Source organism: Acanthochromis polyacanthus, chromosome 15 (genome assembly GCF_021347895.1).
Source record: "Acanthochromis polyacanthus isolate Apoly-LR-REF ecotype Palm Island chromosome 15, KAUST_Apoly_ChrSc, whole genome shotgun sequence".
Taxonomy (NCBI): Eukaryota; Metazoa; Chordata; class Actinopteri; family Pomacentridae; genus Acanthochromis; species Acanthochromis polyacanthus.
The window spans coordinates 6,782,678-6,892,848 of NC_067127.1; the positions used below are offsets into that span (position 1 = coordinate 6,782,678).

The 110,171-nt window shown below is 41.3% G+C and overlaps 6 protein-coding genes and 2 pseudogenes across 9 annotated transcripts; 3 read left to right on the forward strand and 5 right to left on the reverse strand.

Moving 5' to 3' along the window:
* Positions 1-2,328: 2,328 nt before the first annotated feature.
* On the reverse strand, positions 2,329-2,952 carry LOC110968307 (6-phosphofructo-2-kinase/fructose-2,6-bisphosphatase 1-like; annotated as a pseudogene).
* A 362-nt stretch (positions 2,953-3,314) lies between these two features.
* Positions 3,315-7,899, reverse strand: LOC110968309 (6-phosphofructo-2-kinase/fructose-2,6-bisphosphatase 1-like; annotated as a pseudogene).
* A 1,367-nt stretch (positions 7,900-9,266) lies between these two features.
* On the reverse strand, positions 9,267-33,632 carry dachc (dachshund c). Of its 3 annotated transcripts, none has more exons than XM_022218157.2 (11): positions 32,842-33,632; positions 25,721-25,830; positions 22,320-22,430; positions 18,864-19,042; positions 17,546-17,666; positions 17,285-17,419; positions 13,747-13,934; positions 12,177-12,324; positions 11,179-11,307; positions 10,889-10,993; positions 9,267-9,845 (listed from the first exon to the last, which is right to left on the reverse strand). In XM_022218157.2, exons 1-11 carry the CDS (start codon positions 33,423-33,425, stop codon positions 9,808-9,810), a joined length of 1,848 nt encoding a protein of 615 aa, XP_022073849.1. In that variant the 5' UTR covers positions 33,426-33,632; the 3' UTR covers positions 9,267-9,807. The 3 variants fall into 3 exon arrangements, with proteins under 3 accessions (XP_022073849.1, XP_022073850.1, XP_022073848.1); XM_022218158.2 differs by having other exon boundaries at positions 10,889-10,960; positions 12,177-12,327; XM_022218156.2 differs by having other exon boundaries at positions 12,177-12,327.
* Positions 33,633-40,936: 7,304 nt separating this feature from the next.
* On the reverse strand, positions 40,937-45,158 carry mzt1 (mitotic spindle organizing protein 1). Its single transcript, XM_022223369.2, has 3 exons — positions 44,859-45,158; positions 44,578-44,723; positions 40,937-41,517 (listed from the first exon to the last, which is right to left on the reverse strand). The coding sequence occupies exons 1-3, from the start codon at positions 44,908-44,910 to the stop codon at positions 41,494-41,496; spliced, it is 222 nt and encodes a 73-aa protein (XP_022079061.1). The 5' UTR covers positions 44,911-45,158; the 3' UTR covers positions 40,937-41,493.
* A 41-nt stretch (positions 45,159-45,199) lies between these two features.
* bora (bora aurora kinase A activator) lies at positions 45,200-49,727 on the forward strand. 2 transcript variants are annotated; one of them, XM_051960197.1, is made up of 12 exons: positions 45,200-45,306; positions 45,544-45,716; positions 46,056-46,162; positions 46,314-46,359; positions 46,459-46,537; positions 46,701-46,745; positions 46,856-46,912; positions 47,005-47,279; positions 47,659-47,821; positions 47,939-48,519; positions 48,675-48,815; positions 48,936-49,727. In XM_051960197.1, exons 2-12 carry the CDS (start codon positions 45,567-45,569, stop codon positions 48,954-48,956), a joined length of 1,665 nt encoding a protein of 554 aa, XP_051816157.1. In that variant the 5' UTR covers positions 45,200-45,306; positions 45,544-45,566; the 3' UTR covers positions 48,957-49,727. The 2 variants fall into 2 exon arrangements, with proteins under 2 accessions (XP_051816157.1, XP_022079056.1); XM_022223364.2 differs by having other exon boundaries at positions 45,204-45,306; positions 45,562-45,716.
* Positions 49,728-49,963: 236 nt separating this feature from the next.
* Positions 49,964-57,066, reverse strand: dis3 (DIS3 exosome endoribonuclease and 3'-5' exoribonuclease). Its single transcript, XM_022206273.2, has 21 exons — positions 56,638-57,066; positions 56,069-56,226; positions 55,751-55,947; positions 55,573-55,646; positions 55,245-55,412; positions 54,903-55,067; positions 54,595-54,708; positions 54,283-54,420; positions 54,016-54,162; positions 53,793-53,909; positions 53,600-53,701; positions 53,109-53,173; positions 52,820-52,904; positions 52,505-52,632; positions 52,268-52,354; positions 52,007-52,163; positions 51,163-51,377; positions 50,896-51,064; positions 50,641-50,799; positions 50,411-50,533; positions 49,964-50,329 (listed from the first exon to the last, which is right to left on the reverse strand). Exons 1-21 carry the CDS (start codon positions 56,854-56,856, stop codon positions 50,261-50,263), a joined length of 2,856 nt encoding a protein of 951 aa, XP_022061965.1. The 5' UTR covers positions 56,857-57,066; the 3' UTR covers positions 49,964-50,260.
* Positions 57,067-57,314: 248 nt separating this feature from the next.
* Positions 57,315-76,538, forward strand: pibf1 (progesterone immunomodulatory binding factor 1). Its single transcript, XM_022206272.2, has 18 exons — positions 57,315-57,914; positions 58,061-58,161; positions 59,881-60,079; positions 60,181-60,300; positions 61,322-61,455; positions 62,035-62,143; positions 62,240-62,359; positions 62,456-62,517; positions 63,039-63,164; positions 63,770-63,868; positions 67,254-67,419; positions 68,292-68,442; positions 68,769-68,859; positions 69,315-69,417; positions 71,470-71,600; positions 73,014-73,098; positions 75,386-75,559; positions 75,863-76,538. The coding sequence occupies exons 1-18, from the start codon at positions 57,648-57,650 to the stop codon at positions 75,914-75,916; spliced, it is 2,292 nt and encodes a 763-aa protein (XP_022061964.1). The 5' UTR covers positions 57,315-57,647; the 3' UTR covers positions 75,917-76,538.
* A 1,786-nt stretch (positions 76,539-78,324) lies between these two features.
* Positions 78,325-88,253, forward strand: klf5a (Kruppel-like factor 5a). Its single transcript, XM_022206270.2, has 4 exons — positions 78,325-79,027; positions 80,033-81,164; positions 82,464-82,523; positions 86,084-88,253. Exons 1-4 carry the CDS (start codon positions 78,863-78,865, stop codon positions 86,260-86,262), a joined length of 1,536 nt encoding a protein of 511 aa, XP_022061962.1. The 5' UTR covers positions 78,325-78,862; the 3' UTR covers positions 86,263-88,253.
* The last annotated feature ends 21,918 nt before the right edge of the window (positions 88,254-110,171 follow it).

Here is a 110,171-nt window from a genome sequence, read left to right on the forward strand (position 1 = left end):
ATATATATATATATGTGTGTGTGTGTGTGTGTGTGTGTGTGTGTGTGTGTGTGTGTGTGTGTGTGTGTGTGTGTGTGTGTGTGTGTGTGTGTGTCAATTAAACATGCCCCTGAAGTTTCTTTTTTGGTATTTTGTCTGATTGTTTTGTTTTTTACTACGGTTGTTTTGTTTTAACCATTTAATATATTTAATGTACTTTGACATTTTGCCTAAATGAAAAGTGCATTACAAATAAAATTCATTATTACGATTAGCAATAAGACTCCATTATATATCTGTGTCAGGGAGTTCACAGAAAGACTTAATCACTCTGCCTGCTGACTAACCACTGTGCAAACTGGACACTTTACATCCTAAATGATATCCATTACATCTGTAAACTATCTACACCTGTTTATATCATTGCCCATCAAAGCATATCCTCATTTGCACATTTCTATATCACTCTGTATATTCTTGTATATATTGTTATTTTTTCTTTCTATGTTATACTATAGTCTATTCTATTTTATTTTACTTTAATCTGTTTTATTTTTATGTTAACTTCAATTTATACCTGACCTAATATTATTCTGTGCTGTCTTGTTGTTGTTTACCCCCCTGTTGTTAAATACCCAGCTGCTGTAACAACAGAATTTCCCTCTGGGGATTAATGAAGTTGGTCAAAGTCTATACAACTTTTAAGTACAATTCTACACACCTTGTGTCTGTGGATTCGTCCATTGTGTCATATCATCCACTTTGACACCAGATGTGTCTGATCAGGAGCTGATGGTCTCCATCTGATTGAGCCACACCTGCAATCAATGGCTCAGCTGCATTAAATTGCTCTCCCTTCCAGTCCAACTATGCTCACTGACAGGAGCTGTTGTGCCTCTGGAGCTCCAGCCACACATGGTTGGTTTTGTTTGGTCTTTTAAGGTAGTGTGGAATTATTTGCTTTGTAATATACCTTTGCTTCTGTCACCTCACAGTGGTTTTCTCTGTGTTTTTGTTACAGCATTGGAACCAAAATGTAACAAATGGTGGGCTTGACTAAACAGGAGAACCGGTAGCTTTTCTGAGTGAGTAGCTACCTGTTGTGGGCGGAGTCTGTTTTTGTGAATGAAGACAGGTGTGTATTTGCTCAGGAAGTTTATTGTCAGGTCGTGATGCTTTAATGGGTGTCAAGGATTCAAGGATGTTGTCAAAGCATTTTTGCAATGAAACTCTGTTGGCGCTTCCAAAAACAAAGTCAACACAGTATAACAAAACAAACACTTGTATAAAATATATTTCCAAGTAAATAGAATAGAAGTATTTTTTTTAAAAAGTAAGTGCAATGAGGTGCACTTGCTTTAAAGTGTCTGGTGCAAGCAAAATGTCTGAGTTCTGTGGTTTCTGTAGCAGCACAGCAGTGGTAGATCGCTATGGTTTTGTCCCTGTTAGGCTTCAGAGCGGTCTCCTTTGGAGTCTGTTGGGGGGGTCGGTAGTGTGGTGAGAAAGTGGTTTGGAGCGGCTGTCTCGGGAGCACGTCCGAGGCCGCAGGTGGAGTCGCCGATCCTCGGTTGCTTCGCCGGGCCTGCGGGAGTTTAGTGCGTAAATACCCGCCACAAGTACCACCTGAAGACTAGGGGGGAGTTTAGCTAGATTGTATTTGAGGCAGTTAGAGGGACGGAGCCACAGTGACAAGTCAGCTGTCTGAGATGTAGAGGTTTCGCGGTTAAAGAGCAGTTTTTATCTGTTTATGTAGTCAGTCTGTTGCTTTTTATAGTGGAATAATTTGGTTACTAACTCAGTTACTTTTTGGGAAAGTAATTAGTAACTATAATTTTTTAAAATGATGTGCCAGAATCTGGTTAACTATGTAAATGTTGTCTGGCATTGGTTGTATGTGGCAGGGGAGAGTGCTAGGAGGGGCCTGGCCTCTTCCCAGGTTAAAATTAAGTGCTGCTATGATCCTCAGGCTGAGTCTCATCAGTTCCGTTCTGGAGATCAGGTTCTGGTGTTTAGATTACGTTTCATGGTCCCTTTAAAGTTGTGTGCCAGGTTTCAGAGCAGAAGTATCTCTTGGCAATGCTGGAGCATAGAAGGAAGATTCAGCCCTGTCATGTCAACCTGCTAAAGACTTATTCCTGTGAAAGAGGGGAAAGGTGTGCAGGGAGCACTCAGGTAGAGCATCTCACCTTTTGCTCGTCGAGGAAAAAGGCCAGCAGACACCTCATGACGGCATGGTGACAGATAACCAGGACATTCTCCTAGATGGAATGGGGTGTGACATGCATTTTCATGAGGTGGTACACTATCCGGCTCTGGATGTGGTCCTGGACCCAGTTCACCAGGATGAGCTCACTCTCGCTGTGGCGAGTAGATGGAGCAGGGTGTGATGTGGATTTTCATAAGGTAGTACACTATCCAGCTTGGGATGTGGTGCAGAGGACCCTTCAGGTAGGGCAGCTCATCTGTACCCTTGTCGAGGACATAGGCCAGCAGACACCTCATGTCAGCCTGGTAACAGATGATGAGGATTTTCTCCTGCCTCTCCAAGTCCATGATAACCGGCTCCAAGCACTGCATCAGGTGCTCATAAGACTCGTTTAGAGTATCGGTACTTGTCTTGGTCTCTAAATGGAAACTCCTCTGGATAATTCTCCTGAATTTCTTCATACATTTCCTCACGGACACCAGCATCGATCTCATTTAGGGCCTTCCGCTATTTGTACTGTACTTCCAGAGCTTGGGGCCGTGTGGATGGTCCAAACTTTCAGTGCGCTGATACATTGACCTCACAGGTGTGAACCCAGAGTGCTGGCAAACTTTGCGGTGCGACTCGGTGGCCTTGACGTTTCACCAGTACAACCCACCAGGTTGAGGTCGCTGTGGTGACACAGATGGAGCATGGCATGATGTGAATGTTCATGAGGTAGTACAGTAGACGATCCTGCTCTGGATGTGGTTCTGGACCTGGTTCATCAGGTAACGGCTGACTCACAAGGTTGAGGTCACTGTTGCGACACGGGTAGATGGAGCAGGGTGTGATGTGGATTTTCATAAGGTAGTACGCTATCCTTTGAAAATATTTTGGCCAAACAAGATAAGTAATATCAATCTATGGAAAAGAACTGCCCAAATTCCAGTAGAAGTGGGGATGGATAAGACATACTCTAAGCAAGCTACTGTTGAGTACCACCAGACAGGCACTAACGTGGAACCCACAGGGGAAGAGGGGCAGGCCAAGAAACAGCTGGTGCCAAGACCTTCAGGCAGACCTCAAAAGAATGGGCACCACCTGGAATCAAGTTGAGAGAGTGGCACAAGATAGGAGAAACTGGAGGTCTTTCGTTGACGGCCTATACCTTGGAAGGGGTTGATGGGTGCAAGTACACTATCCTGCTCTGGGTATGATGTAGAGGACACTTCAGGTAGGGCAGCTCATCTGTGCTCTTGTTGAGGAAATGGGCCAGCAGATGCCTCGTGACTGATGATGATGTTCACCTGCCTCTCCAAATCCATGACAACCGGCTCCAAGCGCTGCATCAGGTGCTCATAGGACTCCTTTGGGGCATCAGTACTTGTCTTGGTCTCTAAATGCAAACTCATCTGGATAATTCTCCTGAATTTCTTCATACATTTCCTCACAGACACCAGCATCGATCTCATTCAGGGCCTTCCACTCTTTGTACTGGACTTCCAGACCTTGGGGCTGTGTGGATGGTTCTCTTCATGTGACTGGTCCAAACTTTCAGTTCGCTGATATATTGATATATTGACTTCACAGGTGGCAAACTTTGCGGTGCGACTCGGCGGCCTCGACTCTTCACAGTACGACCCACCAGGTTGAGGTCGCTGTGGCGACACAGATGGAGCAGGGCACGATGTGAATGTTCATGAGGTAGTAGATGATCCTGCTCTGTGGTCCTGGACCAGTTCCCCAGGTAGCAGCTGCCCATGTTGAAATTCTTGTGGCTTCCTGGTGAAGTAGTCAATGAATGAACTTGCTCTTATATAGTGCTTTACTACTCATCAGAGTACTCAAAGCGCTTATACAACAATTGCTTCCATTCAACCATATGCTCACACATTCTCACTCTGGGACAGACGGAAGCGTGGCTGCCAATCTGCGCCTACGCCCCCTCCGACCACAACCAACATTCACATGCTTTCATACACCAGTGAAGAGCACTGGAGACAAGGTGGGTTAAGTATCTTGCCCAAGGACACAACAGCACATGACTAGGCGAGAGCAGAAATCGAACCGCCGACCCTTCGATCATTGGACGACCCGCTCTACCACCTGATCCACAGCCGCCCTTGGTCACACACATCCTTGAAGGCAGCAACAGCACATTCCCAGAGGGAGAAGTGCAGATGGCAAAACCTGTGTTGGTGTAAGGTGCAGGGAGTTCTCTAGCTGCTATTGCTCAGTTCTCATCCAGCTGGGCATCTGTTTACTCGTAGATATAGGTGAAAAGAGTCTTAGATTTTGTATAGACTATTGAAAAGCAAATGGAGTAATGAAACCAGAAGACAACTTTATTTGTAGTGGCTTTAGCATGTGAATTTTCCCGGTCAGACATCTAAATGAAATAACCTAATAGGTTTGAATGTTACAGGCCTATGCTCGTGACTGGAGAGGAATGACCCTCTTGTAACGAGAAGAAACTTCTCACATCTGCAGCCTCTGGCTCAAGATGGTGGCAATGCTCTCTCCTCCTTCCTCTGTTCCAGTCAGGTGTGTGCAGGTGGTGCTGGAAGCGGCAGATGTGCCTTGTTATCCAGTCAACCTGATTGGGGATGATCCAATCACCACTCTTCAACCATAAAAGGCAGGCTGCAGTCACGACTCAACGCCGGACTGTGAACCACCAGTTAATTTTAGTCTTTGTTCGGTCTAGCTCTCCTGGTTCCCATTGATCCTGGCTAATTCTAGTTTGCTCTTTCCAGTCTGGTCTCCACTGCTTGTCACACCCTGGACCTCCAACACCACAGCCATTGGCCTGCATCACCCTTCAGATTCCTGGACTTCTCCACCTCTTGCACCAGACAGCCTGCTAGCCTCGGAAAACTCCCTGCCTTCCACACGATGCCGCCGCCTTCCCTTTCTACTTCCTCTCAGTTACTCCACTACAGAGCCAGACTGTAGATTTATTGTAGTTGTCTGGTCTATAGTGTGTGGTTTTTTTTTTTTCTGGTTTGATTCCAGTTGACTCTAGTAGCATAGTTTGTTTCCTGGTTAATTTACCAGTTGCTTTTCAGGTACTGTGGTTCACGAAATTTCCTGACTTGTTTTGCTAGTCTATTTTTATAGAATAGTTCTTGTACGTCACAGTTTCTCACCAGTTGATACTTTACACCTTATAGCTCATGTTCTCTTTAACTTGTTAGTCTCTCCTGCCTGGGTCTTACCTTCCATGGGTTAGAACTGAAGAAGCCTCTTGGATGAGAGATGAAACGTCTTCAAGGAACTTAAAGTCCAGTGGATTGAGTTAAACCACTTTGGATAACCATGACCTGGATGAATGAGAACCTACACAGACTTCTATGGGTTAGCTTATTTCTGCCAGTCCACCAGTGGGTCTTGGCATCCTTCTGATTTCCCCCAGTTAGTAGTGACTGTAAGTCACTTCTAGTTAATTGTTTAAATTTGTTGCCTTTGCACTGTCATTCATTTACTGTAAATAAAACTTTGCATTTTTACATTGTTGTGGTGTTTCTCATTTCACTTGCACCGGAGCTTTAATGGAGAATCATAACACTTCTGACAGAACCAGTCTCAGGTTTTGTATCAAGGTTTTTTTTTTAAAAAAAAAAAAAAAAAAAAAAAAATATTATCCTAGTGGAGCACTTTATTCTCCTCCTTTATTGCTCCATATATTTCTATGCTGTGTGTTTTGTCATCTTTGCAGGAATCTCCTGCTCTGGAGTTGCATGTCTTGAGTTTACAGCTCTTACAAACATCTTCAGTGTTTCTGATCCCTTCTGCATTATCTGATTTCTTTAAATTTGCTATAGGCTTAATTGTATAGGACAGACAGGAAATGTGAGGGAAGGACCTGCAACATTGCCATGGGTCAGACTTCAACCCATGTCAGCTGCTGTGGAGACTATTGCCCAATAAGTTGAGCTACTGGGGCACACCAGTAATTGTCTGATTTTTCTATCTGCTATCCTTTTCTCTCATTTAACTGCCCCCCCAACAGTCATAGCAGATCTCAACTATGCCTGGTTCCACTGATTTTTTTATTTTTTATTTTTTGTCTAGAAAAGAACTTCTTATGCTACCAAAGAGCAGCTTAAAGAAAATCAGTGGAAGTATTTTTCTCAAATATTGTGTTTTTTTTTTTTTTTACCTTACTATGTAAAGGGCCTTCAGATGACTTGTGTTGTGAATTTCCTAAATAAAACTCAATTAAATGGACCTATTCTAACAGCGCACTCCTATGAAAGGTCTCTGATATTGAAGAAACAGAATGTAGAATATTGAGGAATTTCTTTGATCAGTGGCTGAAGCCATGTTCAGTTCTGCTAGATTCTCTTTCCAAATAAATAGAAATTCACGGTAAAATAGAGAAAAATAAAACTGAAAAGCAGTGCTGATTAAAGCAGAAGATTAAAAAAAGTAGCCTATTTGGATGGCATAAACTAAAACCATAGAAGAGCTGAGAAGGGCAAATTATTCTGATCAAAGCTTTAAAAATATTTTCTGACAAGTCACGGTCCTTGCGGACCACATCACGGTGCTTCCACACAGCGGTGAGAGCGTCTATCTGAATGCTTTGTCTATGTAGGAACCTGTAAGAGGCCCTCAGGTTGAAAATCACTGATCTAAGGACTGCAGCCCTCCTGCAGCTGGGATTTCATGTCCCACACATTTCAGGAGTGTGAATGCTGTCTTGGATGATCCTCCTGATGAAGGACAGTCTTCTCACCCATGATACTTCCCTGCTGTTATCTCATGAACCTCAGACAGGGCATTCCCAGGCCCTGAAGCACAGGTATAATTATGTTTGATCTTTGTCTTGCCTTCTATGGCTATTTGCCCAGTATGCAATGTGTATTTATGGGCCGGGTATGAATACGAGCGGCACAGGGAATGTTTCATGTCTTGAAGTCATGTGGTCAGCTTTCTGACAGAGTGTTAACACTCCTAATTATCCTTGGGGCCTTGAGCAGGATGTGGCTACACAAAGTCTAGATTAATGACTTTTGCTTATGGTCCTCTGGCCTCCTGCACACAGTGTCATATCTTGTCAAGGTTCAGGCTTCCTTTGCAAAGGTCCTGCTTTGTCTTACAGTTCAATAGCTGCCAGATTTATTCACATCAAACAGCGTGCACACCCCTCTTGCCTGGCTGTGATTGCTCATGAGCCGGCTGATCCGATGCTTATGTTACTTCCAAGTACATTTGAAAAGATATGGCGAACAGCTGTCTAATAGTGTTGCATTTCCCCATCATCCACAGATGCAGTAGTGTTGGTTCCCATTGGTTAGTTCCCACCCATTAGGTCTATTTGGCTGCCTGTGGTCAGATGTGACTGCAAAGCAGAGCTCAGTAACAGCTTGCTAATTGTGTTTCAGACCTTCTCTGTCACTGATGTAGGAGTGAGGTCTAAAAAGGTTGCTTTGCCCCTGTTCTCAATCAAAGATAATCAGATTAAACAGCGCAGAGATGTGTGTATGTGTGTGTTTGTGTGTGCTTACCAATAAAGAGACTCCAGATTTGGAGACAGCCTTGACTCCTGCTGTTTGCTTTGTTCATTAAGAGGAGATGAGCAGATGGTTTGCTGGTCTGTTGTGCAGTGCACACATGCAGGCGCACACACACACACATACACACACACACAGACACTGAAGCACACACATGCAAATACACACACGCACATGCATGCTCGGCCCTGTCACCTTAGCTTTATCCTCCATTTATCTTTTCCATTACACATCTCGCGGCAGGACAATGCTACTCGGTGAATTGTGAGGGGTGTGTGTGTGTGTGTGTGTGTGTGTGTGTGTGTGTGTGTGTGTGCGTGTGCGTGTGTGTGAGACGGAAAGAGATACAAGGGAGCGTGAAAGGGAAGAGCACTGCTGAATGAAGTCACAAACGTTTTTAGTCAAGACAGCCTCTGAGGTGGTCATCTGAAAAGCCGATGACTCATTCACACATTCATTTATGTGAATCATTGCTATTCACTTGTCAGCCGCTCTGTATTCAGGAAGAATTGCTTGTAACAGAGGTATTGTTTTAGTCCTGCATCACAGCTTATCTGCCTGTGTCCAGGAAATGGCACACCGCACATTTAGACAAGGTTGCATGAGCAAAACCTGGCCTACTGCGCAGATTGTTTTGGCACAACACACAAGTTCACAACAATCTGAGATATATCTTATTTAGGACTTCAGAAAATGAAACATTTCTTCTCAGATAAGCTCTTAAGCATCTCCTACATCCCCCAGAGGAAATTGCTTCTAATATTTCTAAACAACCTGCATTTTTGATCTTTGACCTTTTGTGATTTATTCACCCTTTTACCCTGTGCATCAGTTAAGGAACACTTACTGTAGCCATACATAATGAGCCACACACTCCTCTATTAATGCCCTTTTCAAGTATCTCTTATACATGCATGCACGGAGACATGCTTTTCTCAAATTCTAAACTGCAAAGCAAGCTACAATTGATTCATATTAACAGGCATTTTACAGGGCTTTGATCCACAATGAGTCAGAAAATTCATTATTTTAATCACGTAGGGTTCCATCTCCTGCAATACTAATATTTGGCAGGCAAAGATCATGAAATAGCCACAAATAAACACACTGTTTTTTTTGAAACATCATCTATTTCTTGTGCTCTTGACTGCTCACCAGCACAAGGACAGCTTGTGTCAGTTTTTTTTCCTATGCTTGTAAGGCATAGAAAAAAAAAAGACACAAATGAGAGCAGCCACAAGGCGATAGCGCCTCGTCGACATGTTTCACTAACAGACGGCTTGCGTGCGACCCAGCCCACCGCCTTCCTGACTGTCTGTCAATACTTACGTGTAAGTTTTTGGAGATGGAGCACAAATCAATGCCACGACACTCCCCCACACCCTCACATATGTTTAGACGATGCAGACACATGGACCTTCCCCTCCTCCACACACACAACACAGATCTAAGATGCACAACTATTTTGTCAAGTCCACATTCAAGAAATCTCTCTAAAAAAAAAACTCATGGAAATTATAAAAAGAACGATTAAAGACAAAAGCTCTTGTGAAATAACTTAGAAGGAAGCAAAGACACAATTTAATAAAAAGGATTTGTATTGTTTGTATTGTCAAACTGCACTACTGCATAACATACACAATACAAGTCATTTACTGACTGTACAACATGCCATTATGTGTTTTTTTAATTTTAATAATAATAATAACAAAAATGATGACTATATATATGTACACAACTCTGTTACAAGTTCATCTTCATCACTTGTGTCCAGATAAACAGCACTGACAAAAAAACAACTATGGTCGTCTTCACCTAGGATCTAAAAGCCTTGATTGAAAGAAACACAGTTCAAACACAACATCGGAATAAAATAGTCTTCCCACTACGGCTGAGATTTGGTGATAAATGCAATAAATTAAACAAGAGAACGATAGAAAAGTTCAAATGTCACCCTTCAAATGCAGGGGAGTCCTCTTGAGGAGGCGGACATGTGTGTCTCAGATGCCACTGAGCATGCCTGTCGATTGTATATCTCATAAATGAAGAATCTTTGTCACTCTTCCATCCATCCATCCATCCATTCATCCATCCATCCATCTGTTCCTTCTCCTTCTGTCTTCAGAACATCCCAGTGGTTTGCAGGAAAACTCTTCCTTCTGAAAATCAACAAAGAAAGTCCGATAAATAAAAACCGTCAGCTTTATGTAATTAGTTCATCCATAGAACTACTGAAGAATACATCCACGACCGGAGATCATTAACAAAAGAATGTTATGGAGGAAGGCTCGGTTTAAAGCCTTTTTTCGGCCCCTGATCCCCGTTTTTGGCGATAAAACTTCCTGGCACAAAGGAACCACATCCTGCCCTGCTGTCTGACAGACAATTCCCCTTTAAATGATTTATTACTGGGTGTTAATTATGCAAATGATGTCCAAACAAACTCGTCATGAGGACAATTAAGACAGCCATTAATTAGTGGCCAGTTCTCTTCTTGCTTCACTGACATTCAATTAAAAATTGCTTTTGAACAAGCGCGCTGTCTGGTATGGTGGTCTTGGCACAGCGCGGAGCAGAGGTGGGCTGGAACCGTGCACTCCTTTGATGAGGCCGGGCTACAGATCACGGCCATTTCTTTCTCTGTCTGTTTAAGATGTTACATGTGGGATTTTTCTCATTAATCCATCCCTGCGAAGACAATAATGTTGGCAAAACAAATATATTAAACGCCCGTCTCCATTAAAACGGTAGCCCCGGTGAACTGTCTCATGCCTCATTTCGTTTTGTTCAATTTCTCAGGAGCGGTCTCGCTGTGAAATCTTTGAAAACCCTTCCACTCGACTGGTCAGTTAAGCATCAAAAGCGGAGAGTAGGTGAAATAATGAAATCTGTTGTCCTAGCTCAGTCGATAAGAGCTAAATAAATCCCCACCAGCAGGTATGCCGCGATTCTTACACTGAAATGGAATTTCTGGGTAAGCGTGACAATCAATTTATCACTGTTAATAATAAGTAAATTATCTCCACTAACTTGGTGAGGCGCTTCTACAAATGCTGAAACTTTTACTGCTTTATATCTATTTCTCTGTTCTTAACATGACTGTTAGAAGTGAGAGAACATTTTAGCAGTGACAGCTTTTCTGTCTAATAATTTCACAACATTCATACCGAGGAGGCAGTGCTTGTTATCTGGACGCCTGTACCTTGTACTGTCCCCTTAGTGTCCATCCTGCTGTCATCGTGGTTGCTGCCTTCCACGTCCTGGGTCACAGATTCTGTGTGAGGAGGAGCTGTTGATGATTGATGGCCTGTAGTTTGGCCATTAATTAATAAAGACACTTGATTAGCGGCTAATGAACAGTCGAGGCTAAGTCGCACCGAAAGCTTGGTGACATTTAATATGAAAATGAGAATTAGGCTGGTTACCGCTACATTAGGCTCAATTTTGAGCCAAAGCAGAAGTAAAACGCAGGTATGACAAAGGTTTCTGCACCTGTGTGTGTGTTGGCAGTGTGCAGCAGGCTGTGCTCTGCCTGATCACGCAGTTTGACCTCCTCCTCCAAGGCCTCCTGTAGTCTCCTCTTACTCCTCTTTTCCTTCTTCAGGCGCTTCTGGATCAGAACTGAATGGAGAAGAAGAGGAAAAGAAAGGACAGGTGGCAGAGAATGTTAGAAAAGTACACATTTAAGGGTAAATTATCTTGGCTCTTCCATTGTATGAGTTTTATTTTTTTAATACATGACTTAATTTGTGTTTACTGTTGAAGGAATTAGTTTATAATATTTCTTGTGTTGTCTCAGTGCTTCTTGACCTTCCTGGATCTTTAAATTGTGTGATTTGAGAGATTTTGAATCTGTTCTTAACTTGGACTGTATTGCTGTTTTTTTTTTCAGAACTAAATGTGCAATACACTCTGCATGAAATCACATTTGATTTTTGCAGATTTGTGCCAAAAATCCAGCACAACTGCTGGTTTGAAGGATCAGAATACTGTTCTACTGCAGGACTGTCATCTGCAACAGGTATGTACAATCACGCAACTGGCTGTTTTGGATCTACATTTTACAGTCACTTTCCATCTAAAGTTGCTAATTTCTCCACCTGGCGTGACCTCATTACGCAAACCGCGCTTGACCGGAATTTGCTCTGACTGCGCCGCATATGACAGATTTTGTGAACTTGCCAAACTTGATTTAGTTCGCAGCATACGTGCCAACCTCGGTGTAATTCACCTCTGCAGATGCTTTGAGGGGTAATATGCAGTAGGTGTCCTCACTTCCTTATCTGATTTTCAACTTAATGGACGTCCTGTCAGCTTAGAAGTGGATTAGATCAGCGTTGTTTAGCTGTGCAGCGGCATTGTCGGTGTTTAGATGTTGAAATCCAAACCGTGCCAGTGTCGTGATGGTAATGTAACACTTCAATCAACACTTGGCAAAAGTTGCTAAACCCTGTCTTTTACGAAGCAATCTAAGATACTGCATGCGATACCTCTGTTTTTCTGTTCCATGCTGAGCTGTCTCTCCAAGGTCTCTCTGAGCTCCCTCTCTCGGACCAGCTCCATCTTCAGCTCGGTCCTCTCCAGCTGGTCCTGCTTCTCCTGGGCTCGGGCGTTCTCTATGGCAACCCTCAGCAGACCCTGCTTGGAGACACACAGGCGAACATCAACAGGTTACACACCGAACAACAGCCAACAAAGATGTCAGTCATCCATAAATGCTTAAAAATGAAAAAAATTAGAACTCTTAAACCACCAAATCACCCAGTCCAAAAGAAAATATTTTGCCTTTTGCTGTCCCTCCTCTTGTCCTCATTTACGGGCACCAAAAAATATTGTTTCCTTGTCTGAAAAAAATCCAAAAATTCAGCAAAAAAAAAATAAAAAAATCACAAAATGTCTGAAAATTTGCAAAACCTTCAGGAAGGAAATTCCAGTAATTCCTTAAAATTTTCCCTTAAAAGTATTATTTTAAAAAATCCCCCAAATTTGGCAAGAAGAGTCTTGTAAATATTTTCAAAAAATGAGTAAAAATTTCCCCAAAAAATCCTAAAAATATCCAAAGTGATTACATATACATATCAGTAAAACTTCTAATATTTTCTTTAAGAACATTAAAAAAAAAAAATCAACCAAAATCCAGAGAAATAGGATTTTGGTAGATTTTTTGTGAATGTTCTTAAGAAACTTTTTTAACATTTCTTTTTTTCCACCAAAAAATGTTCAAAGATTTCCCAAAAATGCTGAAAATGTGGACATTAGACGTTTCACTGTTTAAATGTTTTAAATGTCGTCTGAAAACACACTTGTTCCGTGTAGCATTTGACGCTTAGCTTCTTTTAGAACGGTATGTTTCTTAAAATGCTTTTACTTATTTATTTTATTTTACTCTGTTAAGCGCCTTGTGCACCTTTTGGCTGTTGGAAGGCGCTTTATAAATAAAATTTGATTGATTGATTGATTGATTGATCACTGAAATTTTTTTTTTTCCCCACATTTTCAAACTTCAAAATGGGCCAGTTTTGGCTCGCGGGATGACACAAGGGTTAAGCAAAGCCACTGTGCTTTGAAACTTTAAAGATTCAAAAACAGACCTTAAAGAAGAAATAATTCACGAGCTACAGTCAGGTAAACCATCTCACTATAAATGTAATAGGTTTTTCTTCAGGCAATGTCTTAGTTCTGGGTTGTATACTTCCTACAAAAAGAATAGAAAAAAAAGAATTGAATAAATAGATGTGAGTTTAATGTCATGAAAGTCAACACCAGTTCTTTTAAATGCTAAAAGTGGAACTGCCAAAACATCAGGGTCAGGTGAGGTTAAGAACATATTTTTTTCCTGTGAAAACCCAGCCGCAGAGGGCTTTTCATTGTGACTGTTCTTTTAACAAAGACGTGTAAAATCTGAGAAGCAGGTCAGCACACGCCCATCCCAATTACCGCATATCCTAAATGTCTGCCTCGTCTGCTATTTAACATTTCAGGAAATCCCAGAGAGTGGCTCATCTCCTTTCCTATTCATCTTCGAGCATAATAATAATAAAAGCGCCGGCAGAGGCTCACCTGGATGTTCGTGAGCAGGGTCTCTATGGAGGACAAGCCTTCCGGGAAGATGAAGGGAGTGTGGTGGAGACCTGCTGGGAGCTTCTGTCCTGCAGGGTAAGATACCCTCTCGCAGCCTGATGGGGGTTTCTGGTAGACTTGTCTATCACAGCTCTCCCTGGTTGTCTGTGTAGCCAAGGAGTTGTTATCTGGAGGGCAGACAGACAGCGTGATGTCTCGTCACAGCGGCGATACACTCCTGAGTGAAGCTGAACACAATGAGCTCATGCCTTCCTTGGTCTTGAGAAGTGATATACAATGGCTGACTGCACTTCATTATGTCAAGTAACGACATCAGTAGTGAAATTAAAGCTGAATTTAAGCGTGAAACTTCACCACTGACCTTCGTAAATACCAATTTGACTGAAAGAAAGGTGGTCTGGTACTAACAGAGACAGTTTGGGTTATTGTGGATCAAAGATTTGTCAAGATGAGTTGTATTTTATCAGAGCGTGTGACCTTTAATCTCAAATATTTAACATTTAGTAGCTTTCTTTGCATGTTTCGACCACGTCTTCAGCAGTTTAAGCTGGTTAGGTTGTAATAACAGGACCTACGTTAAGTAACATGATAGCGGGTAATTATTTACCATTAAACATTCTTGATCTGCTGAGATACGGATTAAAGCTCTGGAAAACGCTAGTAGACAGACTTTGACAGTTAAACGGAAGCTGTAAGTGTATTTTATGTTGATTGTGCCACAGCCTCCTGCAACGATTCAGAGAATTTTTTAAAAATCATTTGCGCACATTTATAAAAGGTGACGCACTTGATTTGTCTCGATTTTTTTCTTGATCTTCCAAATTATCACTGTGTGACTTGAGCACAATTTTTGTTTCTTATTGTTCTGCTTTTTTTTGTCAAGTGTATTTTTAAAACGTGCTCAATAAATTCACCCATTTCCTGTGCCAACCTTTTGTGTGACAACCTCCACTATCTCTCAACAACTGTGCACATTTTCCTGATTAGCACAACATATTATTTCCAAGCATTCAGGTTATAAATCTGCAGTGGGATCATCACTGCCAAAACAATATGTAATCAAAGTGCAACGCAAATTTCGGGCTCACTAATAAATTTACTTAACTCCTTGCAAACATATCAAGGCCAACAGTAAATAGGTGTTTACACTAATTACTTTGTGCAAGTGCATGCGCAAATACACAAAAAGTCCTGGTTTGGGGTTTTAAAAATGTGGTTAGCCTTTATTAGATGGCAGTCTGCCTATTGATAATGCATCACAGCTTGACATCTCCCATAAAAGCAGCTAAGAACCTGCATTATGGATGACCATCTGTTTGTAAACCTGAGAACTGCGTGTTCCCTTTTTCGTGACAGTGAGGGAGATGAAGATTAGCCATTTTCTGCATTTTTCCCCCCTACATCAGGCAGTTGCTCACTTTATGCGTTTACTGTCATCCGAGCCACTGAGGGACGAAGATGTCCTGGGAGTCCGGCGGTTATTGGAGCAGAGACGAGCGTGAACGTGCGATGTGATATCTGGCACTTTTTCTCTGTCTGTGACAAATGACAGTGTTTTCTCCACTTAGCTGACCACAGCATCTTCTGCTCCAAATCCACCCACCTTCCCCACTCTGCCTCGGCCTCACGTCTTGGCAACTGTCACATTCAAGGTGTTTCACAGATGAGAAGCAATGCCCCCCCCCAACCCCCCACCCTCTTTCCTCCTCCACCTTTTTCTCCCTCTTTCTTGCTAAAAGCATTGCTCTGTAGAGAAAGGTAATTAGCAGGTGCTGGCGAGCTCAGCGGAGGGCATCCAACTACACTCCTGTGGCTCACATACAGACACACACACACACACACACACACATTTGTAGCCGATGAAGTGCGCAGTCAGCAGCGTGGGCTCCCCAGGCTCCTTGGATGTGACTGATCCTTTATTGAGTTACTGTTTTACGCCTACTTTACCTCACACTCACACACACGTTTGGCATAAATACACACACATACACACAAAGCTGCCAGCTTGTTTGATCATTTACCCATCTCCCTAACCAAGGTCACTGTCTGTTTTTCTCTTTTCTCCCAACTTCATCTCTCTTTTTACCCCCCTCTCTTATTCCTCTCCCACCTGTCCCCAGGGCTAATGAACTTCACCACGTGAAGACTGCCAGTCAGCGGAAGAGAGCAGGCAGGGATGGGAGGGAGAGAATGGGAGAGACAGAGAGAGAATAAAATTCTGCTGATGTTTGGTTAATGGGAGTGAGGTGTCAGGGATGGCCTCTGATCTTTGCTGCATGGATACGTTGTTCAAAGACCACTAAAACAGCACACACAGCCAAAAACCGACTCACACACACGTACGCACACACACTCGCAGAGATTATCATACAATGGATTGACAGAATGACAGCGCTGAAGTGCTCTTTGAAACTCCGCTCAATCCACGATAAACCTATCCTGTGATGTTCTAGGTCAAATACAAAAGCTTGCAATCCAGCAAATGTACATGCATGTTTCATTTGCATGCCGGAAAATCAATTGAGAATCAATTGCATAAATGCGATGTGTGATGCATGGCATTCACGTCGCTGGTGCCATCACTGCTTTGTCAATATGTTCACAGATACCTGACAGCATCGGAAACCTTACCTGGGAGGCCTTTGTGATTTTTAGATTCGATTACTGAATAATGCGATTCCGTATTAGAATACATTTACACAAGCGCGTGCACACACATACAAACTTATACACAAACAATCTCTCCCTCTCCACCTCTCTTTCTCTCTCTCGCTGTAGATTTCTGCTGACTGTTTGTCCTTGAGCAGTCCTCATTAAGCTAATGCAAACCTCCCTGACAGAGAGAACCAAACAACTGACGTTGCAGCACCGTGGCAACGCGGGCCCTAACGACAGGGAGGCAGTCGTTATGCAGATGAGGTCCAGCTGAGAGCGCGGGAGGCCGCCTGGCTCGTTAGGCCGCGGCCCGGCAAATGGCTCGCTAATGTAACACCGCTTCCTGGTCTAATGGAGTCCTGTTTTGCAGAATTATTTGTCTTTGCTCTCTGCGGGAGGCTGGGGGGCCGCTGACAGCGAGGTGGAGAGGAGGAGGAGGAGAGAAAGGGTGAGAGAGTGAATCCTCATCGACCTGTTACTGAGATTTCTTCCTTGTTCAAACGTTAGAAGATCTCTCTCTTTTAAAACATACATCACATTAGAAAAACCATCACACCGTTTGCCACAGGTGTTTAAGAGCGTCAGTGATGACACAGATGGATGGTTTGGATGGATGCTTGTTGCTCTCGATTGACAGATTACGTTCCGAGGTGATTGATTTGTGCGAGAAATAATCATTGCTCATTAATAATTATATCATGATTAATGACTGGAGCAAGAAATTCTCAGGAAAAAAAACAGAAGTTGACCTTTGAGGTGAGGTTGACACTCAAACTCAGTAATTCTAGGGTAACATAAGACACCTTAAAACAAGATGAGAACTTTGAAATTCAAGCTGCATGAGCGTACGAGTGTGTCTTACCTCTGTCAGCGTGGCTCCTCTTGTTCTCCTTGTTGTATTCCACCAAAGCCACATCTGTCTCTCTGGCCCCCTGCACCAATGCAGGAGAATGTCCCAACACACTGTGGCTCGACGACAGGCCATCATGGAGAGGGTCTGCAAGGAAAGAGTAATAAAAAGTCAATAAAAAAGGAATTCATAAATTCCTCCAAGGTAGCGTCATGGCCATAGCATTCACTGCACTTTTGAAAGAGTGCGTCCACGCCACAGGTGAGTACATACGTGTGGTTTCTGCAGTGCGTTCTGTGTGAGACGGCGAACTCGACACGCTGCTGCTGTGATTGGATGACATCTGAGCTTCCTCCAGTGAGGGAGAAGGGGAGGGGCTGTCACGCACTCGCTCCTGACGGGCAACAAAATGACACAGGGTCACAAAATTAAACTGAAAATTACAGCTGGTAACGCACAAAAGTGTACACTGTGAGTTCAAAATTCAGGTAGAAAATTTTATGTTGATTTATTTTAAAGAATAAATGTCACAGATACCTACATGATCCCTGGAAATGTGGATTGGATCATTGCAAGGGGAAAATGCAACATTCACAATCAAGAGTTTGTAGTTCAGTGATCTAATTTTAAATCAGATTCTTTGTCACGGCTGAATGTTATTACTACCGTCTCATTTAGATGAATAAAGTGGATGGATACACTGAATTACCACCAAGAAAAGGGACATTAATCAATCAGTAAATTTTTAAAGCAAAAGGAAGAACTGCAAAGTGGGGTTTAGTTAAAGCACGTTTGTGGCAATCTAGCTAAAATGTTCTATGTGTCATGTTGGGTTCTAAAATGGATTTTTTGTGAAATAATAATTTTTATACAACTGTCAAATTTACTGGACTTTTTTCCACATTTAGCCAAATACATCATAGGTGTGTTTTGGATTTGCAAAACATGATAAAATCATTCACAAATCACCTTTTATTAAAAGAAATGATATTCTTAGGAACATGAAAAGGCTTGGAAGCTACTCTGGTGCTCATTTCATTAAGTTTCACATTTAGGAACAAGTCCAATGTCTTATAAACAATGGTCCCTGTGGTTAAAATTATGATCACAGATGCAATTTCCTGTAACTGATGAGAATACAGTGTGATAAAACTCTGTCTAGATTGTCAACTTTTAAGTGTAATTCTCTCCAATCTTTCTAAAACACTGACTGAAAAACACCAGAGTGTTGTTTTTAACAAAGTTTTTCTGTCTGTATGCAGGATATCTCAAAAATGTATAAATAGATATGGTATTGACCTGAAGCCAAGGAACAACTGATTACATTCTGGTAGCAGTCCAGAACTTGGATATCCCCTAGTCGACAGTTTTTAGCTGCAACTCGAGTCTAAGTTCTGCGCGTAAAGAATCGAAAGAGTAAGTCATCACGAAACTTAAGGGACAAGAACTATGTCTTGCGAAGTTAAAAGCGAATCAGTAAGTTGTATAATTAACTGGTTCCACAAATATTTCAAGTGAGTGTCACTTGCACGGAGACGATTGCTGCTGGCTGGCGGTCAGATCCACCGGGCTGATGGGCCTCTGAGTTCACCTTAATGACGGAGGTGGGAGCCCTGGCAGGGGGGTTGGCGTGGAGCTGTGCCACGTTGGCCATGCTGGCCAGCGTGCTCAGTCGGTTCATCTGGCCCATCGCCATGGAAACGGAGGCCGGCGCCAGGCTGGCAGGGATCAGAGGATGTGACATCATCATGAAGGGCAACTGATCCAGAACTGGGATGGAACAGAACAAAATAGAGAATAGAACAGAATGGAATAGAACGGAAGGAGAAAGAGCACAGTACAGTCAGTAAGTCTGCTGCTTCTCATATGGCAAAGGTCACACCACAGCGGCGTTGTTTAAAGGTCATCAAAGCTGCACTATACAGATACAGAACGTAAAACAGGTTCTATATATCTTGTCTTTCATTTTTCGCATGAGCCTTATTTATTCATCACAACTTCAAGGCCTCTGCTCAGTCTCGTGTTGGTTACTGAGCTGAAAACCCATCCTCTGATGACTGTGAGCGGATCTGGACACCAGTGTCATTCCTCTTTGTTGAAAGTATTACCTGGATGACTGCTCTGCTTCTAAAACCACATCTTGAAAAAAAAAAAAAAAAAAACGTGCACAGCGTGGAGAAAGATGAGTGCAGCAGGAGAGTGAGAAGAGGGAGGGGAGCGTGATCATGATCAGGATGAGCGCGTCTCAGAGATGTAAGGACTGTAATGGCCTCAAGATGTTTCTTGAGTGTCATCTGCAAATAAAACACAAATCCAGCCTCTTTGGAATGAAGTAAAAATAGACGACTTTTCTCTTCCGTTGCCCCGGTGCTTCTTCATGATAATCCAACACATTTTTCGGCAGTTGAAACTAAACTCCTATTATCGCGGCCAATCTGTTGTTCACACTCCTCTCTTTAAGACAAGCATCCATTATCTTTAAAGAAAATCCTTCCTCTCAACAGCACCCCAGTGGGTTGTTGCAGTTCTTCTATTCATGAAACAAACAATCCTGTTGGGGGGGTAGAAAATGACATAAATATTTATCATTTAATAAAAGGAAAAACAAAAACAAAAGAAACACAGGGAGGAAGTGGAACAAAAGAAGCTGATGGCAGTCCTGGTGCTGGGCCAGCAATGCACGCTGGGTAATTATAAACACAAAGGAAAAAATCTTGGACTCTATTCCGCACAATTGTCACAAATAATAGAACGAGTGCATGGAAACAAAAAAAGGCTATCCAAAGAAGAGAGATGAAATAGAACAAATAAAGGCAGAAAGGGAAAGAGAGAAAAAGAGAGAGAAAGAAAGAGGGGTAAAAAAGAAAAGGCAAACTCAGAAATAAAGGGTGAGGCGTTGACTTTATGAGTCGGGCTCGCTGGACATATGTGCAGTGCTTTGTGCATTTGGCAGATTAGTCTCTCACTTGCCCAGAGCAGAAACCAATCCAAACAAAAGATCTGTCTGAATGGAGCTGAATAACCAGATGCTCCGACAATCAACTAGCAGCCAACTCCAAATATTAAGCCTTGGTTAGAAAACAGCGCTCCACTTTTGTCACCCCCCCCCCCCCTCCACCTCCTATAATTTCATTTTCACTCTCTTCTTTACTCTGCTTTTTTTTCTTTTTTACCCTCCCTCCTTCCTCCGCTTCCCTTCTCTCTTCACTTTCTCTGCCCTCCCATCACTTTCTCTTATGTTTCATTAAAAAACATCAAAAGTCAAAGTGCCTCTCTTATGTTTATCCAAACAAACCATTACTGTAAACAAACAGTTACTGTAAATTTCCCAGAAGATCTTGTTAAATGCAGAAATGGCTGCTCCCCGCTCTTCCCCGGCCCATAAGGTGTCACACTCAGCATTTGTGAGTGTGTGCGTGTGTGTAATCCGAGATTGCCTTTGTAGTGGTTAAAACTCTGGTAGGGGCCTATACTTCCCATAAGGCCGTGGGTGGCAGTATGGAAAAAAACACATTATGTGTGTGTACGTATGCCTGTGTGCAGTGTTTGTGTGTGTGTGTTTCCACTTGACTCTATCATTAACAGTGATTAAGCTTTACAGGTTTATAATGGCTGGTGGTAACCATGCCACCTAACTGCGCACAGATGCTGGCAGTCGTAACGGAGAGTATACAATGGTAAACAATACTTAGTGTAGAGGAAAAACTTCCTGCACACAAAGCCTGAAAAGGGATTTTTTTCTACTTGTGTCTCCTTGTGATTTTGTTTTGAAAGAAACACACAAGGGCAGTTTTTCATTTCGGTCCTAAAGCCTCGCACTGTGCTCCTCATTTTAAGTGTGCGTGTCCCAGGTTGATAGCGTATTCCACACAGACCTCCATAAGCCCTGTCATCTGTCTAAACACACTGATGTCGCTTTAACCTGTCGATAACAGTGGGGGCGGCGTGTCCGATCTGTTCGTGTGTGTGTGTGTGTGTGTGTGTGTGTGTGTGTGTGTGTGTGTGTGTGTGTGTGTGTGCGTGTGCCCGTCCCACCATCGATTGTCCAGCGTTTGTCGTTTGCATTCAGGATAGTGAATTAGAGAGAAGACTATTGATTTGGCTTCAGCCTCTCATCTTATTCATCTCTCTATCATCCCGGTGCGCTCGCTCTCTTCCACCGATGCTCCAATTTTGCTGGCTGCTCTCCCTCACTGCAACAGCCAGGGATGGGTGCAGGAAAAGGGAGCAGCTTTTAATAACATATGACTAAAAAGTATACCTGCACATGTAATGAGCAGCCAAAAGGGATTCGATTCCAAAATGAGGTGATTCTGAGCTTTCCAAGGGCAAAATGACTTAACTGTAAATGAGAGCATACTGCTTACTCAGACTCTTTTTCCCGTACATCCTGATTTAATTCTGCACCATATGACAAACAAATATCGCAGTCATATTGAGCATGAGTAACATAGCTGGTACACTCTCTAAATGTGGTGAGTAATAAGTGGTAATGATTCGCCAGAGATGTTCTAAGGCAACGCTTTGAATAAACAACTGTGTTTTTCAGGAAACGTTTGATGAATCTCGCTGAATCCCACAAATGTGCAAACAAATCCAGCTGACGGAAACATTCACCCCCTTAAAATATCAAAGACCAGAAAACGCAATAAAAGCTGGATCTTTATGGTTTTCATTGTTTGGATTACCTGATGTCCATTTGACTCATTGCTCCTAAACCTACCCACTCATTGCTATAAACTCAGAAATGCTTCCTGAACGGTATCAAATCCCACAAACAAGCTGACGGAAACATTCAGCCTTATTTGAAATAACAACAACTGCAAAGTGCAAGACAGTCAGATCTTTATGGTTTTGACTCGATGCTGCTATAGTTTGTTTTTCCCAAGAAATCATACAGGCAGCAGAGGTGATGTCTAAACACAGCTGCTCAGGTTGTGTTGACTTAGCATCCCAGATGTGTACAGACAACAACATGATATGCGACCTTAATTGAACATTTCACACACATGCATACGTGTGTGTGCGATGGACGAATCCGACTCACCCAGGCCAGGGTTGTGGTCACCGTTCTCCCCATTTGGCGCGCCATGTTGCTGGTTGCTGTGGTAACTGGCCATCGCCTCCAGTTTGATCTTTTTGGCCAGGGCCGAGAGATCTGAGAGAGAAAGACAGATATAGAGAGGAAGAAAAAGGGGGAAAGAAAGAAAAAGAATCAATAAGAGCCAGATCAATGGCCCCCGGTGGAGGATTAGAGCAGTGGGTAGGCAGGAGGTTGTCATGGGAAGACAGAGGCCAGCCATTCATTCTGACTGCACCGCTGCACCGGCCATTTAGTCTGCCAGGGAATCAGCAGTGATAGGAACAAGCCAAGACATTCATCTCTCCCACACAGGGATATCACATCCCACAGCAGAGCACTCAGGACAGGCACTCAGCGGCAGCAGCGGCTCCACCTTTTAGCCAGAAAGTACTTCTTTATCAGTATGAATTAGAAGCACGGGACAAAAAGTGGAGATACTTTTTAATAGGGGTTGTGCACTTTGGGATAATTCGTAATGGAGAGCGACAAAATGTGGCAGCAGGGCCGGGCCGCATTTTAATTTGTGTCTTGAACCTCAGAAGGTTGTTTGACCCGCGGAGCGACCTTTAAAATAGAAAATTAAATATCTCTCGCACTAATACAGACAAACATGGCGAATTATTAAAGTTGGGACAAACCACACAACTGTGCAAACAACGGCGAGGAAATACAAACAAACCATAAGTCTTAATTTCCTGATCTTGGATACATCTAAACATTTGAAACGAACTGAACTGCTGAGTTTTTTCCCCCCCTCTCTCAGACAATGGGTGTCTGAGGTGAATAGTTTGTCTGCCCAAGACGTCGACAACCACAACAAATTGTTCCTTTTCTTCTCATCTTCTCTCCCTCTCTTCCATGCCCTCTCCCTTCTCCTCTCCTCCCATCCCCTCTCCTTACTTTACCTTTTCAAATGTCAGCATCACAGCGGGACATAAGCCACTGTGTTGCATGTGTGTATGTGCGAGCGCACGAGGGTGAGAAAAAGAGACTAAGGAGGATCACATCAAAGATTTTTCCTGCCTTTTACGCTCAAATGTCCTCCCTCTCTCTGTCTCCTTCTCCCCTCTCATGTGGCCAGTTCTAATCAGTAGCGCTGACATTGCCGCCGTGCCCTCTCCTTTGGTGGAAAAAGACTCTTTTCCCACTGAGAAAGATGCTCTTGAACGCTCACACAGACACAACACACACACGCACACACACTCTCAGCCACCTTTGAACAGTGAGAGGAAGCGGAGGCTAATAGAAAATGGCTTCTTTTGAGGCGGGGAATGAAAAGATCAGGTTGCAGTGAAGAGCACAAAGCCAAGGGCAACTTTGAGAGCGGTGAGGTGCCAACAATTACTTTTCTCCCTTTCTCTGTTCTACACACGCACACACTCGCACACACAAACACACTACAATAGGGACCCAAACACAAAACTGTTTGTGACAAAAACAAGTGGCACGACGGCTTTTAGCAGGCAGTTGACTAAGAGCAGGTGACTGTTCGTAGAAAGTTAGTAAAAACATGCACCTCTGCAGATTCTGACATTAAAATCAGCAGCATTTCCTTTAAACAAATACCTCATACTTGAAGAAACAATTGGGTTTTACATTCACAAACTACACACATCCTGAAATCAACTACAGATCAATTTCAAGAGGGCTTCAAGGGGCTAAAGAGTATGACTCTTACTCAACCTAAAAGAGGACTTTGTGTACTTATAATTCAAGAAAAAAGACCAAGCTTGCAAGTTATGAGTTGTTTCTGGTGTGTCAGCAGCGTGTATGCTAATTTTATTAATCAACACACCGGTCACCTCCCAGAACTCCACCTCCTCATACTATTGATGATGGGTAAATGTGTCACTACGGCAGATCTGAAGGAAAATTAGTGAAAATCCACCCACCCTGTATCCATACTGCATAAGCAACCAGTTCTCTCTTTAAACTGATGGGATGAATCAGACAGTTACCACTTTCTGACAGCTGAAAAGAGAGCAAATTTTTGAACTTTGACAGCTACTTCACTCTGAAGCAACAACATGTCACTATTTCACTCTGTACAAGAGCTCCTGGAGCCAAAAGAGGGATTTCTGCTGGGACTTTTCAGCATGTACTGAAAAATTGCAACCCCCTGACATTAGGGAAAAACTTGTGAAAGGGGGGGATTTAGAGATTTACAGCGGCTTTATGCTACTTATAATGAATCTTTGATACAGAATACACTAGCAGATGAATAGATCTGTCCATTTTTACCACTTTACTGTTGTTTGTGTTCATTGGTTAAAAATGGTTTTAGCATATGATTTTATTGGGTTGCAGTAAACATTAAAGTAATGTTAGCATTACAGTAAGCAGTATCAGTGGTAGTGGTACTATTAAAGATAGAATACTGTATGACAGTTAATTGTATAAAATGATTTCTAGTATTTATGTTTTACTCTTTAGTTCTTCACAGTTCATTTTTATAGTTCGGCATGTTTGGATTGAAATGCTTTGTGTAACTATGTGTACCAGTTACTGCAAGTCTTTTTCCAAACATGGAACATTTTAATTCACATAACTGTATTTCTTTCCATTATCTTGTTCTCCTAATTACAACTTCATGCTCCTAAAATGCCACGTGGTTGAGCCGAAGGCTGGATGTGTCACTGGTTGATTCATCGTCACTGATGTGTAGCAATTCTTTGATTGGCCTGCTTAGACATGTACGGGAAAAAAAGAATTCTTCCTTTCCAACAGGCAGCTGTGACTTTTTAGTCAGAGGACAAGTTACTTGACGGACTAATAAGGGATTCTGATAAATATAAAATTATGAATAATGATGATGGAATAAGAATCTGTCAAATACATCGATATAATAATCATATTGACATGAAAATCTAATAAAAATCTCAGAAACAGTGAGGTAAAACAAGAGAATTGCATTGAAAATCAAGAAAAAATTAATTCCAACAAAACAAAAGGCATAACAACAGGCAATTGAAATTATAGTCCTTCAATTAAATTTGTATATAAATGTTAGTATTGATAGTTTTAACAAAATGCTAAACTTTGCAAGGAAATATATTCAAAATAACTGATGGTCCAAAGTAAATCTCCTTTTGTTTTCTGTCATTCAAAACCCAAAAACCAATCTTTAAGCAGTCAGAGAGCTGCAGAAGTGTTTGTAAATGCAAATTTTAAAAGAAATCATGACTTATTTTATGTTATTTCACTACAATTTCTTGTTAAACCTCCAACGTCAGACCGTGCGTTTGATCTCAGACTAGTCAGTTTAAGATGCACAGTGAAAAACACCGATAATTTACTACATTCATGCGCATGTGTGATAATTTTTCTACAATACTGTCTGTGTGTGATGAGGCCTGGGTGGTCACCTGCAGGAGGTATGATCCCAGCGTGCATCAGACCGCTGTGAGACAGCATGTGGTGAGTCCCGCCCTCTGTCACACTCTGCAGCCTCTTGGGCGGTCGTCCAGGCCTCGAACTGCAGGCAGAAAACACGAGTTAACGTTAGTCATTAGACAGTTTAATACTTTACCCCCTCAGTCAGTCAATTCTTCACGCTGAGACTGAGATGGGTGGCCTGGTTAGAGAGAGAGTGTCCTTCAGTCTGTAAACCTCTGATCCTGCTGAAGTGTCAACAAGCAAAAACAGTGAAACCTGACCGGTTCCAAGAAGGCTGCTGTACTGCAAATCTGACCTCCCTGTGGATACGAGCAAGCAAAAAAGGAGTTTCCCTATGGCATCAATAAAGCACCTCATTACTGTTCAGCTTACTCATTCATTTGTTTGCTTATTAAATGTGTTTGCTCGCCTCCCTCGCCTTCAATCCTTTCCTCATTTGGCCATTCATTCCCTTTTTTCTCGCCATGTCACTAATTTCCTCAGTAACGGCAGTGACTACAAGCAGATCCACATGCATTCCTCTATGTGTGTGTGTGTGTGTGTGTATGTGTGGTTTGTCGGAGCCATGCTCAATCAATCCTGGAGGAAGTATGTGAAAAGCTGTCAGACATCACTTCGGCTCTGACTAAACGGTGTGAATGTCCTGACAGGGGAAATGACACGGGCCACATCAGGCTTAATGACAACCAGCGTACCTCATCTCCTTTCATAGCAGCCTGACATAACACGAGTCTGTGGGCGAGTGTGGCGATGCTTCCGTGTGTGTGTGTGTGTGTGTGTGTGTGTGTGTGTGTGTGTGTGTGTGTGTGTGTGTGTGCGAAGTATTGAAAGACAGAGTGGGGAAAAAGAGAGGGGAAACAAAAGTTTAAGATGGAGGCAAAGATGAAGGAGGTGCAACCTGAGGGGAGAAAGATGAAGGGAAACGTGTATGGAGAGAGTTCGAGAAAAGGTGGGAAAGAGTAAAAAAAAAAAAAAAAAAAAAAAAAAGGAGGTAGACTAGCAGCAGCAGCTTCCTAGCGTGGGGTGTCTTTGAGCAGATTTTAATTAGAATCTAATCCAGCCGTCATTAAGGCCCTATAAACGAAGCTGTCAGTCAGGAGATTAATGGCGCCTCATTTGCATATTGCATATAATTCATCAATTACCCAGCAGAAAGGACCAATCCCCTGTTGACACACCCACCGGCTGAGAGGAGGGGGGAGATGAAGAGAGACAAAAAGACAGAGAGAAAGATTGTGTAGTCACTAACTGTGGGAGAAAACAGGTAGCTCATGTGTGTGTGTGTGTGTGGGGTTGTGTCTGGCTTGTGCGTGTGTGTGTGTGTGTGTGTGTGTGTGTGTGTATGAAGTGTTCAAAGGTTAATTTGATGAGCCGATGAGCTCCACAGTTCCTGCCCTCGGTTTTAATGAGTTGTTATTATTGTCTCTTATTATGGGCCCAGACCGACTGGGATGTGACAGCTGACATCAGATATCACACACACACACACATACACACACTCCCTGCCAGACAGTGACACACACACAAATATGTAGACAGTGAGAAAAACACACTCAGGTGGATATACATACACACAAGACAGACAGCAGGAATGTGCAAGAGGGACAAAGTTGTGTGAGTGTGTGCTGCTTTTGCAGAGGTGGTGGGGGTGCATTTAAATCGGGCTTATTATATATGTATATATATTTTTTTCTGTTTCAGTGCACATAGAGCAGCATACTGGGCTTTAACAAAAGCAGGAAATGTATTTTTAGGTCTCAAGTTTGAAGGTAAAGCAACACAGCTCCACTCAGACACACACCGAGCACAGGCAGATGCAGAAGGGAACATCAGTGGGGGAGAAATAAAACACACACAGACCAAAGACTGTGGTTGGTTTTTACTGCAGCCGCTTCCCTTTCCCTTACTACTGTTTATTTGCACACACTAATTAATGGCCTGTGTGCGTTGGGTAGGTGGGTGTGTTGTGCCGTGTCTTTGTATATGTTGCATTTTTGGGGGGAGCATAAAGGACTGGAACCTAATTTTGTGTTTAGTCTGCAAGTGCGTTGATACATCAAAGTGACCCGTGGAGGGAGGTGTATGTGTGTGTTGTGCATGCAAGTGTGTTTTTCGGCGTGTGTGCGTGCATGTGCGTGTGTGTGTGTGTGTGTGTGAGGTTGGAGAGCACCGGTTCCCTGAGGTAGGATTAATGAAAAAGCCTTTCATGGAAAAGTCATCAAGCTGAGGGGATGGAATGAGAGAGGGGAGGGGGGAAGAGAGAAAACAGTTCATTGTGTGTGTATAAGGTGTGTGTGTGTGTGTGTGTGTGTGTAGAGGAGGGGGTGTATGGCTTATGACCTCTTTGTCTCAAACTTTAATTAAAATCTCACCCAGACGTCCTCCCTCATGCCAACACTCTGGCCACACACACACACACACACACATTTGTTTAAAAAAGGTACTCTGTACATTGAGTTCTGCCCTCCAAGCTTAAGCAAGTGTGTGTGTGTGTGTTACCTGAAACATGAAACGCTAAACATGGCAGCTGGAGCTTAGCACAGGTGGAACAGAAACAAAACACAACAAAGATGACAGATCTCTCTCTCTCTCACACACACACACATACACTCAGAGTGAGGGGAAAGAGAAAAGTAATGAAAGAAGAGGAAGTGTTACAGTCAAAACAGTGGAACAGCTACTGGCTTGGAGGGACCGAGGTGCTGATAGGTAGCAGCTGTGTGTGCGTGTTTATGTGAGAGTGTGTGTGTATGTGTGTAGGGAAAAAAAAAGAAAAAGAGAGAACTTGCTCAAACAAGATTTTGTTTGGAATATATTAGCAGCGGTTTACAGCTCCCATGCTCCCATCCTTTCAATCTGTGTTTACCACATGGGTTTGTATTCGCCGTCACGGTCCGGTTTGATAAATCATAATGTCGTCGCTGTGCGCGGGAAGACTTATGTTGCTGGTTAGAGAAGGCAGGGAAAAGATTGATGTTGTGATCTTCCTCTCAAATCGAGGGCTGAAAAAAGGGAAAGAAAAAAAAAGGAGGTTTATGCGCCATTGTTATTAGGAAAGCCTGTGTGATGATGTCATGAAAGAAGCAGGCAGGACAACACACACACACACACACACACACAGAGTCGCACACAGGACGTTTGATCATGGCAAAAATCTGATCTCCTGAACTGATACCGCCTCGCATTCCTCTCCCACATTCCAGGGTCAAGACGATGTCAAGACCGTGTGTGTGCAAAGTGTGTGTGCTCCATTAAAACCTGTCACAGTGGAAGACATGGAGGCCCTCTCTATCTCATCGTGCTCTTCTCTATAAAACATCAAAAGAGTGCGGAGGTTAAAGTTGAGCGAACCACCCCACCCTTACACACACACACGGGCCTTCTCCTCTCCATCCTAACACTGCTCACTTTGACAGTGACTTATGGTGTGGCGGTGGGGCTCAGCTTTGAGGTGTCCACCTTCCCATGCACACACACACACACACACACACACAACACCGGCTCGGCGCTGCCAACTCGCAAGGCCGAAAATTTGCCACTGGGAGGCACAAAGAGGAGGCTTTTGTTGAGCTCCGCGGGCCGCTTCATCTCATTTATCATTTGAGTTTGTTCACTTTTTCTGTGTGAACGCACAAAAAAAACACCTGCTTCATATTTGACTTTGCTTGTAGAAACCTCCTTGAATGCAAAAGCTGTAAAAAAAAAATTCCATGTGAACTGAGAAAGGTCGTTCAACGTAAATTTTCAACTTATATCTTCCTTTTAGCTCAAATTGTGTCTGCTAGTTTTGAGGTGCAGAGGATTTAAATTTTTGGTTTTCAACAGAAGATAACTGAAATGCATGGAAGAGCTGCAAAAAAACACAAGTGAACTGAGGAGGGTCACTTAACCTATCTTTTGTTTTAGCTCAAGTTGTGTCTGTTAGTTTTGAAGTGAAGAGGTTCTGAATAATCTGTTTCCACCTGAACACAATTGAGGTTTGAGGAATTTTGCTCTCAGAAAATGATATTTGCAGATAATGTGACCTTGATGTTCTAGTTCATTAGAACTTTTCAATAAGTGCAATTTTTTTTTAAAGAAAGTAGGTCCTGTGAAAACTACTATCCGCCAGGTTGTTATCTGTTAACTCGAGTTAAGATGGACTTTTTCTTAGAAAAAAAGAGAAAATGCTGTTAATTTTTTCAAAATGCCATTTTTCAAAGCTTTGCACACAACAAATATCATTACATTCAACTCCACATGATTAGAATCTTAAGAAATCTTAATGCAAATGTCTCAAAATGAGTGCAAACTATGGCAACAGTACATATTAGTGCATATCTTGTGCTACATTTTTAAGGTTGTGTGTGTGTCTAAAAGGAGATCCTGTTCCTTGTCACATTACACCACTTTTATGTAACATGTGTGAGAGGTGGCATTACTGGACTCTGTGTGATATACAGATATATATAGTAAAATGCATGCGCTGCACACTTTGACCTGCAGCGAGCTGTTTGATGTGTGTTGCTAACAGAGAATGAAACTGTTCCTTTGTGAGGGAGAAAGAAAAGGAAGGAGGATCAGGTTGCCTCCTACACGCCATGTTCTCTCTGTGGAACTAATGTCATTTAGCAGCAAAGCCAGCAAACACACAGGCGTGACCATGTGAGTAGTGTGTGTGTGTGTGTGTGTGTGTGTGTGTGTGTCAGCGGATGACAACCAGTGTGTGTTTGTGTGCCACCTATGCATGAATTATAACTGGGCTTTGAGTGAGGGTGAAGTCGGCCCTTCTTCATGGTTTGATGAGTCAGTGGTCAGGGTGTGTGTATGTGTGTGTGTGTTTGTGCGCACAGCAGGCGTAAAAGAGTGAGACAAAGAGGAGAAGGAAAGACAATGATAAACAGAGGACGTTTTCGTAACCACTGCTTCAAAACATCTCATTTTTAATCTTTAAAAAAGGAAACAATGAATAAACAAATAGCCAGAAGAGTAAACAGTAGGACTGCATGTACAGCATTCTGTTAGTCATGTTAAACCACTAGACAGGGCTGTTATTTCTCCTCCAGCCTGTCTGACTGTGCTGAACTGGAAAATAATAAGTGATGGCTGTCTTAATCAGTAACAAAAACCTCACTGAGCCAAGGCTGTCAGAAATCATCACATTCTTGGAGACGTTCCTGAAACTTTTAGGTTCAGTCGGTCAGCCTTCCTGCTTTAACGACAACCATCTTGAGGTTTTTTTTTTTAACCTGCTACTGTATGTTGCTCCATCCACACAAGGGATTACTTAGAAAACTTCTAATGCAAGGGGGCTGATACTAATGGCTACCGCAGCACATTTGAAGCCTTCAGACAAAGAATCACGGAAGTTGTTTGAAGATTTCAGACGAGTGATGTTTTCAGATCTCATTAACTAAAGGCTGTTTGAGTGTAGTGTGGATAATTAGAGACGGCAGAGGCTGTGTATTTTCAGGGGTTGTATAACAACGTTCCCATTAACACCAGACACAGAAGAAATCCCAAAGCAGCCAGAAGATGCATCTGGATTTTGTCTTGGTTGGAGGGCCGCAAATGCTTAAGCACAGGTGTTAATCCGAGCACATGAAGCTGTAGGCTTGATTCTCACAATAGTCTTACTTCTTTTTGGAGTGTTTGTGGTTTTGCTCAACAAGTCAAAGCTTGTCTTAAAACCTCACACCTGGTATCAAAATCAAAGATAAAAAGCAGACATATATCAAAGCACAAGGATGATCTGACCTATACCCACAGAACATAAAGAAAAAGGAGGGGGAAGTAGTTTATATATCGCAAATTCAGGTTGTTTTTTTTTTTGCTGTTTATCTGAGCTCATCTTGATGCATCCTCTATCTGCATTTAATGGCAGGTGTAAATTGGATCATTCATGCTCCAAGGAGCAAGGATTAACCATCAAACAATATCAATTCCCCAAACTAAGGCTAATCCACACTCCTCTGGATTCAAACTCATGCTGTTATGAGCATGTGGTCTGCACAACGGCAGACTGAGGCACCAGGAAACCACAAATCCAAGCCAATTTAGCCCCTTAATCCAAACATCTCTGTGGCGCATTGGATTGATGACCCATGTAGTTGGTCACCATCAGAGTTCTGCAAAACAGCTAATTTACATAATCGCATCATAAATACCGAGAATTCATTTAATCATCTCCTCTGTTCTGATGCTCAGGGCTAAAGAGTGTTGATATGATAAGACAGGAGTTATTAGGGAGAGAGAGGGAGAGAGGGAGGCAGGGGGAAGGAGAGAGAGAGCAAAAGGATCAGCGAGTGAGTGAGTGAGCTTGTCCTGATTTAAGCTGCCGCTTGGGGCCAAATGAAAATTAATTAATTTCTGTGAAGAATCAATTTCTCAGAATGACAGTGTCAGATTCAATGTGTGCATGTGTGAGTGTGTCAGGGAGAAAGAGAAGGAGTGTGTGAGTGTGTGTGTGACAGAGAGAGAGTGAGAGAAGAGGGGGAAGAGATCATAGACTGTGATAACATGACAAACTTTTAAGAGTGTTTTTCCTATTAGGATTACTAAAATTCATTATCGTCAACACCATCATCACCATCGCAATGCTTATCATCCATTAAAATGGTAATTAGTAACAGGCCTAGCAGCAGGAATGTGGCAAATGAAAAAAGGGGTCAAATGGACTAAGACGGACATTATTAAATCAAATGCAAACTCCAAAAACAAATCACACAGTCAGGAAAAATGTATATATGTGTGGAATATTTATTTTCCCCCATAAAAAATGCTCCCTAAGGATTCAATTTTGTACAGTCACATCCAAAAATGTGTAGAAATGAGGGCTACGTTGACATTTTAACATAGAAAACATATCATGAGGTCATTATAATACAGGAATTTGCAATAATTAGATGTGTGTGCGTAATTTGCTATGAACTGGCGATTGGAACTAAATCCAAAGTATAAATTCAGGCAGATAGAAGTGTCAGAAATCCTTTTGGATCTTTTAGGCCTGTGCAAAACCTCCACCTGCTGCACCCGCCCCTCCTCACACATGAACCAGGTAACCCTCCATCAACCCCTGGTCACCCCTCATCTCCCTCTAAACCCGGCTCACCTTGCGTTGGTGCAGTCGTTGTAGAGCGTCTCGAAGTCCTGCCTGGAGATAAGTTTGCACCGGTTCACCCCGGGCTGGATGGCCCCGAGCCCCCGCAGCACCCGGACCTGCTCCACGTTGCACACCACCGGGGAGATGTCCAGCCGTTTCAGCTTGGTGTAGACGGTGTGCAGCCCGCCGACCAGGTGCTTGAGAAACACGTCGAAAGCTTGCGGCAGGCAGATGAGCTCCGTGTCTTTGACGGTGAACGAGGCCAGCTTGGCACCTTTCACCTCCACCAGTTTGCACTCGTTGTTCTGCGGCGTGCTCTCCACGGGCGACGCGGTGGCGTACACGGGCTTAGCACTGCTGGACACCGGCGCTCCTCCGCTCTTCAACGGGGTCCCGTTCGATAGTAAGAGATCCGCTCTGAACTGGTGCAGCAGCGCCGGGTGCGCCACCGGAGGAGCCGGGGAGGACGCGGCGGAGGTGGCCGCAGGTGGCGGAGAGTTGGTGGCCGGAGAGACGGAACTCGGCGCCGGGTGGTGGCCGAGCGGAGCGGCGGGGAGCAGAGCCGGAGCGGCAGGAGTTGCCATAGTGGTCATGCCCGAAGATCTGGAGAGCAAGTTATAAGTGAAACTATTTTTTGTTAAAAGAAAGTAACTTTAGCGAACACACGGCGGATGCTTTGCGAGTGCGGAGTGCGCATCGAGTGTGCCAAAGAGGAGGAGAAGAGGGGCATAAAAGAAGGAGTCCGTGTGTGAAAACAGATCACATAGTTGAATCAGAATGAGCGGAGGCTTGTCTCAGAGCTGGAGATGCTACTGTCACATTATCATAAAGAGGAGGAGCCTGGGCATATTCTTAGAGAGGGAGAGAGGGAAGAGAGAGAGCAAAGATTAGCCTACATAAACTTTGGATAAGCCTATTTGTGAACGCCTGACGAAAAGACACCTTCATATTAACGCCTCTGATGGGACTTTGTGTGTCTGTGGCACCAAATCTGGAGTCTTTAAAGCTACTTATTAGTGTAATCTTCCTATAACATCATTTGAGACTGCTATGTGAGACTGTTATCCTTTAAAAAAAATGCTTCTACTGTTGTACTTTTCCTGATGTCTGTCTTTAATAACAATCAAAATCTAATTTGTGCTTTAGAATAAAAACAGAAAGCTTGGTCATGCATAATGGACATTCAAACTGATCTTTATGTGCAGTTTAAGTGCTTTAAATTGAAGTCAACACATGAACTGATAACTTGGACAGGAGAAAAGGGTTTGGCATATTTTACAATTACAGTTGCTTTTTTAGTTTGGAAATAGAGTGAAATACAAGAAAAAAAAAGGAGCTTACTGAAGTCTAATTTGATTTAGAAAGACTGTAAATCAGGTGTCTTCCTTTATCAGATGTTAAAGGCTTTTTTCAGTTAATTTATCTTGCACCTGCTGTCTATTGTAACGTCATTTGAATGTGAATCTGAGTGATGAGATACTCTACAAGAGCTCGCACAGAGGCCAGTAACCTTGGCTTGACAAATTGACCCCTTTTACCTGTTCCCTGCACTGCTTCCCCATCCAGTCCACACACACACACACACACACACACACACACACACACACACACACACACACACACACACACACACACACACACACACACACACACACACACACACTCCCATCATTTACATATGGAGCTTGCAGTCCTTTCAAAGTGGCTTTCACGGAACATTGTGTTGATAATGATCTTGGTCGTGAGGGAGAGAGAGACACAGATCTCCAGAGACCATCTCACCATAAGACAAGGGGGAAGAGGATAAAACTCCGACTGTACTCCAACTCAAAGGACTTTAACACTCTTTTTCCTCCCAACCTCCCCCCTCCTCTCTCCCCTCCCTCCTCTCTCGAATAAGCCCTCTTGTGTTTTTTAATTGGCAGAAATTAATCTTTAGGATGTAGATGGTAGATTTACATTCATTAAAAGTCAAGAGAGGAAGCCAGGCTTGATGCTAATCAAATCTGCTTAATTATGCTTAACATGAGTATCTCCAGGGGAAGAGAGAGAGAGAGAGAGAGGGAGAGAGAGAGATAGCTAACTCGAACTTTTTACTTTTTGCCTTTGATAACTCCTGCTGAGTATGGCCTTTTCCTTGCCAAAAAGAAATGTCACGACTCTCTTTCTCCATCTGTAGAAAACACACAGATAAAGCCATCAGTGTTAAGCAGGGCTTATTCATGTCGTAAATTCCCACCTTAAAGTGTTTAATAAGTAGTAAATTGCTCATTTTAACCCTCCCAGGCCAGCGCTTTGTTGCTTTTTAGGCTTGTGGCATCATCTGATAACAGATTTGCAGATATCTAATGGACTCAGTTCACCGAAGACAGTGACACAGACAAGGACCTGATGAGTAATACGCCAGCTCAGAGATGTGATTTGCACCTCTAACCTCAGATTCTGGGTTTTAAATTAGTCATTTTTTCCCCTTTTAGTTCATCCATCCACCATCTTGCAAGCAGCCGCAGTGTTTGAGAGAACACTACTACCAGTAGGCTGCAGGATGCCCTGGTGGGAAGTGACTTTGTCTCACAACAGGAAGGTCATAGTTTTAATTCATACAGCAGCCATTGTGCTTAAACTCCCCTGAAAGGAAACAACTGATGCTTAATGCAAAATCTCCCCAGTTAGTGAGGTGCAAAAACACAGTGCACCATACAGACGGAAACAAATTCATGCTTCACTCCGGTTTTAATCAAATAATTCTTGCAGGTCTGAAAAACATCTGAATCCGCAAACTGTTGATCGAGCCGCAGCAATTTTTTTAAAACAACCTTGCTGCATTGATTTTTATCTTCTCTTTTTTTTTTTAAATGTTCGAGGGTGTCATCAGATTTCAATGCTAAATCAGCGGAGTAGCCTATTCTTTGTCTTTGAAGCTCTTTAAGTTCCTCTGTGAGACTTTGCAAGCCTATCTATCTTGACCGCCTGGGAAGATTCCCACTTCACTGAGTTAATTAATGTTTTATATCTCCTTCAATTCCTCTAATTGCTCCAGTAGTGTATGATTAAGTTTTAACCTCCAACATTTGCCTCGCTTCATTTTTAACGTATCCAATAGTTTTCAGTAGTGTGCTGCTTTGGATGTGTTTTCCAGGAAATTGGTGACCTGTGTTTCTCTTTTTTTTGCTGGTTTTTATCTCAAGTAGGCTTGTGATTAAATTTAAAAGTCAGATCCCGAGTGGGTGACCCCTCTGGACCAGTGGTTTCAGGCACCTTTTTCTTATCATGTTAAAAACACACACAGCTTCCTTAAAGAAACCAAATAAATCTGTCCCCATTTTAACATCTTGCCGAGGTGCCATCCTGAGCCAAAGAGACAAAGATAATGTTCATGTTGTGTCGCTGTTTGAAAGCCAAGCTCTGGTCCTTTCCACATGTCTGTTTTGGCCAGTGAGCAGCACAAGCATGAGGGAAATGTGTAGGTGGTTAGATCAGCCGATGAAGTGTAAATACCACTCAATCTGTTCTCATTAGAGGAGTAAAAACATACGAATCACTTCGCCTCTATTAAAAATGCCCCAGGGTCCTAGTTAAGTGTGTGTGTGGTCATAAATGTGGTTGTGTGAAAGAGAAGGAGGGGGGATGACAGAATGATGTTTTGGCATTTGTGTCTGCAGAGGGGATCTGAAATGCCACCACCATCAATGCTGCTTAATTCTCAGAAACACACTCTTAATCTGAACAGACAATCCGTTCCGACAGCCACTGTTATGATTCAAATCAACTTGGAATGAAGGGTGTGTGTGTGTGCTCTTGTGAGTGAGAGAGTATGTCATTGTGTTTTGGTATGTGATTAGGTGTCTGTGTGTGTGTGTATGTGCATGACCAAGATATCACACATCCATTGCACATTCCCCTATGATAATGTGGATTGATTATGGATATGATAATGAGAGGCCGGCGCGGCGTCGCGACCTTCACAAGGTCTAATTGAAACAAGCGTTGGTCCTCCGAAGCACTTATCAAGTCACACAGCACATCATTAATCACGGAGAATACAAGCTGTCACTGTAACACACATGCACACACACACACACATATCCACACATTCTCTATATTTTTCTGTTTTTCTATCATGCACACACACATGCTCTCTCTCTCCGTTCTCCTTTCTCTCCCTCTCCTTCTCTTACACACACACACAAACACACACACACACAATGCAAGCTGTCACTACAATATGCCTGGCATTGTCTTCTTTTAAGGAGAGTGGACAGCTCGTCCACCCTCCATCTCTATTTTTTACAAGAAAAGTTGAAGAACAAACAGGCTGTTTGAGTTAAACCTTTAAAAAAAAAGAAAGAGACGAGGTGGATTGTTAAAACAATTCGACAAATATGAACAGCTGTTCCCTCTACCCAAACTCGCCTGAAATTGAATTAGCTCAAGTTGTTTTACTACCTGCTTTTATTAGAAGACAATTTAACAACCAAATGTGATTCCAATGTCTGATTAAGGCAGCATATGGTGCCTACCTGTTAAACACAATGTGTTCAATACCAGCTTAACGCCTCAGTGAGCCACTCGAATAAACTAATAAGCCCAATATCATATTAGTCATTACATAGTCCAACACACAAAATTCCAATCTGATAAAAAGGTGGTTTCATTATCATCATAGGGAAAACACAAGGGAGTTTGCATGCAGTGCGTTGATACCATCATCAACTTTGTTAATTGTTATTCAATTAACTGCTTTTGTTAATGAAACCAATTAATACTTTAAAACAAGCAGGGAGATATATGATTATTATGCATCTATGCAGAGTACAGCTAATTACAACTGTAAATCAATCAATTCTACATTAATCAGGTTGGAAAATGTCCAAAAACAACAAAGTCACTAAAAGACTTTGGAAGTTTTTTTTCTTTTTTTTTACATATTTTGATTGCCATGCTATTATCCTGTCTAATGATTGTTAACGATCCTTTAAAGAGTTTATGATCCAATTTCCTTGCTATGAATTTAATTGGGACCTAAACAGTATAATCTTACGGTGTAAGAGTGTGCCCTGTATTTAATCAACGGTGGTGTATTGGAAAAAAAGCTCTAACAAGGTCACAGAACTCCTCTCAGGGCAAATAAATACAGTCGGTGAAGCTTCACATTGCTGAGGGATGAGGGCCAGACGGGCTTGATCAGTCACAGAAATACTGATAAATCAGTCACTTCAGTGCCAGGCCTTTAAGCATGATGTCTCCAGGATATACACTTCAGTGTGGGTTTCATTAATTGGATTTCAGAACATTAGAATACACTGCTTTCTTGGAAGTTTTGTAATGTAATTTTTGTCAGTGGTAGAAGAAATAACAGATTTTTGACTTAGGTAAAAGTGGAAACAACAAAATGTAGAATATAGCATTCAGTTTTCAAAATTGTACTTCAAGCAAAACCAACTTTTAAAATATGAAATAACACATTCTTTCTATTCCAAATTAAACCTACTATTAACTCAATATGGTATCACCTTTAGCTTATGGTGACTAACATAAGCAAATGTGGGAAAATTTAAGAAAGACACTACTGTAAAACTGACTAATTTCATCATCTTTACAACAAGAACTTAACAGCCGTACACACAAAAAATAAACAGTGCTGTGGTCCTTTCCCATTTGTTCTCTGTCAGGTTGTCTGCTGAGGATGCCATTAAAGCAAGTCTGAAGAAAATCAAAATAAAATGAGGGAAAAAAATCAGCTTAATGTGCCATTATCTTGTCCAACAGACCACAGTGGCAGTTTTCAGCAAAGGGTCGTAAAATCTCGCCTTAAGGGAAAGCACCTAAGTATTCCCAGCTAAATGTGCTTCGATATGAAAGTAAAATTATTTATCAGAATCATTATATATTATAGAACTGGATTAATTTTGATGATGCATTAACATGTGAGCAGCGTTTTAAGGTCAGAGCTGGATGCTGTGGTACAAAAACAACCCATTTTACATGGTGTTGGGTGCATGTGTGTCTATTTTATGTAGGTGTAAAGCTCATAAATCAGTGAAATACAGTAAATTTAGTTAAATAGAAGTATAAATTAGCATAAAATCAATATATTGAAGCACAAGTACGCGTGAAATTTGTTGCTTTAAAGCATTGTATCCATCACGCTAGTTCCCTAAAATGCCGTGAAAGACTTGTCAGACTTCGACAAAGAAGTCTGTTTTTGGTCACAACTCATTTTATAATCATCCTCATCTGAAATTATGTCTTTTTTAACTAAAAGTTCTAGGTCTGAAATTATCATATAAGGAGCAATAAAACATGAAATGGACAAACAAAGCCTTGTCTCTGTGGGGAGACCATTAAACCAACCTGTTTATTGCTAATGGTAATTAGTGACCCAAACATAACTCTGCGCACAAAGATCTCCGACTTCTGCTTAAACTCTGCTTCAAATAAGGCTCTTGGCTTCATGAGACAATGTGGTTGTAATTTAGGTTTGGAAAAACATCAACAGACTGTCTTCCCTTATACATAAAGAACTTCTAATCAGTCCAGTCTAATTATTTTTCTAATATCCACTGCAAACACCTGAACTGTAATTGCCACACATACAGTAGGTCTTTCACTTTTAAATGAGACTGCCCTCATTTATCAGAAAAATAATCCTCGCCCTGGATAATTATCAGACGTACAAATATAAACACCTTTAGAAGTTCTGATGCGAGGACCTGCTTGCCTCTTAAGTTGATACAGTCATGTGACCTGACCAGTGCCCTAGTTGAACACCTCTTAGATGTTTATGCATATATGGACGCTAATCTCTGTCAGGACTGTGGGATTTGGGAATATTTTGTTTAACAGAGATCAAAGTAGCTGGCTTGGATAAGGAGAAACCCTTCAACCACATCAAACAGAGAGCAATGCATCCTCGAATCCCACGCCCATAGTAGCCAATCAAGCCATGCATAACTCTTTTTTCCTTTGTAAAAAGGAAAAGGATTCTCGGTGTGGGTCTGCCTCCTTCAGCATCCCATGCAGCTCACCCCCCACTGAGACCAGGGGTTGTTTAGACTTACGGACTATCAAGGAGAGCCACTGCACCGCATCTGTATGTCTGTCATGCTTGGCTAACACGATGCTGGTATTGAGGAACAGAGAGATGCTGTGTTAAGAGATCAAAGCAGCAGTGCAGAGATTTAGACTCGCGGCCTGTCAGTCAAGATGGCGAGACAAAGCAGAAGAAGACAGAAATGCTTACACACACACACTGCTGCTCGCTCTCCGGCTTCCTCTGTGGTGAGCCTGTGAGGGGTGAGGCGTTACTGTCAGATGGCTTAGGGGCTACTCATTTGTAGACATCTACAGCGTTGCGTGAACACCTCAACTCTCACACGTAGAAGGACACACACACACTCTTACCAACTACTGATACAAGCCTGGGTGGTTAAGGTCGCCTGCAGACCGTATATTGGCCTGTGGAGGAATGTTCTGTGCTCTCAGCATTTTCCCTCGCCTCGAAGATGAATAGAGCTATTTTACAGACAGCGGAGAAACAAAACAATGCTGCCTGGTTAGATACATGATGTAGAGGTTTCATTTCTGGTTGATCAAAGACATGGTATTTTTGTCAAGTTTGCAATACATCTCAAATACTTTTTCAGAGCCAGGACATAAAGGAGAGAACATTTCAGATCAACAGGACATCCTGCCGTAAAGAATGACCCTTGTTCATGTCTTATTTTTTAGTGAGGTATGCTGTTGCCTGTGGATGCGATCACCCAAGCATGGTCTGTTTTTGTATTGTATTGTGCAATGTTCTGGCAATATCTTTGTCCCTTTCACCTAGTGTGACAGGAAAGATCATTTCCTTTGTAAAATCCCTCAAAAAAAAAATTAGCTCCTATTAAGGGGAGGCCAGTAAGAATGATATCACTTGGAAAAAATGCTTTGCTACATTCTAAATTTGGATCAAGACAACATAAAAAAAAGTAAAATAAAAAGGGGAATTAAAAAAATACTTAAGACAATCTCACAACTGGTGATTCATCTGAAAAGTTGAGTTGAGTTACACAGAAATGAAGACCTTTGATTGGAATAAGAAATGCACAACACCACCTGGTGGCCATCAACTGTAACATTTTAATTTAGAGTTTTCCATCCTTGATAATCACATCACATGAAAAATGGTAATGGCAAAAGAATATTATGCTAACAGAAAATGTAAAAAAAAAAGATAACACTTAACAAATCAGACATTTCAAATCACCTTAAAAGCATTTCATCATGAAAAGAGCAACACAAGTTGACGATCAGAAATCAGAAGTCTGCTCTGAAATTAAGGCGGGATGTCAATGCAAACCTGAACCAACACATTACAAATTGTGTTAGGAAAAACTTGGGGCACAAATAAGTTTCAGGCAAAATGGCGGAGCGTGCCCTCATTTCAGGAGAAGTCCAGCGTTCAGAGCAAGGACTAAAGTTGGTACCTCTACACAAAAACCGTGACACAAGTCAAAGCACAGGACAGGAGCATATTAGTCACCGAGGAGGCATGGAGGACAGAGTGCCAAAATATAGACAAATCTGGTTTCCTGGAGAGCCCATGGTAGGTACAGATCCAGGAATGGGGTATGATCCCATTAAAAGGTCCCAAACTGAGGTGATCTGTCTTCATTTTCAGTTTGTGCAGTTCTCAGAAGCCTGAAAGAGAAAATAAATATACATACTTGTAAATCACCATCATAATTCATTACATGTTCATAATAAAGTGAATGTTTGCAAAACTGAGTAAAAATGAATGAATGTGTGAAAAACATAGAAGCTCCATCAAAACCTCTATCATTTATGATTTTTTAAAACATTTCAGTATCTCCAGGATATTTTCCCACAACTAAATGTACTCAGCAACAGTAATTAAAATGTTCCCCTTTTGATTCTGTCACATAACCCCGTGTCTGCATATGGGCTTTAAGTAAACAGAAATGCTTTACAGTATTCATTGTATAGCAATTACAGTGCATGAGTACAGAGCACTGCAGATGCTGATAGAAAAACTCTTGAAAGGAGGTGACAAAAATTCAACAGCTCAAACCAAATTAAACTTTGACAGCATACCACCATGTTAGAAAAGGGCCCTATACACTAACTCCTACTGTGTATCTGCAATTTCAAAATGTGATATTGATATATAAAAAGGGTCTCATATGGTGATAGTCCATTTCTATTGTGTTTTGTATGTCCCAAAAACTGGCGGTATGAAATAAAAGCTATGAGTAAAATAAAGATACTTACTACTGCCATTGCTCTAGCCCAACTTAACAAGGTGGGCTACAAGCCAGTCAGAACTTTATTCAGTTTCAATGCAGAAACTAGTCTTCCAGTTAAAAATGTATATCTTCCTGGCCACTCGCTGCCTGCTGATTTTAAGGTGAGGTATTCAGTATGTAGTCTGACTCACCGGATGTAGGATGCAGGTAAAAGCCAGTTCATTTCAGCTGTCTTTGTCCCTCCTTCTGCTATCTCTGTTACTGTTTTCTTTATGATGGGAAACAGCAACAATAACCTCTGAGTAGCAACCTACTACACTATACATTTCAAGTTTTGTCAAGACTTGTATGAGCATTTTTTGCCCCCTTTAGCAGAAAGACAGTGGGGTGCAACCAGACCATTCTGTAGTACAGACAATAACCATAAGGGGAAAAATAAAAAGACTGTATTCAACAATAAAAAATAAATTCTTTGCAAAAAAAAAAAAAAAAATCAAAGTACAAAGTAGCTTTCCTATTTCAGTGACAGAAGTACCTGTCAAAAATGAATACTATTTAAGGAGGTTATTCTTCACATTGTGACTTCATTGGCATCCCAGATTCTTCCTCGTCTGACCCACAGAAAACCTACCCAGGAACTAGTCTGATTCTTGGATCCTGTGAGCATTTACAACCCCATCTTCATTCCAAATCTGGACCAGATACAGCACCTAACCTTTGTTCTACACCTGCACCATTTAAAGCCTGTTGATTAACATTATGCACAATGCAAGAACACAAAAACACAGAAAGGCACAATCAATAACATTCAATTTTTTAAAAAATCTTCTTGGTTTTTAGTTTGAAGCCAAAGCAGCTGGTGTGAGGTGTAGTACAGAATGGTCCAGCAAAGCAAGACTATTCAGAATGAGCAGGTCAACCAGGTTTATCTCCTTTGTTGAGCTGCTTCTGCCAACTCTAAACTGCCTCAGCCACCAGCAAAGCACACTACATGTTTATATTTTTTGATTGCAATGTCATCAGTACAGTAAAATCCTTAATGTTTGCACATTGTGTGACTAACGTGTCAGATTTGATCATTAGCTTTGATCACATGACCACAGACCAGGGCAGTGTAGGAAATATATTGCCCAGGGACATTCAGAGATAGAACGTTCTGGTCTCACACACACTTTCATGTCTATGTCAGTTATCTAGGTGTCAACAGTTTCGCAAATGCAGACAGAGTCTCTTTCCTGAAGTGGGTGCGAACAGCAGCAGATTGACTGCATTTAAAACTGCACACATTTTAACAGCCCGTTTCAAACAAGCCTACACGAGCAGTTATACAGTCATGGTAAAATTAACCATCTTTGCAGTGCATTGAGCTAAAAAACTGAAAGACACACTGTGAGAACATGCAAGACTTTCATTATGAGCTGGAGAGGAGCACAATATGGGACTTCTAAATGATGGTCGTTTTTCTGGTCTCTTTCCATCTGATACATTTTGTTGTCTCATTCTATATATATACACATTATATCGTCTTATCATAGCTTTGTTGAAGGTTAGCAGAGCAGCTGCAAGTATCACACCCTACAGCCTGACACTACTAAATTCCAGCTGGTGTAGGCAGTTCAAAATCTGAATATGTAATAAAATAACCAGTTGATTAACATAGTTAATGCATTACAATTTTGAAATATAAGTAAGTATGATTTCAGTATCTGATGGTTTGTTATTGCTGTGTTTAGTAGAGAGAAACTGACATCTCATCTGTTCAAGATTTAAATTAATGCCTCTGTAGTAAATAAAATAAAACAGTGTTCAGATTCTAACGTCTGTCATTAAAGGAGTGTATAAAAATAAGAAATGTCTTTCCACTTTATCTAAATACTGGGCTTTTACAGAGAAATTTGTAGCTTTGTGTGGTACATCTCACATTGAGAAGGGGTTTCTTTTCCTTTCTTTCTTCTCATAAACATGCTCATATTTTCAAATAATTTGCCCTAAAAGCTAAAACAGTGCTGCTTTGTGATACCTTAAAAAATATTACAATACATTTTAGAATATAGTAATGCAAAAATTTCAATAGCCCCACAAAACAGGTTTAAAACAATGGTTAAATATCAAATTTATAGCAAACAGGATTTGATGCACCACCTCATTCTTCAGAAAAATCAACAAACCTGACACACACGGATTCATGTGTAAAACGTGGGTTTGTTCCTCGCTAGTTAGACTAGTTAGAGCTTCTCAGATGCCAGTGTTTTCTGCTCATCTCCATACTATAACGTTGCAACTTCAGGATTCAATGTTTTGAACTGTGTAAGAAAAATTCAGACGCCACTTTTGGGATTTTTACATTGGCAAGTGACATGATTTCTCATAAATACCTAACTGATCAGCAGCCACAGTAGTTGGTAAACAGGGCTACAACCTCACATGCTACATCTTAAAAACATTCTCTTCACGAATATGAAAGGACTGGCTCATTAAGAGCCCGTTTATGTACCTTGAGGGACTCAGAGGCTTTTCGAAGCTCTTTGATGACTGCAGACAGGGCTTCTGGGTTGATGCCCTGCTCACACAGTCTAACACATATGGACAGAGACTCCATGTCCAAACCTGTGTTCAGCAACCTGGAGATCTCCAGCAGCACTGTTGGAGGACAGGGTGTCAAGTCAAAACTCTTGCAAACAAGCGTTCACCATGAAACTCATATTTTTTACGAATAAATTTTAAGTTATTTCCCCTACTAATAAACAAGTGCATGTGTATTTAAGACATATTTACCGTCCATTGTCTCCCGGACTGCGTTTACGTTTGCATTTGCTGCACTTGCCATAGTGATGGATGAATATAGTTAGCTAACGCTTGCTAATAAATGGCTAACTAATGAAGACTGAAGACGCGATACAGGATTACTAAGTTATCACAACAGTTCAGCCGGACTTTAAACGTGTCGTATGCATTTTAGAAAAGAACTGTATAAAAATTGGAAATGTACACTCAAGACGGGACAACGTTAGCTGCCAGTTAGCCACCTAGCCCCCCTGCACTGGACTCTCGCGCAACTGCTGGAGGAAGTGGCGACACAGATTTCTTCGTTTCTATTGGCTGCGGGGTCTTGTGGGCGAAATTGAAATGAACGTTTGAACTGTCTCTGCTGATTGTTTGCTGCTGAGTCTTCATGAGGATCTTTTTTTAACTGTGTGATCAAAGTCCCGACCCATTAATAGTTGTAAGTACCAATGGCTAAATATATATATAGCTCATTTGTTATTTTATTTTCAAGGAAAGTGTAACGTTGTAGCCAAATAGTTGTCGCTTCCTTCGAAGGCTAGTTAACGTTAAGAAACGAGGGAATCAGTGTAACTAACATACCAAGCTAACTAAAATAACGCCTAGTCAGAAAGTAGAGACTGTTGTTTTGTCGATTATTCCTTGCAAGTGTTATGTTTGAAATGTCTTTAACTAGGATATTTGGTTTGGTCAGCTAAGATGGGGGACCATATCGAGCCACAGATCACCCCAGAGACTCCAGGCAGGCCTTCCATTAGGAACCCCTTTGAAAGTCCCAATGACTACCACCATCTCCGGGAACCTCTGGTCCCAAGCCCCTCTGTCTTCAAATCCAAGCCTTGTAAAGCTGTAAGTCGGAACTCATTTCATACCTCCCACCTGAACAGTTTCCCAGGTATAGTTTAAACCTAGTCTGAGACTAAAGGAAAAAAATCAGTGAAGATCTCGACTGAATTTTTCCTCATAGTGTCAGACTAGAATTAACCCATCTATCCCTCGTGGAATGAGCCTTTATATTTTCGACAATATGACACATGCATGAATGCACATCTGTTACTGAAAAGTTTAAGTACTTTCAGTTTTGCTGCATGATGTTCCCATTTTTTTCTTGTGGACATCCTGCAGCACTTCCTTCTTTCTAGGCTGTATGTAGTCTCATATTCACTTCCTTATCTGTCTCTTTCCCAGACTCCACCCAAGTTTAACTGGTCTATCGATGAAATGGCAAGTTTCCTACCTGTACATATAGACCCAGAGGAAATCCAACGACAGTCTTTTTACCTCAGCCAGACAAGGTAAGTACTGAAACAGTAGTCACAGTAGATATAGGGGCAAAATTGAACTCTTGAACGATGTTACTGTACTAAAGTACGGTCATGTTCATGTATTAAGAGAGCAATTAAAGATCGCAGGGAATTTAAGTGATTTGTTTATTCTTTCTTGCAGGACGGATTCTGACATTGAGGAAAAACGTCAGAATGCTATTGAGCAGGTTTGAAAATCTAATCGAATCTCATTTTATTGCATATTTGATAGAGTTTTTAGTGCTTTGGTGATTTGTAATGCTGTCATTTTCTATTTCTCAATTAAGTTTTTTACCAAAGGAGCCATTGTGCCTTCCCCCTGGGCAGCACCAGACATCCGAAAAGCCCCTCAGATGTATAAGAAAAGTAAGTTCGTTCACTGTTTCTGTCACTTTTTCACTCCTGTTTTAACGATTGTCTGAAGTTTTTCATATTTTTTGCGTCCCATTTTTATTTATGCATTTAATTTTATGTAAAGTTGATTTCTCTTCAATTGAATGTTTCTTTGTTTTTGTCTTTTCATATGTAGGTTCTAAGTCTGCAATGATTGCAGAGGAGCCTGAAAAAATCTCAGGTTGGTTTGCCTTTTGAGAGGGTTTAACATCACTTTCTACAATCTGTGCCCATCTCTACTTTTTTAAACTACACACTAACTTGTATTTGTTGTGGGTTTTTTTTTTTCAGTTGCTTGTCAGACAACCCTTTCGTTGCCTTTGGCTTTTGACTTGGAGAAAGTACTAGGTAAGCTTCTTTCAAATGTCAGCAGAACAGTGTTTGGAGGATAGCAGAGTGTTCCACTATTAAGTCACCATGTCTGTTTTTTTCCTTCTCAGGGGAATATTACCGCTACGAGGAGCCGTGTGATGCTATGCAGGAGAGTCTTAGTTCCTCCTCCTTGAGACGAAAACTGTTCCTCGATGGCCAGGGCAGTTACAGCGGCTCTGATAGCTCGAGTCCACCAAGCCCAGACAGAAGCCATGCTAGACGAGAGAGGAAATTAATCAACGGAGGAGAGGAAGCTGTAGAAGGGGTTGAAGGTTCTGAGGTTATGTCACCTATCTTTTCCTCCCCTTTGTCCTGTGGTGTGTCGGCTCCAACTCCCTCTACAGTGAGTGCAAGGATGCATATGATGAATATTTTGACACATATGAAGCTGAATATGTCTCATTCAGGCAATCAGCGAAAGGATCTCATTTTTAAGCATGAAACTGAAGAAAGCAAGCACCTCTGAATATCTTTTGTCATCTAATCAGCAAATGTTTGCTTTTAATTTGAGTCCATCTCCTGATGATTATTATTATCTGTACAAAAGTCCTGAAAATGTTGGTCTTTCTCAAAAGCAACCACTAAACTTGTGGAATTGAGTTAACATTTTTGGTTTAAGAGATTTTTAACAAGGATTTACAGGGCTTTTTGTGTTTCTAGTATAGTTAAATCAACAGTTGCACTGTTAAACAAAAATTAAATCACTTTGTCTTTAATTTTAGGATCAGTTCTCATCCAGTCCCATCCAGCACGGCTGTTTCCGGGACTGCAGCCTCGGCAGCATCAGTAGTCCTATGTTTCCTGATAGATCGTCTCCTGCTGGCCTCGTCTCACCCACAGTTTCTCCTATTGTTGCACACGTAGCACACACGCCCATATCCTCAGGTACAGTTTGGTTTGCAACTTGTACACAAATTCACATTAAAGAAATAAACTATAAGTGGGGAAACAACGTGTTTAAATTGATTGTCTCTTCAATCTGAATCTTTGCTCTTTCTTTAGCTGAGAGGAAGCATCAAAGTAATTTCACTCCGCCTGGTGTTCCCCTGGACATAGATGTAACATCCTGCAATGAGAGTCCGTTTGTTGAAGGTTGCTCTCCCATTCGTAGCTGCTCCCCACACCAGCTCCATTGCCACAATGAGCCCCACCATGTCTCCAGACCCAAGCCCAGACCCAGAGTCCGCTGCTGGGCTTCTCCTCCCCTCATCTCCCCGATCCTCAACTCTAAGCTCCAAGACAATCACGAAGCAGAGGAACCACTTATATCTTCCTCATCCTCCTCCTCTTCCCTTCCCCCTATGGATCTGGATCCATTGTCACCCCTGGTCAGGGATGCCCACCCTGTTGATGCTGAGAGAGTTACATTGGATCCTATGGAACCTGTGAAAATGGAGGAAGGAAAGGATACAGGGAGAGAAGTGAGACTGGAAGAGGAGGAGGAGGAAGAGGAAGAAGGTGGAAGGCCTTCAGGACAGCTGACCAGCTCACGGATGGGGAATGTGTCGGCAGTAGAAAGCTCTCAGATGTTTGTGTCTCTTCTGGCAGAGGGAAGCAGCATACGCTACGATTCTAGCATGCAGGTTTGAGAGAGCAATTTCGCCAAGGCAGACTTTGTTCTTTTTCTATTTTACTGTTTTGTATATTTGACTTGTATAAATGACTTCTCACTGGTCATTTCATATTTCTGTTTTTCTTCTTAAAGATTTGCGACTGACTGCGTTTTGTGTGTGTTTAGGTGGACAGCGGCTACAACACTACCTCAGCGGGCACTGCCAGTCTTATTGATGGTCTCAGCTCAGACTGTCACAGCAAAGAATCCTTCAGTTCCAACTTGGTGGAAGAAGCCTTCCAAGTCACCCGACACACTAAAGTAAAGGTAATGTGTACCTTTCAGACACAGTTCTAATAATTGCAATATAGTAGTTCAAATACATTACTGAAGAAAGTCTTTTTTTAAAAATTATTTTCAACTAAAAGCAAGTTTCTTATCTTCCAGGTATTTTATCCTCACCACTGAGCCAATTGTTTTATGCATTTAAAGGGACACCTCAAGTGGAAGCTTAAGATGGTTATTTTACAATCAAATGCAACAAAGTTTACACTGTGTTTGAAGCATTTATGGCAAAGTCATTTCTTTAGACCGAACAAGGCCAACTGTTAAATGAAGTATGAATTGGATTAAGGGTTTCACATGTGGTTATTAGTTCTTTGGAAGTTAATGGTTCAAGTTACCTGGCTGATGGTAAATGCATTTCTTCACTGTTCCATCACAGGACAACAAAGGGAAGTCCAACCCATAGACATCATTGCCCCACTGTAAGACACTGACAGCTGTAATTTTGAGTCGACAGTGCTTTTTGATTCACTATACTGGTGTAAAAAAAGAGGGAGGAAAAAATATAATTTCTGTACCAAATCTGCACAACAACCTTCCTGAATGCTGTATTAATGCAGTATTTCAATTATATTTGGTGCTGACATGAATAACTTGATAGATCCTAACTTTCAGATGACATGAGATCTGTACTGTATTTATGTTTTCATAAAACTGTTTATCATGATGATTTTATATGACAAGAGCTTATTTTTCCTTTATTGAATGAATAAGAATTAAATTCAGGTCACTTGCAGGTCTTGTTCGTATCAATGAATTATTTATTACCGAATAAGACACTGAATAATGCCACTAGTGAACTGAAAGCTGATTGAGCCTTTTTTTTTTTTACATTTTTTTCTATACTTAAAGTATCAGCTGGATTTTTGTCACATTAAATTCACTTGAATTCTTTGTCTGGCTTGACGATGAATTGTTTATTATTGTTGAGTTGGATCGTTGTAAAATGTTTCTGCTGCACTGAATAGTCTTGAGTAAAGGGGTATTTTGACTCGGTGGCTTTGTCCAGCCGTGTATCTGAGTTTCCATTATATCAGTAAAATGTATCATCACTTAATGCAAATTTCCCAATATTGTTGGACAAAAATAATTTAGTGTGAGATTTTTATACATTTAAAAAAACACAACCATTTGTAAAAAACATTTTAATGACCAATGCCATATTACACCGTTTTTAACACTGCAGCTATGACTTGCCACCCGCCCTTATCTATGGACTCATGTTTCAAATCATAATAAAATTACAAGTATAAGAACAAAGTGGTGCAGGGTAGACTGGAACGGCGTGTCTTTGTTGTGGTAGATTTATTAAAAAATAAACATATCTAAAACATAATTAACTGTGTCAATGCATCAGAATCCAAACTGGTTCCTTTATAGACTGATTTTTGATCGGGTTCAGCTGAATTATGGTGCTGCCTTTTCTGTCAGCGGTCCAGTTTTGGTTTCTTGGCCTGTGGTTCAGCATCTGGGACTGGAACACTCACACCAGGAATCTAAAATAGAGAACACATGCTTCTATTGTACAAAATGTTATTTGGATACAAATGAAGTTGTTCAGTTTAGTCTGTCCTTACCACAGGGTCAGTCAGAGCCATCCGGATCTTCTGGTGCTGAATGTTGGATGCATCCAGACTGATGGTGACCTTCACCTTGTCAAATATCCGGAACGTGTGCTGCTCTACGGTCAGAGCAGGACCCTAGACATATGCAGACGAAATAAACACTTTAGTAAATAAGAAAGAAACACAAGCTGATGATGACTGATGAAAAAATGACAAAATTAAATCAATTCAAATGTTTGTACCTCTTCATCAAAAACAATGCTTGGGGTGACTTTGTCTTTGGAGTCGAAGAAGACTGTTCCCTCCAGGCCAAACTTTGGGATGAGCACAATGATCGCATTCTTCCTCACAAACAGAACAAATCCTTCTTCGTTCAGAATGCCTCGGCTCTTGAAGAACAGCTGAAAAGATAATTTGTATTGAAAGCATGAATTTGCGGTCTTAATGGTTTAGGTAGGAGGCTGGTTCACATGCAAGCCAGTTAACACAATTCAGACCTGTGTGTGGAAGGCAACAGAAGCCCTCTGTGCGTACTGAGCCATTTTGTGTCTGTAGTTGAGGTTGTTGCAGAGGGCTGACTGCTTATGTTTGTCCATCAAATCTGGGTAGGTGCTGTCTGCTCCTATAGCCACTGCCAGCAGGCGATGCGCTATAATATCTGCGTATCTGTGTAGGAGAGCAGAGGAGCAGGGTGGAGGTAGAGGCTTAGATGACATCAGAAGGTTAAACAGAATATCAGTTATGTAGAAGATCAGTTTTCATACCTTCTGATAGGTGATGTGAAGTGCGTATAAATGGGTGAAGCAAGGCCGTAATGGTGGAAATCGTTATCCATGCCAGAACAGAAATAGACCGCTTGCATCATGCACCGAGTGGCCAAGATGCGCAGCAGTGTGTTAAAGTATGGAAAGCCATCCACTTTGGCTCCATCGAGGGAGTCAGCCAGGGCCTTGGCTGTGTCTGTGTGGATCGCCACGTCCTGATGAGAGATGAAAAGAAATGTGTTATCATCACTAGGGCTGGCCTGAATAGTGGTTTCTGGTCTCTGGATATTTGGGCCCTATTAAAGACGAATATCCGAATATTCGTTCTGTTAACTGTGGGGATGGTGTCCTTTGGGTTATATGCCTCTCCCTTCTTTCTCCAAACATAAGCAACGTTTCTGTGGCCAAAGAGCTCTAATTTGGTCTCATCTGACCAAAGGACACACTTTCTGTATTCATAATCTCTCTCCAGGTTGTCCTTAGCATACTTCAGTCTGGCTTAAAGGTGTCTCGTCTGTAGAAGTGGAGTTTTTCTTGGCCTGCATTCTCGCAGTCCACCAGTAAACTTCAGTTGATAAGTTGAGTGATTTGTTACTTTAATTCAACTATGTTTGAGTCACTCAACAAATCTATCATGTAGACAGTGATTTAGGAGTCTGGAATCAAGCACATCAAATTTAATTTTTGTGATTCCGCTCACATTTAGTGTATTTGGAGTTACTGCTGATTTATTGACACAACATCCTTCTTCGATATCAAGACAAATGAAATAAGTGAGCTCAAGAAACAGGCATTTAACATCTGTATAAACCATTTTAACACCTGACCGTTTTACTCCACTCACCTTGGACTTTGCAGCCTTGAGCAGGATATCATAGTTAGACGGAGGCGGTGCTGGATGTTTCCTCAGCAGAGCACACTCCTGAAATTCATCATAGATCTTCTGGGCGACTGAAATATTGGCCAGCAACATGAACTCCTCTACCATGGAGTTTGTTTCCCTAATGACCGAAAGACGGGTTAAATTACTTACATCCAAAACACTGCATGATTCACACAGAAGAGTAAAGGATTCTGCAGAATGCTCCTTTTTCAGGGAACCTACATGAGTTCTTTGGTCTGGAGGTCAATGGGGTCGTGGGTTTCACTGTCCATGTGAAAACGGACCTCTAAAGACGAGAGCGTCAAGGCCCTGAACACAAAAATATACACTGTTACAACTCCACACTTTCAGTTATTTTCTCATATCCCTAAAATGCTTTTCAAAAAGCATTTCCACAGCATTAAAATGCGCCATCCAGCATTTTGTAAATCCATACTTTCACTATTCATTAGTCCTTACCCTTTCTCTATCCTCTGCCTCTTGAGGATTTTTGCCAACTTGTTGAGACCCCGCAAGCTCTTGGTGATGTCATCATTCTTGTTGGTGTCATCGATCCTCATCTGGGCCTCAGCATAGGTCAGAGATGCCTGAACCAATGAATGGCAGACGGGTAAACAATGAAACACAAATACATATAAAGCATTCATGGAAGTATCTTGACCCTGCATTGTAGTAACTTGCAAACTCCTAAGCAGGTGAGTGTAATTTAATACATGCTCTTCTAAAAAAAAAAAGAAGGTCTGAAAATGCAACTTCCCTGTGTTGGCACTATACCTTGGAGTTAATAACACTTTTTGTGAACCTGGTCTTCAGTATTTCTGCCTCGTGGTTCATTTCCCAGATACATGAAAAAGCCAACCTAGTAAAAGAGTAACAGAAAAAGACCAGACATAAAGAGACATACATTTTAAATGAATTCACTTCTGATCAGCAGGAAATGCAAAATATAACATCCTGGTTGTAGCAGCTAGAGTTTGTTCAGACTGATTAAGTATGATGAAAGCAACTGACAGTGTGGATTACTGTGCAAGTTTTTGTCTGTTTGTGCATCTTCAGGCCTCACCTCTCGACGTTGGAGCGTAGAGAACAGAGATTGGAGCTGAGCAGCTCAGGAACCATGTCGATCCTCTGTTGAGCACAATATGAAACAGTTTGGTCAAGTCAGAACTGCTAAACATTAATTAGATACAAAAAGTTTCAATAAAATCCTAATTTCCATTTATACAATGTGATCAAATCCAGTGATAGACTGTATGAACATTCAAACTGTCACTACATATACTTCACCACATCAAGAGGACATTTTATGCTGAGATAAAGAGATGACAGGAATAGAATCATATAGCTAAAAATGCGACAAAGTCTTAAACCACCACATACACTCTGAACACATTCTCTGTTTACCTACACAATTTTTCCCATACAAATCACAATACTAAGAGAACAGAGAAATTGCTTTCTACTTTATTTTTGTTGCAACTCAATACTGTGAATGTATTGTTTTTAGTGATGTTCAAACTTGAGAATGCAAACTTGTGAGTGTGATTTCCTTACTTTGCCACACAAGTACACAGTGGTGCCGCGGTTGGCAGCCTCTTTGTCCAGAGCATTGCCAGGCCTGATGAAGTGACTGACATCTGCGATGTGGACGCCCACCTACAGCGCAAAAATAGCTTGCTCAGAGACTCAAATGTGATACAGACACAAACAACTTAACATTGTTACTTAACAGTAACAATATACGTACCTCGAGGTTTCCGTTTTCCAGCTCTCGACAGTGCAAGGCATCATCTATGTCTGTACATCCCGGGGGATCGACACTGCACACTGTCAAATGCCTCAGGTCCTCTCTCCTCACCATGTCCTGTACCACACACATTCAAGCTGGATTATACACAGACCTACACATGTGTGCTTTCAAATTATATTCTACAAATTAGACTTCACTAGAATAAGTGTGTCACAGGTACCTCTGGTGTGATAGCCCATGGCATCTTGGGAAGGAAACTGAGTACAGCTTGAGAGAAGGCCTGATGTGGAACATCATGCTCCAGCAGCAGCACCTCCTGCTCTGTGTCTTTCTCCCCTGCACCTCCTAGACTTCGAACAAAGTGACCCTAACAAAGAGAAAAAAAAGTTACATTTTCTGTCCAAGTTTGCCAAGTAGAGATGTAGTGACTGATAGCAGGATATCCATTGTTCCAAAAAGTTGACAGTCTGAAGAGATTCTAACTCACATTTGGATATCTGGAGTCTTTGGGCCAACCATCGATGGACACCATAATCCTCTGGCCTGCCAGTGTGGTCGCCTGTCGTGTTTCAATGCGAATGCGTGGGATACGGCGGTCTGCTGGAGTGAACAGATGACGGGTAGACTGAAAGAAAAAGAAAAGGGACTGTTGAAAAGTGCTGTCGATTAAAGACGAAGTTCTACACAGTTTGTGAAGTATAAAGTACATAAGATTTACTACATCGCACAAAGCATGCATACGAAGTTTGAGGACAATTTTATATTTTCAAACCAAGATTATGAAACAGTCTGCACCTACCTCTTTGATTTGGGAGACATTCAGCATGCCACAGAATGGTCTCCAGTTCCTTTTGATGATTCCCACTACCTTTCCTGTGGCTTTCCTGGCTGCTTCAGCTGCTGATATCCTCAACTGTTTAAACACATAGGAATAAGGAGGTTATTAAAACACTGTAAAAGTTCCAGCTCTCTTTCTGTGTAGCACAACAACCAGATACTCCATTTCATTTTTATCTCTAAAGACTGACACAGCAGACACCTTCTCCAACTGTAAGCAGAGACAAAAGCTGTCTAATTATTCTTCCTTTCAGTAAAACCTATAATTACCGCTTTCTCTTCCTCCTCCTCTTCAACATTATCGTCCTTCGCTGCTCCTTCATCCTGCAACACGACCGAGGATGGTGCCACCCACTGACTCCGTGGCAGTAGCTGTACGGCAACCACGTCCTGGTGCACTGCTCTGTTGAGGTTCTGAAGACCCTGGATGAGAATCTGGCAGCAAGCCAAATAGAGCGCATGCATGGACTTCACTATTTTGACAGTTACTTCACATGTAGGAATTCCTCAAATCTCCTGCAAACCCTGATGAGGTCTGGAATGTCTCTACATTTCCAGATTTTCGAACAGATCTCTACAACACTTAATATTTACAGATAAGAGAACACAAACCTCTGTGCTGTCTTCCCCCTCTCCCTGGATAAAGACCGTGGCCTCCAGATAGTTGTCTCTGCTGGCCCTGAAGGTGCCCTGGACGAAGGAGCCGCTCTTAATTCCTGCTTGGATCCTTGACAGAGGAAGGTGCTCTGGAAACAACACTTTACTGCTAGTGATCTCATTCTAAAGGAGGAAAGGAAAAAAAGCAAGGTAAAGAGAGAAAACAGAGAATTAAGTCCTATAGATAAAGAATCCAAATTTCACATACACTCCCATTTTACACAAAATCAGAAATGGCATTCATTTCTATACATAACTAGTACAAAACTGTGAAAGCGTTTACCTTGTTATCATTGGACAAAGCCAGATGATCTACAAGCTCAGGATTCGCTGTCAGACTCTTGATGTACTCTTCAACTAGAATGCAAGTGAATAAATATTCGTGACAAAGCAGGAAGCTGACGCATTTTAAACAGAACTTAACAAGGAAGCTTTTTCCTGTTGAAAAAATGACTAATTACATTTGTACACCAGCAGGCCGCTCTCCTCTGCTTTCTGCTTGTTCCCTTGGTCATTGGTGAGGAGAACCACCTTGAGCCCATCGGTGTCAGACTCAGATGTCTTCAGGTGCTGGCTGTACCATTTGGCTGCCACACGGATTGCACGGTCATTACGGTCATTGGCAGTCTCCCCTGGTTCACGTTCAATGAATGTCTCTCTGGAAAAACAGAAATAACAAGAATAAATGTGTAAAAGTAAGCAGCTGCTTCTTATTTATTATCACTGTACAATTAGGATGTTGTGATGCCGTAATAAAAAAGTCTCAAGCGTCTTTGTACCTGTGGTGTTCGTTGGTAAAGGTGTAGAAGTGTTTCTCTTTCTCATGTATGATGTCCTTGAGGCGTTTGTAGACTGGTGCACTGCGGTGGCGTACCTCCTGTAGTACAGTCTGAAGAATAATCACATTACGGATCACAGCATCTTCCAGCACGTCAATCTGCAAGACAAGTTGTAAGGAGAAGGTGAAAAAGAATCAGAGCTGGTCAGAATCAGGTGTACAGCAGAATCGATGTGAGTTTAGGAATAATAAATTGTCTTGAATCAGGGAATCATCATCACCTAAATCTATGTTATATCTCTCTTGGAGCAGGTTATCAATCATGAAAAGACAAAGCTGAGTATCTAGCTGCGTTTAAAGGGATGCGCCATTCATTCCTATATGAATATCAGGACATCTGATGGCCCCTGTCATGCCTCTTTGCGTAACATAACAATAAAACACATATAAATGTTGCATTATCGCAATATATAAGGCACTACACTGAAGTATGGATTGCATGACAAGACAGCATTAGACGTCTTGATGGTACAAACGTCCTCATTTTTTGAGTTACACGCATAAAATTACCTGATGCAGCACCACATTCGTGTCAGGGATCAGATAATGTGGATAAGAGCAGAGACTGCTCTCAATACACGCGTCTGTCTGCAACACTGTGGACTCCTGTTTGCATTCAGTGCAAGCTTCACTTCCACACCAAATATCATCTCTCAGATAATGCTCACGGACTACCTTCATCACCCCACCCGACCGGGTCTTTTTAACGAAGGTTTTAGATTTTAACATGATGGCGATAACAGCTTAAAAAAATTAAACTCCGGTGTTTTTATCCTTCTTTCGGAAGAGTAGCAGTTAGCTGCCCATGTGTAAGCTAAATCAGTGGGCCGACAGAACTTTCTAAGAGTGTTAGGAAACTGAAGTTGTGTTTTAGATATTTTAAAACGTACAATTTTCTTATGCACTAATTTCTAAAACAAAATAAATAATTTGTAGTCAAAAAATATTGTGATTTTCTTTCGGCTTTCGAGTAAAATGATAATAACGTCTGCGGTTAATTTTGGTTGACCATCTAGTTGTTCAATGACAACAAAGCAGAGGAAGGCAGAAGAACGACTGAGTTGACACGCTCAGAAACGCAATATCGTCCCTTCTGGTGGGATGTGGTACTGCATGACTGTGTGTCGTAATTAACTATAGGTGAGTGGGCGTTGATTGTACTGCACCTTCGTTAGCATAGAGGGCGCTGCAGCTAACAAATTATAACAGGCAAGCCGTTGGGCGGTTAGCAGGCTGGTCGGAGCGGGACCCTTGAAATTAAAAGCAATTCACCGTGTGCTCTTGTCACTTTAAAGCGACTTTGAGTTGTTTTTATATCATTTTCCTTCGGGGTGAGTGCGTTGGTGGTCGTTTGTAAACGGTTTAGCTAACATTCGTGCTACTTCGCTGTTTGTTTTTGTTTCTTCTTGCTGCAAAGTAACGTTAACATGTCACATTCGTGAACTTAACTTTTTTAAAAATCTACTTGGCGTTAGTTAGCTAATACGAGGACTCAAAGTCAGGACCAGAATCGGTGCAAAATGCCTCCCAAGAGGCAGCACCTGAAGCCGACAGCTGCCAACGTGTCCAGCTCCTTGGACCTGGAGTCTGAGGACATCAGCTTGGAGACCACCGTACCCACCACTGAGGATGTGTCCTCATCCGACGATCAGCGGGACGGATCCCAGAAGGTGACTCGCCAGCTGATCGAGAGGAAGGAGCTGCTGCACAGCCTCCAGCTGCTAAAGATCGAGCTTTCTCAGAAGAATCTCATCATAGACAACATGAAAGCCGATCATATGTCCAAGGTAGAAGACAGGGATGCTGCACAGTCCAAGTTATAGAAAAAATGGAGTATTGATGTGGATATATGGGTGTAGAAAGTGGCTGTCTTGTGATTGTTGCAGTAATACTCTTGTATGTGCATATTGATGTGAAAAGTCTTGGGTTTCAGATTGAGGAGCTGGAGGAGAGGCTGAATGACACCCTACACCAGAAACAAGTGCTGTCCCTCAGACTGGACAGCCAGCTGAAACTAGCTCAGGAGGAGAACAGGTGAGAAAGGAGAGTAGTGTCATGCACCAAAACAAAACCGAGATTCCAGTGTTATTGCTCATTTGTCTGCTTTGATTAGTCGCAATTCCATCTGATTGGATTTTATGCAGTCTTGAAATGTAAGTAAATGTTTCATAAGAAAAGTTATCATTTGATAAACTGTAAAAGTTTGCCATTATTTAAAAAAGCATGCAAAATTACACAAAACTGGACAGATATGTAGACCATTTGAGCAACTGCTACACGTAGGACACCTCTCTTTTGATAATTTTTTATTTATTTTCAGTCATTTTCTTCAGTTATCTAATTACATGACATTCTGACAGCCATATTGCCCAGACAGTGTTATGACACAGCTGACTGTATTCCAATTAAAATCCAATTTAGGGGAGGAAGGCAGTCAGAAATGTCTGAACAATTAGCTGTTAATCCATTTCAGATCAAAGTTGTAATTTGAAGCGATGAAATTAACAACTTGCCAAGGCTGCGATTTACGATAGACATTATGCAGAGCATCTGTCAATTCAATGATTTTACTAATTCATGCTTTCATCACTCCTTTGATGTCATCTCGTGTGTTTATTAGACTAAAAAAACTGCATTTAGACATTATCCCAAATCATTCTGTAATAGTTTAAATTGGCTGCTACAAATGATCCGATGATTGATAGTGAGTGGTTACCCTGCTTATTGTATTTACACATATAACCAGGGAAAGCAAATATGGTGATTATATATTCTAAGCATGAAAAATATTTTAATCCGGAGTACTGTGCTATTTGTCTGTCTTAAAATGTGAACTTTTTTTAAAAGGTACTACTAATGTACAAATTTACTCAGCCGTACAACAGGAAAGGAGTCTTTCCACCATGTACGTAAAGTCAAGATGGGGAAAAAGAACCTAATCTAGAATTGAGGATGACTGGTTAAACGTCTGTAAGACAGAGTGCACCACTTCCAGCACAGCGTTGTGAAGAGAATTCACATGGAAGAACAATGTAAGGCTTTTTATAACTCCCAAAATCAAACAATTCCAAAGTGACAAGCCTGAATACAGTCAGTATTGGAAGTTTTGTGGAAATACATCTGCGGGCCATTTTCACATATTTTGGGAATGCCCGACCAGAGATTTGATCAATAATGCGTCCAGAATTAGATTTTAACTTTCATGTAATTTACCTAGGACATTTTCCATCTTCACTGACAAATTGTGATAGATTTTTACTACAGATACTACTAACAGGGGGCAAAGACATAGCAATAACAAAAACAATGGTTGAATAAAGATATCCCAAAAGTCACAGAATGGATAGGAATAATTCAGAAATTAGGCATTATAGAACAACTGACTTTTGCTCTGAGACATTACCTTTCACCCAAAAAGGAATGGAAATCTTATCTGAATGTCATGTGATCACAGTTCTTATTGCCATTGAGCGGTTTATTGATCATTTTTAAACTGTACGAGAATGCAAGGTTGTATGTCTTGGAATGAGCAAACGCCAAACGAACTTTAACCCACGAATACATGGAAGACTCTTACTCAAGAAAGACCTGGAGAATCAATGTTTTATATTGACAATCTTGGACACTTGGAACCTCCGCTTGGCCCTCACTGTGTTACACTGTGAAGACTATTATTCTGTTATATGTTGTTCTGTTTGTCTGTTTGTTTATCATGAAAAATAATCATGAAACGTGTACATTTGTCTTCACCAGGAAGCAACAGGCTCTGCGTAAACAGGAGATGGAGGCCATCCTGCTCAGGCAGCAACAGCTGGAGGAGACCAACCGCCAGCTGTGTGATAAGGCTGGAGAGCTGCGGAGGTCTCTCAGGGATCTGGACATCTCCCAGGACAGGTACCAGGAGCTCCGTGGCCTCCCTGATGACAAAATCTCCATACAGGAATACGTAGCTGTAAGTCTGTGTGAGCTGTCTCTTCATTCTACCTCCCCGTCCAACCCTGGTTATTGTCTCTGGAGATATTCTACATCAGGTGACTTTTTCTTTGTGTTTAGATGCGTTTCTACGAGGCGGTGACTCCTCTGCGGGCTCAGCTGACCGATCTCAGTGTTAAAAATGGTAATGTGACCGAAGAGCTGGATTTACACAGAACCAAGATGAAGGCCTTGATGGAGGTACGACATTCAAACACAGTGGTTTACTACACCTTTCTGTTTTTCTCATCATTCCTCATCTTTTCTTATCAGTGCATTTTGATATTATAGCCTACAAATCTCTTTCACCTTTGCTCTCATCATATAGTGTGTACAGTTTAAATAAACAGAGCTGTTGAACCTATTTGTGTAGCGTATCAACAAGGCACTGCACTTTGTAACCTTTACACATTTTTGTATGCTCACACACACGTAGTATACAAGCCCAGCATACCAGTCAGTTGTATTTTCTGTCTTTAAACACTCAAGAACAAATGCGCTTTAAGCAAACACTTTCAGGTTTGAGTCACATATCCAGAAAGCATAGACATGAAGAATGCAGAGGGTAAATAAGGTCGATTACTTTGCAAAATAGTAAAATAGACACGTGGCTTAAGCCGTCTAGTGTCACTTACAGCGTCCTTGGAATGGTCATTTTCACAGCCTGCTGTGTTTAGCCTGACAATAGCATGAATTACAAAAAATATCCATCCTGTCAATATCTTCAGCAGTTACCCTGCAGGCATAAATGGCACATTGATGAGATAATGATGCAACATGCTGAAGGCCGGGTGAGAATATAGTGAAAAAACTCCCATGGATCCAGGCACAGGTGGTGTAATGGCTCAGAGAATGATTTCTTGGTTGGAGACACTTTGAGGATAAATGAGCATCGTTTGAATGCCGGAGAGTATCTAAACAACGTCGCTGAACAGGTGCTTTCCTCGGTTGTCACCTTTTTCATGCGGACACGTCCAGCAGAGAAATTGGCCATCAGCTCAAGATGGATGCCAGAATAGGGCCTGATTTTGGCCATTTGAGAATCTGTAGAAGCCTTATACGGCCATTAAGACAGCATGGAGCAAGATGCTTATGGACATTTAATAGACAGTGATTCTTGCTGAATGCCTGTCTGGGCAAATTTAAGGTGTTTGTGTAGCATCTAATAATATAGTGCACTCTGTGTAATGTCAGTGTTTCATTTCATTGTGCGTATCCACAGAGCTACGAGGAGGAGCGGCGGTTACGTACGGATCTGGAACTGAGGAGCCAGAGACTGGCTTTAGAACTGGGTGATACGAAACAGCAGATCCAAGAGGGCGACTATCGCAGAGAGAACTACCCATACATCAAAAGGTTTGTGTGTTTGTATGACAGAAGGAGAAAGGTGGCTCCTCTGTTGACCTGTTTAGTTCAAGTACAGTTCAATGTATCAAAAAGATTTATGGACTGTTTAGCATAACAAGATTTATTTAATACATTATGGCTGTGATGGCAAAGCAGGTAGTCACAAACTTTTGTATTTATTTCATGAAGTCAGTGGTAAGTTTTTGTCTGTGCAAAAGATTCTGAGGGTTCATTACTTACTTTATTATTAACATGTTAGAAAGCAACATGGAATTATTTTTTACGATGAAAACAAACTCTAAAACACCGTGTTTGGTTTGCTTTTTTTTTTTAGATTTCTTTTAGATCCTACTTTTTAAATGAAGACAACAAGTAGATATGTTAAACAACTTATGGAAGAGCAAAAGAAGCAGCCGATGCAATAGCAGAGCATGTCCACTATGAAACTGCAGCATATGAGCGCAGATTCAGTCAGTTCTGAATAGTTTTACAGTGTTTGAGCGGAGTGTGCTCCAATGCTTGTGTTTTTGGGTATGTATGTATGTTGCAAGTTTTATGTATTTTAACCTTTTCTGTTGCGATTTATAGAGAACGTGACAACATGGAAGCAGATCTGAAGGAGTTAAAGAGGAGGTATGAGACCCTAGACCTGAGCCACTCTGCAGCGACCAGAGAACGAGACACACTCAGCAAAGAGGTGCATCTCTATACCTTCCCATATACACACTTACTGTGTTCCTCATTCTTCACAATCCTCATTAATGCCTCTATTTCTTTTCTTCTTGGCCTCCAGGTGGCGACATTGCAGCAATCAGTCACTCTCCTGCAGAAAGACAAGGAGTACCTACACAGGCAGAACATGGAGCTCAGTATCCGCTGTGCACATGAAGAAGACCGCCTGGAGAGGCTGCAGGTCTATACAGTCCAATAACTCAGATGTTCATCTAGTACAAAAAGCATTCAGTAACAACGCTAATCATCTATTGTGTTTCTTATTTTTGTGATCCAGGTACAATTAGAAGACACTAAGAAAGCCAGAGAGAACGTCTACGAAAAATATGTCGCATCCAGGTTAGGCTCTGCTGTTTTGTTCCAACCGTCAGCAGCCAATGTTCTTGTGTTTTAAATATGAAAGACCTGAAAATGTCAGTTTGATGCCAAACAATTGCCTGTAAAAATCACAAACATTTGCCTTGCTGTGGATGAATATCTGCCGTCTCTCCTGCGATCTGACCCGTGTGAAGAAAACATCTAAGGAAAATGTTTGAAACATTCGTATATACAGCCATTAAAATATTACCTAGTTCCACATGAAGAGAAATGGTATGCACACTTGAGAAGTGATGTTATAAAGCTACAGATTATTTCAATAACAAAGCCCCGGACCCCCAGACATCTCATGGCATCGTTTTCCCGCCTCATCTCTCGAACGTTTCACCAAGCTAGGCACCAACAGACTACGACAGTGAAGGAGAGAAATAACAAAGAAAAAAAAATCCTAAATAAAAAAAAGACATAAAGACACTGTCATTTCTTAAATTATCGGTTTTTAGTTCTGTTCGTATTATTTTTTCATCTTCTTTCCGCCACAGAGACCACTATAAATCAGAGTACGAGACCAAGCTGAGAGAGGAGTTGGAGAACATCAGGTTGAAAACCAGCCAGGAGATAGACAACCTGCAGAGAACCTCCAGGGAGATGTATGAGAGGGAGAACAGGTATCAATCTATTTATACAACTTTAAAGGAAATGCATTAAAACCAGAGGAAGACACATTTTGAAGTTAATGTCATTTATTATTTTGCTTACGAATTTTTAGACAAGACTTCAGCTTTACTGTTGTTATTCTAATATTCACTGTTGTAATTATCTCGCATTCATTCTCACTAATCATCAGGTACCAGTGTGTTGTCTGCTTTACATGGTTTCTTTCAGTGCTGTTGTTGTGCTGCTCTATCTGGGAACTCTGACAAGATTTTTTTGTGTTCTAATACACGACACCGACACATTGTACACATTTACAAATTGAAGTATTGTGTTCGTCAAGGGATGAAATGTACACCCACTAGAATGAATAAATATAATGACTGTCTTGTCTTTTCCTTTCCACACACCAAGTAGCATTGAATACAGCCTGAATGGGCTGCTAGAAATATTCACACTTATGTAAACGTCTAAGAGAAAGAAGAACTCTACCATCTGTACTTTTATTGCAGCCTAATAAAATGATGACAAACTTTTTTTAATGTCCTGTTGAACATAATATGTCATTTGCTTTGAATAGAGATGGTGGCGTTTTTTTAATGTTCGTGTATTTGACCAGGAATTTGCGTGAGGCCAGAGACAACGCGGTGCTGGAGAAGGACAGAGCTGTAGCTGCTGAGAGAGACACTCAGTCCAGATATGACCAACTGCTGGAACAGTGAGTTTTCCCACTCATCACACACATACAAATTAGACACGGGTGTACACACAGTTTATGTAATACTTCACTGATATGCACTGAACCATGACAGAGAGGCAGCTACATTCAGTTCAGCTTTTCATTCATACTTTCTCTGCTTTTTTTCATGCAGTGAAGATATGGGTGTCAGTCAAAGAAGTAGTTCATCTAGTTTACAGTAAAATTTTTCCCACTTCAGTTGTATCTAGCTGCACATCAGATAATTCAGGTTCAAAGTGACAGATACCTAAAAAAAAAAAAAAACCTGTATACGTTTATCTAGAAGTAACTAAGAATGTTTTTTGGTGAAATGAAATTTGTAATGAAAATGGAAAAATTCCAAAATTAAAAGCAGTTTGAGCAGATATTGAAAAATGATCTAAAAATCTAAAAAAGTGCCGTGCTTAATTCCATGTGCTTAGTTGTTTTGTGACTACTGGAGGCTGCTTTTATTTACTGTTGTAAATGAAGCCATGAAGAAGAATGTTTCATCACTAGTATGTGACACGGTTTACTCAATCTGGTTCAACAGCTGCGGCTGCTACACTTAAATGTAGGTTACATGGAATTCGTAATGGAACATCAAAATATTTCACCTGCGGGCAACTGGGGACAGTTGGTTCATGTCTTTGTCATCACAGTGAACAACATATTTTGAATTCAGTACTTGTCTTTATCGGCCAAGTGTTAGTATGTTGCGTGTGTCTGTGTGGGGATGACTAATAAAACATCATTGCTGCTTACTAGACTAGGCTGTAAATGTGTGTGTCATTATAATATACGTTTTTATTCCGCTTGAATTCCTTTGTATTCCCCCGAAAGTCGCGATCTTGCTCCTGCTCTGGCGCTGATGTGTGAGCCGGTGGGATTAGCGAATGTTGTGGGCGTGGCAGGACTTTGGTGGTTGTGGTTTACTGCCTCTTACTAAAGATCACATGAACTCCGTGCTGTGACTGAGGGATCACAAGGTCGCGTTGAAGTCAGAGTTCAGTTAAGTCAGCTTAGTACTAATAGGTAATACTGTCCTGGCTGTCTGCCTCTCAGGAGTGAAATACTTTGGATTGAAAGCAAAACGAGAGACAGGATGCTATAGACAACAGTTAAGAAAAAAACTCATTACATTGTGCTTAATGATTTTAATTAGAGTATAGTGTAGTATTCAGTTTTAACTTTTTTTTTTCGATTTGAAATTAAGGTGTCTTTTTAGCTATTTTCCATTTCCACACTTAGTGATTTGTGTCCAAGCTGCTCGTCCTTATCTCTGCTCCAGGCAACAATGCTCGTCGTAGTATAGCCTCCAAAGGTGCCTCCGGGTCAAGGCCTAGTGGGAAGTTTCAAATCTTACATGGAAATTGCAACAGATAGATTTTGAGCCCTGCTGCACCCACACAAATACTTTAAGACTGAATTTTTTGTCCTATTGGAGGAGGCATTTCAGGCGGCCTCTTTCTTCTGCCTACGCATGTGTGTCAATTATGAACAAATCTGTGTTTTTTGTATTTGATTTGCTTCTTCAAATATACTCACATTTTCAGTCAATGCACTAATTTGAAATATTTTTGATTGTAATTTTTCAAAATTTTGCTTTTATTGTGTCAACTGACAAACAGAAACACGCACACACAGCAGCAGCAGCAGCAGCAGCAGCAGTAGTGTCCCTGTCCTGGGTTACTACTACATGCCAGTCATTTTTCTAGATCCAAACCACCAGCTGTTGGTCTTTCCATACACACTCACACACACTCTTTACTCTCTCTTGCTCTCACTCTCTGCTGCGATCACATTCCCTCTCTGCGTCGCAAGCCAGCAATGACAGATGCTAGCCTCAAGCCCTTAACCCCTAACCCCACGCATGCACCCTATTTTTGGGGCAAAGAATGAGGGGGACAAGCTTGAAATGGCGTCAGATGATTGAAGTATAGAGGACCAGCTTGAATCTCAGCGCTGTATTTCAGATTACCGGCTAACAGGCCATTTACAGCGATCAGATTGTCCAAAACGAAGGCAAAGTGTTGAGTATAGTTTTCCATTTTCACCTCCCTGGCAGACCTAAACTTGCTGTGACAAAACTGCCTTGGGGAGCCTCAGAGTCAGGTTGTCTCACCTGCTGTAGCTGTAAATGTTGCCATTAAATCTGGCATTTGAAAGGACAGAGAGAGACCGTGGCTGACTACACCCTCCCTGGAAAAATAAGTAGCATTCTTCTGAGGAAAATGTTGCTTCTTTGCTTTTAGATTGCAGCCACCGTTAATAAAAGAAGGCATAAAATGTCGACCATGTGTACATGTCTGTCACTGGGCGCATAGCTCAGGCCTGCGCACTATGGATGATGAAATCTTATCAGGTCAGCTGTAATCGAGAGTTATTAATATTATCCAACCAACCTCCATGGCTTGATAGTCTGCGTGTGCACGCTTGGAAGCTGCCTGAGGAGGACTGAGTTTGAAAACCGTTGCCTGTCCTTATACTTTTAGAGCTGCAGCAAATTCTTCTTTTCCATCCTCTCTTGATCAGTTTAGTATGTTTGGAGTTAAGCAATTCATTTTTCCATCTATAAAATATTTGATCATACGTACAGTCCAAAACTCAAAGATAATAATCAGCAAAGAAGCACATTTTCTCATTTGATAAGAAGGTATTAACACATATTTGACATGTTTCAGTTTGATAAGACTTGAAAGATTAAACCATTATCGAAATGATCAACCACCTTTGTCAGCATTTGATTTGTTTTCTGATCTGAGCACATGGAAGGTTTGCTCAGTGAATTCTTTCTTGAAATCAAAAGGCTTCTACTTGCCTTCATATTATGTATGCATTGTATAAAAACAGTGTAGAAAATGTTGTGTTTTTCTTTCTTCTTTTTCCAAGTAGTAAACGCTTAAATCATAAAATCTTTCTGTAGCTGCCGACTAGAATCACTGAAGATCTAACAAGACCCAACACTGCTGCGAGCGCCGTTGGGAAATACTCTTCTGCAACGAAATGATTTAGGACTTGGCTTTCCTGCTTGGTGGCTTTGTGTAATATCGTACTTGCCAAACTGTACGGTGCCACTGAACACTTTCAACATAAAAACTCATAAACTGTTCGTTGCGCAAGGCTCACCAAATAATCGCTTACTTGGCAGCATCCAAACAAACAAGTTATTGGATCTACAGTTTATGAAGGAACACATTGCAACATTTGTTCGAAACCACCAGGCATGTTTGAGCTCAACCAGTGACCTACATCTGAGTTTACAGTTTGTGAGAGATGCGCACAGCTAATTTATTATCTGTACATAAAGTATCTAAACACACCTACTTGGGTTCATTTTTAGTGAGACGAACTGTCTGTCTGTCTCCGTCTATCCGTTCTTTAGGTTTCGTCAGCTCCAGCTGGGCACTGACAGCCGGGTAGCAGAACTGTCCAGCCAGGCCAAACTGCACTCCTTCGAAGCTGAGCGCGCCCATATGGTCAAGGATGAGACAGCTAAGACCCTGGCCCAGTGTCAAGTGGAATGTGAGAAACAGCAGAAAAAACTGGAGGTAGTGAAACAAAAAAGGCGAGAGTATACCCAGTCAGCTACTTGCTCTTTTGTTTGAACTTTAGACAACTAAATGATCCAGCATGCCGATGAATTGATAATTATTTAATAATAAACACTTGAAATAACACAATTTCTGCACTTTTTCCGAGAACAGAGTGAGAAATCCCACATAACCCTATTATTTACATTTTCATCACTTAGCAATAGTCAATATTGTTACTGGGGGGGAAATAAGACACAAAATGTGCTGCAATGTTTTTATCTAATGTCATGTTTATGACATATTTATTGTACAAAGTATCACAATGTTGTAGTGTACACAATGCTTGAGGGTCTTCTCTTACACAGGTGCAATTAGTGGTCGAATGCTAGATCATGTTTTTGCTGCGTTTGACAAGATAAATGCTTCACTTGGACTCTAAAGGCCATTTGTTTAAATGATTATAATTACTTATACCTCCCAGCATTATTATATCAGATTCATTGCACCCTGTGGAGGCCTGTTTTATGTTCATCAAAGAGAATAACCCACCCACTTGATGTTTTCCCCCTTCTTTCTACTCTGATTTAAGTTCACCTCCAGTCATGTCTTTCTTTCTTCATCTTTTGTCTGCCTACGCTTTCCTACTTATGCATTTGTTCCATAAATGTGGGGATATGAGGAATGTGAACGGTAGAGGTAAACATTTTGCAGTAAATAAAACAAAGTTTATGTAATTGGGTGCTAATTGATCTTAAAAAAATTTACTGCCAGTCTTACATAAATGGAATTTCTTCTATGCGTTGACAGTATTGCCCGTGGTTGTAAATTTGTACAATGTGAAAATTATTTAATCAAAGAAAACAATTCTGACTTCATGTCCTCTGTAGCTCCTCACTCAGGAGTTTTACAGACTACAAACGTCATCGGAGAAGCGGGTGGCGGAGCTGCAAGCTCAGAATGCCGAGCAGGCATGTCGACTGGAGACGTATGAAAAGCTCGAGCAAGAGTTGGACCAGATCACCATGCAGGCTGCTGAAAGTAAGAACACAGCATTAGCTCTGTAGCAGCCAGTGCACTAAACACATAACGGTGAAGTCAGAATAAACAGACATTGATCCCTTTCAGATGCAATGAACTGGCATCAGAGAATGTGTGCAATAAAAATGACAGATAGTATTATATTGGAATCAAATGTAGGGACTTTATTTAAAGATTGACGAAGAAAGCAAAATAATTTTACTAGTTTTTATGTAGTAATGTGCTAATGCCTGGCATAAGCAGAGCAGATCAACATTAATCACACGCTGCCATTTCTTTACTTGATGTAAAGTATTTGTGTTTCTGTTTTTTTTTTTTTTAACTAGTTGAGAATGAAGAGGAGGCAGAGAGAGTTCTATTCTCATACGGCTACGGAGCCAATGTTCCCACAACAGCCAAAAGAAGACTAAAGCAGAGGTAGAGTGTATGATCTCACCTTCACATCTCAAGCACAGGGCACATTCTGAGTAGTGATGTTACCAAGTAAAAAGTTACCTTCCTGACTGCACAGAAAACTTCACAAAAAATCTAAAGGTATTTTGTGTGTTTTAATTTATTGCCCCCAGCTTTTGTCACCATCTTGCAAAGTGTTTTGAAACCTGCAGTGTTCATATCAACTTGTTTTCCTCCTTTTTTCCTCTTTTATTGATGAATTTCTATGAATGTTTGTATACAAAACTCACAGATTACCTTTTACGTGTGCATTGCTGTTACCCACATTGCTCTTTTTGTCACTTCCAGTGAAACACATTCAGTCTTTGAGTTGAAACCCCAAGTTGATCCCACAGCACTGACATACATACTAGTGTAAACTTGCTGGTGTTTTACTGTTTTGGATTTTCCGTAACTGTGTTTGTGTTGCTGTTGCGCAGCGTTCACCTGGCCCGCAGGGTGCTGCAGCTCGAGAGGCAGAATACGTCGCTGAGGAGAGAGCTGGAGATGCACAAGTCACAAAGAGGACAGATATCTGAGGAGGTACACACATATACATAGTATTCGGGTGTGTGTCTGCCTGGGGACCATCATTAGTAGGGTGAATTTAATTAATGCACACTCTAAACAAAATCTCAAAGTGCATGTCAGTACCTGCTGCCACTTCTGTTTTCACACCATCACAGTTTCAGATTATGGTTTCTCCACAGTTTCTATCAACATTGTAATGATTTATTTCAACTGGCTTTTAGCTGTCCGTCATGACATAATGGAGTCATTATCGTGGAGCCAAGCTTGGTAGCTTCTCTCTCATCATCTTTCCTTTACCTTCTCACATCATCTGCTGTGAAAGTGGTGAGAGTATATCTAATCGTCTTCACGTTTGGAGTGAAATTGAGTAGCTTGTGAAACCAGTCACCACATACAGTACTGTGCAAAAAAATGTAGGAACGTTACAAGTCGCAACATGATAATGACCTCTATGTTACAGACAGGGTATTAAAGCACTAATGCAAATAGAAATACAAATGTATGGCTGCATCAGAGCAATGATCTCAGTGTTGTTGAGTCAGTTTGGGATTACATGAAGAGACAGAAGCAACCGAGACAGCCTTAATCCACAGAAAAACTGTGGTAAGCTATCCAAGATCCTAAAACAACCTACCTGCCATGTGAAAAACTACATGCAGTTCTATCAAGGAGAATAGATGCCCGTTTAAATGGGGCCACAGCAAATAGAGATTTGATTACAATTTTTTTCTGTTCCCTGCACTCTGAATAAACACATTGAAAGCATCCTCATTTGTGTAAAGCATTTGCACAGCACTAGATCTCATCAAAGCTACTTTAAGGCTCATTGGTGAGGGTGTCCATCTGGTTTAATAATTGCCCCATCAAATCTTTGAGTCTACTTTTGAAGTCTTGCCAGGAAAATCACAGGTTGCAGACAGCAGACACGGCAGACTCGTATGAGAAAAGTATGAAGTTAGTTTTAGTACCTGTCACACTTGTTGACACAGTATGAAATAGTGCTAAAAACCGTGACGGCCATGTTCTACACTCTCCAAACAACTCACTGCACCAGTCATTGTGCTTTTGTTGTGTTTGCCACACCGTGTACATACATGTGCATTACTGTGAGTTTAATTTCATGTGTGTGTGTGTGTATTCTGTCTGAGTCTGACTGTGTGCGCTCATGTGCCCCTCGTACACCGATGCTAAGAATCATCTAGTAAGGTTTGTGCGGTCAGCGTGTTTGCTTTTCTGCTCGGTCCTCATTATACTTTCAATGAGAGGAGAGGTTGTGCAAGCCGGAGTAAAGAGGGTGTTCAGATTTGAGGCTAAGTAAGCCAGCCATTCAACTGTCAGCTGTGATTGACTGGCACTCATTGGGAATACCTCATGAGTCATTGAGTATGAAAGACAAAGGTTGAAAAATTATACTTCCTTTTCACGAGAGAAGACAAGGGTGTTAACCACTTAACCACCCACACAACTGCCCTGACTAACTAACTATTGTCCTTACCCTCCCACCCAGTTCTACCTACTACTGGCTGGCTGTAAAAGTGGTTTAATGTGTAACACCCTAACTTTATCTTATGTTGAGCAGATTTTAAGTATGATACTGACTGAGCAGCATTGTATATGCTTTTAATAAAAAGGGACACGGCTTAGATACGCCTTCATAAAAGCTCGTATTTATGGCCCCTTGAGCTGCCCCTGATGACTGCTGAGATACGGACGCACTGGCTGTACTTGTCATTCACAAATATTGTCAGATTTCATAATATTTACCTCATGAAAATGTGTTTCAGACTATTCTATAACAGCTCACATCAGCTGCTACACGCAAATATTAAAGTCTTGTTCTGTCTAATAAACAACACAATGACAGATGTTTAGCTCTTGTTGTTACATCAGACAAAACTCACCCCACTTTTTATGAGTCGTGTGTGTGTACAAAATGTCAACCTGAATCTCAGATGTATAATTTAGTGAATGAGAAAGAATCTAGGTCAGCATCACCATTGTGTAGGTGAAATAATTGTTCTATAATTGCTATTTGAAGTACATAAAGTACGTGCTCTTCCTCAGCTGTTGGCAGCCAACCAACTGTTAGAGCAGACGCAGCAGCCTTATAGCTACCTGATTGAGACGGTGAGACAAAGGGATGCCCAGATCAGCATGCTGAAGGAACGAGTCACCTCGCTAGAGGACAACGTCAGGTACGCACGCAGAAACAAGACACCACACAAGAATGAAATGCAATAAAAGAACATCAACGAGCACAGCCTGCTTCATTAAAGGCAATTAAGTGTTCTGTCTTGCTTGCCAAACTGTATTTGTTTGTTTCATTTGTTCCCTTTTGTAACCTGTAATTTTCTCGTCACGCTAACAGGCCATCCCTCCCCGCCTTTGGGTGTCTCTGCTTTGTCCTTATCGCCTTTTGTCATCTTCTGTCCCTCTTTCTGTCTTCAGCATGTGTGTTTCACTTTATCTTAAGCCAATCAGCGACTGTTTCGCGAGCACACCTACAGCTACCTGACCCTGACCTACTGTGAATCTGTATTTTAGCTCGAAAAATATGCAAACTGACAGACTGCAGGTTTTCTCTTGCTGCTCACTACCATTGAGCGCTCACCTGGGGCAAGCATGAGAGGGGAAAAAAAATCCTTTCAATGCTGTCAAGCTTCTCAAACCTCACCATCTGACAGAGATATTGAAGTTTTCCTGTGGCTGTGCAGAGCTATCTGTTCAACAGCAGAGACACAGCTCACAGGAGATTCTCACTTTATGCACTGAAGTCTTGTGTTTCATCTTTACTCATATCTGCTGCTTATTATTTGTGTTGACAGTTTTTTGATATTCAAAATGGACACAGCTTAATTTGGCAAACATCAGGATTTCAACAAAGGCCATAAGAAGTTTAAGTCTGTTTTTTTCCCAGAGTCCTTGGTGAATAGCAGTGAAGCTGTTATTTCAAGATGTGCTAGATGATTTGCTTTAAAGCACCCCTATTACAAGCTCCTGCTTGTATGTTTAACAGCCTTAGGAAAGAGCATTTGGACAGGACTGAAGAGAGATATCAGCCTCACACACTTGTTAAAGGATTTTATTTTGAATATTTTAGAAAATCATGACTCACTTGTTTTTTATTTATTGCTCGACTGTCGATGATTTCGTTCAAGTGATTCATACTCTCGGTGTTGGGAAACCGAACTGCTACCTTTTAGACTGTTGGTTATATATAGAAATAAGCCAGTATTTTCTTTGTTTTTTCCGCATTAGTCCAGTCAGACAATGAAATAACGTTCAGAATACAGTGTCAACCACACCTTCACCTCTGATCCCGTGTCCACCTTCACCTGACCCCACCCTAAAGCAAAATAAAACACGACAAGAGTTCATATCTGCTACAATAAAAACATTACATAATTTATCCAGTCTTCTAATGCTGTTACTGATAGAATCACATCATGAGTTCACCAGAAAAACAATAAGTGAGTGACGATAAAACAATAACTGTAAGAACAGTGACAGGACAAAAGTAGAACAGCCGGGGGATTAGGTAGTAATGTTTTGTTTTACCTCAAGATCTGATCTCTCCTGTGCTCGCCTGTTTTTGGATGTAACCCCAGTTCTCTGAGGAAAGAGCGCAGTGCTCTGGAACAAGTGAAAAACAACATGGCTGCGGATCTGGAACGACTTCTCAACCATCGAGAGGTAACCACTGTGATGTTTGCTGTTACATGATAAATGTTTATTTTTAAAGTCTATGTATTGATTAGGCTCTCTGTTGATTCATGTGCTGATTACTTTCTCAAATATTCTATTCATTCAGTTTCACAAAGCAGTTAAACACAACCGTATAAACTTCTTGAAGTCCAGGACAACAACTTTAGATAGCTTGATTTGGTTGTTATAAATTTCTTTATTAATTTTTCAATAAATTTGTGTTCTATAAACGTCTGTCGTAATATCGAAGAACTCAAGATGACAACACATATTTGACTACAATTTAAGACGAGGCACAGTTCTCATCATTCACAACAAAAAACAGTTAATTATTTGATGTTTTACCCTTAAAAAAAAATTACAAATATTAATCGAATGTGTCAAGGTTGCTACTTATTTCTCTAAACTCAACCTGTCACTTTTGGGTATTCCAGTGAAGCCTGTTATTCCACTGTGCTGATATGTTTCCTTTAAGGCTGTGTGTGCGTGTGCGTGCGTGCACATAAGAGCGTGTGTCCCCCTCAAACCAGCCGTTTGCTGTATGAAGTATGTGCCCTGTCATAGACAGCTGTTCCTCTGCTTGGCTGTTTGAGATGCCACCAGGGTGCGTGTGCATGTTCTTGTGTGTGTGCGTGTTCGTGACATGCCAGGGCTCATGTCCTCAGAGGTGATAAATAGAACCGTGAAATGGCCCAGAGTCCTCCCCTCTGCCTCCGCTGCTGCTCCGCCCGCAGACCCTTGAGCTTGTTGAAACTTATTACAAGTCGTCCCGTAGTTGGACTTGAAGAGGTCAGCTGTGTCGGCGGCCTGTGCTCCAGAACAAATATGTCATCAGAAATTAGCAATAGAAATTGTGGAAAGCAGATGTTTGGAAGCAAATGTTTCCCAAAATGCTAAAAAAAAATATATATATATATGAGAAAGAATATTTATACAAGTGTCCACCTTTCTTTATCATGTTTTTTGGCAAATGCATTACATAATATGAAAGTACAGAAATGGATAAGCAGTCTGTATCTGTACTGGGTGTTGCTCCAATGTCAGAGTGTGAACCAGATTGTTACTGATGTTAGCATGATATCAGTTTTTGGGTCAATATATAACTGAGGGACTTTTGAGTTTCATGGGATATATCTTGCATACATTTTATTAAAAGTAAAAATGCTAATGTTTTATGTTAAAATCATGTCTTTACAAATTCCATAATTATTTGTTATGGAAATAATCAGTTATTAATAAAAAATGACAGGATATCACTAAAACGTCAACTAAATAAACATCTGAATTTAATAACAACCACCTTCCAATTAGCTTAAAAAATGAGCTCATTCAAAATTTGTTTTGATTGTCTTCTTTTTATTAAGTTGAGATAATCATGACAGATATTTATTTTTTGGCAATATGTGAAATTTTGCATGAAAAAAAAAATTGTAACTGTGTCCGACTAAGTTAGCCATTACAAAAACACCTCTGAAGGAAGTGTGTTAATTCCAGATCACATGACCTGCTCCACATGATGTCATTTCCTCCTGAAGAGAAGACTGGAAGACTCCAAGCCTTTCAGAGTTACTTAATATAAAGTAGTGTGTGAGTCAAGTGTGGATTTATCGCATGTCACCAGGTTTACAACGCTATCTTTATAAATAACTTTCAATTTAAATTTTACTCGATTGTATATATTTTGAAGAATCTTTCTGTAAAAATGCCATGTGGTGTTTGGTTATAGGCAGCCATGTTGATTTTAGACATGAAAACCGTAAAAATGTCAACTATGTTACAAAAAGTCCTGCAATTACAAATTGACCCATTTAATTTTTAAATATAACGCCACCAACACTTATATTTGAATAAAAACTAAGTGGCAGTTAAATTTCTGTCATTTTTTGGCACCAGACTACCATAATTTCTCCTATTATCCAGGGATTCCAAAGACTTCGTCTTTTAATCATTGACATTTAAGAAAAATCTCGTCATACATGTTTTTAGTGGCTTTTAGTTGCTCTTAATAGTGTTAATATTTAGTTGTTTTAGTTATTATTTTAGAAATTGATTGATATTGATTTTAGTATTTCATATTGATCTTTTTTTTGTTTTACCAATTGATTTTACAGGTCTTTATCCTCTCTTTCTTTTTGCACATATTTTTGTTGCTGCCTGTCTGTACAGCAGTTTGGTCCAGCTGTTTTATAATATGCTATGTAAAGAAACTCGATATGATTTATTGTTTTACCCATGCTTCCACATCTCTATTTTTATAAACCATGTGATTCTCCAGGAGTTAGCAGTGATGAAGCAGGTCCTGATCAACATGCGGTCTGGACACGGAGACGCTCTAAACCAGCTGGAAACGGATAAAACTGGCATCAGGAGCTCCAGAAAACAGCCGTCCAAACGTACCAGCAGGATTTCAGAGGAAGAATCGCCCAACAAACCTAAACCCACTGTGTTTGTAAGTGTCTGCCTCGGGAACACCCTTTTGTGAGTCATACCACCTTAACCTGCTTGGACAGAGGTTCAGACAAAGGAGTGCTAGAGGCTGGCAGGAAATGATAAATTGCTTTTTTGTCATTTAGTTTTATTTGAGCTTTTCATCGCAGTCAGCTGAGCAAAGATGTGTTGTAATATATATTATGGAATCATGAGAAAGTCAAATAGCTGAGATGATCTTCAAGAAAGCAAACAAAAGCCCCTGCTGTCACTCACTTCATACTTTTTTAGCATAATTTTTCCTCTTTGTCTCCTTTGTTTGCAGACCAATAAAGAAGTTCCTGATTGGTACCAGAAGACAAAGCAGAGACAAAAATGAACATTTGTGTAACTCTCGGTGCTCACTCCGGATTTTAACAATTGTAGTTTTTATCAATTATGTATTTTAGACATGTAAATGACATCTCTTTTCAGATGTCAGCTTTTCAAATATAAAAGCACAAACAGCATGTGAGTGTTTGGTTTTTCTTGTGTTTGGTTAAATATTGTCCAGAGAATAAATTCCCTATGCGCTGGTCCAAAATCACAGGTATTACCTCCCGTCCACAGGGTACACATTCCTCGCTAACTGACTGCCCAAAAATTCCTCTTTCTTGGCAGTGGTCTATTTTATTAGGTCTGTCTATCATTATTTCCTCATCTTTACCAGGTTTGCAGATACTGGTCGCTACAGACAACAGCACTGCAGGAACCTTAGCCTTTGATTTGCGCGAGCTCCGGCTCCTTTGGCTTTAAATATAGACATAGTAGGCATACCTTTATCATTTCAGACCACGTTCTTATTGGTGTCATATTAAACTCGGCCACAGGGCTGCCGTGAAGCTGGTTTGCCTCTTTTTAACATGTTTTTTTACCCTCTAAATAAACCTAAAACGTCTACCTGCAAATTGCCATAGCGCATGGTATTTTACTCAATAAACTTAACTATAAAGTGCAATAAATGTGTGATTTTTGGCGTACAGAATGGAAATGATATTGACTTGGTATGACAGGACTTCATAAAATGTGGAAAGACTGCTGCGCAATTTCGAGCAGCATCCAGTTCATAACACAGAGGTGTCCTGTTAACTCGAACAATTTAAAATACCCCAGTATCACATTTTAAAGGGGCATTCCACCCACTTTGCAACTGACGCTCAGCTGACTTGTAATTGAAAATAGCATGTGAAAATTGTGGAATGATGTCATCTGTGGCTCCGGAAGAGGAAATAAATCATCTCAGCCTGACCTTGAGGTTTAAAATGTGTAACTGATGTGTTCATTGCAAACTGAAGGGATGAAAGTCAAGTAAAAGACTTGGATTGGATTTTTCAGAAATACACAATCAGATTTTTTTCAGAGTTTTTAAAATGTTAATAAATATCTTCCAGTACTATGAAAGTTGAAGACTAAATAATAGAACTTATGCACAGCAAAAAATACATTTTCAGATAGTCAGATGACAAATATTCATTATGAAATATTGTACCTACATTTATTTAAATATTGTATTTTTTACAATTTAGAGATGCTTTTACTTGAATAATTCCATCCTAATTTGCTTCATGCTTCACATAAACACCAATTATTGTTATTGGTGGAATGAAAATATTTTTTAGAACTTCAATATTTACTTAAGTAAAATACTTTATTGTAGTTTAAAGATACTTTCACTTGAGTAATGTCATCCTAATTTGCTTAGTACTTCTGCTCCGTTACATTTATCTGACACTTTTTGCTAATCATTGCTGTTACTAAATTAATATTATTTTTTAGAACTCAAATATTTACTCTAAAATATTCTATATACATTTATTTAAGTTCTGTACTTTTTTAGTGTTTAAATGTACTTTTACTTGAGTAAATTCATCCTAAATTTTTTTAATAATTCTGCTCCAGTATCTGTCAGCATTTGCTGATTATCATTACTTGAGTTAAATTATATACATATATATGCTGAAGTACTCTTTTTGTTAGAAATACCATTACATGAAAATAATTCCATCCTAATTAAGTTAATACTTCTGCTCCATTATATTTATTTAACACCCTTTGCTAATTTGTGTGTGTGTGTACATATATATATATATATATATATATATATATATATATATGTATATATACACACATATCTTAGGAATGTCCAATAATATCGGCCCATCGATATTGTCGGCCCTTATATTGGCATGAAAATGTAGTATGGGTCATGACAATGTTTACATTTGGAGAGCCTTGTTGCATTTGAGAATGCATCCAATGGATATCACAATAAAATTAGGCATGATGTGTTAATTCCACAACAGAAGATGTGGGATGCTACCTAGAATTAGTTAAATAGCGCACATATATTGGATTTGGTTGATGCTGGAATCAGAAATTGAGTTGGACAATATCGGCATAGCGGTTATCGGCAATATCTGACACACACACACACACACACACACACACACACACACACACACACACACACACACACATATATATATATATATAGTACTGTATTTGTTAGAAATACTTATACTTGAGTAATTCAAATGAATAATTCTGCTCCAGTGCATATATTTTACAGCTTTTATTTGCTATTACGAGGGTCACATTTTTTATTCAAAGCATATTTATATTCTACATGATGATATAATATTATAGATTATTAGATTCACAGATTAGCCCTGACTTTATAGGCTGAATCTAATTAATGCATGCATATAATTAATTATATGAGATATTATTTTAATGCTGATTATTGTGCACTGCTGTTGATTTGTTTCATGCCGTTCTCCCTCTGGTGTCCAATTCCAGATTTATACATTGTTACATCAGATTAAAACACCAAAATTAGAGGGAAAGGAATGATAAAATGTGCTTAAGAAGGCTGGTGGACGGTTTTAACCTTCACTGTGTGTTTGCGGTGTGGCCTGGTCCTGCACACATTTTACGACAGTGTTGTTAATGTGTTTGGATGGAGCGTAGGGCGGTGGCCAGTGAATGAAGGATCAAAGCGTTTTAAAGGTTGTGGGCGGCGCGTTGCTCTGTATTTACACTGTCCAGCTCCGCCCTACGACGGGACGGGAGATAGAAAACTGTCTGTGGGCCGGGAGGGATGAAACAAGTGGAAGGAGATGTAGCCGACAGGCACACTTTAATCGCTCCACCACACGCACCACACTACCCCTCGTCGGCTCCACTCCTCTCTCTGTAGCATCCTCTCGTTTTCTGTTTTTCTTTTTTTGAATTTTTTTTGCATAAACAGGACGAGCGATCATTTGCGGCGCTGCGTCGGAGCTTCATGGCCGCAACACTCACGATGAGCGGCGGTGTGCAGGAGGAGCCCTTCTACCCGCTGCAGAAGGCGCCTCTGCCGGCTGTGTTCCCCCTGGAGGACTCGGCGCTGTTCGGCTTGGACTGCAAGATCCCCGACACGGACAAGAGCGGACAGAGCGACTACACGCAGGTAGAAATTACACATTGGTGATGTTTCTTTGAATGGGCGTGGCAGATTGCTTGTCGTAAACCCCTGCTTTTTTTTTTAATTGCTGGCGTCCAGATTTCTCCCCCTCGGCCCCTCTTCGCTGCTCGTTGTTAATCATCACTTTTGTTTTTGCACTATTTTCGGTCATAAGCGGGCAGACTGCGACCAGCTGGACGCGTACTCGAGCTCGATCCGCCTGCAAACGCATTCACTGCATGTTTTCTGTAGCAGCCAGTTGGCCACCAGTTGTTGGATCTCTTCTTGGCGTCCACTCTCACCATCATACCTCGCTGACAACAACTGACTTCGGACTAGAAAAAAAGGTCCCGGCAACTCTTGTCCTTACAACCCCCCACCTCCAGTTAGCAGCGAACTTGTGCAGCAGCAGTGAGAGGTCCACAGAACAGCTGGTCGGATCAGGAGCCTCAAATAGCAGCCCATCCCCAGACTGCTGCTGCTGCTGCTGCTGCTGCTGCAGCGGACAGGGAGGCATGGGTGTTTCCCCATTCCCTTTCATGTTGCTGTTTCATCCTCTGCTGCAGGGCTTCTCCAACTTTTACCTCCAGATTCACAGGAGTTGAACAATAAAGCCCCGAAATGAATTAAGCATGAGTCGTAGCACCGGTTTGATCAGTGCCCAGGCTGCTTCTTTAGTCTTATCACAAGTGCACATGTGCAGGTTTCCTCATGTTTATATGAGCGGTATTAGTTTCTTTATTGACTCCAGAACATCTGATCCCAGACCGTTGGCCTCACAGGTTTTTGAGTTCAGCCTTGCAGGCAGAGAGGGAATGTGGCAACCGCCTATTGATGACTACTTGATAAATGTTTCAGCAGTGACTCCCCCTATCAAACCTTTGTCTTCTCAAAATAGTGCTTCTGAATAGTTTCGTGGCTGCTCATGAGAAGCACGGACCTGAGTCACATTTCATTTAATCCCCCTTTTCTGTTTCTAAACCGGTCTTTTTCTGTCTTTTTTTCCAACAGGCAAAGTGTGAGATGGACCGGTATCTGTCCCCTCAGTCCCTCCACCTTCCACCTCCTGCAGACAGCCAGCAGAAGTCGCACAGAGACAGTTCGTCTGCGGTGGATCAGTTCTTCTCTGACGACCTCTCCGGGGCTCCCTACACCCTCAACATGAATCTTTACCTCCCCGACGTCGCCTACCTGAGGATGGGCTTCTCCCAGCAAGCGCGGCCCCCTCAGCACCAGAACCACGCAGGTCTCCCACAGATCAAAACAGAATCTGCCTCCTCGTGTTTCTCCTCAAACCTAGAGCCTCACTGCCCCAACTCTACGCCCACGAGTAGCTGCAGCACATCTGGGCACGGCCCTGGCAGCATCGCCATGGAAACCTCAGCCATAAACATGTCGTTAACAGGGTTACCAGACTTCACCAGTGTTTTCAACCAGTCGGGAGGCGGTCGTGGCGACGACTCGGTGCCAGAAGTGTTCGTCAAACAGGAAATGTCACCGCAGTTTGAGCAGCACGCTCTCCACCACCACGACAACGGTGGCTCGCTGTTCCAGCTCCTAAACTCCAGCCTGGATCATCACCACGGCAATGGCATGGAGGCCCAGCATCAGCATCACCATCATCATCAGCAGCAGCAGATACAACACACTTCCACCACCGCAATCCACTCGCCTTTCCATGATTTGTCGGTAACTTCTTCGGCATCTCAGCAAGAACAAACTGCCAAGCCTGCCTACCGCGGCCTGGGCGGCGGGTTGTACACGCATCCTCACTCCCAGCCTCGCCCTCACTTCCTCCAGCAGCAGGTGCCCTACCTGCCGCCCTCCCCGCCCAGCTCGGAGCCCGGCAGCCCCGACAGGCAGAAGGAGTTGCTCCACACTATGTCCCCTCCTCCTTCATATGCAGCCACTATCGCCTCCAAGCTGGCAGGTAGCACCCCTGGACTTGGACCCGGCCCCGGACCAGGCAGCCTAGCGTTGCCCCACACTGCAGGTCCCACACCGGTCCCAGGCCAACAAGCGGTCCCTCCCCAAGCTCCCACAGCAACCCCAACCCCAGCACAGAATGCCGGGCTTGTCCGCTACAACCGCAGGAACAACCCGGACTTAGAGAAGCGACGGATCCACCACTGTGATTACCCAGGTTAGAAGATTACCACATGTCTACCACTGTGTGTGTGCTGTCACCGTAGCGTGTTTATTTTTCTCTCTCAGCTGTGGTAAGGTGAATGTCTGGTCACTCACAAGGGTCAGCTTTATGAAAACCAGCTTTATTTTGAGACACCCGTGCATTTTTGGGAAATTATATGTTGTGCTCTGAATGACTTCCCCAGGCCTCCGGGTTATGATGTGTACTCCAGCCACAGACAGCACAGAACATGCTGTACTGAAATTAGAATATTTTGGCAATGCAGCCCATCGCTGCCTTTCAATTAGCTATCTGGCTAAAAGGTACTTTGCATTTATTATTGCACCTCAAACAGCCGTGGCACTCTCAACCGTGAGCTCTGACACAATGTTGTGGCTTTAAAGTCATCGCTGGTATGATTGTGGAATGAACGTGTGTGTGTGTGTGTGTGTGTGTGTGTGTGTGTGTGTGTGTGTGTGTGTGTGTGTGTGTGTGTGTGTGTGTGTGTGTGTGTGTGTGTGTGTGTGTGTGTGTGTGTGTGTGTGTGTGTGTGTGTGTGTGTGTGTGTGTGTGTGTGTGTGTGTGTGTGTGTGTTTTAGATGTTCTTCTGGAGTTATTTGATCTTTTTTCCCACACATGCATACAGTCACCTTTGAGATTTCTCACTCCGATTAAAGTATTTATTTTTTTAACTGGCTTCAACACACACACACTCACACAGAGTGTAGCTGCATGATTTGCAGTTACTTGTAGGACATGTAATGTCAACTAGCCTGTGGCAGCATGTAAAATAGGCTTAAGCAGAGACTCCTGCAGCATGTTAGCGCACGTCTAACTTCTTTAAAGTCAGATGAAGCAGATCCATCATATCCACAGATCCACATTTCACCCAAGTGTATATTAGTCACACTGCTGCAGCTGCTCACAGTTTAATCCTGGCAATACATGAAATTCTATCATTTCCTTATTTAAAGTCACGACAAATCTGAAGAGCGACTCGCTAAACTATTAATGACCTTTTTTGACACTTGCAATGTGCAAAATGTTTAAATATCTCAACTCTGCAGTGAACACAAGCAGTATCCAAATCCGCTCGCTTTTTAATACAGTCACGCTTTGCAAAACACGATCGCATTTTTTAAGTTTCCACAAGAACAAACATTTACTATATTTCATTCCAAACGGCTCCTGTTCTTCATTAGCCCAAATATCTCGCATACCACAGCTCAGCTTATTGGGTGAATACATATCTGACACGTGTGAATTATTTGGATTAAGACGTCTGTTTGTGTTTATCTCTGTGTCTGTCGTCAGGCTGCAAGAAGGTCTACACCAAGTCGTCCCATCTGAAAGCCCACCTCAGGACTCACACGGGTAAGATATTCCTCCCATTGATGCCCGTTTTTCTTTCTTTTTTTTTTTAAAGACACCCATCAAAAAGCGACGCTGCCCACCGGACTCGTGTTTCAGGATCTGCACTGGCACCATGTTGCTAGGCAGAGTGTTGTGTTCTTGGCATGTGTGTGTAAAAGTATCCTACCCCATTCCCATCCTCTGCCCAATATACTATTCCATCAAAACAGGTGGAAGTGACACACTTCTGCCAGGGGATGACTCTCAGACTGTGTGGTCAGCGCTAGACGTGTGGTGCCATCTTTCCCAGAATTCCTTTGCCTGTTCAGAAATTGCTGAAATGCTTGAATGCACTTTTACTGAGACTAGTTGGACTAGTTTGCCACTATAAATACACTCAAAATGTGTCTGTGCAGATACAAAAATCTTGCTTATCTCGTTCCTGATCTCTCTGCTTTAATCTCTGTCGACCGTTTTAATCTGTCTTTTGTTCCATCTATAACTCTGTCTCCTTTTTACGCATTTACGTTTCAGCTGTTGGTTTTGGATGAGCAAAAAAGTCAACAAACAAGTGCTTAGGTGTTGGGCCGCACCTCGCTCCAGCTAACAAAACATAGCTTCTGTTGATATCTACACATTCCTCCCTCATCTGAACACACACAAAACTCACTTGTACCCAGAATCTGTTCTGTTTGTGAATGTGAGCTCCTCGTTCCGAACATCGGTGTGGGTGTGCGTGCCTTGCATTTCAGTATCGGGAACATGACAAGACAATTAGATCTGGCGTCATTCATGCTGCAGGCTGATTGCGGTTATTGCAGTTATTACAGACCACAAGATGAGAACACGACACGTAAAAAGTTGTGTAGCAGCAACTGCTTATCCTTCCTGATTTTGTAAGCCTCGCTTAGTTATTTTCTTTTTTCATTTCGTCTAATCATCCTCTCCTCTTTTTTTTTTTTCCCCTGCCATCCTCCCACCTTCAACCCTCCCTGGATCCCCCTCCCCGCTGCTCATTCTATTTCTCTGATTCAGCTGCTTGAACGCACACTTACCCACTCACTCTCTCTCTCTCACACACACACACACACACACACACACACACAGACAGACACTTCAGCACACACCTGTCAGTAATCTGTATGAGATGATTCCTAATGCGTTTGGGTCCCGGTGGGAGTTCCCACTCTGATCTCCATCAACATCCATTACGCTGATTGTTACTGTGTCTATTGGTGTGTGTGTGTGTGTGTGTGTGCATGGATGTGTTTGTGGGTGTATTGTGAGAACTCAGTTGACTCTTTGTTTTTTGTTTTTTTCTCAGCTTCTTTTCATTGTTTCTCCTCATTGTGTTCAGTTTCAGGTGTGTGTGTGTTTCTAAGTTTGCAGACGCTGTGGTTAATTTAGAAACAGGTTTACTGTGGCTGTTACAACAGCGCTGCAGAGCTTGTTGTGCTTGTTTAAAGTTCACGTACGTAACAAAGGCATATTTCCCATGTTTTAATATGTCTGTCTGGGAGAGTCCTGCTACCTCTGTAATTAAATGCAGGTGAATAGAATTAAGCTTATGTTGTGCAGAGCGTTGAACATTTCTATACTTTCAACCATAATTGGTATTAGCTTTAGCCTTATTGACCTGAAAAAGCCACAGAGCAACATGACAACAGTTTTTACTATTTTTCCAAGCCACTGAAAGCTGCTCATTGGAGGTTGCTGTGAAATACAAGAGTAATGGGGACAGATACACTAAATAGTAATTGAAATTTCAGGAGACTTCCAAATACCATAGATATTTCAAGCTCTTTTTTTGATACACCAATCAGCCTCAACAGTAAAACCACTGATGGGTGAAGTCAGTATCATGGATCATATTGGTACTATGGGATATTCTGCTGGAAGGGTTTTAGCTTCGACACCCAAATAAACGTCGTCCCAGACCAAGCACACTCCTTCATGCAAATGGAAATCCTAAATGTCAGTGGCCTTCCCCTGCAGGACCACATCGTCAAAACATCAAACAATCAGGAACATATTGGGGAACATGACAATCGCCCAAGATGTTGATTTGACCTCCAAACTTCCAAGACCCCATTCTGATCAAGCATCAACAGGATATAGTGGAACAAGTTTGATTCCCAGAGGCCCCACTGCACAACCTAGAGTACCCAAAGGATCCACTGCCAGCATCCTGGTGCCAGACCCCATAGTCCATGCCCCATGGTTCAGAACATTTTGCACAACATAAGGGGGACCAACACAATATTAGGCAGGCAGTCATAATGTTATGCCTGATCGGTGTATGTAAAGGCACGTTAAAAGCAAGAAGAAAGAGAAAAAGAAAATCCTAGGCTGCATGGTTTCTGTTTCGGATTCCACTGACATTCACTTGTTCCATGGAGAAGTGAAAAGAATGTGTTAACTAAAGTGGGATCTTTCTTAACTTTTCCAAAATGAAAACAAAAAGTCACAAACAGTAGTCAAAACCAGCAAAAAAAAGAAAAAGAAAAAAAAAGGGAGTCTTTACCCTCAACTTAACCAGTCGAGGCAGGTGGCCACCGAAGGTTTTAAAAGGGAGTTTTTTTCCTCCCACTATCACCAAATGCTTTCTATGAGGGAATTTTTTGGATTTGTCTATTTCTCTCTATAATACACTGTAGTTAAGTCATGACTCTACTGTGTGAAGTGCCCTGAAATTACTTACTGTTGTTATAAAGATACAACTCAAGTTCCTTTTGTGGCCAACATTTTTTGAAGTTATTTCTTGGTCTTTTGTTGCTAGACGGACAGGAAAGCAGGGAGAAGACATGCAGTAAAGGGCACAGAGCTGGAATCGAACTGAGGCCACTGTGTGCCTGGGTCACTTATTCAACTCGTTGAGCTATCTGGACACCCTCATGGCTTACATTTTTACGCATCCACACTAGTAGAAATACCAATATGCACAAGTTATGTAATTGTGCTTCCTGTAAGGGCTTTGAAGTTTAACGTACTTGTGCTGTTTCACTTTTTGCATGGCATTGTTAAATTCAGGTGGCACGGTTGAAATTCCACTCACCTCCTCTGTAATTTGCATTTGGTTGATGCGTGGATACTACAGAAAAGATCAGTTGTTTTTTAAGGGTAGTGGAACTGGACTGATGGATGTGCATCAGCTCCGTTGATGTCCTGAGACATGCAGGCCGTTGTCCTGAAGGCGAGAGGTTACCCTAGGTTAGTGCCCGAGGCCTCAGCTGGAATGAAAGAGTGACACACAACCGTGTCACATCCATCACAGAAAAATGCCCAGAAGCGAAGGCCAATCAGTCGCCGTGAGAAGCTTGTGCAGCATAGGTGTTTCCTGGCTTGATGAATGCCTGTGTGACAGTGTTATGACTGTATTTGCTGTTAGACGAAAGGAGCTTGTTTTCCCAGTTCCTCCGCCCAGATGAATGAATCCTGTAAGTCAGGGAATTAACCCGCTTTTTTTTCATGGTGACTGTCAGCGCTCGAATAATGACACAACTCTACTCTGTCACATAATTGAACAAGAATTTCGGCTCTTCGCTACTGTTTGCTCACACTCTTCTGTCTTTGTCCTGCAGGTGAGAAGCCGTACAGGTGTACATGGGACAGCTGCGACTGGCGTTTCGCCCGTTCGGACGAGCTGACGCGCCATTACCGGAAACACACGGGCGCCAAACCCTTCCAGTGCGCCGTCTGCTCGCGCTCCTTCTCCCGGTCCGACCACCTCGCCCTGCACATGAAGAGGCACCAGAACTAGCGACATTTGCACACAACACTGCAGACATACAAGCACTATCTCATCACACATAAAGCACTCACTCTGTCTCCCACAATGTTAGCAGCTGCCTGACGCCGAGCGGCTCCTCCTGGTGCTGCTATCGTGTGATCAAACGGTCCGATAGCCGAACAAATGTGTTGCTCTTAACCCAGAGGGGGACAATGCGGAGGTTGTAAAGTAGGAATATAGTGACCAGATAAAGCCTCCAGGTTAGGATTTCTTTGGACAAAAACAAAGAAGGACAAAAAAAAAAAGAAATGGTAGCTCCATAATGTGTTTCCAGTCCATTTGGACTCTTGTGTGACTGGAATAAAAACAAAACTTTTTTTCTTTATTCTAACATGTAGAACTGATTTCACTTTTTTTTTTAATTTTTTTTATAAAGGAGTAGCTTTTGTTTGCAAAACTAGCCAAGCCAAATCTTTGTTTACTCATTGGTTTGTTTGTTTTGTTGATGTAACTGGAAAATCCAGATTTTGTTTTTTACCAAATCCTTAGGTTTGCACTAAAATTGGGAATCAAAATCTCAGCCTTTGTGGGCCCACGTATCTCATTCACCACTGGAACGATCATTATCACTACTGGACTGGATCTTGCCACACAAATCACTGCTGTTCAGATATTAAATATTGAAGGCATTTATACTCTGGAGAGACAAAGGGAAGATAGAGCAGGGGAAAAAAGAAAGAGGGGTGGAGATGGAGAGAGAGAGAGAGAAAGATTTTTGATTTTAGAGAGAGGAGGTCTGAGAAATAAAGGGAGGTGGATGGATGCTAAAGAGCAGCAATTAGGTGATGAATTATTCAGGTTGTCCTTTGATGGATTTCCAACCACAGAAATGTAAGCAGAACCCGTAGATATCCTAGAATTCATTCATGTTAAAGTGGAATTGAGTGTATTTGATGCTCACGTGTGGACTAAACATTTTCGGACTGTACATCTCAGTCACCGTTTCTTTAACCAAAGCATCACCTTCGTCATCGACACCTTATTAAGTGCCTCCTTCTCTGATTCATGTGTTTTTGTTGTGCGGTAGCAGAGCTACGATCAGCGTAGACAGTTAAACACACATGGTGCTGTTTTTATTTCTTAATCTATTGAATCTCTCGACTCACGTTGGGGGAAAAAAAACCATGGTAATGTAACAGCTCGGCTCTGGCCACTTCACTGACATCGTGTAGAACTTTTCTTTACTGAAGAGACAGTCAGTCCATTCTCTGACTCTGTACACAGCTAAAATGCAATCAGACATGGACGTATGTTTTGTTAAAGGACAGGTTCACTTCATTTTTGACTTTGGAAGACATCCATGTGGTTTTGTTTTGAGCTTACAGTAACTTTGGTTAAACTTTCATGGATTTTGTCCCTCGTCACTTGAATTTTAAGTCACTCTAGGCACACAAACTCTTTCAATGTACATATGGACGTGAGTGTTTGGTTTGGGAAAAGCGTGAACCTTTCCTTTAATGCACACCTGAATGTCCATTTTGTAATTCAGCCTTCACCTATAACTGTATTTGTTCATTCACTGCAGGTAGCATAAAGATAATATAGCACTGTAATGTATCATGGTAAATCTGACTATTTATTTGATTGTGTAGAAGTGGGGGTTGTATCAGATCAACCGTCTTTCTCCCCAGCAAAAAATGCCTTAATGTAAATATATGCACTGTAAATACATTTTTTGGTTTATTTTCCTCTTTTGTTATTATTTTGTAAACAGGGCAAAAAAAGAGAGGAAAATGCCCCGCATCCAAAAAATATTTGAGCCTTTTTTTCCTTCGGTTTTGTTTTCTTGTCAAATCTATTTTGATGCCATTGTTTTATATATTGTCCTTCCAGCAACTTATTTTGTAGATCCTTTTGTTTGTCTTTTTTTTCTTCCATGGTAAACGTTCCAAAGACAAAAGTTGTTTTTTCTTCAACTGAGTGAAGCCGATGCTAATAAAGTCAACTGACACTTTTACAGATGTGCTGCAATTCATGAGATTTTTATGTCTTTTACCTGCTAATAATGCAAACATGTTGGTCCATCCATGAGTTTTATATCAACGCAAAGCCATCCTGTTTGAATTGAAAGCCTGTGGGACATTACAAAACTCGTCAGGGCCTAAATAAAACAAACGAGACGTAACCGCACTTAATCTCTTCAAATCTAAACACGGTTTTTGTGCAAGTGCCGATCCTCTGCGTCTGGGATTTTCTGCGGTGGGGCCAACATACTTAAAAATTCAGCTGGAGCAGAAAGGAGATAAGAAGGAGGAAGATGTGGAGTAGAGGCGAAGCGCTGCTCTCGTCCAGGACCTGCAAGTAACCTGCAGCACCCTTGCTGATCGACAAACAATAGTCCTTTGATATCCCAGCAAGAGACAATGAACAAGAAAATAAATCTGACCACCACTCGGGGACCGGAGGGGAATCCCACCGCATTGAAACGGACGTACAAACACGCACACACACCATATGTTCTTGGTTTAAGTCGTAAATGTGACCCGGGGTCTCTGTTGTAATCTACCTCAGATGTCAGAAAAGAAGGAGGTGGAAAAGGGGAGAGAGTGAGAGAAGTGAAATGCAGAACAATCTAAACAAAAGAATCTCTGGGGGGAACCAATCAACCACTTCCGTCCTCCTACATCTCCTCTCCTTTCTCCTCCTCCTCCGCGCTTCTTATTTAATTTCATTTTTTCTTTCTTTTTTTCTTTTGCTCTTTGTCTTTCCATGCACCGTATCCCCCTTCTCCTCCCCGGTGGAAAGTACTGTATGAAAGTCCAGGGGCGCTGCTCTGCGGGTCAGAGTGGAGACTGTTCTCATAACCTGCTCCACTCCTCATCTTTTCCTCTTTTTGAATCGTGCATCTCTTCTCCCTTAAGTGCTCCATCTTGTCCTCCACCTTGAACTCAGGAGGAGAAATTATATTCCTTTTTATCTCTCTTAAATATTGATTCCTTCTCTTGTTCTTGTTGAGCCCTGAAATTACACAGAATATATGAAAATGTGGACTTGCAGGTGTTTTCCGTGAATATTAAAAAACTAGAATGTCACACACACACAGAGAGAGACACACACACAGACACACACAGTGGTGATGAGTGAGTGGGAGCTACCGGTTCATGTTTTGGATCAACTAAATTAATGTCACACATCTGGAAGAAGGCTCCTGCCTGCTCCACCCTCTGCTGTGCTGCGTTGGTGTGATTCCCAGTTTCCCTCAGTGTGTGTCTAAGCGTGTGTGTGTGTGTGTGTGTGTGTGTGTGTGTGTGTGTGTGTGTGTGTGTGTGTGTGTGTGTGTGTGTGTGTGTGTGTGTGTGTATGTGTTGGTATAATGTTTCCAGTGCTCCTCTCTTGGAACAGACCACCCACTCAGAAGACCAATAGAATGACCACGGGGAGCCCAGATAGACACAGACACACTTTAAGCGCACACATATTGCAAACTCCCCTCCAAAATCAACCCCCTCGCAAGATTCTCAGAATAGAACATGCTGTTATCAGAGATCGAAGCGATAGCAGAACAGCTGACGCAAAGTTAAAGATAATATCAGAAATTGAGGAGGGTTTCATTTCAAGACGCTACGTTTGTTTTCAGAAATGTTGCCTTAGGTGAACTGCGTCTTGGTTTAGAAAATTTTTACAGATTTGAAATCAAATATCCGAGCTTCGTCCCATAGCTGTTCTCTAAGTGTGGACTTGGACTTGGAGTTCCTGGCAGAAAACGATGAGTTTCTGCGAGGACACACACAAGTGCCGGAGGGTGAAGACAATATGAATGTTGCATCATGCCCACCCCGAGGTATGAGACAAATGGTTTCTGGGTCAATATATAATTGAGGGACTTGAAGTCCATGGGATATATCTTGCATACATTTTAATTAAAAGTAAAAAAAAAAAAAAAAGTTTTTTATGTTCATTACAATCATGTCTTCACAAATTCCATAATTATTTATTATGGAAACAACCATTTATTTATAAACAATGACTGGATATCACTAAAATGTCAATTAAATAACTGTCCCAATTTAATAACAACCACCTTCTTATTAGCTAAACAATAATAAAATGAGATTATTCAAAAATGGTTTGGATTTTGTTCTTTTTATTAAGCTGAGATAGTTATGACAGATATTTATTTTTTGGCAATATATGAAATTTTATATGGAAAAAAACCAAGTTGTAGCTGTGTCCTACGAAGTTACTCATTACAAAAACACCTCTCAAGGAAGTGTGTTAATTCCAGATCACATGACCTGCTCCACATGATGTCATTTCCTCCTGAAGAAAAGACTGGAAGCCTCCAAGGCTTTTTTAGTTATTTAATATAAAGTAGTGTGTGTGCCAAGTGTGGATCTGAGGCATGTCAACAGGCTTACTACAATATCTTTATAAATAAATTTAAATTTTACTCAGTTGTATATATAATATTTAGAAGAATCTTTCTGTAAAAATGCCAGGTGGTGTTTGGTTATAGGCAGTCATGTTGATTTTAGGTCTGAAAACAGCAAAAATGTCACCTATGATACAAAAAGTCCTGCAATTATATATTTACTCTTCTGATGGTTCGACCTCCACCTTGCGTGGCTCATCGCTGTATCAATGTGTGTGTCTATAAATACTACATTGTCCCACTTTAATCAGGGCAACTGGCACCAAGGCCCTACTCCTTTAGTGACCACACAGAATCACCTATTTTTTAGTCCACTGATGAAGCAATGGTAAAATGATAAGATCTTGCAGGTGGCTCCTGAATGTTTACCTAATTGCAGTCTTTTCTTTCAGAGGGCTCCTGTGTCTAGTTTCACTGTAACCTCCTTAGCAAGTAGAGGCCAGCTGCTGGACCGGTTTCCCATCCTGGGAGACAATAAAAACAGCCTCGATATTTACAGTGATTGTTAAATTGTGGTGGAGATCCCAAAGCCTTCAGATCAAACCTAAGATATCAGTATGAACCTTAAATCTTTGCTAGGACAGTTCTGCAAAGTTTCCACTCTGTCTTAGGCGTTTCTAGCACATTTTTGGGGATGTGCAAGCATCCATAAATTGAATCTTAACACCTCTAAAATTTCAGAGATTTTTTTTTTTGTATTACATGCTCTTTTTAGGGCTGCACAGTGAAGTAGTGGTTAGCACTTTCGCCTTGCAGCAAGAAGATCCCTGGTTCGAGTCCCGGCCTGAGCCCGGGATCTTTCTGCATGGAGTTTGCATGTTCTCCCTGTGCATGTGTGGGTTTTCTCCGGGCACTCCGGCTTCCTCCCACAGTCCAAAAATATGCTGAGGTTAATTGATTACTCTAAATTGCCCGTAGGTGTGCATGTGAGTTTGATTGCGTGTCTGTATATGTAGCCCTGTGATAGACTGGTGACCTGTCCAGGGTGTCCCCTGCCTTCGCCCGAGTCAGCTGGGATAGGCTCCAGCACCCCCCTGCGACCCTAGTGAGGATAAAGCGGTGTATAGAGGATGGATGGATGGATGGATGGATGCTCTTTTTAACGTACCATAAAAGTGTAAAAATCATACAGTACTTGGCTGATATGTAATGTTTTAACAACAAAAATACAGCACCACCCCTATCTTGCCTCAAAAATGGTTTGATCCCGCCCAACTTTCCCAGATCGTCCTACCTGCGCAGAACTAAGCCATGCTTCCGAAGCTACTGTGAACTAGTGGTGTAAGTATCTGGCTTGAACCAAGATGTGTGGCACAATTCTTAACTTCTACCACTCAATACCAACATATTATTATCATTACAAGTCCTCATTTTTGCTGCATTTAATCATAGGTTACTATTTATGTTGTTAGGTAGGAGTTAGCTGACGTTTTCTAGCTAGCAAACATTACAGGTGGTCAGTGTCTGTTTGAACTGGACTGAGAAAAGCTAGCTGTTGTGTCAGTGCATGTGTTAATATTAAAGCCAAGGTGCTGACTAGCTGACTGGATGTCCATTAACATTATAACTCTTATCTTACGCTCTCTCTCTCTCTCTCTCTCTCTCTCCCCCTCTCCCCCTCCCCCTCTCTGTGTGTGTGCGTGTGCGCGTGCGCGTGTACAGACAGACAGCCTCATCATGGACACAAGATTGATTTTTTGAAGAAAAAAAAAAGAGCCAGGTTCAGGTAAGAGTGTAAGATCAAATGGTCTGTCTATCAAGAGTAATGTAAGTTGGATCAATGTATCAATATTTATATCTCTTAATAGATATAAAACACATTGTTTGGTTGTTTGCCTTTAGGTTGACAGTACAAAGAGAGAGAGAGGATGTTATTTATTCATGTTCTTATTGGTATTTTTTCATAATATGTAATTTTTCATCTCGTTGAATACAATCTATTTGTGTATGATTGTCAGTCCAAAGAGGGAGAGATGAAAAAGGGGAAGGAGAGGAGAGAGTGCAAGGTCAAGAAGAACCCGGTAAGAAAACAGAGAATAGTGGCACACAAAACTTGCCTGGCCGGGCACCTCTGGGTGCTCAGCACCCCTACACCTCTGATCCTAGAATCGCCCCTGCTTGAAACATTAGTGAGAAAATGTATAGTGGAGCAGTTTATCTTCCTGTTATTGTTCCTCTTGTTTGCAGCAGATTGAAAAAAATCCTTCTTAATGTGCTTTCAGTGGAAGGGTTGGACAGTAAAAATGTTTCTGCAAAGTTTTCATGAAGCTAAAATAAACAGAATGCATGAGCGAATATCATTTGGAGGAGGAGTTCTATGAATCAAATTACTTCTTTGTGTTTTCTCAGACGGTGTTCTGTGGTATGATGGTAATTAAAAGGTGGCAAAAGGGTTTGGCTGACACACCTAAAATTATATAAGAAACTTTAACGTTTTATTGACCTGTATGAAGACGTTAACAATTACAGCAAGGAAGCCTATATTAAAGTTCTTTAGGGCACCTGAGCTTGAAAAACTCAATTATCCTTCAGGGACTAAAGGGAAACAAAAGGGCAAAACAGTACCTTTATTATTCCTGTTGACATAACGCTCATATAATTGCACTGGAAAAACCGCATAGCAAATGTCATTGAGTCAGCTTGCAGTCCAGAACAGCAACTCGGCTTAAATTGTGGTGCTAAGGCTAACTCAAATGAACTGGCTTGTGTAGTTTGCCATGTATTCCTTACCCAGTGGGAGTTTAAATAAAAAAGATCATCCTAGGAAGTAGGGCTGGACCCGAATATCCCGAATATCCGAATATTCGTTCGCTACCGCACTATCCGGATATTAATTTTGGTATCCGAATATTCGCGCACCCCCGTTTTTTAGAATTGTCCCATTTTCGATCACCAATGCTGTGGGTCTGTTACTGTTACATAGAAGCCATACTACAGACAAAAAATACAGCAACTTCTTGACGTTTCTTTGACATCTTGTTGAAGATTAACAGAAGATATACTATTTTTAATTCATAATTATGTATTTTTGGGTGGGTGAACTGCCCAGGGGTGTCAATCAAGTAAAAATAAATGTCGGTTTAGGAAATGTCCGGCCACAATGAAGGATCGTCAACCCACCCAGTCTTCAAATTGTAGGGATCTGGCAAGGTTTTACTGTTTCCCTGATATCTCAGCTTACTCACGTATCTTTGTCGGGCCTCAGGTGATAAGGATTGAGCATAATCGGACAATTTCACGGAAGGATAGTTCGCATTGTTATCGTCAGCCATTGTTCCTCTGGTTCCTCTTGCCAACCAGCGCGGTAATCACGTGACTTCGTGACGTCACTGTTTGTAAACACTGGCGTCTCCCATAACATATACACATATCACCCCCTCCTCGCCCCAGACGAAAATATTCGGAGCTCTTCTCTTCCCTCCGCCTTTGGCCCACATCGGCTCATCTCGTCCTGTGATCACATAAACATATACACATATGTCTATAACATATACACATATGTCGATGTGATCACCCCCTCCTCCCCCCAGACGAAAATATTTGGCGCTCGTCTCTTCCCTGCGCCTTCGGCCCATTTCGGCTCATCCCGCCGTGTTCTTCGGCTCATTTCGGCTCATTTCGGCTCCTCCTTTCGTGTTTGTAAACACAACCCGAATGGCCGGGTGGCTGCCGACCCTGAAGCCACGCTTCACTTCGTTGCATAAACACAAGACAAGATGCTGAAGGCCAGTGTTTGGGAATTCTTCAGTTTAACTAAAGACTAAACGAGGGCAAAATGTGGACCCGGGAGACCAGACGAACGGATCTGACTATTCGGGCCGTCTCCGCCGCTGCTGCCGCGCCGCCACACCGCCACACCGCCGCACGAACAAATATTCGGGCAGTCTCCACCGTCCCGTCGCGCCGCGCCGCCCCGCGCCCCCCCCCCCCCCCCCCCCAACATAAGTTTAGTCATAATCCCTTGAGTTCCCTTCACATTGTTTGTGTTGAAATGCTCTCACGTTCACTTTTAAACATAGCTGTGTGTTCACTTGTTGATTTTTTACGATCAATCTAAGAGTTTGTTCTGTCCACATTTGTTCCTCAAAGATGATGGTTCACCACTGTCCTTCAGATTTTAATAATGCGTTGGATGGTTCTTAACCTGATTTTAGTTTCAGACATCTCCTTAGTTGTTTTCTTTGCTTGATGCAGGCCAATAATTTGACCCTTCTGAGACAGATTAACATCATTTCCATGACCACAGGATATGTCTTATAACATGGTTGTTTAAGAAATGAGAAGCTCCTCACTGCATCAGCTAGGGTTAAATGAGTTGTTGCAGCTGAAACGTATTCATCACTGTAGTAATTATCCAGTGGAAGGCCAGTACCTATTTGCTTAGTTAAATCCAGGTGGTGACGTTTTCTTTCTTTTTTTTTTGGCCAGGCAGTGCAAGTTAATGTGGCAGAAGTAAAAAATCTTAAATGTGCATATTTTCTCTGACGACATGACAAACTGCTCCTAGAAAATGCAATCTCTCTTTCTGGACTGAGTGTAAATTGTACAGATGCCAGGTTGGAATCATTACTGATTGATTAGGACAATATAACCACCCCTCCCAAACATAAAAACAGTGTTGGACTTGACCAAACAAAAAGTGCAACTCGGCCTGCTTCTGACAGGCCTGTAGCTCTTTCTTCATCCCTCCCTGACATCAACATTAGCATGAGGAGGTCGATGATCAATACTGAATCAGAGCAGCTTCACCAATCGTACGGTACATCAAACAGGTCTGTACTGTAACTGAAGCACACTCTTTGCATGACTGCACTGCTTAAATGACCTTTTTTTTTCTCTAAATAAAATACCTTGACAGTAAAACACTCCTCGTGTTTCAGCCGGTGCTCTGATAGGTGAAGCCTTGTTTTGTTCTCAATCACGATTTGTTTTATTAATCCAGCTCCTCAGGTTAACGTTTTTGTTGCTACGTCATTGTTTGAAACATAACAACGTGGTATCAGTTGTTAAGGAGTTTCAACATCACTCCACGATGACTAATAAGAAGAAGATGTCAAATCCTATAAACCATAAACCAACATAAGAACCACTGTTTCTGATAAAACACAGTTCAGATGAATATTCTGGTAATAAGTTATCTGTTTAGTCACAAATCTGTTACGACAGCAGTGAGTCACCCTCAGTTACATTACGGTTCTATTGCATACAAAATGAGTTCGAAGGACAAACCCATTAGGCTTCTCTCCATATCAGGCAAATATCTATGCACCTGCAAAACACTCAGGGTGACATCCAGAGTGGGCCTTCAGAGGAGACAACAAAACCTTTTTGCTTTCACATATGATGTGTTGAAATAGGGTCCTTATTGTACGTTCTTATCATGTTTAAAAGGAAAAAGAAAAGCTGCGTGTATAGCGTCCACATACATTCATACTTAATCACAGCTGTTTGCTCACTGTAAACTTCTCCACTTGTTCCGAATGCCTCCCTGACCAAACAGCTCGCAGTTTCCACTTGCTTTCTCACATGTTTTATGGTTTCATAGATTAGAGGCGATGAAGCACATGTGGTCACCATTCGGTTAGTCATTCTGTCTCATAACTGGAAGCTCGCCGGTTCAGTCCAACATGACAGTCAGCTGATGATGGAATGTAGCTCAGTGTATTTACTCACCAGTTTGTATTTAATACAGGTGTGAGGTATTTTATTTCCAGTTAATGCTGGTAAATACTGAACATTTTATTTTACTATATTTATTTTAAGTATTTAGTTACTCTGCAGATTCACATTAATATGAAAAAGTATCATCAATTTTTTCACGAAACTGACCAAACAGCTGGACATCACATGTTCTACACTCTGTTTCTGCCAAAGAAATCACAATATATTCATATGGTGCAAAACAACATACATACTGCCACCTTACTCCACCCTAAATTATACCCGTTAGCATTACTGGATAGAAATAACACTGAGCAAGGTCGTCGTTTTACATAGTAAAGCCTCCATCTCGATGCATATGGTTGTATTTTATTCCAGCAAGTTATCGTACTTTGTAAGTGTCAAATAACTAATCTGATCTTGACCTTTTCATTCACATGTGGTTATGTGCTCCCACCCCAAAATGCAACACTATACTCTCTTCAGCTCTGCATTTGATTAATCAGAAACATGCGATCACACATTTGCAATGTGTAAAGCTTCAAATATTCATAAATGGGAGGGTGAGAGGGAAATGATATGCAGTAGCGGTTCAGTGACTTGTCAGTATGAACACACAGTAGATGATGACTTGAAGCTGTGACTTGTTGTGCTCTGTATTGTTTGTTTTTTTTGTTCATTGTGAGGAATTAATTTGTTCTGTTTCAGAGTAAATCTCAATGGGGAAAACCTCAAGTTCTTGTCAAAACAAAAACACACACTGATGCTTGTAAAATAGAACAGTTCCATTGTTAAATCTTTTTTATTAAGACCAATCACTCTTCTTCGGAAGACAAACTTAACTCCAAAATTTAGAGTCCCAGTGAGACAGTACTTCTGAGACAACCTGACATTTATAATGTGATGTGTTTCAGTTAAAACACATGCTCAGGCAGGACATAAGTCAGGCATCATTCACAACCACACACCAAAGAGATATTAGTGGGAAAATTGAAGTAATTTTATGGGAGAGGTTAAAAAAATGTGGCTTTGTTGCTGAGAGTTCTCTCCAGAAATGATCCATTGTTTTCCCAGAAACAGAAAGCATTTATCTTGACATATAGAAATAAAGAACGTGGGAGGATTTATTAGTCAAATGCACGGTGAGACGACAAAGCATTTCAAATGAGTCCACAGTGATTTTAATGTTTAATGAAATGCTTCGCTTTCGAGGAGAAATCTGCACGCATGAGTTCCTTTTCAGTTTGCTTTAGCACTCTTTGCTAACTCAAACTGGTTGTTCTGGTTTGTGCTGTCATTCAAAGACTAATGTCACATGGACTCAAACCATTTTCAACTCTACAAATACTTAGTTCGCAACCATTTACGCAGTTTGCATAAAGATCACAGAAGCAGGCAAGCAAGCAAGTTTATTTAAATCGCACATCATGCACAGAGGTCAATAAATAAAATAAAGTATTGAGTTTGTGGAAAAGGCAGATTTATAGTATGACTGAAACAGATACTACGAAGAAATCAGTAAAATGAAAGAAAAATTAAAGTAAAAGTATATTAAAAATAGAAAGAATTAATCAAAATTGGGTGAATAAAAGTGCAGATAGGTTTTATAAATGTGCAGCCCCTTTAGACCAGACTTTATAGTAACACTGATTACTTAAAAGTGGTGGGAAAATAAACAGTATTCAGCTTTCTCTTAAAAATGGCCACATTCCATGGGGAGATGTTTTCCAGCAGCAGCACAATGACTAAACGCTGTTTCACATTGTCTAATCTTATCTCTAGAAACCACAAAAGGTCCAGACCCTGCAAATCTTAAAGACTTGATTTCAGCAAACATATCTCCCATATTTTTTGGTCCCAGATCATTTAGAGACTTGTGAGCAATAAGTAGGGCCTTGAATTGAATTATATACATAAAACTATTTCTATTTCTTGGTGTTTGTCAGTATTCTAGCAGCAGATGTCTCATCGTCTTATTAGGGAGGGCATTACAGTAATCCGCTTGAGTGGTAATAAAAGCATGAGTACATTTTTCCAAATCTTCCATGGACACAAATTTTCTCAGTTTATTTTTAAGATGCCAGAATGAGGATTTGGTCACAGCTTTGACATGTCTGCTGAAATTTAGATCCTCACAAGAGTTAGACACTCAAAAATCCTGCTGTATAACTAAATGTAGTTATTTCAGTCATTTATTTATTTAGCTGAAGGAAGTTTTGCTGCATCCAATTGTTTGCATCCTCAAAACAATTGCAAAGTGAGTCTATACGATCAGAATCATATGCTGAGAATGTTAGATGTGTGCGTAACGCAAGATAATCAACACTAGCCAAAGTTTTGGGAAATTTCAATAAAGGTTAAGCATATATAAATTAAAATAGGGGCCTGTTGTGTGTGAGTATTAGACATTCACCACACAGTAGAATGGAACAGGCAGGATGTAGCTTTATTCATTAGCATGTGTCTTCACTTCTTCTCTCATGCTCTTGGTCCTATCCTGCTACAGCTTTGGGATAGCGCCCTCTGTAGGACTCTTTTATGAACAGCCTGTAATACTGCAAAGTTATTTCACATGAACACAACATCTTCCCCTTTTCAACAAAGGATACTTCTTATGCAATGAACTATCAGCGTATCAACAAACATTTACATATTGCGTTCAGTACTTAGTATGTAACTCAGAATCTACACTAAGACTGTTAAACAAATAAGACACTCTTTTGCCCTCATTTAGACATGACAAAGTCCTGGGTCCAACTAGGTGGGTTTCTAATCCTGATAGGTCTTAGTGCAGAACCAGACTCAGGATGAAGTGGTTCGTCAGTCGCATGCTCCGTAAAGTTCATTACATTGTCCAAGTTTGATTCTGGGTTCAACTCTGCCAATGCGGATAAGCGTGAGCCGTTCCAGACTCTTCCATCATCCAGCAGGTAACTGTTAGAACTTTTTCTGGCTAGAACAGTCATTGGTTTGGTAAACTTGAGTTCTCCTTTCTTTACTTTCCAAGGTTTCCTAACCCGGACTTGGTCACCAGGCCGGAATTCTGTTGTTTTGGCATGTCGGTGAGCATCTGTGTATTGTTTTGATTTTATCTGTTTTTGTTTGACTCTTTCACGTATAGTGTGCTCGTCTGTGGACGGTACAGGCATCTCTTTAATCACCAGCTTTGTTCTCATTCGGCGTCCATGAAGCAGTTCTGAAGGGGATACACCAGTGGTGGAATGAGGTGTCGCTCTGTAGTCCATCAGGAATGTTCTCAGGAATGTTTTCCATGGTTGTTTTTGGATTGTAGCAGTCTGTAAACAGTCTTTAATAACACGGTTAAAGCGTTCTACTTCCCCGTTAGCTCTCGGATAGTATACAGATGATTTCAGGTGTGTAATGTCCCTTCTCTTGAGAAACTCAGCAAACTCAGTGGAGACAAACTGGGGTCCGTTATCACTGACCAGCTCTTTTGGATTCCCCTCTCGAGAGAAAACAGTGGACAGGAACTGGATCATAGTAGCGGTGTCAGCACGGGGAGCGAAAGCCACTTCAGGCCACTTGCTATGGTAATCCACAAGTGTTATAGCAAACCGACAGTCAGCAGGTGCTATCTCAAACGGGCCCACAATGTCCACTGAAACCTTCTCCCAGGCAGCGGCTGGCAGGGGCACAGGATGAAGCGGGGCATCATGGGTCACTGTTGTTTTATCGTTCAGACGGCAAGTCGTACAGTTTTTAACAAATGTCTCTATTTGTGAGTCCATCTTGTACCACCAATATAGTTCTCTGAGGCGTTGTTTAGTCTTAACAATGCCTTGGTGTGTCTCATGAGCGATATCAATGAGCCTTGTCTGCATAGACTCAGGTACGAGTAAACGATGAGTACCTCTGATGACACAGTCCTCTATGACCACAAGCTCATGTCTAATCAGGAAGTAGGGCTGTAATTCAGGATCAACCGCTTTCTTCTTTGACGGCCAGCCCCTTTTTATCTGTGCACACAGCTTTTTTAGCACCGGGCAGTCACGGCAGGCGGACTCAAACTCATCCTCAGAAACAGCGCTTAGATCGGCGAGAATGGTTGCAACAGACTCCACATTTTCAGCATATGCAGGATCTGTCTCTGGCAGTGGAAGTCTTGATAGACAGTCAGCAACATTGTTCAATGAACCTTTTCTATATTCAACATTGTAGTCAAACTCCATCAGGCGCGCAGACCACCTGGCTATCCGTAGGCCAGCACGGTTGTTTCCTTTGGTCGTGAGGAGTGTTGTTAGCGCTTGATGATCAGTGCGCAAAAGGAATTTTCTTCCCCAGAGCCATGTTCGCCATTTTTCGACAGACCAAACGCATGCTAGCGCTTCCTTTTCGACAATGGAATACTTCCTCTCTGCGTCCGACAGACTGCGGGAGGCAAAAGCCACAGTACGTTCTTCACCATTGTTGTCCATTTGAGTAAGGACGGCCCCAAGCCCATAGTCTGAAGCATCAGTAGAAACTATGGTAGGCCTGGCAGGGTCAAATAGCGCCAGTGCAGGGCTGTTGACAATCAGCTGTCTGACGTGGTCAAAACTCACTTGACGTTCATCGTTCCATTGAAATGTACTGTTCTTTCGCAATAAAACTCTCAGGGGCTCCACAACATCAGCATAGTTGGGCACAAATTTATTGTACCAGGTTGTCAGCCCTAGGAATGAGCGCAGTGCAGCAAGGTCAGTAGGAGGCGGAGCATTCAGGATTGCAGCTACGTGAGAGTCATCTGGCAGCAGACCGTCTGAGCCGACCTTGCAGCCAAGAAAACTCAGAGTAGTTTGACGAAACTTGCATTTGTCCATGTTCAACCTCAGGCCTGCGTTGTTTATTTTACGTAACACAGCCTTCAGATTTACCTCGTGCGCCGCTTCAGAAGTTCCATAGACAATGACATCGTCAAGGTAGCACTGAACACCTTCCAGTCCACTGAGGATCGTTGACATCATCTTTTGAAAGGCGGCAGGGGCGGAGCTAAGTCCGTATGGAACTCTGCAATATCGGTACAGGCCTTCGTGTGTAATAAAAGCTGTTAGCCCTCTGCTATCTTCATGCAGCTTTAGTTGGTGATATGCAGATTTGAGGTCTAGAGTGGAGAACATGACAGCTCCACGCAGCTCAGACATTATGTCCTCAATCAACGGCAGAGGATGGCCATCTATAATGACAGCTTTGTTAGGTTCCCTCAAGTCCACGCACATACGAATGTCACCGGTCTTTCTCTGGGTGACCACAATTGGGGATACCCACTCAGATGCGTCAATCCTCTCAATAATTCCATTTTCTTCCAGGTTCTTTAGTTCATTTGATACAGCATCACGCACTGAGAGAGGTAAGCGGCGGAGCTTTTGTTGCACAGGCTTGACTTCAGGTCGCACTTTTACTTTGTGAACAAAGTCTTTTGCGCATCCAAACGCAACTGGAGCTTTCACTGTTTGTTTGGGTGAGGCTTCGGTTTGGTGAAGGGTTGTACTGACTGTAGAGATGTCAGATAGCAACTGTCCTCCTTTTATCTCTAACTCAAGAGCAGCAAAAAGGTCCATACCGAGTATTGGTGTTCCCGTTTTGACTATGTAAAAGTCAGTAGTAGCACACTTGTTATGGTAGGTAATTGTAGCTTTAAGACACCCTAACACATTCAGTTTATCCTTAGAATATGTAACCAGTTACACTTTGGGTTCATTTAGCTTACTCAAACTAAAGTGTTTACGGTACACATCACTAGGCAGTATAGACACACCTGACCCTGTATCAACAAGCATCTCAATATCACAGGCCTGAGCAGTAGGTGCAGTAATAGTAGCAGTACACATTAGCTTAGAAATGTCAATACCACTGTTCACAGCCAAGACAGTTATTTCAGGCACGATCACATCATCACTCTTATTGGACACTTCATTTACAGGCTTAGCAGAGGATTTACAAACTCGAGAATAATGCCCTATTTTTCCACACCTTTTACATTTACAGTCTTTAGCAGGACAAGATTTATCATTTGCAAGATGGTTTTCTGACCCGCAACGGTAGCATGTATTGCTTTTTCCATCCATCTTTGGCTTACTCCGCTTTGTTTTGAAATTGCTCTTTTTCCTCACGTGCACCGCGGCAACATCTTTTGAAGTGTCGGTATCAGCAATGGCTTTTGCATTGGCTATGGCAGATTCAATGCGCTGAGCTATATCCAGTGTCTTTACTAGAGTCAGATTTTCCTCCATTAGCAGTCTTTCACGTATTCGAGGATTGTTAGTCTTTTCTACAATCTGGTCGCGCAGCATCTCATTCTCCATGTTGCCAAATCCACAATGTTTAACGAGCTCACGTAATGCTGCAACATAGTGATCTGTAGACTCACCCACCGCTTGTGCTCGCTGGCGAAAACGGTACCTCTCGGCAACAACGTTCACTTTTGGAGAAAAGTATTTTTCCAAAGCACTCACAGTCCCTGTATAGTCATCACTATCGAGTGGCAAAGTGCTGTAGATTCGTTGTCCTTCTGTTCCCAAGCAGTGAATAATCAAGGCTCTCTTCCTCTCGGCGGAAAAGCCATTTCCCCCGATAGCAAGCAAATAGTTGTCGTACAACTTTTTCCACGCTTCAAAAGCGATCTTTGGTTCACCCGGGCACTCCAGGAAAACCGCAGGAGGTTGTAAGGAAAGTAGAGCCATCTCTTCCTCACTACTTGCCTCGTCGCCACTTTGTTGTGTGTGAGTATTAGACATTCACCGCACAGTAGAATGGAACAGGCAGGATGTAGCTTTATTCATTAGCATGTGTCTTCACTTCTTCTCTCATGCTCTAGGTCCTATCCTGCTACAGCTTTGGGATAGCGCCCTCTGTAGGACTCTTTTATGAACAGCCTGTAATACTGCAAAGTTATTTCACATGAACACAACAGGGCCCAAGAATTGATCCTTGTGGGACTCCATACTGTTTAAATATAGAGGAAAATATATTAAATTTTTTTTTTAAATACTTTCACATTAATGCCATGTTCTTTGGACACAACAAACTGAAAGAAAACGAAAATAATTATGCTTTTGTTGGAATGGTAACACTGAAAAACCTGTCCAACTTGTGTGGAAATGGACAAAGCTTGAATTCATTTTAATGAGGTGTGACCACAAAAACGTTTGTCCAGTGCTTAAAGGACGGCACAAAAGAGGCTTTAAGTTATTAACATTCCTGTTACTGAAACTTTTAAAAGTCTTTCATTAACCAGACCAGTTGACCAAGACCACATATCTTATTTTTAGCTCTGGCCTGGAGGAGTTTTGGCAGTTGGAGGGAGTGGCTAGTATCTGCCACTTTGTCCAGTAAGGTGCTTTATTGGTGCAAAATTGACAATCGACCCATTCGGCTGTAATTATACAGATTCACAATCAAACTGTGGAAAGAACTCCAACTGGCAGCATTACACGCTCACAGACATGCAGTCTCTTGTAGCTAAAGGATAAGCACATAATTCTCAACTTGAATGGATGTTACATAATGACAAGAAGTTCCTTCAGCTTGTCCTAACCTGTCTGACCAGATACTACTCCGTGTGCATATTCTTAAAGTGTGCGTGTGCATAAGCAAAAACGCACATCCGACTGACTGTAAAGGTTGTGGGTGGACAACCATGGCACATCTGCTTATAAAAAAATAATCAGCCCCTTTCACCCCTTTTCATTAACCCACCTTCCCTCCTCCTTTCTTCCGATGTGATAAAACATTATCCCATTATATGATGTAGGCCTCTCTCATGCCTAAATCCCCTTGCCGCCGCCAAAATATCCCCTAACACCTACACACAGTTGCTGAACACATGGCCCAGACACACACACACACACACACACATGTAGAGATGCTAAGAATCACACATCCCCTACCTCTCAGCCTCCCCCTCCTCCACAGTCGTTCTTCTCTCCCCTTTCTTCTTTGGCAGCTGTGCGTCATTTTAAGTATTTTCTATGAAACCTGGTATTCATAACCGCTGGTCATGATTCCACCCCCGAGTCCCACTAACATCATAATGGTAACAGTTTAATCTGCATGGTCGTGACCCTGTCCTGTTGTTTAGATGTGACCTGAGTGGGAGAAAAGAGGCTCCCTCAGCACACGCACATGAAGACTACAGCTGGGAGCCATTGTTTCCATGAGAAAGTATCTATCTATCTATCTATCTATCTATCTATCTATCTATCTATCTATCTATCTATCTATCTATCTATCTATCTATCTATCTATCTACAGAGTGCTGCAAAAAAGTTTAAAAATGAAACTTTTTTCAAAACATTGGTTTATTTCAATTGTTTTTGTACAGTAGACAAAAGTAGCCATTATGTGCACTCTTTTTAAGTTGCGCTTCACCGGCCCGCCCGTGGGACGGTTTGAGATCTGCATAAGCATTTCCTTAAATGTCTGAAGCTGCAAACGCGATTATACAAACACTATACACCCATGGAAAGCTTAGATTCTCATGAATCCGCTGGTATAAACCACTTTCAGATGTGATTACCACAGCGGGTAATATAAACATATTTCTCCAACAAACAACAAATAACGTAAACAGCACAACTCACCTTTGAAGGCTCATAACTAGTCACAGATGAAAATATTCCACAAAAAACGGCCATAATCCAACCTTGGACATCCAGACAAAACAAGCCAGTAAAATATTTTGTCCAAAACATGTCTTGAAATCAGTAAACAATCCACAAATAGCTAGTTTTCGTGAACGTGCACCTCGCGTCCCATATTTGGGATAGGCTACAGCACCCCCCGCAACCCTAGTGAGGATAAAGCGGTGTATAGAAAATGGATGGATGGATATTAGCGAACTTCAGTAGAAATTTCAGGGGGAATTGACTGCAGTGTATAGGGCTACGTACAATTTTAAAATACTTTATTTAAATAATTTCATTTTATGCTACTTTAAACTCTGAATCTGCTACCTTTTTTGTTTGACAGCTTTAGTAATCTTGCAAATTCAAATCATTACCGTCACATATTTTTATTGTTGAAGCTACACTGCATTATTTAAAGTTCTTACAATTGGCATCACCCTTGCAAACATTAAAGTAATGCTTACAGACGAATGCATCCATTGTTAGAATCCAATAATAGGTAAGGCAAGTTGATTAATGCAGTGGAGGACATTTTGTACACAAGGACAATCTTTGCACGGCACAGAAGAATATAAGATAATGTAGGAAAAGGGATGAGATCCATGCAAATAACAAAGATAAGATTCTAAAAAATGATGGCGTACATCTCCACATTTTGATAAAATTCATATCAGAACATATGTCTGTTGTCTGAAAAGTAGTTTGTTGCATCTATCTATCTATCTATCTATCTATCTATCTATCTATCTATCTATCTATCTATCTATCTATCTATCTATCTATCTATCTATCTATCTATCTATCTATCTATCTATCTATAGGACAGTGACTCATGCATGAGCAACCAACCACCAGGAAACATTTCACAGAAGTGTTAGATCCCATCACACACACTCCTGACACTTAACTGGAAAAAGACGACATGCAGCCTGTTGAGAGTTTCTCGACACCTTTGTGCAAAGAAGGGCTCCTTATTATGGAAGACTAATTAGCATCATGCCTACCCGTGTCAGGAGTCCACAAGTGGCCCTATCTGCACGGGCCTCGTACGTGAAATCATATTTCATGTCAAAAAGCGTGCCTGACATTTTCCAAACAATCCTCCTCGGGGCACGTGTAACTGTGTCTCAACAGGGCAGCAGCTAGAGTGTAAAAAGGACATTTTGACCTGTGGTTAATCATTGCACATCATTGAAAATCAACTCCTTTTCTTCGATGAAAAAATGCATAACCAACCAACCGAAAACGCGTCGATTAACGTGAGTTCATGCTTTCCCAAAGGAGATGCTTGAATCGAGGTTATCCACACCTCGTTACACGACACTGACCTCCCAAGGCAAGTTATCAGTGGAGAAAACGATAAATATGATCATTAGATCGCTGATTGCAACATAATGGCATACAGTGGAGGTGTGTGTGCGTGGGGTTAGGAGTTTGATTAAAAGAGGGTGGGCTGAAAATGTCATAACCTTGCACACATAGGCTGGGTGGAGACTCCAGACATTGTGGAGACAGGGGTCATAAACTTTGGTTGGCGTCTTCACACAAAACACCATTGTAGTCGCACTTTTACGTTTCAGATGACTAATGTTTTACATAAGATTACCTTTGGTTTGTGTACATAGTAGAGCAAAAAGTGGTAAACTAGCAGGAGATATTTATAGAAAGTGCAGCAGAGATGGGGAAATCAGTTTCTAAACTAGTTAGAAGATTTCTAATTTCCAGGTTTTGAATTTTTCATTTCAGCATTTGAGTGAACTGCTACTTACTTAAAGCTTCTCCTGTCTTCATAATGGGATTAAAGATGAGTTTTTTGAAGGTCACAAACTGAGATTTGTTGGTCTCACAATGCAGTAAAGATCTACCTTATACTTCCAATGTTGCTTTAGTTTTGCCCCTTCATAATGAAGATATTTCCCTTGGAAGTTGTGTCAGAATTCCCTATTAAATAAATGTACTCCGATCTGGAAATATGTCATGATCTAATTGGATTCTTCAAATGATAGTAAAACAAGAAACAAAGCACCATTTTGAATGACTTATTTAGGGTCTGATCGTTGAATCAAGTCCAATGGTGCCAAGACCCTATTGGAATGCAAGGAATTATTGTTCTGTCTTTTACCGGCTTTTCAATCACAAATTTGAAGGCCTAAAAATGCTAAAAAGCGTGTGAAAATTTGCACACACATCAGGACTAGCGAAAAAATTTAAGAAAACAGGAACTACGGCCAGTATGTGACACCTACAGCTATGAAATTTGGTACAAATATGTAACAAGCCAAGACCCACATAAACGTCTTGGCAACCATGCTTAAAACCCAACAGGAAGTCGGTTATTTTGGTGAAGTTTTGATGCACTGCCACCTAGGGGACATAATTCGAATCGCTGACCAGCAAGGGTGCGAGGACCCGACCAATGTTGCTAGCAGCTTAAATTTTTCCTTGTTCTTGTGTTTATAAGAAATCAGTGTCAGAATATAAACAAAGTGCACCTATTTCAAAATGCATTACATTAATTCTTTCAATCAGTTTATTTTCAGTGGACAAAAGGAACTTTTAGAAGACTAAGTGCAAATTTCAGATACTTTATGTAAATATTTCCATTTCATGCTACTACATACTTTGCACTCCTGCTCGGGTACATTTTTGTTTGACAGCTTTAATTACTTTGCAGATTCAGGTTATTAACCATATTACAGAGTAAGCTAGACTGCATTATTTCAAGTAGTTAAAATTGACCCTACCCTTACCAACATTACAGTAATGCTTACAGATAAATGCAACCATTGTTAGAATTCAGGTAATGACAGGTATGACAAGTTGATTACCGTACTGGAGGACATTTTGTACACAAGGACACAAAAGAATATGACATAGTGTCAGAAAAGGAATGAGATCCATGCAAATAGCAAAGATAAAAGAAGCAAGAATTAGGTAAAAGGTGAAGGCACATTAAAAAATGAGTCTAAAAATGATGATGTGCACTTTCAACGACAGGACAGATCCATCTCTAGTCTGAGATCTTTAGGTTCTCTGTTGCTGTTTCGATTTTATATACTTATAGACATTATATACAGTACATGTACATGGATCTATTTTATGCTAATGCATTGATTTTATAGAATACATACTTTAAATACAAATTTTAAAGTTAAACTCAAAATGTGATACTTCTAACTGAATATTTCTACTCTGTCATGGTGGTACTTTTACTTAATCATAAGATCTTATAGTACTTCTCTTGCGCATTTTTGTTTCTGCTGGGAACATGTGACAAAAACCTACCTTAATGAAAGATTTGCTTCCTTATTTATTGCTGGTTTTATTGTGAATTAAAATAAAATAGCATAGAATCAAATAAACAATGCTCCAAAAAAAAACCTCACGACATCATTCCCACATACTACAGATGATAATTAAATAAAAACTACTATAATAAGCTTATTATTACAAGTTTAGTCATCATTGCTGCCATTTTTTCTTCACGTGTGACCCTCCATCTCCACTGATCAGGCCTCTCCTGTGTTTGTCCACCCCTGGGAGCTGTTGGTGGTTGCCTGAGCCCCGGAGACGAGCTGCAGCTCAGCGCTCGGCTCTATTGATCTTCCTATTGTGCAACTCCTCCACAGGCTTCTCGGTTCTGGATAAGTCATTATGATTTTTCCCTGAAGGCATGGGAGAAAGTCAGGCCTCCTTCACTCTCCATCACTTGCTCATCCTCTGACACACTCACACACACTCCACCACACACAGTCAGAGGCAGGAATAATATTTTCTTTGAAAGCTTCTTGAGCTCTGCAGATGGGAAAACATGCCACTATTTTTGCCAAACCGCTTCTTCCTGGAGGTAAAGTTTCCTCCAGTTTTCGGAGGTCAGCCAGACAGTCTGTTATGGAGCATGTCATCAATAAGGCGCAAAAATAATTCTATTATCTAGTCTCACTTTGGTGCCCAGACCAGTTGTAATCCGTTTACCTTTAGTGGTGATCAATAGTGCTGATGGTCAAAGTGAGAGAGGAAGTTGTGATTTGCTGCCCTCTACTGGTCATGCCTTACATTACACCTCACTGTGGCTACAATGTAAAATCATCAGTTACAACATTTTTATTCTTCTCAAGGCTTTGACTACAGTAATATTTTCCCTAACTGAGGATACAGTCTTTGCATAAACAGCTATTAATTGATCTAAAAAATGATGCTAAACGTTGCAGAGCAGCTTTATGCAAGTTCCCATACTGTGTTCTTACACATAGCACTGAATCATTTTAGATTAATTTAGCTTAGAAATCTAACTTCTGCTGTCTTTAAAATGTGAATTAACTGCAGTTTGGCTGATTAATTAGTTTAAAGTCATCTTAAGAGTAGTGAAAGCGTAAAACTAGTAAAGTTATGTTGGTCGAACTTGAGAAAACATGTTAAACTTAAGATAATAAGTTAAGTTGTCACATAGACAACAGTTACTGATAGACTTGCTTTCATGTAATAATTTCTATTTGGTGAGTTTTTTTCTTCATTTAATATTGAAAATTTGGCAGTTGTTGAAGTCATGTTTGCAAAAGTCAGTATTTAGACAACATATTAGGCTTCTGGTTACGCTGGAATAAATTATAAGAACTGGATTCCTTACATTGTTTATGGCTAGAATGGTTTTGATCATTATGAAAAGAAACACGACACTTCAAGTTAACTTGTATAAAAGACATGCAGCAAGTTTCTATCATATTTGCTTTTATAAACTACAAACACAACAGTTTTGTGGGAGTTATCACTTGGAAGTCTGTTTAAAATCTGGCTTTGTTTGTGATATTTTAATGAGACAAGGGACCTTATCATTTTGAATAAAAAATTCTCAAGTTATAAGAACACCCGGTTTAAAGTATTATGCGGTGTGTCTTTTAGTTTTTTCCTCTCGGCATTTTTAGCAGACTGTACAAATGGCTTTGTGTCAGTGTGAAGATGGTAATTTTGCATTTAAATCCCTCCCAGGACTGGTTATTCAAACTCTCTCCTGTTCCTGCCTCTTCACTTTGTCTTGTCAGCCCAGTCAGTATGCAATGTCGGAAATGTTGCTGTGAGGGGTTGACAACTCTGCAGCCTCCTTTAACCCATGATTTTCTGTCAGGTTTTGTCACTTTCGCCGCAGGGTAAAAGCACTAAATGGGACATACTGGAATGCCTTTGAAAGCTTGAAGGCAAATTTGTGAAACAGTCTTTAGATTTTT

Excerpts from the sequence above, each read along its gene's own strand:
- klf5a (XM_022206270.2), top strand. The coding sequence starts at position 78,863 with ATGGCCGCAACACTCACGATGAGCGGCGGTGTGCAGGAGGAGCCCTTC. Across the intron at positions 81,165-82,463 it reads CCACCACTGTGATTACCCAG|GCTGCAAGAAGGTCTACACC; the intron begins GTTAGAAGATTA and ends GTCTGTCGTCAG. Across the intron at positions 82,524-86,083 it reads CCACCTCAGGACTCACACGG|GTGAGAAGCCGTACAGGTGT; the intron begins GTAAGATATTCC and ends TTTGTCCTGCAG.
- pibf1 (XM_022206272.2), top strand. The coding sequence starts at position 57,648 with ATGCCTCCCAAGAGGCAGCACCTGAAGCCGACAGCTGCCAACGTGTCC. Across the intron at positions 61,456-62,034 it reads AACTACCCATACATCAAAAG|AGAACGTGACAACATGGAAG; the intron begins GTTTGTGTGTTT and ends TGCGATTTATAG. Across the intron at positions 62,360-62,455 it reads ACCGCCTGGAGAGGCTGCAG|GTACAATTAGAAGACACTAA; the intron begins GTCTATACAGTC and ends TTTGTGATCCAG.
- dis3 (XM_022206273.2), bottom strand. The coding sequence starts at position 56,856 with ATGTTAAAATCTAAAACCTTCGTTAAAAAGACCCGGTCGGGTGGGGTG. Across the intron at positions 53,910-54,015 it reads CATGGGCTATCACACCAGAG|GACATGGTGAGGAGAGAGGA; the intron begins GTACCTGTGACA and ends TGTGTGGTACAG. Across the intron at positions 50,330-50,410 it reads TGGCTCTGACTGACCCTGTG|ATTCCTGGTGTGAGTGTTCC; the intron begins GTAAGGACAGAC and ends TCTCTATTTTAG.
- dachc (XM_022218156.2), bottom strand. The coding sequence starts at position 33,425 with ATGACCACTATGGCAACTCCTGCCGCTCCGGCTCTGCTCCCCGCCGCT. Across the intron at positions 22,431-25,720 it reads TGGGATCATACCTCCTGCAG|ATCTCTCGGCCCTGGCCAAA; the intron begins GTGACCACCCAG and ends TTTCTCTCTCAG. Across the intron at positions 10,994-11,178 it reads CACTGCCAACACACACACAG|GCCATCAATCATCAACAGCT; the intron begins GTGCAGAAACCT and ends GCCAAACTACAG.
- bora (XM_051960197.1), top strand. The coding sequence starts at position 45,567 with ATGGGGGACCATATCGAGCCACAGATCACCCCAGAGACTCCAGGCAGG. Across the intron at positions 46,163-46,313 it reads TTTTACCTCAGCCAGACAAG|GACGGATTCTGACATTGAGG; the intron begins GTAAGTACTGAA and ends TCTTTCTTGCAG. Across the intron at positions 46,913-47,004 it reads TGACTTGGAGAAAGTACTAG|GGGAATATTACCGCTACGAG; the intron begins GTAAGCTTCTTT and ends TTTCCTTCTCAG.
- mzt1 (XM_022223369.2), bottom strand. The coding sequence starts at position 44,910 with ATGGCAAGTGCAGCAAATGCAAACGTAAACGCAGTCCGGGAGACAATG. Across the intron at positions 44,724-44,858 it reads AGTCCGGGAGACAATGGACG|TGCTGCTGGAGATCTCCAGG; the intron begins GTAAATATGTCT and ends GTCCTCCAACAG. Across the intron at positions 41,518-44,577 it reads AAGCCTCTGAGTCCCTCAAG|GCTTCTGAGAACTGCACAAA; the intron begins GTACATAAACGG and ends TTTCTCTTTCAG.